General features: G+C 54.0%; 5 protein-coding genes across 6 annotated transcripts; 3 read left to right on the top strand and 2 right to left on the bottom strand.

The window, feature by feature from the left end:
* Positions 1-6,108: 6,108 nt before the first annotated feature.
* SF3A1 (splicing factor 3a subunit 1) lies at positions 6,109-24,872 on the bottom strand. The gene is made up of 16 exons (XM_075534801.1): positions 24,684-24,872; positions 22,956-23,077; positions 17,005-17,206; positions 15,860-16,117; positions 14,071-14,145; positions 13,025-13,175; positions 12,627-12,820; positions 11,785-11,902; positions 11,338-11,523; positions 10,565-10,686; positions 10,217-10,462; positions 9,582-9,789; positions 9,016-9,170; positions 7,466-7,567; positions 7,290-7,361; positions 6,109-6,639 (listed from the first exon to the last, which is right to left on the bottom strand). The coding sequence occupies exons 1-16, from the start codon at positions 24,744-24,746 to the stop codon at positions 6,538-6,540; spliced, it is 2,376 nt and encodes a 791-aa protein (XP_075390916.1). The 5' UTR covers positions 24,747-24,872; the 3' UTR covers positions 6,109-6,537.
* A 6-nt stretch (positions 24,873-24,878) lies between these two features.
* On the top strand, positions 24,879-36,271 carry CCDC157 (coiled-coil domain containing 157). The gene is made up of 11 exons (XM_075534802.1): positions 24,879-25,090; positions 30,495-30,753; positions 31,616-31,787; positions 32,311-32,956; positions 33,549-33,626; positions 33,848-34,038; positions 34,436-34,612; positions 34,937-35,105; positions 35,246-35,385; positions 35,784-35,872; positions 35,963-36,271. Exons 2-11 carry the CDS (start codon positions 30,506-30,508, stop codon positions 36,210-36,212), a joined length of 2,160 nt encoding a protein of 719 aa, XP_075390917.1. The 5' UTR covers positions 24,879-25,090; positions 30,495-30,505; the 3' UTR covers positions 36,213-36,271.
* A 1,130-nt stretch (positions 36,272-37,401) lies between these two features.
* Positions 37,402-44,035, bottom strand: RNF215 (ring finger protein 215). 2 transcript variants are annotated; one of them, XM_075534804.1, is made up of 9 exons: positions 43,658-44,035; positions 43,281-43,424; positions 42,783-42,854; positions 42,620-42,705; positions 42,054-42,210; positions 38,675-38,794; positions 38,455-38,589; positions 38,196-38,298; positions 37,939-38,107 (listed from the first exon to the last, which is right to left on the bottom strand). In XM_075534804.1, the coding sequence occupies exons 1-9, from the start codon at positions 43,949-43,951 to the stop codon at positions 38,085-38,087; spliced, it is 1,134 nt and encodes a 377-aa protein (XP_075390919.1). In that variant the 5' UTR covers positions 43,952-44,035; the 3' UTR covers positions 37,939-38,084. The 2 variants fall into 2 exon arrangements, with proteins under 2 accessions (XP_075390918.1, XP_075390919.1); XM_075534803.1 differs by lacking the exon at positions 38,196-38,298 and having other exon boundaries at positions 37,402-38,107.
* Positions 44,036-68,438: 24,403 nt separating this feature from the next.
* SEC14L2 (SEC14 like lipid binding 2) lies at positions 68,439-89,798 on the top strand. The gene is made up of 12 exons (XM_075533582.1): positions 68,439-68,590; positions 70,223-70,298; positions 74,815-74,858; positions 75,196-75,255; positions 75,518-75,706; positions 76,727-76,822; positions 76,949-77,009; positions 77,491-77,574; positions 80,907-81,013; positions 81,096-81,235; positions 81,369-81,538; positions 88,339-89,798. Exons 1-12 carry the CDS (start codon positions 68,537-68,539, stop codon positions 88,467-88,469), a joined length of 1,212 nt encoding a protein of 403 aa, XP_075389697.1. The 5' UTR covers positions 68,439-68,536; the 3' UTR covers positions 88,470-89,798.
* Positions 89,799-91,190: 1,392 nt separating this feature from the next.
* Positions 91,191-95,061, top strand: MTFP1 (mitochondrial fission process 1). Its single transcript, XM_075534038.1, has 4 exons — positions 91,191-91,707; positions 92,493-92,620; positions 93,244-93,476; positions 94,511-95,061. The coding sequence occupies exons 1-4, from the start codon at positions 91,635-91,637 to the stop codon at positions 94,581-94,583; spliced, it is 507 nt and encodes a 168-aa protein (XP_075390153.1). The 5' UTR covers positions 91,191-91,634; the 3' UTR covers positions 94,584-95,061.
* The last annotated feature ends 6,474 nt before the right edge of the window (positions 95,062-101,535 follow it).

Below are 101,535 nucleotides of genomic sequence, written 5' to 3'. Positions count from 1 at the left end.
TTGCCGTTGAATCAATTCTGACTCATAGTGACATAACACAGGGTTTCTGGGACTAAATTTGTATGGGAGCAAACAGCCTCATCTTTTTCTCCAGGGGCAGCTGGTGGGTTTGAACCACTGCCCAATGCCACCAGAGCTCCTTTATATGAGCTGAACATATCTACGTGGCCTTTAGCCTCAGTAGTGAACTTCTGACCCCTGGGGAGGTTACTTCTTGGAGACATACTGGCCTCTAATTTGAGTCTAGTTGTTTGTGGCTTACAAATTGTAAACACGTTGTCATCTGATGCTTCCCTTGCCTGTCCAGAAGACAGGCCCAGAAAGGGGGGAAAGACTAGAAGAACCAGGCCTGCCCTGGGGGGCCTGGAACAGACTGTTAGGGGCTCAAGGCAAGTTCCTGGCAGGGGCTTACATTCTGAGTGATCTCACTTGATGCTATGTGGCCAACATTCTTCTTTTTAAAAATCTATAGAGACATATTTCTTGAGTCTTAAGCAGGACTAAGACAAATCATCAGTCAGCACAAGGCCATACATGGTGTCCAAGGATTCAGAGAAACGCAGCGGCCCTGACATTCTTCAAGACTCACATTCCGCGGGTTTCTGGTTGGGAGTGGTAATGGGGGTGGGGTGGGTCTGGAACAAGGAGTGGGATGTGGGTGAGGCTATTTTGGTTTTAAACTCAGTCTGGGAGGATATTCCTCCTTCCCAGAATCTCCTGATGCGTTGGGATCTTAGCCCCAGCTCCCAGGAGGAATTTCTGGTCTTCTGTCTGGCTGGAGCACAGTGATGCAGGCACCCATGGGATGGGAGGGAGAAAGGGAAAGCCAGACACGCCTGGAGCAGGTGTGAATGAAGGATGACACAAAGCTTATAGCTAGTATCCTTAACTCTCCTCGGTGTGAGGTGCTCTTGAGTCGGTTCTGAATCATAGAGACTGTGACTAGGTAATTCTAGTCTTAGCGCCTTCTCTTGGGCAGGCTCCCACGCAGATCTGCAAGGGATGTTCATCCCAGTAGTGTGTTGGCTGGGAGTGAGGGGGAGGGGGCAAGTTAGAACTTCCGGCATGGCTGATGTTTCTCAAGTTCCAGCCTCACTGCCCCAACTTCTAATAACCTCAGGCCACCCAGGCTTCAAATCTGTTAGCCATGTGACCTTGAGCAAGTCACTTTTCCCCAGAGCCAAATGGAAATACTTCCTGGGAGTTGTTCCGGGTCTTCGGTGTGATGACACGTGCAAAGTGCCTGGCACACGGAGGCACCCAGTCTAAGGTAGGCAGGGCATCCGCATCGGCAGTTTGTGAAGCACTGCCAAGTGCCCTATTCTCATGTTCCTGCAACGGCAGCCAGGGAGTCACCAAATTCAACCATTGGCAATGGCTTGGGATACTTCATTTCATGGTTGTACCCCTCCCTCAGTAACTAGGCCTTCTTGTACAAAATTGCATCCTCTGTTTCCTCCGCTGGAAAAAATAATAAAAACAACAAATACAGGCGCCAGCACTGTAAGATGGTCAATGCATGCTTTTTCTTCAGACCCCAGAGCTCTAACTTACTTCCCATATGTTCGTTTAAGTTAAGGGTAGAGCCCGACATCACCCCGGGGCACTGGGGACACAATCTTGGCCTGAGATAGCTTACATTCCGGTGCCGGGAGCACAGGACCAAGTGTAGAACGTCGGTCAGGCAGTGTGAAGAGTAAAGCATAACATCTATACTATACCCTACAAAGAATGTTCTGGCAGTGGGGAGGTTCACCTGAGACCTGGTGGACATGAGGGGTCCCCTGCTACCCCTGCAGCCACCGTGGGGACCTGGGAGAAGGGTGCAAGGGGTGCAGGACAGCTAGTGCATAGTCCTTGGAGAAGCAGGTTCAGAGGACAATGTGGTTAGCACAGCATGAGGACAGGAAGGTGTGGAGGAGAAGACTGTCCAGAGAATCACATGATTCAGCAGAGTACAAAATAATCGGTAGTAGGCAATGCTGGGAAACACCCTGACGGACACGCCGCCCGTCGCCGTGGACGCTCTTGAAGAGGAGAGATGCTAGCTACGACAGGGCTGTAGCAATGTGTTGCTCTCCTGGAGTCTCATCTTGCTGGGAGTCAATGCAGAAAAGCTGGGCTTGAGCTGCTCACAGGGTCCTGGTGCATGTCTTCCTCCTGGATGCAGGAACGTGCGGCTTGCAAGTACTCACAGAGACCACAGCCTTCCCCTCGGTGAGAAGAGGGCCGAGGCACAGCAGACGGCCTGCCGATGGACAGACGGCAGCCTTAGAAGAGCAGAAAGTCACAGGTATGCATCCCAACACGGAGGGTTACCGATAAGAACACTGAGGTCCATGTCACAGACAGACTCACTGCCATCCTATCAATGCTGACTCACAGTGACCCTATGGTAGGAACTGCCCGCATGGGTTTCCAAGAAGTATGAGCCAGAATGTTTCATCTCCAGCGCTTGGTGCATTTTTTTCCTTCCTCATCCATCTTCCTTCCTGGGGCGACGGGTGCTGCGTCAAGTTAGAAACTGTCATGGCAGCAGCTCCAGGACTACCCCTCCTCGTCACAGGGCAAGACAACTCTGCGGGTGGCTACCGCTCAGTGTCAAGGCTGTGTTGCTCCCACGTGCCATTAGTTTAAACTAGGGCCATGTGCATCCCTAATTACACAACTCAGGGATGAAACCTTGATGATTGGCTTAACTGAAAGTAGCTCAAGAGCAGCACCTTCTTGTCCTGCTTCCTGGGTGGTGGGGGGCTCAGTGTACCTGGAAATGTTTAAATATTTTCTAAAATCGAACCATGCAGAATAGCTTACAGGCAAATTTCAAAATGAATTTGGTAGCCATAATTTTGAACTCCTAAAAACCATATTTAGATATGATCTTAAATATGAGCTGTATTGTATGTACTTCAGCCTTTTTTATTTTTGAATGACAGGGATAAATTCCCGAATACCTTGTAGGGATTGTGGTCATTACAGCTCACTCGAATACATATCCCAAACTGAAATAACCACGGGACATACTATTACGTCATTTTGAAAAGTGAAATATGTCATCCGATTGATCCCTGCTGGGCTGCTCCGTGTTCCATAAGCTAGTGGAACTGAATGTAAGGTACTTCAACATCTAGGACTCCTGGAGTCTTCTTCCTGTAACTTTGGGAGCATCAAGTCCAGCCTGGTTTCTCCAGAGCACCCTCCCCCTACCTCCATCCATATACACACGAGTATCTCTCCCCATTTCTGTCAGTCTGCTGGAGCAGTGGTCAGTGTGGTCACCAGGCATGAGTGACTGCCTCTGGCCTCCTAGAGCCCCTTGGGCCATGTGACCTTGGATAGGCCACATCAACTAGAAATGTAGCTGGGGCAGTTACATAATCTCCTGTCAACTTGAGCGAAGGGGTGGAGTCTAGCCTGTCAATTAGGTCAGCCTGATCCCTCCTTGTGGACTTGGCCTTATGCTGAGGATTCTGGGAATTCCTGTCTTCCTGCCTGGAGGTGGGACACATACTCTCTGCGAAACATTCCTGTTGAAACCACCCACAAGGAGCCACCCTGATGAGAGCTGGAGGAGCCACGCAGAGACCCACCCACACCAGGGCCAAGATACTTCCGCCACCGGATCCACCCGTCCTGTGTTCTTCCTGTATTCGGCATCATTTTATGTGCTGCGTGAGTCTTAAGAGGAATTTATGGACTACTATTTGGCATATGGGCTAATATCAGACTTCAGGATTTGATTTGGACTGAGCTAGGATTTCTCTTTTATATAAAGCTCTTTCTTATACACGAGTCTCCCTGGATTTGTTTCTCTAGCTTACTGGGACTAATGGAGTGGCCAATCTGTGAGCAGCTTTGTAACGGACAAGGAATTGCCCACACACTTAAAAAGCCCTAAGCAGGAAATGCAGAGTGCTTGCTGGACAGCATGCTGGGCCTGTGGCCACTAGTGGTCACAAGGCAGCCTGATCAATGGGCCTTCTGCAACAGAGCGAGCCCAGACAGATGTTCATTCAGGAGCTCTGGGAAACTGGGTCTGTTCCCTAGAGCGTGGCTCAATGGAGCCATTCTCTCACATTCTGCCCAGCAGCATTCTCGGCTTCTTCAACTCACAGAGACCCGTCCAGGCTCTGCCCCCGGCCTCCCGACCATGACCTCCCGCCCACCATCAAGTCCATCTGAGGGAGAAAGGAGAGCTTGGAATGGAGGACTCATCTAGGCTTTTTAACTCTTTTAAAGTGCCCCAGAGGGGGGACAGGGGTAGTAGTGTGTGGGTGGAAGGCGGACAGGGAGGTGGTGGGGAAGGGAGCCTTTTGGTTCGCAATAGGCTCAGCTGAGGTATCCAAACTTCAGAAAGCACTTCAGAACGCCACCTTTCAGCCTTGGGCCCTATGGAATGAGGTCGGCGAGACAATAGCAGGCAGGGTTAAAATGGGTACCCATTAGCCAAATTAAGGACAGGAGGCCTAGAATTTTTAACGGGGTCATTTGAGAGGGCTGCAGAGGGGCCACCTGCTGATCCCTTGGTGTGAGTGCTGAGTTCTGGCCACACTCTCAGGGAAGCTGGAGATCCGAAAGGAGTCAGCTAACCAGAGGGCGAACACAGGAGCGCTGCTTCCCATGCCTCAACAGGAGCCACTACAGACATGCTCCTCCCTCCCTCCCAACACCCACCTGTGATGCTGCAATGTCAAAAGTACCAGGCAGTGTTTGACCCTTACAAGGGGGCACGGATGGTGGCAAGTGCTTTGCCCATCTTTTTCCTCTGGGACTCACCATCTCTACCTGTTTACTCAGGAGGAATACTCAGGGGTAGTACGAGTCAGAACTGGTAAGATAAAGTGCTTAGCATGGTTTACAAACGTGGGGGGTTAATGAGTTAAATTTGGCACAACACACCTACTTATTAAAAATGCTGTAAAGAAACCTGGATGTGCTGCTCTGTGCACAGCAGGTAGGCCGCCTGCCCAAGGGCATAGAGCCGTCAGGGGATGGTCTAGTCATCTGCCCATGCCACGACTGCCCACTCAGCAAGGGCTGGTCCACAGTCCCATGTTGAGGCACGGAGGAAGGGCAAAAAAGAGGTACTTATACCAAGGGCTCAAGTAGAAAATGTTTTGGAAATGATGGCAACATGTACAAATATGTTTGATACAATTGATGTATATAGAATGTTATAAGAGCCCTCAATAAAATAATTTTTAAAAGAAAGGCAGAAAACATTCGATAGAGGCAAATTTAGCTTAAAAGCGCCTGTTTTTCCCTTGGCTGTAATTTTTTTAATATATCGTTTTATTATGGGCTCATACAACTCTTATCACAATCCATATATACATCAATTGTGTAAAGCACATTTGTACATTCATTGCCCTCATCATTCTCAAAACATTTGCTCTCCACCTAAGTCCCTGGCATCAGCTCATTTTTTCCCTTCCTCTCTGTTCCATGAACTCTTGATAATTTATAAATTATTATTTTGTCAGATCTTGCCCTGTTCGGTCTCCCTTCACTCACTTTTCTATTGTCCGTCCCCCAAGGAGGTGGTCACATGTAGATTCTTGTAATCAGTACCCCCTTTCCAACCCACCCTCCCAGTATCGCCACTCACACCACTGGTCCTTAAGAGATCATTTGCCCTGGGTTCCCTATTTCCAGTTCCTATCTGTACCAGTGTACATCCTCTGGTCTAGTCAGATTGGTAAGGGAGAATTGGGATCATGATAGTGGGGGAGGAAGCACTTAGGAACTAGGGGAAAGTTGTGTTTCATGGTTGCTACATCGCACCGACTGGCTGTCTCCTCCCCGAGACCCTTCTGTAAGGGGATGTCCAGTGGCCTACAAATGGGCTTTGGGTCTCCACTCCGCACTCCCCCCCCCCCATTCACTATATGATTTTTTTGTTCTGATGATGCCGGATACCTGATCCCTTCGACACCTTGTGACCGCACAGGCTGGTGTGTTTCTTCCATGTGGGCTTTGTTGCTTCTGGGCTAGATGGCTGCTTGTTTACCGCGCAAATACCTCTTAAAGCTGTGAGGGGACACTGGCCACCCCACCCCCAGTAGCTCAAGGTGTAGGAAGCCAACAGATAAGTCTACTACACTGAAGTCACAAGGGGCCAAGAGTTTTATTGATAGCTCATGGCAATATATAAAATTATCAGTGATGACAACCACCGTATTCCCTCAGCCCAGTGCCACCTGGCACTGCCAGCTATTAGGGAGGGAAGGGGAAGACAGCTTGGGGCTCTCATATCCTAATGGGCATCCTGAAGAAACAAATCCCTCCAATCAACACTTGACAGAGGGATTCTGGAGACCACTGAGAAGGAGAGGGTGAGCCAGGCCTGCTAACACACACTACCTACCAACAGGGTGACCTGAACATCCACACCGAGTAAGAGGGAATCAATGTACAGGCAGGGCCCAAGGGCCCCGGTAAGCCTTCTGGGCTTAGGGGTTTTAAGGAGTGAAGGGGGAGGTGAGGGCAGGAGAGGTCATGGCAGTGGCTGGGACTTGGCGGCAGGTTTCCGCTCGTCTACTTCTTCCTCCCACCTCTCTCCTTGAGGGCCAGGTGGATGATAGCGCCATTTGCCATGTTATAGTAGGCCAGGGAGTTGGAGTCCTTGATGAATATGCCCTGCAAGAGAGATGGCACTTTGAAGTGATAGGCACTCCAGTCTTCGAGTACACTGCAGCAGCCTCAGGAGTCCCAGCCCCACAGGAGGATCAGAGGACCCTGTTCTTCCCAGAATGCAATCACCACCCTCCCTCCCTCCACAAGTTCAGCACTGTGCCCCCATTTGGCTCAAAGCTCAACTCCCCAAGCAGCCTGCCCGGCTAAGCCCACGGAGTCCTGACCCTGAAATGATAGGTCCTTGGATAATCACCCTCCCAAGTCCACACAGCACCCCAGTGGGAGGTCAGGCACAGCCTGTGTTGGATCATCACTGAACCAGACCGCCCATGTGCACCCTGGCTGCTGCAGCCTGACACCCCCAAGTCTTAAGCCCACACCACACACCATCCCCAGTGGTTGTTGAGAGACCCATCCTCACCAATCAGTCATTGAGAAAGAAGGTTTTCTATACTCCATGTGAAACTGTAGTAAGACCCATCAATGCCTCACACCCGGCCAGGCTAACATGCCCCAGGCAACATCATCACGCTTAGGATGAACTTAGTTAGCAGAACCCAAATTTCCCTCTATCTGTCTCCCCGGGGAAGTTTCATCTTTGGGACACTGGTGTGCTGGCAACCCAAGATCCAGGAGCAGACACCCTGACTTACCTCATACTGCAGCTTCTGTTTCCCAGCAGGCATGCCAGTGGCTTCGTGGATCTTGACCTTGATGACTGAGACCTGTGGGGCCAAGAGGATAATGTTAACCCTTGCAGAACCAGCTGGAGGGAGCAACCCCCAGAGTGCCCATGCACCAGAAGCCCGTTGGCACCCCCAATCCATACCTGGTCTGTGAGTGGGAGGGTAAAGACCAGCACCTGCCCATTGAGTTTCCATTCCGTCTTATCCTGCATATTGGGCACCTGGACTTTGATGGACACCGGACCCTGAAACACAGGAGGTGGCTATTATACTTGGGGAGCCTAAGCCAAATAGAAACGATGGAATTATGCTCTACTTACTATTCCTGGGCCAAGATGCCCTGGTGGAACAGTGGGCTAAGCGCTGGATGCTAATGGTGAGGTCAGCGATGTGAATCCCCCACCCACTCTGAGGGATTCAGATGAGGCTTTCTGCTCCCAGAAAGTTACCACCTCAGAACTGCTCCCGAGGCGGGAACCATCTCAGGGGTCACGGGTCAGGTTTAGGTGGTGTCCCCAGTGAAAGCACCTGACAGCTGCAAGGAGCCTGTGGTTCAACTCATCAGCTGCAGGGTGGGGGAGAAAAACGTGGCCGTGTGCTACTAGAAAGATCCAAAGCCTTGGAAACCCTCTGCGGCAGTTCCACTCTGTCCTATAAGGTCGCTGTGAGCCAGAAGCAAGTTAAGGGCAGTAGGTCTGGTTCATTTAGACCATGCTGCTTATCCAGCTGAACTAGATGCTGGCCAGTGCCTGAAAACTGGGAGTCATTTGTGCACAAGAAACTCCCTGTCTGCATCCTGCCTGCTGAAGAGAGAAAATAATGTGAAAACGTTCTACAAATGCCTCCTATAAAAACAAAGTATACACTGTGGAGTCAAGAGGTGACCTGGGTTCCTCTGAGACTCAACAGCATCAGCGGCAAACAGGGCCGCCCGCCAGGAGCTTCCAACAGGAAAGTGCATGAAGGGTTAGCTCTGTCTTGGAAGCTACTAAGAGGACAAATATATAGAGATGCTTTGGCCAAGTTCACAGACATGGTAGAACTGGGACTATTTCTGCCTCCCCTTGGGTAACTGCCCTAGGGCCCAGTAGTGTCAAGGTTCCAGACCCCAGCAAGACCTCGGCACCATGGGCAGGCCTCCAAGAGTTGTGCCTTGGAGAATTAGTTCTACTCATGGAATTCTGTGTTAATACCCCCAGCCCACCCCCATCAAATTGATCATGGCTGACGGCAACCCTGTCTAGGGTTTATACATTTTTAGGGGAGCACAGCGCCTCATCTGCCTCCTGCTCCTGGAGCTGAGCTGCTGACCTTCCAGTTAGCATTTCCTAACAGGGCCACCAGGGCTCCGTGTCACCTCTTTGGTCACTAAAAAAAGGAGAGTTGTGCCCAGATTCTCTTCAGCTTTCCAGGGCCCCTTCCACATGGCAGTCCTGCCACGTGCAGAGCTGAGTCACCCTACTGGCCTCCGGCCTCCCTAGTCTTCACCCCAGAGGCACCTCTGACCCACGAGCTGCCACAAATGTCGGCTGGCTTCACATTGAGTCTTTGCTCCGAAAGTCCTCCGAGGCCTCGGGCCCCTACTGCTGACCCCACCGGCAGGGACACCACCACCACTAGGGAAGTGGAATAGGGGAGGGAGGAGCAGGGCAGGACGAGGCTCACCTCAGCAGCCCCAGGGCGGCGTACGCACCTTGTTTCTGCGCAGGAACTCCTCCTCGGGCATCAGGCTGTCTTCCGTCTTCAGCTTCTTGGAGGTTGGCTCATCTTCCATGGGGGGCGGAGGGTGGACAGGGGGCATTGGGGCTGGAGCTGGGACAGGCGCCACAGGTGGGGCTGGCACAAAGGCTGCAAGAACAGGAAGAAGTGGTGCCATGAGCTGGGGGAAGAGCGGAGAAGGCCGCCAGTAAGGAGAAAGGGATTGCACTTCTCCCAGTGGGAAGTATGAACTGACATTCCATGCCAGGCCTGCCAGGTTGACTGGCAGGGGGCCTGGAAGACTGCCCAAATTGGGCAGCAGGGAATGGGAGAAAGGGCTCTACAGATGACTGAATCAGGTGCCAGATGGCAACAAGCCTCCACAGCCTCTGTGCCTGTCCAGGGCCTGACCCCCTCAGGCTTTCTGTGACTGCAGCCACTGCTACTGCAAGCAGCCTATGGTCTGGGCCCCCAGCTGGAGCAGCGGCCACGCCCCTGCGGACAGCTCTTGGTCTGTAGGCCCTCGCCCAACGTCAGAAGGCAATGCCAAGAGACACTGACCTGTTGGTACAATCATGGGGGGTGGGCGGGGTGCCATAATGGGTGGAGCTGAGGGAGGCATGGGCACCACGTTGATCCTAGGTGCGTGGATGATGGGCGGCATGGGGGCGATCACTGAGCCCGGAGGCAATCGGACCACAGAGGCCATTGGGGGCCGGGGCATGACAGGCACTGCAGACACCACGGTGGTGCGGACAGGAGGCGGCATCTGTCGGGAGAGAGGGATCCACAGGTTACAGGATGCCAAGGCTGGACGCTTCGCACACATTGCTGGTAACCAGCCACCTGCAGCCTCCACAGACGGGAACTGGACTGCTTCGACATGGCCCTCCTGAGGCCTGGAGGGTCTACTTTACCCCCGGGGCACCTCTCCATCAGAGCAGAGGGAGCCTGACCTCAAATACCTGCTGGAGAGATGGACCACCAGCCAGACCTCCCTACCTCGAATCCATCTGCTCCCTCTCTTCTGCAACTGGAAGACCAGGCTAGAGGTGCCTACTATTCCTGCTGAAGGGTCTCTCTCAACCTGACTCAGTTAGGACCGCCACCCGCACCAAGGGAGCTGCCCTGCTCAGCCAACAGCCCCTAAGCCCAAGGACCCATCTTCAGAAGACACAGGGTTGCTTCTGACTTACTGCGGGAGGGCGGGGCACCGAGGTAATGGGTGGGGCTGAGCTGGGGATGTTGGTGGCCGAGGAGGGAGGTGGTGGCTGCTGGGGAATTTCATTGGGCTTGCTGGGGCCAATCTTTTCTTTGGTGTCATCTTCTGGCACCAGGCCCTTGGCCTTGTGGATGGCTTCAATCTGCTCCTGGAGGGTGATATTGGCCTGGGCAGCCTGCTGGGTTCGGGCCATGCTTCCTGAGTGGCCATCCCAGGTCACCTGCGAGAGAAAGCAAAGCCAGAGTTCGTCAGAGCTCCTGAAACTGAGTCAAGTGTGGGAGGCAGAGGGCAAGGCAGGCACGAAGAGCCCTCTCAGCGGCACCTTTTCCTCTGGCTTCTGGATCTCCTCCTCGCCGATCTTCTTCCCGATAGCTGTTTCCTCCACACCGAAGATATCAGTACGCCGCTCCGCCAACTGCTTCAAGCTGCTCTCGATATCAAGGCCTGGACACAGTCACAGGAGAGAGGCAGGAGGTAATAAAGGGAAACGGATCCAGGTGCCCTCTGCCAAGGCAGCAGCCGGCCTGCTGGAGGGAGCGCTGGTTCTAAGGGATGATGCTGGCTCTAGATCTGTCCCGAGACTAGGCAAAGCAGGCTTGTCCAACACTGATTTATAGAAGGGCGGTAGGCCACAGAGGGCAACTGAAGAGAACAAAGTTGCACGAGCAGCAAACAGCAAGGTCAGGTTTAAAACTCTGGTCTGCTGCCTCTGGAGACAAATCCCTCCCTATTGTGCTGTTCAGCACACAGTTGTAACCTGACCACCCCGGCAATTAGTCAAGGAGTTTCGGGCACTGCAGCCATCAGCCCCTCATTCGACCAAGCCCAGGAAAGAGCATCCCTCCCAGCTGGTCAGGTCTTTTTCCTGAGATGTCAACAGACATACCCTATCTGTGGCAGTGTCCTTCAGGAAGAAGGACGAGCTCCTCTGTGGTGTCCAGGGCCTACCACCTACAGAAGTTTCTGTTGACCTCAGTGGTTGCTTTCTATGCTTGCTTAAAGCAAGGTGACTGGTTTTTGAGATTCCCATGGGCTGTGAGCCGCGGCTGAGTCAGAGGAGGGGTGGGGAGGCCCCAGCCCTGAGCCCCACCTTACCTGGTGCATACACCTCATCATCACTCTGTTTCTCTCGGATGGAGCGATCACGCTGCTCTAGCCAGCGGGGATCCAGAAGACCAATGCGCATGTGCTCCTGCATTTTGCTGGCGGGGATTTTCTCGCCAGTGATTGGGGACACAAGGTACTCATCTGGAGCGGGGGCTGGAGGCAGTGGCTTGGAAGCTGAAAGGAACAATGGGCGACAGTGGGCTAAGAGGGTGGTGTTCTACCAGGCCTGTTAAGGAGACCTGTGCAGGGAGCCAGGGCACCAGATGACCAAGCCCCATTCGCTTTCCAATCCAGCTGCTGCAAGCCCTCCCCTCCCCTCCTCAGAAAAGCAGGTCCGAGGAGCCCTCAGGGCACACAGAACTTGCCATGCAGCTAGGGAGGGTGAGGGGAGGGGGTAGGAGGGTGGAGTGGTGGCAGCTAGAAAGCAAGCCCTACCTTTGGGGTCATAGTCCTTGCGGACAATAACTTGATCTGGGGTCGGCGGCAGAGGCGGCGGCATGGGTGTCTCTGGTGGCGGGGGCACTTTTTGCCCTTCTTCTTCATCGTCTGAACCCTGTAAGACAGTGATGGTGGCATCTCCCTGAGCTACGCCTTGGCAGCCCACAGGGTGGTGATGAGCCCGGGACCCTAGCAGCCAGGAGCTGAGGCCAGCTGGCAGCAGCAGGCCAAGCTATTTCCTCATGGTATGAATGGGAGCACTGGGGGTCCTGGTGCCAACACCCCTCCCAGGCATTTCCAGCAGCTGGCACCAGGCGGTCCCAAGAGGCCAAGGGCATGAAACAGGCCGCAGGAGGTGCAAGGGTGAGTGGGGGTGCACACAGAGCCAGGCTGGGACGGCAAGAAAACGTCAATTCCCACAGACACAGGGGACCTTTCTTCTCCAGCTGCACACAAAGCCTTTCCCAGAGGAGGGCAGCTTGGCCCAGGGAGCCTGCATGGAGGGCCCAGCTAGAAGGGTGTAGCGAAGCTGAGAGGAAGCATGGGCTACATTTGGAAAAGGTCTGGGAACGGGTGGATCATCAGGGCCTCAGCCAAGTGCTGGAGAGCACAGGGTAACACCAAGAACGTGCCCTGACTGAGGTGGGTGTGGAGGTGGAGGTGGCAGTGGGAGAGGGGTAGACTTTTGGGCTGGAGCGGGGAGCCCACAGGAAGCAGTGCAGCAGAGCCCTTGAGGTCCCATGCACCCCCCTCCAGGGCTGGAGGGAGCTGGAACTCAAACACTTTAATGGGTCTCTTTGGTCCAAGGGGTCAACCCACAGGCCCGCCCCATTGAGTACCTCATCCATGTCCTGCACTTGAGTGTCCTGGTCAAGCTGGGAAGGAGGCTCCTCCGTCTTCTCCTGTTTCTCGTCCTCCTCATCGGACTCAACCTCCATCTCAACCTCCTCACTCTCCCCAAACTTCTCATAGCGCTCCTGGATGAGGATTCGGGCCCCCAGCTCCTCAGGGGTGGTGGGAGGAGGGAAGTTCCCTGGCAGAGAGTGAACTAGCGTCAACCCCTGCACAGACGCACCTCACCTGGGACCCCTCCCTCTACCACAAGCTCTCTGTCATCACACCCTCAAGAGGTCTGGCACGCTGTGGGACTGGGCTGCATTTTTGTTTTTATCCCCGAGAAGCACAGGTAGAACATGTGGACAGAGTCCACCGAGACCCCGCAGCTGCCTGCGCCTACCTTGCTCGCTGGGCTGGAAGTCCACGGTTTCCACCACCACAAAATCATGCCAGTCAATCTGGGCATAGGCCACTCGCTCCTTCTCCTTCTCCTCCTCCTCCTTCTTCCTCTCCCTCTCCTGAAACTTGGCCCACTCCACTCGGTAGCACACCTACAGGGGGACAGGACAGCAAGAGACTGAGCCAGACCAGTATACCAGGAGGTCCCCTCCAACTGCCTTCACACAGGCTGGCGTAGGAGGAAAGAGGGCAGGGAGGGGCGGCTGAGCGTTCTACAGCAAACCTTAGCATTTGCACCTGACTTTAGCCTGGCCCAGCATGCGGATCAGATGACAATTCTAAAATGCTACAGAGACCCGGCCTGGGCCCCCAGGGCAGCCACTGACTATAACCACAGTGTGTTCTAGTTATGTTCAGAGAGAAGCAAAACCGTCCAGGAAGTCTGCGTAACAACCAAGTGCCCACAAGAAAAACAGAAAGAAGGCCACAGAAACACAGGCTTTCAAGCAAACAACAAAAGAGCCGGCACATACAACATGCTCTCCCAAAGCGCAGGGCCGGGGAATGGAATCTGCGGTCCTGAGGCTAGTTCAGGCACCAGCTCTCCAGCTAGACCAAAGGGAGCCCGTGAAGCAGAGAGCAAAGAGCATCTCCCAGTCTGGCAGGAGGAGGCTCCTGCAGGCTCGATAGCCATAAGGCATTTCTTCCCAGCTCTACGAAGCCGTGGTGGCAAAGTGGGTTATCCAGAGCCTGCTAGCCGCCACAGGGTCTGTAGTTTGAAACCACCAGGTGCTCTCAGAAGGCGAGGCTTTCTGCTCCCCTAAGAATTCAGTCAGTCTGAACCCCACAGGGGGCAGGGGCAGTTCTACTCTGCCCTAGGGGTCACCCAGAATCAGATTGCACTCGAAGGCAGGAAGCGAGCTGAGTGATGCACACACGGAGCACTACCATGCACGTCCCAGAGCCCATTCCCACACACGGAACAGAACGCAAGGGGCATGGCTTTCACTACCAGGGACCGGCTGTGGGAGCCCCTACTTGGCTTACCTGATCCAGGACTTCTCGGGGATTCTCAGCTTCCTTCTTAAGTTTTGTGAGTAAGCCTTTTGGTGGAATCAAGATCTGAAAGACGGGGGCGTTAGATAAGCTGTCAGTACAGTGTCACCTCCTGGCACAATATGATACAAAAAGTAAGATAAGATGCTGCTGCCTCCCTGGGCCTGTGGACAAGGCACAGCAGACAAGAAGAACAGGGAATCCTGGTCCCTGACCTGGCTCCCCTAGCTGGGGGATTTAGGGCAAGTTGCTCTGCTCTCTGTAACTTGGTATCCTAAGTGCTCGGAAGTAGACGCCACCAACTTAAGAGGTTTCACAAAGATTAGCAAAACCACTGGAAGTTTTCCTCAGTGCCAGTTGGGACGGGATGCTTCCCTGCCCACTGTGCTGGCCTTGGCCACAGGCTACCCACGCCTCCCTAGCTGCCCATCCTGCTCTTTTCCTCCATGATACTTAGCACCACCCGACAGTGCACCAACCCTGCTTGTTTCCTCCTTAAGGAAGAAGGGTTTCTCTGGCTGGGGCACTCGTGTGCTTACTGAGAGAACCCTGGCTTTGTCCGTAACTGCCAGTTACTCCACACGCCCCCAAAACGGCTCCTGCCAGTGGTGGCTTGAGGTGCAGCACCACACACGCTTGTGTCCGTCTACCTCCTCTGTGCTCCTTGTACTTTTACCCCCGTGTCCCTACTCCTAGAGCTCCCCTTGGCCTGCAGCCGGAAGGGTCAGTTCTGAGGAGGGGGAGAGCCGCACAGCTGGGAGTCCAGCAGCAGTCCATTGGAAGAACCGGCAGTGGCTCACTCACCATAGACAATGAAGAGCTAGTTATCCTGGGTTTGGGCCTTGGGCCTTCAAAGACACCATTTTAGCAACTCTGCTAGCACAGCACTTGGGCTGGACTGTTTTCTACACATGCTTAGTTGTACAATTCCTTACAGGTGTCTGCTTAGGGTGAGTTCCATCGAGGACGTCATCAGGAATGCTTTCGATGTCAAGAACAGGTGTGTGGAAATCGATCTCCACGAGGTCATGAGAAAAACTGCCTGGGCCAATCCGCACCATTGTGGATGCTGCAGTACACGGACCAGCTGGCATTTTAAGGACCACAACGACCTGTCCATAGACTGCCCATTATAGCAATGAGCAGGGTAATCTGATTTTAGAATACCAATTAAACATGCCAGAGTTCAAGCCCCAGCTTTGTGACTCTAGCTATGCGACTTGAGGTGGAACTGACCCAATGGCCACAGGAATGGAGGGGCTTCCATCTCTGTAGTGAGCTAACGAGTGGTTCCTACCGGCATGTGAGGAAGCTGTAGCCCGTAAGTACACACCAAGTGGTTACTGCACTCACCTCCACTGTGTGAAGTGTTTACCACACTATTTAAATGACACTTCTGACTTACTTTAATACCAGGTAGAAAACAGCAAAGGTTTGAGAGCCTAGCTACTTACTAGCTGAGAGACTAAGTAAGTGACGTCATCTCAGCCTCCGTGTCATTTTCTGGAAAATAGGAGGTGGGGTGTGTGAGACAGATACACACATACTTGAGTTAAGAAAGAGCCCCAGCTAACCAGCAGTCATTAATCAAGCACCTCATTTCTCCTCAGAAACAAGTTGGAAGAAAAGAGGAAGTAGATAGAAATCAAGACTTGGTTAACATGGCAATTCTAGCACCTGCTCTGAGGCACTACAGCGAAGTGGTGCCACCATAAGCAATGGAAGGGCGGGTGCCTCCTCCCCGGGACCCAGCCTCCCTGGGCGGCCCTTGTGCAGGCACCTTGGTGTACTGCTCCACTAGCTTGGTGAAGTAGTTGAAGAGGCTGTGCTGCGGGCGGAGAAAGTCAAACTGGTAGTTGCGCTGCTCCTTCTGCATCAGCTGTGTCAGGAACTGGCGTCCATTCCTGGCCACAAACTGAGCCGTCAGCTTCACCACGTCCAGGTCGAAGGCAGAGATGGAGGGGGGGTCTGCGATGAACTCAAATTCAGGAGGGGGCTCTTTGGGCACGATGGTCTCTTGAATCACCTGGGCTTGAACCTGAGAAGCAGAGGGAGGGTGAGGAAAGAGGCTCAGGGGTCCACAGGCCCCCGAAGGGCGGTGCCAGCGGCTCCACTTCCGCTAACTACATCCCCATCAGGGGCACTCGGTGTGAGAGAATGCGAACTTAGGAAAGCACTGACCTCTTAGCCACCCGAGACCTAAACTCCCCGGGTGCAGGCCCGCCTCCTGCCCTGAAACTGAGGGTCACAGCAGACAGGGGAAGAGCCCACAGCCGTATGGTTCGTGAAGGCTGCAGCAGCTCTTCCGAGTGTGCAGACAAGCCCACTCCTCAGAGGGCTCGCACATTCAGCCCGCCTCCAGGTGCCGATGCGGCAGCCAGAACAGGAAGTAGGAATCCTGTTGGCAGGCGAGGAAACAGAGCACTGGACGTCCTCCGAGCAATGGCAACACAAAGTCTCGGCGCCTGACTTCAGCCACCCACCTCTCCTTCTCACAGCAGAACGCCACGCTGCCTTCCCACCAGGGCCCATGGGGCAAAGTGATAAGGTCAGTTTTGTCCGTACAACGCGCTGGCCTTCCCACCTAGGGCTAGTCCTCAGCAAACCTCAGCTGAGTATTGGGGGAGCCAGTGGAAGGCCCTGGCTCTGTGGCCTGGGGAAAGCCCACTTGCCTAAGTCTTAGGTTCCCTCTGTTGAATGGTCACCTGCCTCCGCATCAGCCACTGTGAGGCCAGCCACCACTAGAACGTCACTTTCTGAGCCTCAGTTCCCACCTTTGTAAGATGGGTGACAAACCTTTTCTCCCAAGGAGATCTCCCAGGTCTGGGAAACAAGCGTTTGTCAGACATCCTCTCTGCATGCCCACCCCATGCCCTCGCCTTCCTCTGGGACCTAAAGCAGTGAGGGAAGGAGTGGGCTGCGAACCTTCTGAGGCAGCTGCTGCTGGGTAGCTTGCTGCTGCATGACCTTGGGGATGGCAGCCGAGGGCTCCTGCGCCTTCCCCTCCTTGAACTCGCTGACCTTGTGGCGGTAGTATGCATGGTAAGGGTCATTGGGATTCAGAAAGTTGAACTTGGGGTTGTTGATCTCATTTTGTCGAATCCTGGCTTCAAATTCAGGTCCATTTCTGGAAGAAAAAGAATTATGAAAGCTAGAGACTGACTGGATCCTTGAGCAGTCCCTGGAGCCCTCGTATTAACTAGTGCAACGAGCCAGCCCCCAACCAATCAGAGGGCCTCCTCGTTGTCTCCAGCACCTGGCACCTGCCTCATTCAGCCCGGACCAGGACGTCCTGACCACAGGGTTCCCAGGCCTGTCACTCCTATGAGCTCCTCTGCCATGTTTTCCATGACTAAAACCATCTGGACTATTACTTTTAAACTGAATTGGCAAATACTGCGCTACCACATATTTTTCTTTAAACAACTTCTTTACCTTATCAAAATGTATCAAATAAAAGCCAGTATCACATCACTAACCAAAGGCAGTCATGAGCTCAGACACTAAGAAGTAGAAACTGAGTTCCGTTCTCTTAGCAAACAGAGGTATCAGCACCCCCTAGAGAAACGTTCAAGACACAGTAGCAGCGACCAGACTGTGGTCAGTGGGGCAACAAGGCAGCGTGGGAAAGACACGAACGTTTGGATGATTTGAAGAGTAACACTCTGCCTAATTACTGCGGAGAAGATGTCCTTCTGGGAAGGAGCACAGGACACCCTGTTCTCCAAGGACCCAGCACGCTGCTGCCACCGCGCCCCGTGTAAAGCACCCTCACCAGACAAGGAGCAGCAAGTGCTTCCTAGCATGGGCCCCGGACGTGCCCCATGGGGCACAAACCCTCAGAGCCTCCAGAGAATGGACACAAATGTCCCTTAGACAAGGCGTGCTGTGTGGCAGGCGCTGTCAAGTTGGTTCCGACTCCCAGCAAGGAGTGGGGGACCCTGACGTTTAAAGTGCCCCAGAGGGGAGGTCAGAAAGATCATTGGTTGTTTCGACAAAAGACAGGGGCAGGTTCAAAATTTCAGGCTCACGACTGACTCAACATACGACCCAACCCAAGTTACTGGATCTCTGGTTCTCAATTTCCCCATCTGTGAAACATGGCTAAGCCCACCTGCACCCTCTATCTACCTTGAAAAACTAAGAAGGGTGAATTAGTTAAGGAGACGCCTGTGGCCCCTTTGAATTATACCCAAACCCACTGCTGTCAAGGCCATTCCGGTTGGTAGCAGCCCCCTAGGACAGGACAGCTTCGCTCCCACAGGAATCCGGAGGCTGGAGTCTTTACAGAAGCAGACTCGGGAGTGGCTGGTGGGCTCAAAAGCTTAACAGCCAAGAGCTTAACCACTGTGCGACCAGGCCTCCTTACAGTGGCTTGCAAAGACACGGAGTTTTTCCGGCTACGAAGGCCAGGAGTGGGATGACTGACATATTGAGAAAGGTCTGTCCAGTTCCCATCACTACTCTGGCTGGAGCCCTGCACTCACAGATGTCCCAAACAAACCACTGCACCCTTCCCCCCGAGTCCTGGTCTTCTCGAGGTGGCTAACACCCAGGCTGGTTCTTCTGCAGGTTCTGGTCACACTCTGTGGTGTGTGACTTCACACCACGAGGTCTCAAGCTGACGGTGCATCAGTTCAATTGGAACCTCATGCTTCGGGAAGAATTATTTTCCCCCTCCTTACATAACACAAACCACACAGAAGGAATGCAGTGAAATACAGCTAACCAGGCCATGTACTTTGGACACATTCTCAGGAGAGACCAGTCCCTGGAAAAGGACATAATCAAGTTAGGTCAGCAGGGATGGGGGGAGAGGGGTATCAGAGAAAAAGAGGGAGATCCTCAATGGGACAGCCGATACAGTGGGCTCACACATGACAGTAACTGTGAGGATGGAGCTGCACCGGACACCGTTTGGCTCTGTTGTGTGTGTGGTCGCTGTGAGTAAGAGCCAACTGGACAGCACTTCTCAACAGTCCCCCACACCTAGAGCCTCCCAGGACAGGCAGAGAGCTGCTCCTCGGAAAGGGGGCTCCGGGTGCAGCTACATCACGGCCTCACCACATCTGGCAACAATCGGAGGGATAAACCAGTCAGAAGGCAGGCGTGTAAAGTTGCTCAACGTCAATTTTAGGATTATAATACACTAACACGAGGATTAGATTTCAGCAGCAAAGACAGTAAGCTGACTCAACCCAGCCAGTGGGATGTTTTATGGGGAAGTTGCCTTTTCAGTTTCTTGACAGGAAAACTCAGGGAAGGCAAGGCAAGGCCTACCCTAAACAGAAAAGGATGAAAAAAGAAGCCCGTTCACAAAAGCATCCCGAGTGACAGTGATTTCTACGGTGAGCTCTGTGAACGCGTGGAGACCCGGGAGAAGGGCGGGCAAGGGTCCCAATATGCTTGCTTGCTTTACCCAAGTGAGACACTGCTCTGTCCCTTCATCTTGCCCTGCTTAAAAGGCCAAGTTTGTAGATTGCATCAGTGCCTGCAAAAGTGACGACCGGTAACTGTAACACTTCAAAGACCTCTTGTTTAAAAGAGGCCACTTTGAGGCTGAAGGCGTGCCTCAGTCAGGAATATGCCAAGTACTGTGGCCTGCCTGTCTTGAAAGAAGGGCAGCCAGAATGTTCCTTAGCAGCCGGGGTGGGTGTGGGGGGACACTCGACCCAACTGATTGCAATGATCGATGCATATAACCTCCTCCATGCAGGGGATGAACAACAGAAATGTGGGGAAAGGAAGACAGCAGACAGTGTAAGATATAAAAATAATAATGTATAATTTATCAAGGGTTTATGAGGGTGGGAGGGGAGGGAAAAAAGAGGTGCTGGTACCAAGGGCTCAAGTAGAAAGAAAATGTTTTGAAAATGATAATGGCAACTTATGTAAAGGTGATTGATACAACTGATGTATGGATTGTTCTAAGAGCTGTAAAAGTTACCAATAAAATGATTACAACTATATTAATTTAATAAATTAAAAAAAATCAGGATAGTGAGACGGTCTCACATACTTTGAACCTACTGTCAGGGAAGACTAGTCCCCAGAAAAGGACAACACGCTACGTAGAGGGTTAGAGGGAAAGAGGAAGTCCCTTAAGGAGATGGAGCACAACGGAGTGGCTTCAACAATGGGCTCAGACAGAACAATTGTGAGGATGATACAGGACTGAACAGTCTTTCGGTTTGGTTGTACATACGAGCTAACCTGACAGTACCAAAACAACACAGCTCAGAGGACGGGTACCAGGGCAGGGGTCTGTGTGTGTGCGCGTCAAAATGTTTAAGGAATTAAAGGACAATGGATTGTATTAATAGCTATTTAACTCCTTGACTTAATACGATCTTTAAAAAACTAATCAGGAATTAATACATATGTAACATCCTATAGTTCAATCACATCCAGCAGAATTGTACAATTGCTACCATGAGTTCCTAAATATTCTCTTTCTTCCTAGACTCGACATTGCCTCCTCCTTGACCCACCATCCCCACTATACCCCCCACCACCCAAAACCCTTATTCTACTTCCTATCCCCATAGGTTCATTTATCCCAAATAGGTTCATATACAGGTACAGGTTCATAAACCAAAAGATTGTTAACATGACTTCAGGAGGGTGACCTCCAATGACATGGTTCCTCTGAGATACACCCTAACATGAACAATACAAAGCAAACATACAGAAAATGTTGGAAACCAGATCAGGTCTGGCATACATCAAGGGGGCGAGGTGGTGGGGTCGTCAACGGACAAAGGTTTAACAGTTCAAGGCAGCTCTATGCCTTTGATCTTCTGTACTCCTCTCTCCAATGCACTGTTTAGTAACCTTGTTCCTCCCATCCCTCAATTGTGCATAGAGGGAGTTCACCGGAGACGTGTTTCCTATGTAGTTCCCACACAATCTTGGGCCCCACTGCCATCCACAGCCTTCTGCAAACCAGTTATGTAAGTAGTATAACTAAGGGGCCTTAAGATGATATTAATAACATGCTTAAGAGTATTTGTGGGTATTTAACCCAGATTAATTAAGAAGGCATGTAAACAGAATGCATTTTGGTATCTTGGTGATAACGAGGAAAGAGACCATGTGATTTTAAGTAGAAAATGTGCTCTAGCAAAGGCACACTCATTACAAGGCTGTGATTTAGGGTTTAAAGGGTTAAACAATTCATTTACATATTGAGAAAATATTTTGATATTAAATTGCTGAAAATACAACAACAACGAAAAATTTTCCTGTGAAGTTTATGAAGGCCCTTGTATTGATTTTTTTTTAAGGAAGCTTGAAGAGAAAAAAAAATGTTCCTTCCATGGCAGCCAAGCCTGGCACAATATCAGTGAAGGGTTATTTGGCAAAATGTGTAAGAACCCTTCGAAAAAGGCTCTTTGAGACAGGAATGTGTACCGAGAATTTTCTCCCAAGGAAATGATCTCAGATGGAAGGAATATGCTCAGGACCACCCCCCCCCCACCGCCCCATCCAACCAGCCTTGTGTACAGAATTGGAATGCTGAGAACCACCACACTGGAAAATAAAGGGAGACATTCAAAGTGAGAAAGCAACCCAGAAAACGGCTTACAGCACAGCAGGAAAAGAACATGACAGTGCTGTGGCATGAGCACAGGGCCACTGACTGCAAGGCCCGAGGATCAGAGCCACCAGCTGCCCGTCCCCCTAAAGATTCAGCCTCAGAAACCCTATGTAGGACTGCTGAGTTGGAATCGACTCAAGGACAGTGGGTTTCATTTTGGTTCCCTGCTAACAAGAGAACAATCTAAGACGACTCGAGCGAGGTGGAAAGAAGCGAAAGCCAAACAGCTGAACTACAGCGCCAGTGAGCCCGGTGGGTGCCAACACCTTTTCTAGTTTGTTTCTAAGAGTTGGCATCAAGCCTGGAAAGTGTGCCATAAGCACAACGCAGGCTGCTTCAGTCCGATGTGGCCCAATGTCCAGGCTGTCACCGGTCACTTTTAACCACCCCCGGGTTCACGGCAACTCTTGGAATGGAGTGAGACGAGCCGGGGCAGCAGAAGACGTCACCCAGACCAGGGTCTGTATATAGGAGTTTGGGAAAGGAAAGGGTCAACTGTTAAAAATGATGTTAATGTGATGGGGCTGCCATCTCGGGGCAGTGACTTTCTGGGTATGGTCTCTGACTGCGGGCAGCAGCTCAGCGCCAGCCTACGACCACAAACCCAGATGTTTATGTGAAACCTGATTTTTAAAAAGGAGCAACTGCTTTTATTTAAAAAAAAATCCACGAGGACAAACAAACATCCAAAGGATCCCTTACACTAGGAGCTCGCTGACCCTGGAATTTGCAAGTGGACATCAAGAAGAATCCATTTTTTGGAGGATGTGCACTGTGTCTTTAAGGATGAAAGAGAACAAAATCTGATTCCCACCCCACCCAACCAAGGTTGACACCTATACAAGGGAACATCAAAAAGCTTCTGGAAAACTGAATTGAAGATCACGACATTTTCTCCAATACCTTCTATGATATAACTGAACGATCTGCCAATAATCCTGAGGTGGCATTGTAGCCCATTGTGCAGACTGGACTTTTAGAACGTGGAACACAGTCCTCCCCCGCCCCCCAATACAAGAACCACCTAAGCCCTCTCTTTCCTTTCCTCCTTCCTCACAAAGCAGTTCCCTCCGCCCAGCTGTGGAAGTACAGGCTCCTGGTGACTTGGGGGCTGGGTTGGGCTCTCACTCTCTCTGCCCACTGTCTACCTGGCCACCAGGCTGCGGTTGGAAGTTTGGGCACAGGCCAAAGCCAACATCTCTCCATTAAAAAGCCAAGCGACACGGTCATGTGGCCTCAGGAGCTCTTGGTGCTAACACCCACCTCTGACTCTTACCTGGCCACGAAGCAGGCAGTCTTGTCAACGATGTTCCTGACCTCAGGAGGAGGGTAAATAATCCCCACCACTGGCCTGGAAGGGGTTGCATCTTCCTTCGAGGCTGCTTCTTCTTCCGTTGGCTGTGGAGAGAGGAAAAGGAAACAAGAGCTTCATATTCCTGGTTTGGGACTGGAACCCCCACCCCACTGGGGCATTATGGTGGGCACAGGCTTTGTCCTCAGAAAATTCTACAAACCTCCCTCAGATCCGGGTCCTCTGAATTTCACTGAGCTTGCACGGACTCTCCTGGGGCACCAAGTGGAGTCCAGGAAGGCTCCACTCCAGCTAGACTGTCTCAGTGGGACCAGGATTCTGCATCCCAGGTGCAGGGGGCTCTGACCCCATCCTGAGAAACCATGTTTGCATCCCTACACTTGGTGCAGAACTTGGCTGGGTATGCTAATGCCTGTTTGTGAATAAACAACTCCTTGCTGGTGGCTCCCTGTGCCACGAGTGGCCTTTCCCTCGGTGTCCCTCCGTGGTCTCACCCACCGTTCAATGCTCAAATGCTTTGTGAAAGTGTATGGAAACGTCAACATTAACTGTCCCACAGGATCCAACATGCTATATTCCTCACCAGTTTCTCCCCCTTAGGAAACAAAGTGTCAGGTCTCCCATCTTAAAAAAAAAAGTTTCTCCCTTGCCCTGATGGTGCTGTAGGTTAGGCTGCTAATCACAAGGTCTATGGTTCCAAGCCACCAGCTGCTCCGTGGGAGAAAGATGAAGCAATCTGCTCCATAAAGATTTACAGCCTTAAAAACCGAATTTTTAAAAAGAGTGAAGGCTTGTAACCTTAAAAAAACAAAAAGCCCTCCAGATTCTTTAGCCCTAAAAACAGGAGGAAAAGTGAAAACTGAAGTGGACTGGAGTCCTTAGTGATAGGTTCATTTCAAAGACATGGGGTAAAAATAAGTTTTTTAATCATTTTATTGGGAGCTCGTACAACTCTTATGACAATCCATCTGTTGTGTCAAGCACATTTGTACATATGTTGCCACCATCATCTTCAAAACATTTCTGTTCTACTTGAGACCCTGGTTTCAGCCGTTTTCCCCCTCCCTACGCCAGCAAAAAATTTTTTTTCATAGTCTTAGAAAGCCAAGTGGCGCAGTTCTACCCTGTCCTATAAGGACAGTAGTTGTTAGAATTGGGTTTAGTCACTTTAGTGCGATACTTGTAACCCCATCCCCGACTCCTGCCCGCCCCCCACATGGCGTGCTGGCTTAGACCCCTCTGGTGTGCTACAAAATCACCAACTTTCTCCCGGTGAAACCCGAGCCTCGGGTCTCCCTCCACCTCCAAATATCCCTAACGATCCTAAAGGTCAGCATATGGCGGCCTTCACAAAGTCCATGGGCAAAACGGCATTAAAAGGTCATGGAATTTTCCCTTGCATATTTAAAAAAACTCGTTGAAGCTCCCACATGTAACAAGGGCATACGAGGTACCCGATACTTTACTAAGCACTTTAAACCTACTAACTCTTACAGCTCACCACCACCCGCCCTGGGAGAGAACCCCGGTCCTAGCACTTTCTTGGCTAGAAGAGAGCGGCGCGGCGCGGGAAGCGCAAGGCCTCCTGGGACTTGTAGTTCCTTCCAGGCCTCCGAAAGGAAGGCGCCCAAGTGCGGAAGCCGCGCGCCGCCGGAGAGCCCAGGCCGCAGGCTCGCGCCACAGGCGTAGTACCTGTTTGGGCTCGGCGACCACGGGAGGCGGCGGGGGCACCGCCTGCACCGGTCCAGCCGGCATGACTGCGACGCTCAGGGCTGCCAGTCCGCCTCCGTGTAGCTGAGCAGCGCAGAGTGAAGACAGTTTCCCGCACACACGGGACGAGGCGCTCGCAAAATGGCGGGGCCGACGGCCGAGGGAACCAACTTCCGGGGGCCTGGCTGACGCACTTCCGGGACCGCCCCTCTAGAAGGCGTGGCTTATCCATCCCTTCCGCGGGAACCGGCCGCTCGCGACGCCGTTGCCATGGCAGCGGCGGAGCGCCCGGCTAGGGATTGCTAGGGATCCTGGGAACTGCGGGCGCGCTGGGGCCAGTTCCGTGAGCCGGCCAGAGCCAGGGGCTGGAGTCGCGAAGCTGGAGACAGGTGAGGTGTCCCACCCTCCAGCCCCCCGCCCCCAGCACCCACCCGGGGGCCCGGCTCCCCCTTTCCTCCACTGGCCAATCCCCTCACCTCAGACCCCGCCTCCTAAAGGCCCTCCAAGCCCCAGTTCGCTGTTGCTATGACCCCCTTCCAAATCGAATTCCGCCCGGAGACCTCCTCATCCCTGCGCCCTTGCCCGCCCGCTGCCCAGTTCAGCGTACGGGCTTTTGAGCAGTGCCTGGACTGCCGTTCTCTCACGTGAAAGTGAGGGTCATAGGCGTTCTCCATCACAGATAAAACTACAGCCGGCTCGTGCCATCGCTGTTGTTCTTCATGGGGAGTACGAATGACAGCCGGGGGTTTCCTGAGCAGTTGTAGGCGCCAGCCCCTGTGCCCAGCCCGTCATATGCATTATATATATCATTTATCCCTTCCAGCGACCGATGGACAGATGGGGCCAGGCAAGTTCAAACCCAGCCCCGTCGTTCTACAATGTTAGGGAGGTTCCTTATTCCCTTGTCCTCTCTGCCCCTTCGAGTGCCTCCAGGGATCCAGGCAATTAGCAGTCTCCTAGTTAAGAGACTTGAGAACTGGCATTGGCGTTTCCCAAGGGTTTACATGGCGGTGACTTTGAATCTGAACACTGTAGGTGTAATTTTTACCTGTGGCCTTGGGAACTGAGGCTCAGCGAGGGGAAGGGGCTTGAATGTTGACTGGAAACCAAACCATGCCATGACCACCAAGGCGATGCCCATTTATGGTGACCCTTCAGTGCTGAGTAGAACTGCCCTTGTGGGTTTCCGAGACTAAATTGTTAACAGCAACAGAACGCCTGATCTTTTCCCCTTGGAGGGACAGGTGGGTTCAAAGTGCTGCCCTTGAGGTTAGCAGCCCAATGGGTAATCCACTCTGCCAGCGGGGCCCCTTGGTTGAGTGGGAGGGGAGGCAGAAGCACACCTGAAGCCTGAGGGAGCTGGAGAGTCAAGTTGGTCCCAAACTAATGGCAGTGCTGGCTCGGTTGAGAGTCACAGATGCAAAGGGCAGTGCTGGGCTGTACTTCCAGGGTGAGACACCTTTTAAAAAGCCCGTGTCAAGTTTTGCTTCATGTGCTCCACACCTAAGTGGCTCTCAAACCATGCATTCTTAGCATGATCCCAAGTTTCAGAAGAAACCATGGCAGACAGGGTAGGCTGTTTTCAACATTATGTTTTCCTCGTGGGTAGTCTTGTTCCTTGCCTTGCTGCTCGCTTGCTGCCACGTCTCAGAGCCAGACTCTCATGGGCTTGGTACCTAAGACGGCCCCAGATGGCAGCCGTCATGATGGGAAGATGGACAGATGACGGGTTTCTGGTGTGGTAGACCAGCAGGCTCCAGGAGCTGCAGGTGTTTGGCCAGCTGAATACATCCTGTCCTTACTGGGGCTGTGACTGTCGTCATTCACTGCCTTCGCCCCCACGGCAGGAAGGAAATAGCATGCTGCCGCCTGTTTATTTATTTATTGCGATTGGTTTCTTCCTCAGTCTTTAGGGCTGTAAAATTTTATGGGCAGCAAAATCTAAGACGTGAGCAGGATGTGACCCGTGGTAGAGTACTATGTGGATGTGCCTGCCGTGGGGTAGACACGCGTGACTCTCCCATCCATATTGGTAGAGCCTCCTGGGGCTCGCAGACACCCTCCAGCATCGGTGGTATAGATGGTAGGTCCTTGAGGCTAGGGCTCTGTATGTCCTCTGTCCCTAGTTCCGGACACTGCACTAAATGAGCAGAGTGTCTGATCCTCCACACTGTGTCGTCCAGGATGGCAGCCACCAGCCTGTGTCGCTGTGAAGCACTTGAACTGGTGGCTGACCTGAGTTGAGATGGGCAGCGAGTATGTAACGCTCAGTGTGACTTTGAAGCTTAAGGCACCAAGGTCCTTAATAACTATACTGATTCCATGTTGAAATGATACTGTTTGGGGTCCATTGGGTTAAATAAAGCCTAATATGACAATAACTTGACCTGTTTCTCTGTATTCCTTAAAATGCACGTAGGAGAGATGTAGGTAGGAGAGATTCAGAGTTCCTTTGTGGCTCTTACCTAACCTTTCCTCTGAAGTGCTGCTCTCAGTACCCGGTGCAGGTGTTGGACTTGGAATCTCAGTTCCCTAAGTGACCTTGGGTTTGCCCCCCTGACCTTCCCAAACCTCGGTTTCCTCATCTACTTAAAAGGGTTGCTAACCCCACCCTGTGGAACTTGCTGCGATGTCTGGGGATGTTGGTGCATAGTGCATCCTCTGGTCAGAGCTAGCTCACGGGAAGCATGCCCTTTGTGCTCAGGCTCACGGCTGCCTCTCCCCCCACACCCCCCAATTCCTTTTCCTCATCCCATTCCTCAAGCCTGGAATGCCAGCCCCCCTCTGGGTAGCCCATTCCTGCTCCCAGGAAGTCTGAATGTCCTATGACTCACTGTCGCCTTCATTCACCCCCAGGGACAGAACAGCTGCTCAGGGCGATTAGGCCTTGCCCTGGAGGGAGGAAGCCGCAGGTCAGCCGGAGTTGGACAGACTCAGACACTGCAGCTCCCGCTCCACAGCAGGCACCTGCGCAGAGGTGAGGGCAGGGCCCAGTCCTCTGGGAGGCCAGAGAGGCCAGCCCGGCCCTCCCGGAGCCATGTCTGGGTGCTACCCAGGCTGCCAGAGCCCACTGCAGTAAACTCAAAAGATGTGGTCCACTACTCCACGGGGAGAGAGGCCGACAACCACACTGCCATCAGGCCGTTTCCGGCCCTGTAGAGGGTTTCTGGGGCTTTGCAAAGCTTTGTGGGAGCAGGCACCTCATCTCTCACCCTCACCCACGTAGTTGAGCCCAACCCCATACAGGTGTCTCCTGAGAAAGCAGGGTGCTCTGAGAATGGCTAATGGCCTCCCGGGAGGCTCTCCTGAGGAGGTAAACTAGATGCTCTGGAAGTGTCTTCCCCATTCGAAATGCAGAAGGTGGGGAGCATTCTGGGAGGTGAGACAATGAGGTGGAGGCAAACCACACAAGGCTGGGAGGCCCCACCCCAAGAAGTGTCCGGTCTGTAGAGCTGTGGAAAGCCACTGACAGCCCTCAACAGGGTTGACAGACTGCATTATAATCATAAGCCAGCCATGGCCCGAGTGGATGGGCAGGGCTGGCAGAGGGGCTAGCAGGTGGGCTGGGGAAGTGTGTGTGTCAGGTCGGGTCTGGACCAGTGCCCATTGAAGCAGCAAGCTCCCTGTGGGGTCTGGATGGGGAATTGGCTGAGTCTGGTGCTTGGGTGTGGGCATGAGGGAAAAAGCACTTGGGTGGGGGGGGGCTGCTTTCTGAGAGGGTGTTTGGGGAAGGGAGGTCCCCTAAAAGTTGCTGGGTGCCAGATGGGCCCTAGCCGAAATACTCCCTGCATTATCCAGGTGGACTTGGGGCACCAAGAGGGGCTTTCTGATGCTGAAAACTCCAGAAAGGACAAGTAGCCCCTGCTGCCAGGGTGGGGAGGGCCTGGGGTTGGACATTATTCAACACCCACCAGTGCTGCCTGGGAAACTGACCCCCAGCCCGGCTGGAGGACATATTCGCCACAGCATGAGACCTACGATGGGGACAAGGCAGGGCCAGCTCCTACTCTGTCAGCGTCAGGGGCCATGGCAGTGCATTCAAGTGTCTCCAGGTGGGCAAGGGAATCCAGATGCGTAGGCGCCCATCATGGCCCAAGACCAGGGAAATCTGTGCTGCTGTTTTCACACTGTAGTAACAATCATAGCATTGCTTGGGTGCTTTCCCCAGGGGCCTTGCTGATGACGCCGCAGCGCCCACACCACAGCCTGCCTCGCTGGGACATGCCCTCCATTTACAACCAGAGCCATGCAATGACTTGTTCAAGGCCACCTGTGGGAAGTTGCAGGCTCCCTGTCACCAGAAAGATTTAGTAAGGCTCAATATGAGTTTAGTTAGTTAGTTAATTGTGCCAACCTGGCTGATAAACACATGTGGGGTTAATTGAAGGGCGGAGGTAAAAATGGCTCCGTGAGCCTCGCCTTTCGAGTTCTTGGGTCTCTTGCTATGTGATGGGTGGACCAGGGTGCAGCTGCCTTAGCAGTTCCCTGCTTCAGCTTGCAAGGCTGACTTCCTGCAAGACATCCCCAAGGAGAAGCCACATGGACCTACCCCGATGCAGCCCTGGGTGCTGGAGCAGACATGTGGAGACCCTGCCAGCGCTGAGATACTTATACACCCACTGACTCAGCTTTCCTCCTGCAGTTGGCATCATTGAGTCTGTTTTGTGAGGCGGAGGAAGACTTTGTGGATTGGTGTTGGACATATGGGTTAATGGGCTAATGTTGGACTTGTGGGCTTAGGCAGCACTCGGGATGTTTTCTTGATGCGCACTTAACCTTTATATAAAACTCTCTCTTATACATGAGTTTCTGTGGATTTGTTTCTCTAAAGTACTTAGACTAACACAATGAGTGTTTAGAGTTTCTCCCCCTCCTATGCTTTAGGACTTGTCTCCCCCCCCCCCCCCCAAAAAAAAAAAAGTCCATGTGTTTTAAGTTTTCCTTTGCGGATTTTTTAACTCTTTAATCCATTTACTCCCTCAGTCCTTCACTTGCCAATGAGCCTCGGCAGTGGGCCAGGCTGGGCTGTCCCAAGCAAGCCCACCATGCGACAGATGGGCTGAGCACCTGCTGGCCTGGAGTGGGGAGGCCATGCCTTCAGAGAATGTGGAATGGGGGAAGTTCCGAGGGATGATCCAAGCTGGCCTGGAGGGTACTCAGGGAAGGCTTCCTGGAGGAGGTGGCCCAGGATCCCTGAAGGCTGAGCAGAGTGAGCCAGGTGCCAGGGATTGGAGGCAATGCATATTTCCGACAGAAGGGGCTGATGAGCAAGCGTTCAGAAACGAGCTACTCAGAGCTGCTGGTGGGTGGGGTGGTGCATTTAACACAAAGAGGGGGTGAAGGAGAGATGATGGGTGGAGTTTGTGGACTCCTTAGAGTCAGCAGGAACCGGAGTGGGTGGTTGGCCAGCAAGACATTGGCAGGCAGAGTTGCTGAGATGAGCATGTAGGCCTGTGGGCCAGATGTCAGCTACTGCAGCTGTCCAGGTGGGCGGTGACAGTGGCCTGATGTGGCCAACACATCCTGTCATGCTGGATCTGTAAGTCTTCTGTCAGCAGCTGTATTGGGTGGTGTGCCCTGGTAGAGAAGGCCCTTCTGGCTCACCACTGTATCTGCCCAGGCCTTAGCATGGGGCCTGCCCCATGTAGCTCTAGGGGTGCTTGAGAGTGATGGAATTGGTGGAGTGTGTGACGGGGCAGAACCTCGGGCTGGCCAGCACACGAGCGCTCTAGGAAAGTTTCTCGGGTGGTGGCCGCCTGGCCCCACTGACCCAGCTTTTCCCGGCCTGCCCAGGAGCCCTGAGGATGGCGCATCTGCTGGGCAGCCAGGCCTGCATGGACAGCCTGCGCAGGGACCTCACCGACCTGCAGGGCGCCATTGTGGATGTCTTCTCCCGAGCTGGGCCTGTGCGCTTCCCCTCCTGGAAGTTCCCGGACCGTGTGGCCTGCGACCTAGACATGGTGGCCCTGCTGGAGCACTATGACCATGTGCCCGGTGACCCCGAGTTCACACAGCTGTCCCATGCCGTGCTGCTGGAGCTGGTCATCGACAGGTGAGAGCCCCAACTGGCATGCGCCCAAAAGACCCCTCCAGAAAAGGTGATGCTGTTGTAACAATCCCACCGACTGATGGGAGCTCAGGGCTCACAGTCATCTCCCAGGCTCCCTGGGCCCCCAAACTCTGCCACTCCTCTGTGTGGGTCTGTCTGTCTGAGCAGATCGATCCCCTGTCTTTTAGCCTGGTGCTTTTCCACCCCACAGAGCCCAAGCCTTACCTGCCTCCTGGCTCTCATTTGGACCTCCAGGTTCAGGTTGAGACCTGCCTCTGTCCATCTCCAGTGTCACAGGGTAGCTCGTCCTGTGGCAGAAGCTTCTGAGTTGGGTGCTGTCCTACCCTGCAGCCGTCATCTGTAAAGGGTAGCCCTGTACCCAGCACTCTAGGAACAACTGATACCAGGTTTGGTATCAGTTCCCTAGAGATCCCTGGTCTAGTGGGAATCAGCCAAATGGAAGTGCCGCCACCAGGAGGCCCAGAAGAGGCCCCCGAGTGGGGCCTGGTGCATTAGGGAGGTCTTCCTGGAAGAAGTAACCCCTGGGATAGCCTCTCCAAAAACCAAATGAAATTCACTGCCATGGAGTATGGCCACCCTATCGGACAGGGTGGAAGCACCCCTGTGAGTTTCAGAGACTATAACTCTGTACGGGAATAGAAAACCCTGACTTTTTCCCATGGAGCTGCTGGTGGTTTCAAACTGCCAACCTTCCAAGTCGCAGCCCAGCACATCACCACTAGGCTACCAGGGCGCCTTAGCCTCTCTGAGTCCCTGAGTGCAAAAGTTGGAAACGAAGAACCAAGGGCATGTGGTCCTGGGGGTGCTGGCCTCAGCTGGCCTTTGCTAGCATCTCTGCCCACAGGCTTCTGCTGCTGCTTCAGAGCTGTGCTAGCTACCTGGAGAACCTTGGCTCAGAGCAGACACTGCCCCCGGCCCAGGCCTCCGGCCCCTGCATGTCTGTGGGGCTCACAGTTCGGCGCTTCTGGAACAGCCTGCTGAGGGTGGGCATGCTCTACCAACAGGTGGCTCCCCAGGTAGGTTGGTCCCATTCCCACCCCACTATGTCCCTATGCGCTGACCCTAACTCCAAGCCTCCTAGCCCCAACTTCCTAGAGTACCCCGGGGCCCCCAGGTCTACACTGGCTCCCCACCACCCAGCAGGCACAGAGGTTGAGGATGCATGCCTGGGGCATGTGCCTGGGCTGCCTGGCTCGGCTGTATATGCAGTGGGGCCCTCTGGGGACATCCCTCTCTCTGAAGAGTGCTGTAGATGGTGGTGCTCACGTGAGCTCACAGCTACCAGTAGAGGATCCCCTCATCCTCACTGAGCCGCCCAGCAAAGGAGGAAACTAAATCTGCGATCCACTGTGTTGAGACAGAGAGAGCCATTACCCAGCAGCTGTCCCTGTCGCCTCCCCAGTACCAGCCATAGAACTGTATGGGACCTAGGGGCAGCCAAGGTCACACTGCCATCAGATCTCAGAGGACAACCCCAGGACCCTGGTAACCTCTCCGTCTGCCTGCCTCACCTGCTGCCCTTTCTTTTCTCGGTCACAGAAAAGGACCAACCAGGGGGAGACCCCTACATCCAAACCCATGGCCAAGGGCGAGCCAGCCAGGAGCCCCGAACTTAAGACTGCCAAGCTTATCAAGCCGCCTTCCCCGACACCAGGCTTGTCCCAGCCCTGCCAAACGTCTGAGGCTGCCCCTGCCAGAGCCCCACCAGAGCGTGTGGCCAGAACTGCCGAGAGCACCCGGAGTGTTCCCTGCCAGACGGTTGAGACAGCCCTGGTGCCCTGTGACGCGTGCACCAGCGTCCAGGGCAGCCTTCGGGAGGTGGGCACGATGGTCATCAGCCTGTGTCAGAGCCAGAACCTGCCTTCGTCCTTAGGCCAGTTCCAGCAGCTAGTGCAGGACAGCATGGGGCTCCGGCCGCTGCCGGCCGCCACGGTGGGCCGCTGGGTGGCAGAGCAGAACAAAGACCTGCTGCGCCTCAGTAAGCACGTGGGGGCCCTCACTCAGCTGGTCGGGCCGCTCAGGGCCCAGCTGGAGGAGGCCGAGGGGCAGAAGGACGGACTAAGACAGCAGCTGGGGGAGTTGGAGCAGGCCCTGCAGCAGGAACAGGGGGCGAGGCGGCGGCAGGCCGAGGAGGCCAAACAGCACTTGGCTGAGCGGGAGAGCGACAGACAGCAGCTGCTTGCAGGTCTGTGCCCCAGAGGCCGGACCCTCTAGTGGCCCCTAAGCTCTACCACAAGCCTGGTGGGTGGGGGCTCTCCCAAAGCTGGCCCTGAGTGGAGGAGAACAAGGCACCCAGGCTGGGGAGTGGGGATGAGAGGCATCAGAGGGTATGTTCCTGAAGCCAGGCAGCTGAGCCCCACTGGGAAGCACACACCTCAGAGATCCCACCAGAGGGATGCGAGCACTGGCCATTTACCCCTGTCATGCCCGTCAGAGTGGTGCCCTGGAGGAGAATGCCCGGGTGTTTCCAGCCAAGCGGAACAGCTGCAGGTTGGCAAAAGCCATCAGGCAAAGAGATAGCAACTGGCCTGGGAGACCAGCCAGTATCCACAAATGCAAGGCCAGGGAGATTCGGACAGGTCATGCACGGCCTTCTCAGCCTCCCTGTCTCTGTCCACGAGGACACCGAGACCCAGAGAGGAGTAGAGAGCCCAGACGGGTGGACAAGGGCCGAGCTCTCCAGGCACTACCCCAGAGCCCTGTCGTAGAGCCTGTGGGGCGTCAAGGCAGCTGGGCCCCAAGGAGCTGCTGAAAGGCCTCTCTCTTGGCTGCCGTAGAAACAAGTGACCTCAAGACAAAGGTGGCCATGCTGGAGGGGGAGCTGGAGGAAAAGCAGGCATCCACGCAGGCCATTGGTGAGGAGGCCCACTTCTCTCCCCTGGAGATATGGGACAAATACAAAAAGGGGGCCCACGTGGTGGGGCAAAGGGGAGCACAGCTGACCACACTGCTGGATGAGGGACCAAACTGGGGTGCCAGCCCTTGCCCATGGCGAGCCTCCTAAGCAGGGTTCACAGACCCTGGAGCAAAGGCAAGAGAGCCTGTCCGACTTCCCTTGTACCTTCCACCCCTACAGAGGCCACGGCCCAGCAGCTGCAGGGCGAGGCTGAGCGTCGGGTGGCAGCAGAGAAGCAGGTGCAGCAGCTGGAGGGACAGGTGAAGCTTCTGGCAGGGCGGCTGGACGAGGCCAGCCAGCAGATCCGCTGGGCCAGCACAGAGCTGGACAAGGAGAAGGCCCGCGTTGACAGCATGGTCCGCCACCAGGAGGTGAGGCTGGGCCCCTGCCACGTGGGCTGCAGGAGAGAGGCTCCGGAGAGGGGGGAGGGCACCTACTCCCAATATCCCTTTATGGAGGTCCGGCACTGTGCTGAATGTGGTGGGACAGCGACCAGGGCCAGGTGAGACCATGATGAGCAGATGTGTCACCAACAGCTTTCTGCCAGATGGTGGGAGGGCTAGGGCCCAGGGAGAGGTGGCCCCTTGTGCTTGTCAGGATCCAGAAAGGCTTCTTGGAGGCAGTGGTCTTGGAGCTAAGTGACCCCCAGCTGGAAGTACAGAGACGACAGAGGCAGGGCCCAAAAGCACACACTCAGGGCAAAGGGAGCGGGCTTAGCAGCTGGAGCACCTGTCGCCACACAGCCTCCCCTGCCCCACCCCTGCTTAGTCCCTGCAGGCCAAACAGAGAGCCCTACTGCAACAGCTGGACAGCCTGGACCAGGAGCGTGAGGAGCTGCAGGGCAGCCTGGCCGAGGCCGAGGCCCAGCGGGGCCAGGTGGAGGAACAGCTACAGAGCCTGCAGAGTGAGGGAGCGCAGGGGCAGTGCCAGCTCCTCGCCCAGCAGGTAGGTGGGAGCAGGGTGGGGACGCATGGATGGGGGTGGTGGTGGGTGCATGGGTGTGTGTGTGTGTGTGTGTGTGGCGGTCCCCAAGGAGCCAGGCAGTGTGTATATTTGTCCATCCCCCAGGGAGCCATGCTGTGTGTTTGGAGCTGTTGTTTTCTCCCGGGAGCCAGGCTGTGTTGTCTGTCTGCCTATCCTCCAGAGAGCCAGGTTCTGTGTTTGGAGCTGTCCCTTCTAGGGAACCAGGCTGTGTGTGTGTTTATTTGGGCCGCCCGCCCTCCCCCCCTCCCCGGGGACCCAGGCCTGAGCCTCCCCTTCCTGCCCCAGGAGCTGCTGCAGAGCCTCCAGCGGGAGAAGCAGGGCCTGGAGCAGGCAACGATGGACCTGCGACTGACCATCTCAGAGCTGGAGCGGGAGCTGCTGGAGCTGAAGGAGCGGGAGCGGCTGCTGGTGGCCTTCCCAGACCTGCACCAGCCCCTCGAGGCACAGATCCAAAGTAGGGGCCAGGACGGTGTGGCGGGTCAGATGGGAGGTCCAAGGACTTGGCCCCCTGCCCCATCTTCCCTCTGAGGGCCTTCTCCATCTGGTGGGAGAACCCCAGTGGGGTGAGGTCCCAGACAGAGTGTCCCCCTACAGGCTCGGGCAACGTCACAGAAGACATGGAGAGGCAGGTGCAGGCCAACAGCATCCGCATCCGGGTCCTGCAGGAGGAGAACGGGCGGCTCCAGGCCATGCTGTCCAAAATCCAGGAGGTGGCCCAGCAGGGGGGCCTCCAGGTGGGCAGCCCTGCCCCCAGGGAACTGGAGAGGTGCAGTGTAGTAAGGTCACACACTGCATGCTGGGAACCAGGGGGGTCGCCAAATCACCGACGGGCTCTCCTCGGCATCGGGCTGGTCCTCCACTTCCAGGAGGCGTGAGGAGGGCGTGGGTCCAGGTTCTCGACTCCACGTCCGTCTCATAGCCCTTTGGACGTTTATCCTAAGCGCAGTCAGGAGCCTCGGGAATGTGGACCTTCCAACACTGGCCACCTTGGCTGAGGATGGGCTGACAAGTTTTCCAAACTGGGCCCCTCAGTGGGAGGGACCATGGGCCCAGGTTCCCACTGCCTACCCCACACCTCCAGCTATGACTCTGCCTCTGAAAAGTGGGGACCCACCCTGGGCTTTCTTTACAGCTGATACCCCAGGACCAGCTATGGTCCCCTCTTACCAAAGGTACCCTAGCAACAGGCCACCCAGCCGAAGCCCGCCGAGCCTCCCCAGGGTGAGTGGGGCTTGGCCGCAGGGGGCAGGCAGGGTGGGCAGGTCCTGGCTTGCTGCTCACTGGGGCTCTGGTGGTCTGCTCCTCCTGCAGGTCCCTGGGCAGGCGCCCCCCACCCGGCAGCAGAACAAACAGTGCAGGTAAGACCCTACCAGGCCAGAGGCGAGCATCCCCGTCTCAGCAGCCCGGCAGCCAGCCCAGCAAGCCCCCACTGGAGGATGTGCCCCACTCGGCCATCTGCTCCCAGAACCCCATCCGAGCCTTGGCCAGGCTGAGGAGGAGACTGTCGCCGTGCCGGAGCCCGGCCAGCTCCACCCACCAGCCCCAGGAACGGCGCATGTAGCCTGCTACGGGACACACGTGGCTGGCCACCCACTTGTCTAATAAAGCCCAGGCCATCTGCTTAGCATTCTTTGCCTCATCGCACTGGCTGACTGGGGAAAGGGTCCTACCTTTCCCCTCCTGGGTGGGGGCCGCTGAGGTCTGGGGAGGGGGCAATGCATATCCCATCCCGGAAGTCACCCTGTCACAGTAGCATCTCACTTCCAGGAGGCAAACAGTGGGAGGACGGTTTCTCTAATTCAGGCTAGCCGCCCCCAGGAGGCCCGAGGTCAGGACAAGGCCTCGTCCAGCCCATGAGACTGAACCCACAGCAGCGCTGGCGCTCTCCAGCCTGCCCTTGGGGCCCACCCAGCCCCACCAGGCCTGCAGCACTCCCCTGTTCTGCCTCCAGTTGCCCCACCTAAGGGAGAACAGGCTGAGGCCTTGCTGGGGGCTCCTCAGGGAATGTGCTCCTGGGTGAGCCGTTCCCTGCTTACAGAAAAGGAGTCAGAGGGCCGTGTGCACCGCGGAGCTGCGCTGCCCACGCCTGCCCGCCCTGCTTCAGTGGAGCCGGGTTCCTGCGGGAGCGTGGGCCCCAGTCCACCCTCCCAGGGTGAGGCTCCACGTGGAGGCACGGTGCTGTGCCTGAGTCCAGGTGCAGGGCCTTTCGGTTCCTGTCTCAGGCCTCCACCTACTTGCCAAACCGAAAAACCAAGCTCCCTGCTTCAAATGAGTCGGGAGTCACGGTGACCTTGTAGGACAGAGAACGCCCCCCTTGCCCATGCTCAGCCTGGCACTGTGTGGCGGGTTCTCTGCTCAGGGACTGTTGAGGCACAATCTGCCACCAGGCTGCGTTCCCTCCCGCCTGAGGGCCCCTGGGAAGAATCCTTGGGGCGGATTTCACATCCTTGTGGCTGTAGGCCTGTTGGCTGGCTGTCAGCTGGAGCCTCCCAGCGCAAGGACCATCCACATTCCTGGCCACATGCCCCGTACCCCCTGGCTCCGCCTTCCAGTCAGGCAAGGTGCCTCACATACTGATTCTCCTTCTCGCTTGAAAATCTGACTTCCTCTGCTTCCATCAGCCAGAGGAGACTGCTGTGCGCTTGAAGCAGGTGCACGTGGATGCTTATGGGTCGGAGCCACCAGCACCTGAACCAAGGGGTCGGCAGTGCAGAATTCTAGCTTCCATAGGCAGAGAGCCCAAGGGGACGACTTTGTAATCTTTAAGAAATCCACAAAAGTTTCCTATCTTCTGTTAAAATATATCCGTATTTAATTTCATATTAAACCTTCCCCAACCCAAACCTTCCCTAAAAACCCGATGTCCGTGGAAGATGCACCGTGGTGTCAGGCTCCCTCCCGTTGGCATGTGTGGCCCTCACTCGCTGAGAAGTCAGACCGGAAGTCTCTAAGGCCTCTGGTCCCAGCCAGGCCTTGGGGCAGGGTGGGAGCGGGGCAGTCATGTGCACAGTGGGGCCCACTGCTGGGGGCCGGAGGGGGTTCCCACAATATAGCTGTAACTGAGGTGAGTCTCAAAAGGTGGTCAGGCCAGGGTGCCTCTAGAGCTAGAATGTCTCTCCCCCAGCCCACCCCTCAATAAATAAAAACACCTCAGCTGCCAGGGAGGCCTTGACACATTAGAGAGCCACCCACCCTGAGTCCCTCAGCCTCACCCAGGCCTCTGTCCGGATGCTGAGCAGCACCTGCGGAAATCCCCAGGACCACAGAGAAGGGACCCCAGCAGCCTGGTCCTGCACCAGCTGGTTCCAGCCCTGTATCCTGCCCTGCGTGGACACATGGGGGCACGCTGCCCCTCCCCTGGGAGGGCGCTGTCTCGCCGCCCTGCTGTCCAGTTCCAGGAGCCCAGGCCAAGGGCCAGCATGCAGGAAGGTAGTTAATCGTCGGAGTACCGGTTCCCTGCAGGGGTGAGGGCAGAATGAGGGTGGGAAGGCGGCGTCAGGAGGGGCTTGGGGGGCGCCAACCAAGGGTGCCCACCCCTGCTCACCCAGCACGTTGAATTTGCACAGCGGGCAGGTCTGCTGGAGCAGCAGCCAGGGGTCCACACAGTCGCGGTGGAACTCGTGTTTGCAGGGCAGCACCCGGAGCCACTGCGGGCAGGGGCAGAACCCAGTCTAGGTGCCCGTCCTATCCCTGCACCTGAGCTGGAACCCTGGGCCAGTAGCCTGGCTCGGCCCGGGCCCCAGTCCACAGCCTGGGTGCCTGGGGTGGTTGGGGTCTCTGTGGAATGAGCTGGAGGCACTAACCTGCTTGTGACAGAAGTAGTCCAGACACACGGCGCAGGTCTCAGGGCCAGGCTCCAGGGGCCCCTGGGCCGCCCTGTCCAAGCGGCAGCGCCGGGTCTTGAGGGACGCCAGTCTCTGCAGCACACGCCGGTCCATCTGTGGGGGAAGGGCAAGCAAATTCACTGGCATGAGGGCTGGGGGTGGAGTGGGGCTCCCCGGCGAGACCCCCCCAGGCTCCCACCTGGCTTCCAGGCTCATGCTGGCTCTGCCGAGATGCCTGCCGCTGGGCCTGGACCACAAGGCCGGTGCACAGGAGCATGGCCACCAGCAGGATGGCGTTCCACAGCTGCTGCAGGGGCTTCTGGGGAGGGTACCGGGGCTCAGGGCCTGTGTGGTACCCACACTCTTCCACGCACAGAGCACCAGGACCAGGCAGTGGGGTGCAGAGGACCTCCCTGTCCCTGTGTGTTCCCAGCTCCCCCTCATCTGCCACCCCTGAGCCTCCCACGGAGCTTGTAGGACTCTGAAGCCTGCCTCCAGCTACATGCTCATCACCCCACACACTTCTTCATGCTCCTGAGCCACGAACCGAACCCCAGCTTTCTGCCCTCAGGGAAACGCCTCTCTGGCATCCCCAGGCTCTGCTGGCCAGGACCACACACCTCTGTCCTAGATCTCTCCTGCCTCTCCAGCCCCACTCCATGGCCCTCAAAACTCTCTGGTACCCCTGCCTCATCTTGCCTGCTGATGAGGGACCCCAACCTCAACAATGCTGGCTGAGCAATCCTCCGCACACCTTGCCCCACCCTGTAGCCTGGCCCTACCCTCAGGAGAACCCCAGTTCAGCTGGACCTGCAGGCCCTTGCTGGACACATGGTCCACCTCCTCAGTTCCCTGGCTGCCCTCTCCCTCACCTGCACCCTGCCACATGCCACCCTCCTTGATTTCTGCACTCAGGCACCCCCTTGCCCTAGGAAGTATACCTTCTTGGTTCCCCCACATCTAACTTGACTGTCTACTGGCCAGTGGTCCGGGGACACCTGTACATGGGACCCGGTCTGCAGAGCTTCCCACAGCCGCAGCCTCAGAGGGAACTTTAAGACTTGTGGGTCCCAGGCCCCTGGGTGGGCCTCAGAGATTTGGGGGAAGGGTGAGATGCATAGCGACCTTGATTTCCGTATAGACCACAAAGTGGGTGGCTGGGGGTGGGGTAGGGTGCAGGGACTGGTGGAGGGAGCAGTAGCCAGGTCCAGGGCTACTGCTTGAGGGTCTGCAGCCCTAAAAATTCGCCTGCCTTTCAAAGCCCCCGGCAGTCGTGGTGCTCAAGTTCAGGAGACATGTCAAGAGAGGAGGGGCTGGGGAATGATTTACTGTCCAAAGAGCCCCCCGCCACACACACACACACGCACACACTCTCTCTCTCTGCTGCTAGCTAACAAGTCATTGTTCACATTTTGGGCTAATGCCAAGGTAGCTTGTGAGGCTGGCTGCCCCCTCAGCCCTGTACTTCTTTCTGCGGGGGTGGGGGTGGAACTCTGTCCTGGTTTCCCCTGGGGGGGATCTGGAGCCTTTGTTATGGTCACCACCTGCCCCAACACAACCTTGAACTGCCCTGACAGACTGACAGCGGCTCTGCTCTCCTGACCATCCCCGTGAGCCCACCCTCCAGGGCCAGGTTCAGGCAGGCCTGCTCCAGACCTCCATTCCCTGGGGTAGTCAGAAGGTGCTGGTGGGCAGCCCAAGGGTGGGGCCTGCCCAGACCGCCTCTGAGAGCCTCCCCAGCTCAGTGAATCTTCAGGTCCCCTGGGTGAGGAGGGAGGTGGGGCTAGGGGAAGTGGTTTCTTCAGACCTACCTGAACTGTGGGTGCTGTAACTCCTCTGGGTTCCCAGGGTCCAGAGCCGAGCATCAGACCCACCCATGGGATGTCCACCCCAACCATCCTGTGGGCACTTGGCCCACCGGCCAAGGGGGCGCACACTCCAGCTCCCCCACTCCCTCCCCACCCTACTCCCCGCTTTCACGCTGCACCTCCTCCAGGTGCCTCACCAAGTGCCTGCCTGCCCAGAAATCTGGAGGGCTGCCCTCACCTACAGGGCACATTTCTCGGGCAAGCCCTTCGCTGCCCCCACAAAGCTGTCCAGGCTACCGCCAAAGTCATGCTCAAGGCCCTCTTCCCTGCTTGTCCCTGAGCACCTGGATGGAGCTTCCTCACAGGCTTTTTGTGTCTTCCACTCTCTGCACCCAGCCTGTTTGGGTCCCAGAGCTCCAAAATGATGCGCCGACGGCCGATTTCTTCAAGCACTTACCGCAAGAAAGGTGGGCAAAGCAGTGGCTGCTGCCTGTTTGCTCCAGCTCACCTGGAGCCAAGGGTGTCGTCATACACCCGCAGCCTGTTTTTGTCCACAGAACTTGAGCACCTGCACGCTCAGTCCAAGATCACACCACCAAAGTTTGGAGCCGGGTTTTAAAGAGACACAGCCGGCTAAGATCTCAGCTACTGACCCAAAGGTTGGTGATGTGGACCGTCCAAGAGGTGCCTCAGAAGAAAGAGCGGGTGATTTCACAGCTCGGAAAGTCCTCTGAACACGGTTCCACTCTACCACACCCGGGGTCACTGGGAGTTAGGGGCAACTCGGCGGCAGCTGCTTGGAGCCTGCCGGGGGTTGTCTGCGGAGCCGAACCAAATCCAAACTCACTGCCATCGAGTCAATCCTGACTCATAATGACCTTATTGGACCAGATAAAACTGCCCCTGCGGGTTTCTGAGACTGTAACTGCTTCTGAGACTAGGGAGCCTCATTTTTCTTCCACAGGGCAGCTGGTGGTTTAGAACAGCTGACCTTGTGGTTAGCAGCCCAATGCAGGACCATTACACCACAAGGTGTGCATGGATCACCAGTGGCCCCTTTGACAGCAAGAAGCAGAAAATCCAGAGACAAGACCCAGCCCCACCATTGGGACAGTCACCCCAAATCTTACTACAGTGGGCTGTCCTAAGAACCCCCTGACACACCTGGCCAAACCCACTACCTCCCAGACAACACTGACTTACAGTAACCCTGCAGGACAGGATAGGGCTGCCCATGAGTTCCCGAGACTCTGTTAACGGGAGTAGAAAGCCCATCTTTGTCCTCCAGAGCTGGGGGTGGTTTTAAATGGCTAACCTCATGGATCGGAGTCCGGCACGTATGTAACCACCTGGCAGCGTGTGATTTTTAAGCAGCGACAAGCAGAATGGGTCCTGAATGAAGGCTCCTTGAGAGGACTTACACAGGAAGAGGAAAGGGGTGTCCAGTGGCAGGGTCTTGGGAGGGGGTGGGGCAGCAAGTGACCCAGGGTGGCAGGAGCATAGGGTAGAAAGCAGCAGGGGAGAGAAGCCCACCAAAATAGGATGAGAGCTCCCAGTCGGTCGGGAGACGCCTAGAGCTTCACCCTGCAGGCAACCGAGAGTCAAGAAGGCTTCTGCGCAGGGTCCATAGGACAGCAGCAGCCAACGAGGCAGGCGCCCTGGCCAGCTGTCACGATAACCTGCCAAGGTCGGAGTGGCCACCACCTCTGCCAGGGCGTGAGGGGCCACCGGTGCCTTATCTCCTCGCCCCTGCATTGTGACGACCCTCACCTGCTCCTGGGCACGGCTGTCTCCCAGGCACACCAAGTCCTGCCAGCCACCGTAGCCATCCTTGGAGAGACCACAGGTGGTCCACAGGGTCAGCTTCCACTCAATGTTAGCTGACAGGGCCTCTCCGCTGGTGATCTCAGCAGTGGCCTGGGTTCTCCTGGGAGGAAGAGCCACCAGGGGTCAGCAGTCCGACCCTCAGGAGTCTTCCTGGGGATATCCCAGCATACCACCCCCAGCCATCTATGTTGGCCCCGGGGTGTGTCTGTCTGTCTGTCTGTCTGTCTCTCTCTCAGCTGTCCACTCTTCTATATCTTCCATAAGGTTGGCCAGGGACACCACTGGAAGCCCAGAGATTAGCCTCTCAATCAAGTGTCAGATGTCTCTCCTGAACCAATCCCCTCTGCCCACAGCGTGGGCCTTGCAGTCAGTCCTCTGGCCTAATTCTCAGACCAAGTGAGTATATAGCCTTCAGGCGAACAGGAAGTGTCCTGGTGCTGACACCCCAGAGCCCAGGTGGGGAGCCTCAAACCCAGACCCCACCTGAGGGAGCCCACACCCCAACTCACTGCAGCAAGGCTTCCAAGAGCTTGGTGACATTGGAAGAGTAATGAAGGACGATCACTGGCCTGAGCAGAAGCTGGGATATATCCAGCTGTCAGGGGACAGGGAGGTCAGCAGGCCCTGATCCCAGTCCCCAGCCTGCCCTCCCGCCGCGTATTTGGAGCTCACCTCTCGGACCACGTTGTGGTTCAGGATGAGAAGCAGCAGGGCAGAGGCTCCCAGGAAGAGGGCCCGTCGCATCTGCAGGGCAGAGGAGCAGAGGCTGGCACCCACCCCACCACCCCTCTTCTCTCTCCCCACCTGTGGCCAGTTCACTCCTGCAGCTAGAATAACTCCCAGAAGCCAAGAACAAAAACTCCCTTTCCTCCGGCCCCGCCCCCAGGCTCTGTGAAGCACAAACAATGCGGTGTCTTTTCAGGACCCTCCTCTTCCCCAGCAGGAATTCTCCGATTCTGTAGGAGCCTGGTCCAGCCGCCCAATCTCGACCTCAGTCCTCCCACCTCCCTGCTCCAATACTGTAAGGTCACAACCCTCCCAACTAGGGTCCCTACCCCTACCCAGAGCTTCTCTGGAAACTTCGGGGTGTGGGTGGGGGTGGAGGGGGCCCATCTGGAAGATAAGGTCCAGCAGAAGCCCTGGCAGCTCTTCCGCAGCCCCCACCAGCACCTGCTGGACCAGGGCCTTGGGATAGCCCTGGGGGCCGCTGCCCTGGTTTTCCTGGTGGAACTGGGCCGCCTGCTCCTTGCCCACGTAGGCCACTGCAATCCAGCCTTCCCCCGGCATCTCGTGCTCGGCATCCACCATGTCCACCTGTAGGTGAGGGGCCTTGGGCAGAAAAGACGGGGAGGAGGAGGAGGAGGTGGTGCCTGGGCTGGGCGCACGGGGCATCTAGGTCAGGGGTGGGCCTGTGGATCTGAGGTGGGGCAGCCTGGATGCGGGGTTACGGCGGGGCAGGGCTAGGGGACCACTCGAGGAGGGCCAACTGGACGCAGGAGGCCCCGGTCCCCATCGGAGGAGGGAGGAGGAGGCGCCGCGGCGCTCACCAGCAGCAGGCGACCGCGCAGCTGGGGCGCCGGGTCCGCGTCGGGGTCGATCCTGACGCCCTCCAGGCGCAGCGCGTCGGGCCGTGCCAGCCTCACGTCCACCCGCACGGCGCGGGCCCCGCCCCTCCCCGCCCCGGCCGCGGGCTCGCCGCCGTCCGCCGCGGCCCCGGGTCCCGCCAGGCCCAGCCAGAGCGGCAGCAGCGGCAGCAGCAGCAGCAGCGGCGACGGCAGTGGCAGTGGCGGCGGCGGCGGAGGCGGCGGCGATCTCAGAGCAGGAGGCACTGCGGGGCCCATGGCGGACCGGGCGAGCGGGCGGGCGAGGCGGGGCCGGGGGGCCGGGGCACTGGAGGGACGGAGAGCGAGGCCGCGGCCGGACGGGGCGGGGCGCTGGAGGGGCGGAGCCGCGGCCGGACGGGGCGGGGCGCTGATGGAAGGGGGCGGAGCTCGGTGGCCTCCTCGCCCTGCCCGGACCGCGCGCGCCCCCTGGCGACCATGAGGAAGCCCAGCCGGGAGGAGGAAAGGGGTGGAGCCTTTGCCGGGAGGTCCGAGAGGGGCGGAGCCTTGCCGAGAGGTCCGAGAGGGGCGAAGCCTTTGCTGGGAGGGCCGAGAGGGGTGGGGCCTTTGCCGGGAGGTCCGAGAGGGGCGGAGCCTTGCCGAGAGGTCCGAGAGGGGCGAAGCCTTTGCTGGGAGGGCCGAGAGGGGTGGGGCCTTTGCCGGGAGGTCCGAGAGGGGCGGGGCCTTTGCCGGGAGGTCCGAGAGGGGCGGAGCCTTTGCCGGAGGGCCGAGGGGGGCGGGGCCTTTGCCGGGAGGGCCGAGAGGGGCGCGGGGCCTTTGCCGGGAGGGCCGAGAGGGGCGGGGCCTTTGCCGGGAGGTCCGAGAGGGGCGGAGCCTTTGCCGGAGGGCCGAGGGGGGCGGGGCCTTTGCCGGGAGGTCCGAGAGGGGCGGAGCCTTTGCCGGGAGGGCCGAGAGGGGCGGTGCTCGCAGCCTGAAGGCAGTCCGAGCACCCCGGGAAGGTAGGAACGCACCACCGAGCCTGGCGGAGGCACGACCTGGGTCTGAGGAGGGTAGGAACCGGGTCTAGAGGGACGACGGGGCCTTGTTCTGCTGCGGGCCGGTGGACCCGCGGTGTGGCCGGAGCCCCGTGTCCCCTCTTCCCTGGGGCTCCATTTCCCGGCCTGACCAGGATTTGGTTCCCCGGGATCCCTAAGGGACCTTCCAAACTCTAGGAGGCAGCGGGCCAGGGATGGCGTGGCAGGCATACAGGGAGACTGATTGAGGCGCGATCCTGAGCGGGACTGCAGGTTGGACGAAGCAGGACCGACGCAGCACCCCGGTGGAGCAGAGAGACGGGCCCTCAAACAGGTAGCTCCCCTCGGCCCTGAAATGGCCACGATATTAGACCATCACTGCCAAAACAAATTTACTATTTACCGGACTGCCAAAGGCCCCTGCACTACTCCAAATCGCATCCTTTTTTTCCCCCAGGAAGGCCTGGGAGCTGGCCGGGACACCTGAGCTTGAAAACGTTGCATGGGGAAACGGGCAGAGGCCTGATGGGCCAAGACTTCTTTTCACCAATATTTTTATTATGGACATTTTAAAACCAACAGAAACATGGGAAGAACTTTACACGGAACCCCCTAGAGTCACAATTCAAATTGCCAAAAAAATACCCCTGAAGAAGAGTAAGATGGAAAAAATCAGACAGCCTATTATTGGCACAAAGATAAGGCATGGAGACGAGCCAGGAAACTGTCCACACAGAGTGCACACCAAAGCAAACTCTGCCATCCTGTCTGTTCTGATTCACAGCCAGAGGACCAGGCAGAGCAGCTCTTGTGGGTTTCCCAGGCTGTAACTCTTTGTGGGCATAGAAAGCCCTGTTTTTCTCCCACAGAGTTGGTGGTGGTGTAGAACTGCTGAGTTTGCAGTTAGCAAACATGTAACCAGTAACCGGGTCTCCTCCCTGACTAGTGTATACCTGTTGTATGTTAGCAATTGGATGAGGAGGGTGATATCATGAACTACTTGATAAGTCATGTTAGGGAAACTGGTTAGCCATCAGAAAGATTGATGACAGCAGGCCCCTGTGGCATATCTTTGGTGGCTGTTAGTTTCCAAAAGCTTGTGCCCCAGGTGATGCTGATATGCATCCTTGCCGAGAAACCAGTACATAACGTGGCATAATGAAAGGCTAATGACAACCCAGAGATAGATACAACGTGGTAACGTCATGTGTAAAACACCGTCCAAGAGAAAAAGTGAACCAACCAGATGTATGCACCATCACAGGTGAGTCTCAAAAACCATGTCTCCAAATAATATATTCTGTCTAAGCTCAAGGAAGCCCTGGTGGTGGGTAGTGGGTGATGCATTGGGCTAATGCAAGGTCAGCAGTTCAAAACCACTATCCAATCATTAGGAGAAAGATGAGGCTTTCAACTCCTGCAAAGAGTTACAGTCTTGGAAACCCAAAGGGACCATTCTACTCTGTCCTGTAGGGTTGCTATGAGTCCGAATTGACTTTTCTGGCAATGAGTTTGGCTTTGGGTTTTAGTTCAAAAATATGCAGCCCTGAGTATCTTCTTCAGGGACACATGCATGTGTAACCAAACTTGAAAGGGAGGCGAGGGAATGAGGAAGACAGCTCAGTTCAGCCAGATGGGAGGGGCATCCTGGGGCTCCAGTAGCATTAGAAATAGTCTGTTTCTTTTATTTTTTAAGCCACATGAACACGCATTATATTGACATGTCATCCTTTGGCAAGTATGGACTCATTAATTATTCTTCAGCAGAGGCCCTTTGGTGCCCAGGGATGCTCTGAGTGTCCCGGCTCATCTGTCAGTCCCACTGACATGCCCTGTCATCAACTAGAGCCTTAACTTTAGTCTACCTGCCCCTATCCCACTATGTCCGCTCTACTGGCCCCTTCCATCCTAATATAAACCAACCAGGCACAGAGCCTTGCTTCTGGGTGCCCCTCGCCTTGAATCCAGGTGCCCTCCCCTGCAAATACCCACCTCCTGGCCTTCCCTCAGCGGGGGTCTGGAGCTCTTCTCTAGACTTGGCAGGGAGCCAGAGTTACCCTGTGGTCTGTCTGGGGAGGATTACCTGATAAGCAAGGTAAGCCCAGGATTACTCCTGTTTACCAATCTCTAGGGAGCAGTTTTCAAAGACGTTGCAAAACACCCGTGAAACTGTTCACTACAGATTAGTAAGTAAGCAAGATCCTTGCTTGTTGGATCATCTACCACTGGGTCTGTCCTTCCACTGGGTGACCCTGGAGAAGGTCCTCAGCCCCGTCCAGCCCCAGCCTTTGTGTGAATGGGGGTCAGTGGATGTGGGCTGGGCTGGAGGAGCTGGGGAGAGAGGAGCTTTGTCTGGAGACCGTGGGAACCCAGGTAGGGAAGCTGGAAAAGGATGAGATGTACTGCAGGGATGAGAGAGGCTACCAAGCTCTTCTCAGAGTATCTGAAGAGGAGGGGCCCCAGGACCCCAGAGCGATGGAATTACTAGAGAGGAACCCCAGGAATGGCCCTTCAACTCTGCGGCCCTCCCCTTGCCAGCCTAGCCCAGTGTGTTAGACAGGGTTCTCTAGAAAAACAAACCAGAATGCTAATAATTTTATATATACTTATACAGATAGATAGATAGATAGATGTAAACATAAGAAATAAACAGTTAATTAAATTACAAAGCAGTACAAATGGCTCAGTGAAACTCACGCCCGTAAGACAGTTGTGAGCCACTGGCAGTCTTTCAAGTCTTGAGGGCCACCGTGTAGTCTTCTGTAGAGCAATTCAGGCTATCCGGGCACAGGCAGCAAACAGCAAGGCAGGTCACCAACAGTCAGTCAGATGACTGTTACAGCTCAAGAGATGTAAATTCCAATGGTGTGGCAAAGCAGGTCTTGAAGGAACCTCAAATTACAGTGACACAATCCACAGGTTAGGTGTCCCACAGGTAGTGTAGCTTGCAAATTGAGGCAAAGAACAAGCAAGGCAGCCGCACACTGGTCCAATGATCAAAGAACAAGAGACAAGAAAGGCAAGGCTCATTGAGCCATTTATCTCTCCATCCTTCAACTAATCCCACATGTGTTTATTGGCCAGGTTGGCACAGTAAACTAACTACCACACACACACACACTTGCTTCACTGCTGGTGGGAACAAGCATTTTCCCTTTCTCACTATAAGAGGGCAAGTCACAAAGTCTGAATAATGCCACAAAATCAGAGGTGGACTTGGGGGCCAGGGCGTGGCACCCCAGCAGACTCAACTGGGAAACATTCATAAAGGTCAACAGACAGACCTGAAACTGTTTGAGGGCTTTTCAGTTTTTACTGTTGGTTTTCCCTTTATCTCTTTCTTTTGGTTTTGTTGTATTAGCTGTTGTTGACTTATTTTTTGTCTTCTTTTTTTTGTTATGTTTTGTTCTACTTTGTTTTTTAATGTATTATTGTCTATGTATGCCTGTCTGGACAAAATGGGGGATGAACAATCCACAGGACAGAATTATGGGACCAGTGGTTCTGGGTGGTTCATGGGAGAGGCAGAGATAGGGGAAAAGGAGGGGGGTGCCAACAAACCCAGGAAAAAGGGAAGAACAGGTGATCTAAAACTGATGGCGAGGAGGGTATAGGATGTTGGGGGTGGGGTGGGGGGCTCTATCAAGGGCAATGTAGCCAAGAGAAATTACCAAAACCCGAACAAAGGATGAATATGATAGTGGGATGGGAGGAAAGTAAAAGGAAATAGAGAAAAGAACTGGGAGACATGGGGCATGAATATATGTAAATACATTTATATACAATGACAGGGAAATAAATCTGTGTGCATATATTTATAAAGTATTATGATAGTGGATGACCATTGGCCCTCTACTCAAGTTCTACCTCAATGCAAGAACAATTTGTTCTACTAACACGGCAGTCAGTGAGGTTCACCTCCCCGACATGATGGCTGAAGACAACTGGGTACATGAGAAAATGTGGTGAAGAAAGTTGATGATGCCTGAGTATCAAAAGATATAGCATCTGGGGTCTTAAAGTCTTGAAGGTAAACAAGCGGCCATCTAGCTGAGAAGCAATAAAGCCCACATGGAAGAAGCACACCAGCCTTGTGTGATCATGAGATGTCAATGGGATCAGGTACCAGGCATCAAAGACACAAAAGAAAGCAAACAAACAAAAAGCATATCAACAGGAATGAGGGGGAGGGCAGAGGGGAGACCCAAAGCCAATCAGTAATCAATTGGAGACCCCTGTCTGAATGGCCACAAGGAAGAGAAGAGCCAATCAGTGCAGTGTATAGCACCGATGAAACACACAGCCTTCCTCTAGTTCTCTAATGCTTCCCCCACTACCATGACCCCAATTCTATCTTACAAATCTGGCTAGTCCAGAACATGTACACTGGTACAGATAAGAGCTCGAAACACAGGGACCAATAAGAGGAGCAATAAGAGGAGCAGCGATACTAGGAGCGTAAGGGGTTGGGGAGAAAGGGAAAACTGATCACAATGATCGACATATGGCCTTCATATCAGGGGGACGGACAGCTGAAAAGTGGGTGAAATGAGACAGCAGTTGGTGTAACATATAAAAATTTTTTTAAAGGAGTAATTTATAAATTATCAAGGGGGCATGGGGGGCAGAGGGTGTGAAAGGGAGGGGAGAAATGAGCTGATGCCAGGGGCTCGAGTAGAAAGAAATGTTTTGAAAAAGATGAAGAAAATATATGTACAGATAGATGTATGTATGTGTGGATTGTGATGAGAGCTGTGATAGCCCCCAATAAAATAAAATTTAAAAAAAGATAGCCAGTATTAAAAATATATATCATAGAAGCCTTATGAAAGGAAAGACTCCGATGGGGAAGCTGTTGTGTTTCCATCTCTCTAACCCTCCCCTGGGGCAGAGACTTTGTCTCGGGCACTTTGGACATGCTATCAGGAGGGACCAAGTCCCTGGAGAAGGACACCATGCTTGGTAAAGAAGACTCAAACCCACTGCCATCAAGGCTGACTGATGGTGACCTAGGGTGGGCTAGAACTGCCTCTGTGAATTTCAGAGACTGTAACTGTTAACGGGAGTAGAAAGTCCCTTCTTGCTCCCTTGGAGAGACAGGTGGCTTCGAACCGTGGACCTTGGAGACCGCAGCCCGACGTGTAATCACGACATCCCCTGGGCCAATGAAAAGGAAAGAGGGGGCTCTTGACAAAGATGGACTGACTCAGTGGCTGCCATGGTGGGCTCAAGCATAAGGACCATGGTAAGGATGTCGCAGGACTGAGCAGTGTTTCGTGCTGTTGTGCACGGGGTCACTGTGAGTCAGCACCTAACAACAACAACAACAACATCCTGCTTCATTTTGCACCACGCTCAAACAGCTGTTTGGGCATCCTGGAAGGGCTCAAACCGGGTTCCTTTAACTTTAATGTTGAGTTTGGGGAGCACAGAGAAGTCTGAATGGGCAAGATCGGGGCTGTGAGGCGAGTCAGGTAAGGTTATCCAATTAAGGTTTTGTAGGGCAGCCCTGCTATCTCAATGGATGAGCAGCCACGTTGTTCTCACTCACTGCCACAGGCAGTGCTGACGCATAGCTGTGGGCTTTCGAGACGGTAACTCGTTACGGGAGTAGAAGGCCCAGTCTTCCTCCCCCAGAGCTGCTGGTGATTTCAAACTGCTGACCATCCCAATCACAGCGCAATGGGTAACCTTAGGGGGTGGGGCGGGGAGCGCGGTGTGTGTGTGTGTGTGTGTGTGTGTGTGTGTGTGTGTGTGTGTGTGTGTGTGTGTGTGTGTGTGTGAGAGAGAGAGAGAGAGAGAGAGAGAGAAAGAGAGAGATTGCTTAGCGTGACTTTCCTGGTCTTTCTCTCACCAATGCACTCTTCACTTTTCTGAAAACGCCTTTATAATAAGATCTTGTGTGGTCATCCGGTACCCCTCAAGAAAATCTATCAGGATGATCCTCTTAGGGATCTTAAAAAAAACAAGCAGCCACCATCACCTTCTGAGCTAACTTTTCTCTTTTTTTTTTTCATGGTAGCATACTCACCTCAGCCCCGCTTGGCGGTCCTCGTGGAGGGAGTCCGGCCACAAGAGCAGGAGAGAGCCTCAACTTTAATGCTAACCAAGGGTTATATCTCCTTAGGGGGACATGATTACAGGTAACCACATGTCACAGGAAGGGGCAGTACAATAGGCATACATATCATAGGAAGGGGATGTATGATAGGCACAAACGTGACAGGAAGGGGATGAGCTAGGGGTGTGCCCACAGCAACAGGAAGGTCTAGGAGTACACATGTGACAAGATGGGCAGACCCTAGATTCAAGATGGCAGCCTAACCTTGGTCATCCTTGAGCAGGTTTGACCTCTCTGGGGTCTCCTACAAGGAAACAGACAACTACTATTCTTACCAGAGATGGCTGAAATGAGCTAACTTTTCTCTGCCTTGAGAATTTAATTGGTCTATAGCAGATTCCCTTGGAAGCCACTGTCTGGTTGGAGCATTTGTGTAGTAGGCACCCTGAAAGACCCAGACAGGCGTGTTGTGGAGACACACACTGGTCCAGGAGACAGGTTGAAACACATTTTGTTTGGAATAAACCCTTCCCTAGGTGAACTGGGTCCTCATAGCAATGCTTTCCCACTGAGCCTCAGTTTGCGTCTGAACAAACCAGATCATTTCTCTTGGCCTGTGTCCCAGGTGCCCAGTGACACTGATTTATTTGGGGGGTTGGGGGCAGTTCTTTCATGGGACATGAAGGAGCCCCGGTTGCACAGTGGTTATGTGCTTGAGTGCTAACCGCAAGGTCAGCAGTTCAAAACCGTGGGAGGAGAAAGATGGGCCTACAACCACAGTTACAGTCTCAGAAAGTCAGAGGACAGTTCTACCCTGTTCTCTAGGGTCACTATGAATCGGCATCGACTCACTGACAATAAGGTGGGATATTTTGTTTGTTTCATGAGCAAGCCAAAACAAAACAAAACACATGCTGTGATTCCAAATGGCATGTTCTTTCCGGGCTGTGGACTCAACTGTGTGCTATGTGTTGGAGACCCGTACTCCCTCCCATCTCCCCTCAGCCTCTAAAGCTGTAGCGGTCAGAAGAATAAATGAAGCGATTCATGAAAGCATGAGATGCAAAACACTCTATCCTAACTGGGTATGAGTTTTAAAGGGATGAAATATTTTAGAATTGATACCAAGAATAGGGAATGTGGTAGTGGTGGTGGTGGGAGGTGCCATCGAGTCAGTTCTGACTCATAGCAACCCTGTGCACGGTAGAACAAACCATTGCCTGGTCCTGCACCGCCCTCAAGTTTTTATATATGAAAGGGTACCCACCAAAACAAAAACCCGGCATTGTGCTGGGCAGAGAGGACCTTTTGTAGTACACAGTTTTCCGGCTACGCAAGCATCGAGCAACTTGCTCTGAGTTAGCGCACCCAGTGGCATCGCCTGGGAAGTTTCTCTCTGGTCACAGTGAATTTTTTTATAAAAGCCATTTTGTTGGAACCTCGTTTTATGTGAGAGCTGATTTAAGAGAAGAATGTGCAGCTTTGAAATTTCGTTTCCTGCTCAGGAAAAATGCCTCAGAGGCTGTTGTGTTGTTGAACACAGCTTACAACAAGAACAATATGGAAAAAATGCATGTATGAGTGTTTTTCTTGTTTCAAAAAAGGTGAAATGGCAACTGATGACAAACCTCATTCGGGATGTCCATCAACTTCTGGAATGGGCAAACATGTTGACTATTCATTTGGAGTTCACTCTACCAGGTCAGATTGTTAATCAAGCTATTTAGAGGCTCTGAAAGGATTGCATAACACTGCGACAAAGAAACCCTGATTTGTGGCAGACGGGGTCGTTTTTGCCACCATGACAGTGCACCTGCCCACACAGCTATCTTGTGTACCAGTTTCTGGCAAAACTGCATGTCTGTCTTGCCCCATGCACCTTATTCACCTGACCTCACTTTATGCAACTTCTTTTTGTTTCTGCAAATGAAGAGGGACACAAAAGGACAGTGATTTGATGCTGTTGAAGAGGTGACGGATGGTCCCACATGGCTGAGGGAACTTCCTTCCACCTGCTGTAGTGCTAACACTCTCCAGTGATCTACGCTGCTGCGGGAATCTCTGCCTAACCAATGCAGCTAGGTCTACCCAACCTAGCCAACTAGTGCAATTCTGCCTACAATTCATGATGCTATACACCAAAGCGGACACACCCACCTGTCCTCTGCGGCACTCCAGTTGCAGCAGGCACCCTTGAATGCCATGTGAGGTGCCCCAAACCACCATAGGCCACACCACCATGGCTTTCTGTGAGGTCATCCAGTGCAGCACCATCCTCATGGGTCCACAGGCACCCAAACAGAATTCCCTGAGAGGACCATCCAACTTGCCCTCAAAATAATAGAATACTGGTTGGCTAGGGAAAGAGTGAACCCACAGGAGGATAAGTGGTAGCCTGACCTCACAGTGCAATTAGCTGCATGCAGGCAGTTCAAAGAAGCATTCCTATGAGTCTCCCAAAGAGAGAGTCCAGTACTCTATGACTCTCTGGAGAATGGCGCTGGACTCCTCTAAAACAACACAATGCAAGCAGCCCCAACAACCTCAATGAAAAATCAGGAGAACCAAAAGGAAATTTCGGAAGAAGTCCTGAATCGAATGACATGCATAGAAGAAGCAGACCTTGATCTGCCACAGAAAAAAATCTTCAGAATGCTTCTTGGAGTCATACAGGATTTGAGGGAAACAATACAGAAAAAAGGATGAAGTGACAGAGGAGATAAAGACCATTCACCAAAGGGAAATTCAAGACCTAAATGATGAGATAACAAAAGTCAGTAGCAAATTCACTGACTTCTCCAACAGACTTGAGGACACAGAATCATGCCAGTGACCTAAAGCAACGGTTCTCAACCTGTGGGTTGCAACCCTTTGGGGTCAAAAGACCTTTTCACAGGGGTTGTCCAATTCGTAACAGTAGCAAAATTACAGTTATGAAGTACCATATATAACTGAGTATTAGCTGACCCAGATATCAGTGGAGGCACCTAATTTTACTACAAAAACTATTAAAAATGTGCTGACACCTTCCCGGCATGATCGCTGAAGACAAATGGGTGCATAAGCAAATGTGGTGAAGAAAACTGAGGGTGCCCAGCTACCAAAAGATATATTGTCTAGGGTCTTACAGGCTTGCAGGTAAACAAGCAGATCCTGCTCAGAAGCAACAAAGCCCACATGGAAGAAGAACACCAGTCTGTGTGACCATGAGGTGATCAGGCATAAAAGAAAAAAAAAAAATCCTATCAGTAGTGCCCACCCTCCCGGTATGTTCACTGAAGACAAATGTGTACATAAGCAAATGTGGTGAAGAAAGCTGACTATCAAAAGATACAGTGTCTGGGGTCTTAAAGACTTGAAGATAAACATGCGGCCATCTAGCTCAGGAGCAACAAAGCTCACATGGAAGAAGCACGCCAGCCTATGTGACCACAAGGTGTTGAAAGGATCAGGTATCAGGCATCAAAGAACAAAAAAATCATATTGTAAATGAGGGTGAGTACAGAGTGGAGACCCAAAGCCCATCTGTAGGTAATTGTACACATCCTTACAGAAGGGTCATGCGGAGGAGATGAGCCAGTCAGGGTTCAATGTAGCAATGAAGAAACATACAACTTTCCTCTAGTTCCTAAATGCTTCCTCCCTCCCCCACATTATCATGATCTCAATTCTACCTTACAAATCTGGCTAGACCAGAGGATGTACACTGGTACAGATAGGAAATGGAAACACAGGGAATTCAGGACGGATGATCCCTTCAGGACCAGTGCTGAGAGTGGCAATACTAGGAGGGTGGAGGAAAGTGGGGTAGAAAGGAGTAACCAATTACAGGGATCTACATATAACCTCCTCCCTGGGGGATGGACAACAGACAAATTGGTGAAGGGAGACGTTGGACAGTGTAAGATATGACAAAATAATAATAATTTATAAATTATCAAGGGTTCACGGCGTGGGGAGCAGAGAGGGAGGGGGAAAATGAGGAGCTGATATCAAGAGCTCAAGTAGAAAGTAAATGTTTTCAGAATGATGATGGCAACAAATGTGATTGACACAATAGATGGATGTATGGATTATGATAAGAGTTGTACAGCCCCCAATAAAATGATTTAAAAACAAAACAAAAAATGTGATGAAAAAACTCAGCTTATACACAAGTATATATGGTAGCAACGAAAATAAATTTATGGTTGAGTGGTCACCACAACATGAAGAACTGTATTAAAGGGTCGTGGCATTAGGAAGGTTGAGAAGCACTGACCTAGAGGATAACCAGGCAGACTTCAACAAACGGGAAAGACAGTCAAATAAGATAATCCGAGAAGCTGAAGAAATCCTGATATCCATGTCTGATGCTATAAAGAGGAACAATTAGAATAATTGGACTACCTGAACAAAACGAAGAAGTCAACAGCAAAAATAGTAGGGGAATTATTAAAGGAAAACTTCCCCAGGTTTTAATGAATGAAAACCAGGCAACCATTCAGGAGGTCAAAAAAAGACCAGCTAGACTGAATCTCAAGAAGAAGTCACCAAGGTATTTAATAGTTACACTATCCAACTTTGAGGAAAAGGAGAAAATTATGAGAGCAGACAAACAAGCTAGAGAAACACAAGCCATAACCTATAAAGGCTCCCAAAGAAGAATATGCTCAGACCTTTCAGTGGACACTGTGAAGAAGAGGAGAGAGTGGGGTAATATATTCCAAAGATTGAAGGAAAACAACACAAACCCAAGAATACCCAGCAAAATTATCCATCAAGATAGATGGAGAAGTAAGAGTCTTCCCAAACAAGGAAACACTCAAATAACACATGAAAAGAAATCCAGCCCTAAAAAAGATTGTTGCTGACCCAGTATGGGCAGAAGAACAACACTCACCAAGCACAAGTATGAGAATACCACATAGAACAACCCCACCCAGAGGGCAACAAAGAGAAAGCAGCCCCCCCAAATAGCATTGGCTTAAGGGGAGAAAGAAGTCAAGAATGTACCTCCACCCACCCCCCATCCCCATACACACACGCACAGCACAATGATAAGAAAGGGAGGTAGGAAGACACAACACAAAAGGTACAAGACAATCCTACTAATAGCATAAGAAAAGAAATAATACAAACCAGCTAAAAGTTTGTTCTTTGAAAGGATTAACAGAATTGACAGACCATTGGCAAACCTAACCAAAGAAAGAAAGGATGAAGCGGGGACATTACAACAAACCTTAATGAAATCAAAAGAACAATTACACAGTACTATGGTACGAAGGCCTGTACTCCATTGAATTCAACAACATGGACAAATACTTGGAAAAACAATCCCTCCCTACATATCCCAGATGGGTGTCAAGAATCTCAACAGAACCATAGAAATAGATGAAATATATAAGATTATCAAGGGATTAACAACAACAAAAATCCCCTGGGCCAGATGGCTTCACAGGAGAATTCTACCAAACATTCAGAGAAGAACTGACACCAATCCTACACAAACTTTTCCAGAACATAGAAAAAGATGGCAAACTCCCAAACACTTTATGAAGCTAATATAGCTCTGATACTAGCAAGGATCTAAGCAAGGATCCGACAAGAATTGAGAACTACAGACCAATATTCCTAATGAACATTGATGCAAAAATGCTTATGACAATGCTGGCCAATAGAATACAAAAGTATGTAAAACAAATAATTCACCATGACCAAGTGGGATTCATTTCAGGGATGGTTCAACATAAGAAAGACTATTGGTATTATTTACCACATTGACATGAAAATTACAAGAATCACATGATAATATCGATAAATGCAGAAAAAGCATTCGACATCATCCAACACCAATTCCTGTTTAACACACTTAAGAAGATAGGAATGAAAGGGAAATTCCTCAATATAATACAAGCTACATATGAAAAACCAACAGCCAACGTGGTAGTCAATGGAGAAAAGATGAAAATAATCTCACTGAAAAAGAGGACCAGATAAAGATAAAGATGCCCCTTGTTCCCACTCTTATTTAACATCATACCGGAGGTCTTAGTTAACAACATACAGCAAAAAAAAAAAAGAAAAAGAAAAAAGACCTCAAACGTATTCTCCTGGGGAAGGAAGAGGTGAAACTATCATTAGTCACAAATTATATAATTCTAGATATGGAAAATCTCAAAAGCTCCAAAAGGGGAGTACTGGATGCAATAGAGGAGTTTGGCAGAGTGCCAGGATACAATATCAACAAACAGAAGTCTATCAGACTGTAATACATATCCGACAAGACCATGGAAGAAGGGATTAAAAAAGGTAGGATCTTTCACAATAGCCAAGCACAAATTGGAATATCTAAGGATATACCTGATTTTAAAAACAAAAGATTTGTATGAGGAAAATTACAGAACACTATTACAAGAAACCAAGAGTGACCTCAACAAATGGAAGAATATCCCATACTCATAGATTGGAAGACTCAATATAGTAAAAATGTCAGTTCTGCCAAGCCACTATATAAGTTTAATGCTATCCTGATGCAAATACCATCGTCTTGCTTCAACTAATTGGAAAAACTGATTACCAGCTTCACATGGAGAGTAAAGAAGTCCAGAATTAGCAGAGAACTCCTCAAGAAGAAGGACACAGTGGGAGAGCTTGCTTTACCTGACTTTAGCACCAATTATTCAGCCACAGTGGTCAAAACCACATGGTATTGGTATAATGACAGATACTCAGACCAATGGAAAAACTGAAAACCCAGAAATAAAATCATCAGCTTACAGACAACTGATCTTTCATTAGGGCCCAAGAACTATCCAATGGGAAGCAGGTGCCCTCTTCAACAAGTAGTACTAGAAAAAATGGATAGCTACCTGCAGAAAAATGAAGCAAGATCCTTATCTTACTTCATGCACAAGAATAAACTGAAGGTGGATCTTAGACCTTGAGGTAAAACCCCAAACTATTAGGGCCAACAATGAGGGAATTGGGACAAACCTAAGAACTTTGGCACAGGGAATACATAGGCTATTGGAAATACGGTAGAACACAAATACAGATGAGGCACAAACTGACAAGTGGGATATACTCAAGGTAAAACACCTGTGTACATTGAAAGAATTCACCAAGAAAGTAATACGAGAGCTCACAGACTGAGAAAACATCTTTAGCAATGACACATCAGACAAAGGCATTATTACTAAAATCTACAGTACTCTACTAGCTTCCAAAATGAAAAAAAATTGATTGCTCACTGAGGATGTGGACAAAGGACCTGAACAGAAGTTTTACAAGGGCAGAAATCTGAATGGCCAATAAACATATGAGAAAATGTTCCTGATCATTAGCTATATGAGAAATGCAAATTAAAACAATGATGAGATACCACCTAACACCCTCAAAGATAGCCCAATTAAAAAAATCAGAAAGCAACAAGAGTTGGAGGGGTTGTGGGGATATAGGAATGCTTGTCCACTGCTGGAGGACCTGTAGGTATGTACAGCCATTATGAAAATCAATTTGGCGATATTTAAAACAGATGGAGACTGAGCTACCATGTGACCCATCAGTCCCTCTACTGGGCATATACCTAGAAGAGGCAAGAACCAAACCACGACCAGACATCTGTTCTCCAGTGTTCATTGCGGCACAGTTCACAATTGCAAGGAGTTGGAAACAACCCAAGTTTCCATCAATGGATGGATGGATTAAAAAACTGTGGTACATGCATACAATGGAGAAAAAGCAGCAATGAACACATGAAGCACATCGCTACATAGCAAGAACTGGAGGAAATTATGCTAAGGGAAGTAAGCCAAGCACATAAGGGCAAATATAACACGAGTCCACTGAAGTAAGCTTAAAAAAATGCATAGGAGCATAAGGGAAAAGCTACTATATACATACATTCCTGGGGTGAGGTCCAGGTACTATGGCAGGGACCAGACCCAATCCAGGAATATACATGGCATCCAACTAAAAAGGAGGGGAAAAGAAAGAAAGAAGAAAAGAGACCTGAGTAGTGGGGAATAGGGCACTAACCCACTCAAGGGGAAGGTGTTTATATCTCCACAGGAGAGGGAGAGAGTGACTAGACTTCAACCCTGTGCACAAAGATGTGAATGCAATATATTGGCACAAAGCAGGGAACCAATAGAGAGGTCTGTGGGGCCAGCTCCAATCCTAACTACGTGGACACCCCCTACCCCCTCCCAGAAGAATGCACTACAGAGGACAGCACTGAAGCTACAGCTCAGGGACAGGGTGCATCTGATCAGAACACACAAGAGCAAACAAAGAGGGAAGGAGAGAGAGAGTGGAACACATCCTGGTCCATCAAGTCTTGAGGACCATATTCCTGCTCAGAGCAGCCAATGCACAGAGAGGACCATAGGGCAAGCCCCCACCATGAGACAAGATGTCCCTCACTGACCCTTATTTCTTTGTTGTTGTTTGGTTGGTTGGTTTTTGGTTTCATTGTTTTGTTTTGCTCTGCCTTGCTTTTGTGCTTATTATTGTCTCTGCATGTAGATCTAGATAAGATAGGTGGGATAAACAATCCAGAGAAGGAAACAATGGGACCGATGGTTCTGGGAGGCACATGGGAGAGGGGAGGTGGGGGAAGGAGTGGTTTTAGCAACTCCAGGGGCAAGGGAACAAGTGATCTAAAGTCGATGGCGAGGAGGGTGTAGGATGCCTGGTAGGGCTTGATCAAGGGCAGTGTAAGTGAGAGGAATTACTGAAATCCAAATGAAGGCCGAACATGATAGGGCTAAGAGGAAAGTAAAAGGGAACAGAGGAGGCAAGGGGCATTTAAGAGGTCGAAATACAGGCCTGTACACATGTAAATATATTTATATATAAGAATAGGGAAATATCTCTAAGTTCATATACTTATATGTTAAGTATCAAGGCAGCAGATGGAGGTACTCCCTCAATGCAAGAACAATTTGTTATGATGACCTGGCATTCCATGATGCTCACTTTCCCAACACGATCACTGAAGACAAAATGGGTGCATAGCAAAGGTGGTGAAGAAAACTGATGGTGCTTGACTATCAAAAGCTATTGTGTCTGGGGTCTTAAAGGCTTGAAGATAAACAAGGGGTCATATGGCTGAGAAGCAACACAGCCCGCATGGAAAAGCACATCAGCCTGTGTGATCATGAGGTATCGATGGGATCAGATATCAGGCACCAAACACCCAGAATAAAAATCATATTGATGTGAATGAGGGGAAGTGCAGAGTGGAAACCCAACACTCATCTGTAGACAATTAGACATCCCCTTACAGAAGGGTCACAAGGAAGAGACCAGCCAGTCAGGGTGCAGTATAGCACTGATGAAACATACAACTTTTCTCTAGTACTTTTTTTCCCCCCTCTAGTTCTTTAATGCTATCATGATCCCACTGCTACCTTAGAAATCCGGCTAGACCAGAGCATGTACATGGGTACAGATAAGAGCTCCCAACCCAGGGAATCCAGGACAGATAAACCCCTCAGGACCAATAATTACAGTAGCTATACCAGGAGGGGAAAGGGAAGGTGTGGGGGAGAAAGGGGAAACCGATCATAATGATCTACATATAACACCTTCCTTGGGGGATGGACAAGAGAACAGTGAATGAAAGGAGACATCTATCAGAAGACATGAAAATAATAACAATTAATAAATTATTGAGGGTTCATGAGGGAGGGAGGAAAACAAATGTGGAGCTGATACCAAGGGCTCATGTAGAAAGAAAATGTTTTAAAAATGATGATGGCAACAAATGTAGAAATGTGCTTGACACAATGGATGGATAGATTTTGATAAGAGCTGTATAAGCCCCCCAATAAAATGATTTTTTTAAATTCTGAAAATAAAACTTAAAAAAAGAGGTGAAAGAAAAAAAAATGAGGGAGGTGCTGTCAGCCATCCAAACAGATGAATTTGAAAAATGTTTCCAAGAATGGAATTGCAGATCTGACAGAGGTATTAAGTGTGACAGAGAGTACTTAGAAGGTGATAAGGTTGGTTTGTAAAAAATCAAATAAAAATTAAATACCTAGCTTTGGGGTGTGTGGAAATCTGTTTTTGTTGGGGGTACCCCCTCATATGAGCGCACGGTTGAAGCCACTGTGCCAATCAGACTCGTCAAGGGTCTTCCTATTTTACTCTGCCCTTCTACCAAGCATGATGTCCTTTTCCCAGGACTGGCCTCTCCTGATGATGTCCACTGATCACAGGGACACAAGTCCACTGCTGTTCTTCCCTGCTTTGAAGTGTCCTTCTTAGTCAGACACAGGGCTGGGCAGACACAGTCCTCAGGAAAGGAGAAGGCATTCTGGTGAGCAAAGAAACAAATCTCTAGAATATGGGAGGGCAAACCTTTCCGTGAGGGCAAACCTTCTCCCTGTGTAAGAGGGTCAATGTGACCAACCTGCCACCAGGTGGCAGCCTCGTCCCCAGGGATTGGGGCCATGGTGGAGGTTCCCTTGCTGTGTTTATAGCCTTTAGGGAATGAAAAAATGACTTCATCAGACCTCTTTCAACTGCAGCAGGAGGAAAGAGACCATCAACATGAGCCCAAGTCTGATTCCCACAAGGTGAAGGTCAGTCTTCCCTCTCACATCACTCTCTGTTCTGCTGGGTTTGAGAATTCAGTGCATGGTCACCCACAGCTCACAGCTCATGTCTACAGCTGTGGGGCTTACTAGGGAGGTAACAGGTTACCGTTTGGGATCGAGATCACCTGGAAGTGATAGGAACGATTCAGGATGGAGTTCTTCCACCAGGACAGCATCTTTTGGACTATGCCCACAAGCGGACCTCTCTCTTGGCCCTTACCTTTTATCTTGGCTCTTGCTCTCGGCTCTGGGCCCATGGCTCTGAGCCCTTGCTCTGGTCAACCTGGCCTCTGCCCTGTTCAGGCAAGTATTACAAAACTCTTTAAAAAAAAACAAAACTCTTTAGCTCCACTGACGAACACCTGGAGGTCCCCACTTCACCAGAAGCTTCCTGCCTGCAGGCATCCTGCTCTCGTGCGCCCTGGACCCCCAGTTGACAAACAGCCTGCGGGTCTCTTGCCAATGTCATCTTGGGCTGTCTTCAGTTTTACAGCTTTTCCTCGGTCTCCTGGGTCTAGGTGTCCTCTGTCATGGACCTTGGGTCCAAAGAATGAGCTCCATTCCTGGTCCTTCTTCTCCATGGTAGTGAGGTCCCCGTCCAGCCTCTGGAATTGGCTCCCTTTAAGCCTATCAGGAGGGCACAACTGACCAAGAGTTCCAAGCACCTTGTTTGCATCATGTAATTGAAAAACTACAAGGGCTCCTTATATCTTATTTTCATTAGCAAAACTGTCCAGTTCCCTTGGCAAGCCACAAGCCCCTCATTTGTATAGTCCCCTCCGATCATTTGCATAGTCCCCTCCCCTCATTTGCATAGTCCCCTCCCATCATACAAGACCATGGCTAGAAGGGCCACAGGGAAAACAATTCTCTGCCCTTCGGGAACTCACCCCCTGTGAGGGGTCTGGCCCAGTGACACCAAGAAAGAGCTAGTCTAGGGAGGGGGCTATTTTAGACCTTGAGGTCGCTGAGATCCCTTCCCCTTCAGGTATGAGTCCCAGATTCTATGACACATCATTGTCTTCGAGAATCTTAAGACTGGCCTTTGGTGGCCTGGTTCTGTCTCCCAGGACCATTGGAGGTCATGTCTAGGGCCCCGTAAAGGTGATAAGGTGGCAGTGGAGGGTCTGAGGGGTGGCAATTACATAAGTTCAGGGGCAAGACAGCCGGGCCAAGGGGTGGTGTGTAGTTTGAGACCTGAATGATGAGAATTTCCCAGATGGAACAGGAAGTGCAAGTGAAAACAGCTGGGCCTACGCTCCATGCCAAACACTCGCCAAGGCCCCTCCCATGTGCTGTATCCTTCAAGCGTCTCATGGCATTATCAGGTGGTCCTATTATGATTGCCACTTTACAGATGGGAAATGGCAGCATAGACGCCCAGTAACTGGTAGATGATAGAGCCAGTGAAAAGCCCAACAGTCTGGCTGGGCTCCCCTTGAAGCAATAGATACTCAAACCCAAACTCACTGCCACTGAGTCCATGCTGACTCCCAGCAACCCGCTGTGGGTGCCCAAGACTAACTGTTTACCAGAGTAGAGAGCCCAGTCTTTCTCTCTCGGAGTGGCTGGCTATTTCGAACTGCCTAATAGTTGATCGCAGGCCAATGCGTAACCACTAGGCCACCCAGGCACCAGGGCTCCTGCCCACTCCATAGAGCTGCTTTCTAAACCCAGTGACCCAGCCTAGGGGTTCTGAAACGGTAAGTGTGAACTGGGAGAGAGCACCTCATCTTTCTGCTGAGCAGCAGTTGGGGTGGCAGCCTGGGTGGAGGTTTGAACTGTTGACCTTGCCGTTAGCAGCCCCCTGCCCAACCCACAGCTCCACCGGGGTTCTACCAAAGGTCCTGGCGTGGGATCCAACCTGGCGGTCAACTCCGGCCTCCATCTGGTCGCAGAGGGATGCGTTAGTACTGGCAACCCGCCTTCTTCCCAAGAAGGTCTTGGCGCTGTGCCTGTGGGGGAATCCTGAGGTTTCCTGCCCCTGGCCTCCCCATCCCCCCTAACTGGGCCACCTCATTCTAAGGGGATTGGACTGTGGACACCTGGAGACTGGTGAGAAAGGGCTTTGGGATTAGACAGTGATACGGGGGTGGCGAGGAACCCTTAATCAGTGCAGGTGTGGGAGTGGGAGTGGGTGGAGAGGGGATTTGTGTCTTCCCAAAGCTGGGGTGGACTGCGGAAGTGAGAAGGAAGTGGGGCTCTGAGGGAGGAGCCGGGGGTCTCAGTTTCTGGCTTTTCTTCAGAAACAGCACCGTATGTACTAATCATCCCTCACCATCGCGCCCACGTGGCTCTTCCAGCCATTATGTCCCCTGGATTCTCACAGCGGCCCTGGATAATGCTGCTCCTGGGTTACAGGCCCGGGGAGAGGGCAGGTGGCTTTGCCACAGGAGCTGGGCTCTGGGCTCGGCTCAGGCCTCCTTCCTTGTTCCCATGTCCTCCCAGCAGGGAGGGGCGGGCTGGCTGCAGCAGAGGTCATTGCGAAGGTGGGACACCAGCCTCCTAGACTGAAGCTGCTGAAGACCCTGCAGATGGGTGGTCATCCTGTCGTCTGGGCAGCTCCACTCTCATGCCTGAGGGGTCTGTACTCATCTCCAACCCTCCCACCCCCACCCGGGCACTCCATTCTCACCCTCCATAGCCACCTGGTGATATGTGTGACCGTCAACCTTCAGGCTTCAAAGGCCCTGCCCATCCCCCGAGCTGAATTCCTCGGACCCCAAAGGTCTTTCCTGACATCCTCTCACCCTCCTCTAACTTTCTGCTCTCAATGTCCTCTCCAGGGAGATCTGGGCTGGCTTTCTGGGAACGTGTCCCCACCCCCACCCACAAGGTCCTGTAAGATGCAGGGAGGCGGGTGTTCACAGGGAGCACTGTGCTCCTGGCCAAGTGCTTCTCGGGTCGGTAAATGAGTGGACACTGGAGGAACAAGAGCCCATGTGAACCAATGGGCCCCCACACTTCCTGCCCATTCCAGTCTGGCCGCCACACAGGTGGCTACTGCAGCCGGGCAGCCAGTGCTCTGAGGGGCCTGCCTGAATAGCGGGCCCGTCAGGTGCTGTCCTATTCCCCCTTCCTGCCACTGACCATTCCCGTCCCCGATCCGCCATCGGGGCTCTGGGGAACCTTGGACACACCACCTCCTGACTGGACAGGGCCTCCGCCTGCACTGCTTTGGTGGTGCTGGCGGTTGGCTTTGTCCACTGAGGGCCCCCCCCTGCTCAGCACAGGCCTTTCCAGAGTGTCCCTTTCCAACCAGACTGGAGTGTTCCACAAATATTTGTTGGAGGAGTTTAAAAGACCATTCTCCCCAACTCTCAAATAGCTGGCACCGATCTTGGCATCGCCCCTCAAGGACAGAGCACCCCGGGCTTCTGACCTGGAGGGCAACACGCTTCTTGTAGAGGTGGCCCCGGAGGGGAGCCCTCTCAGAGGTCTGTGCTCACCGCTGACAGGAGCGCTGGTGTAGTAACCCAGGAGCAGGGCCGCCCAGAACAATCTGAGCCCAGGCCCTCACCCACATCCTCTCAGATCTCTGTGCCCTCTGCTCTCCACCCCCCCGACCCCAGCAAGGTACACTCAGAGCCACACCAGGCACAGTGCCGGGGATGGCAGAGAAGGGCTGCGTGTGGGCAGGGGGCACGCTGGGAACGTTCTCATGTTCACGTTTTGGTTTTTGGTGGGAGTGGGTGGCCCTGAGAATCAGGTGTTTTCCCTTTTTCTTTCCAGTTTCCCAAGTGATTGTCATGCACAGACAAAGTGGAGAATTTTTGCTTTAATTTGATCAGGGTCTTGAATGCTGGGGAGGCTCGAGAAAACTGGAGAGGGCAGCCACTAGGGCCGGGGCACGGGGACAGGGGCAGGCCAGTGAGTTATGGAATAAGGCCCTTTGAGCCACAGAGCCTTTGTGATTCCCAGCAAAGAAGGAGCCTTTTCCTGATGGATCTGGGGTTGGGGGGAGACACAGATATGATTCAACTGTGAGTAATTATTAACAGGGTTGGTAGCAGTTGCCATCCTGTGAGTATAAAATCAGAAGCAGGGGTGAGGGACACTCAGCAAGTGAGAAGAGTCAGGAGTGGAGCATGTCCTTAGGATGCTGGAGGCCCCTGCACATTGACCCCCATCGGTCCAGGGCACCACAGCGACATCCGAGGGCGGGCAGAAGAGAAGCAGCGGCAGAACCAGGAGCCCGAGCAGGAGAGCAGGGGACTCCCAGCCCACAGAGCAGATAAAGTTGAGTGCTTTGGGGTAGGGGACTGTCTTCTGGAGTGAGGTGCCAGTGGGCACTGAACTTGGGAGAGCTGGGTTTGCTGACTCACAGAGCTGGAGCTGAGTGCCTTCCGGTGGAGACTTACAAAGGAGTGGCATGCCCTTCGGGCATTTATTGGCTGTTTTATCGAAGAACTTTGTAACGGTGCTCAAGCAGGGCTGAGGCCAGGCCAAGAGGCTGAGGGTCAAAGAGAGGCCTGCCTGCAGGAAGGGCAGAGAAGAGATTACTTCTCTGAGCATTTCTCACATGAATCAGTTCCCCATAAACTCTATAATCATGAGCATCTGTCTTTGAGTTATGTGTGGCCATTGTGCTGAATTATCGAATCCAACCAAGAAGCAGAGCATGCCTCTGGAAGGCTGATTGGAGAGTGGAGGTACACCTGACCTTAACCTCAGAAATCAGTGGGTGATGCTGACGGGGTTTGATTTTCCTTGCCCTTCGCATAGCTGGAGGAGCCTTGGTTGGTGCAGTGGTTACTCATTGGGCTGCAATCGGCTAGGTTCGCAGTTCAAAACCCCCATTAGCTCTATGGGAGAAAGACTGGCCTTTCTAATCTCGTAAACAGTTACCGTCTCAGAAACCCTCAGGGGGTTGCTGTGAGTCAGCATGGACTGGATGACATTGACTTTGGCTTGTTTTGGGGGGTAGCTGGAGGTCAGATACCACCCCCATTTGTTCCTACTACAAGCAGACAGGAGGACAGAGGCATGGCTGAAGGACAGGTCCTTGGTTCTCGGGATGAACAGGGAGCTGGGTGGAGGGGTGGAGGGCCGTGAAGCCCTCCACAATGGATGGATTGTGTTAAGAATTGTACGAGTCCCCAATAAAGTCTTCACCAGGGGAACAGCATATAATTGCAAGGAATAAGAAAGGGGTGGGGTGGGGTGGGGAGGAGTCTCTCTCTCTCTCCCTCTTCCCCACTCTCCCCCTCTCCCTCTCCCTCTGCCCCTTTCTCCCTCTCTCACCAGCTTACTTGCCAGATAAGGAATGTAGGATTGACCTGATCAGATTAGCCACACCAGGAGCCCAGCTACAACCACTCAGGGGTTCCGACTGGGACTGCTGTGGTCTGTCTCTGCCTCCTCCCACCTCTGGATGAGAAGAGAGTCTGGAGATATCTGCTTCCCACGGCCCTGGAGACTCGGGTGGTGCCTGCCATGACCTGCACGGCCCAGGTGGTGGTGGGTCCAGCAGTGAGTAAGGATAACGGGCGAGGCTCTTCACTGACAGCTTTGGGCAGGCCATGCCCTCTTTGGGCCCCGTGTTAAGAAGTGGAGCTGCGTGATGTCTTAATGGTCTTTGCTCTCTTCTCCCTCCCAGAGTTCCCCCACACCTGCCCCTGTGTCTCCACAGGAACAATCTTGCATTCATTACATTCATCCATTCAGCACACACACACACACACACACACACACACACACACACACACACACACACACACACACATTGTGTGCTAGTGTCTAGGTCCAGGATGCTCTGCTGGGGGCGGGGGAGAAGGGGGCTTGTGGCCAACGACTTTATCGTCTAGAAGGGCTGATGCTACTAAGAAGGGTACCTGCCAGGTTCTCAGTGTCCCCCTGCCTACTCTGGCTCCTCCACCGCCCTGGCTGCAGCCACACATCCCAGCCACCAAGCCTATGTGCAGGCCTTTCCACTGGCACAGGATGGGAGGACTGATCTTCCCTTTCACACCCTCTTCACCTGTAGTCTAAGGCCCAGCTCCGGCACCACTCCTTCCAGGAAGCCGCCTCTGACTCGTCTCTCCTTGGGGACACCCTAGCGTGTGGTCCTTGGCTTTGGGAGGACAGGTTGGTATCTGCCTCATTTCTGGATTCCTGGAACAAGGGTCCATTGGCTGCCACCAAGGCAGGAGTGCAGTGGGGAGGGGGTGTGTGGTGTGGGGACCCAGGCAGAAGGGGAAGGTGTGAACCTTGAAAGGGGGCAATAGGCGGATGCACATCCCAACCCGTGTGTCCATCCCCCAGGTCAGACCCTGCTCTTGTGCGAGGCCTGGGAGGGTCCGGGAGCAGGTGAGCTGCTTTGTAGAACCCTTGGTGCCAAGGCAACCCAGGCAGGCTGTGGGCAGCTCCGGAGGTGAGGGTGCCCGGCTCAGCACTGAGTGAGTGTGTACAATGGTGTGTGCTCTGCTGGTGCCCCCGTGAAGGAGCCTGGCTTGTCACCTGGTTTAACTGACAGATTGTAGCAGACTGAAGCCTTCCCTGAGCAAGTGGGGGGATTCAGATTCAAACCTGGGTCTTCTCTTCCATGGGGTCCAGGTGTGCACCCAGTAACCCGAAAGGACCGGGGGTGGGAGGGTGGAGACTGTGTCCTCTGTGTCCTCAGCCTGGCACCCTGCTCACCACCCTGCCTGCCCCTGGCTGTCCGCACTGAGGGCCCCAGTGGCCACAACAGTGATGATAAACCCAGGAAATCAATGGCAGGGACAAAAGAAGGGAGTGCAAGAGTCACAGGGAGCAAAAGTCAAGGCCACAGTTGGCCAGAGGTTGGAAGTGGGGTTCGGCCCTTTGGGGCCTAATCTTAGGAAGAGCTCATTAGCATCTAGTCCAATCTCTTCATGGGAGAAACTGAGGCCCACAGAAGCACACAGACCGTTGCTGGGGGGTGGGAGGGACGCGTGTAGAATTCGGACCTAGAACCCAGATTGCCCGCTCTCCGCACCACGCCGCGCTGGCCTCCGCCTGCCTGCCCCCACTTCACCCACCGTGCATTCGGCTCGCGAGGAGGCGGGCGCGCCCGCCCCGCCCCGCCCTCGCCCCGCCCCCGGGTCCTTTAAGGGGCGTGGCTTGGCCGCGGGCCCGGAGGCCGGGGCAAAAGGCTGGGACTGGACTCGGGGCGGCGGAGAACGCGTCCCTGCTCCATCAGCTGTCGCAACCGCCGCGCCCGAGCCGAGCGGGAGCCACGATGAGCGGCAGAGTCGGCGACCTGAGCCCCAAGCAGGAGGAGGCCCTGGCCAAGGTGGGTGCTCCGGTGGGTGCGGAGCCGGCGGGCACCTGCCGGCCTCGCCCCTTCCTCCCCGGTTTCTCCCGCCCGCCCGGGGCAGGGAAGTTTCACCACCTCCTCCCCGGCCCTGGGAGAGAACACTTGGCGGTGCCACCTGGGAAGAAGCGGTTGCTCGGGAGCCTCTGTGGGCACAAAGGCAACATTCATCCTGGCGCTGGCAGCTGGGTCCGGGGGGCAGGGGCACGGCTCCTGGTTTCCTCCCATATCCGGGAGGTTTTCCTCCAGTGGGAGCCTCGGCGACTGCGGGAAGGGCCCGACAGCTCCTAGCCCCTGCACCAGCCCCTAGTCGCCTTGTGACCTTGAGCCTTCAGCGGGTCTGTGTGACCCCATGAGATGCTAGGTGGGACCAGCTGATGCGGAGGGTGCGCTTCCACCTCTGAAGTTTGGAGCGCCGTGACTCACGGGGCTGGGGTGAGGCAGCTCTCTCTCAGAGCTAGCCCTGGCTTTGGGGGTGATGCTCCTTAAGAAGGCACCAAGGAATCCGGGTCCACTGTGTGTGGACACTCTGAGGGCTGGCCCTCCCAGCAGAGGCTCCCAAGCCATGTCGTTTTCCTCACTGGGAAGGAGGGGTGTGTGGCAGCTGACCCCTGGCCTGGCAGAAGGACCCAGGGGCCTACCTCCTGTGTCTCAGTCTGGACCTGTCCCCAGGGGGGCTGGAGAGGAGGCTTGAGTTTAGGGCTGACCTTCGGAGGAGTCGGGCAGCAAAGGGATTAGGGGGTGATTAGACTGCACACAAGGCCAGGCAGGATCCTTGTGAGGGGTGGCCTCATGCCGGGACCACATGAACAGTTTTCCTGGGGTGCTGGGAACTGTTGGGGTGACCTGATCCCTGGCTGACCTAGGCACTAGGCAGTCCTCATCGATCCGTGGGGTCAGTGACCAAGGGAAATGAGTGGCTCTGAGCTGGCGGGGGTGGGAGGAGTGGTGGAGGATGGAGGCACGTGGGGCCTGCTGGCCTCAGAGTAGTGAGTGATGTGGAAATGAGTGGGCCATCCCTGGGGACAAGGTCCTGTCCCTTGTTTGGTCACTCCACCTATGTGGCTGTTCCTTTCACCGGGATCATCCTCCCTGCTGCCCCTGCAGCCAGTTCCTCCTCTTCCTGACTCCAAGCCAAATCCAAGCCTCTCTTCCATCCCCTTCCAAAGTGGACACGGATGGAAAGACTGTGCCCTGGGCGCAGACAGACTTGGCGTTGCGACCCAGTTCTGCCAACTGGGGCCTGTTTGACCTTGGCAAGTTACTCAGCCTCTCTGAGCACATCTGTAAAATGGGAACAGTAGTACTCTAGGGACTGAGTGAGGAGTGACCAAGGCGCTGCACCAGGATCGGTGCTGGCCACACGGTGAATGCCTGAGCAAAAGGTAACCTTTTCTGCGGCATGTTCTAGAGTGCCTGCTGCCACCCTCAGCCCAGGGTGCAGAAGTGCCCTAAGGCCAGGACAGAGTCTCACTCTCTACCCTTCTTCTCCCCTACCACTGGGCACCGGCCGGGTGTCCCCCGCAGCCCCAGTGCTCTGCCAGTGTTTGCCATGTCGAAGAGGGTGGTCAGGGTAGGGCCTGCCATTCACCCAGCTGCCTCTCCTCACAGTTTCGGGAGAATGTCCAGGACGTGCTGCCCACCTTGCCGAATCCTGATGACTACTTCCTCCTGCGTTGGCTCCGAGGTGAGGGAAGAGGGACAGTGGGGCGGGGCGGGGCCGGGCCTTGTTCTGGTAACAGAATGGCACCAGCTGGAAACCCTGTCCTCGGTCATCTGAGACTCGGGAGTGCTCAACCTTTGGACCTGTGGCAGTGACATGACCTCAGTGCCCTGAGGTTCAGAGGGGTGAAGTGTCTCACCGCGAGTACAAAGACTAGACCCCAGGTGCTCCCCGCCTGCCACTCCTTGACAAGCCCCATTCTTCCAATATAGACTTGAAGAGCAGGGAAGCGAGAAAGGCCCGTGTGGGAAGTTGGAGGCACAGCTGAATCCTAAGTCCTCTGTGCCACCAGTGCCAATTTGGGCAGCTTGAAGGAGGGCAGTGTGCACCAGGAGCCAGGGAGCCAGGGAGCTCAGCCTGACCCAGATGGACAAGACATCCCTCCTGCCCCGGCCAGGCACCACAAGCCTAGTTCCAGCTTTGCTCTGGCCTCGCTGGGGCTGCCTGTGCCAGGGCGGAGCTCTGGGAGGACAGGACCAGACAGGGTGGCCATATTGCAAGACGTGTGGCATGACACAGCTCTGCATGTGAAATGAAGCTTACGCCTTTCTCTGAGCATTAGGGTAACTGTCCCCCAGCTTCCTGCGACCTTCCTGGTCCTCTCTTGCCATTCAAGTCCTGTGCCATTCTCTTGGCTTCTTGTGACATATAGTTTAAGGAAAGTCAATGACCATAGAAATAAGAGAGTTCCAGAGAGGATCGTATGGTGCAGAATCATGTCCCAAACATTCAGTATTTACATTTATAAACACACACATCCATACCCAAAGAGCCTTGGGACAGGTCCAGGGACTGGAGGGCGGGGTGAGGGGCAAGGAGAGAAGTCACTTTTTCTCTTCTCCCCCATTCTCTCCTTGGGCCCCCACCCTCATAAGGAGCTGCAGCCCAAACTACAAGCACTGTGAGCAGGTGCAGCCCGGAGAGCTGGGTGGGGCCTAACGTCCTCCTGGAAAAGACCACTTGTTCTCCCCCCCCAAAAAAAAAAATTTCTAACCCCCCACCCCCCAGCCTGCCCACAGAGGGCATCAGTCCAGGGCTGCAGGAAAATGCCCAGCCTTTGCTAAAGGGCAGTAGCTAGAAGGGGTGGGTGGAGAGAATGGGAAGACTGTAGCCTTCTTAAAGGGCCAGCTGCAAGATCAACTCAACTAGAGTCCCTAGGAGTTTGGGGGGTGGGGTCCCAGATAGCTGTGAGCAGCCAGGGAGCGCTCTTCTATCTAGGATAGCGTTTCTCAACCTGCGGGTTGAGACCCCTTTGGGGGTTGAACAACCCTTTCACAGGGGTCGCCTGAGTCATAACAAAATGACAGTGATGAAGTAGCAACAAAAATAGTTTTATGGTTGGGGGGTCACCGCCACATGAGGAACTGTATGATAGGGTCACGGCATGAAGAAGGTTGAGAACCACTGCTCTAGGATGAGGCCAGCCTGGAGCCCTGCGTGCTGGCCCCCCTATGATGGATGACCTCTCACTTTACCTGATGCTGGTAGTTTAGCCGAGGAGCCCTGGTGGCAGAGTGGGTTACATGTGGGGCTGTTCACCGCAAAGCCAGCAGTTTGAAACCGCCAGCAGCTCGGAACCTCCCAGGGACGTTTGTGCCTGTCCTACAGAGTCAGAATCGTCTGTGCGAGGCAGTCTAGGCAGGACACCTGGACACAGCCCACCCTGTCACCAGAATATTGAAAGTGCTTTCATTCTCCTTGGCCAGGGGCCTGGGGGTGGGGGGGGGGTGGGGAGCAGGAGGCTTACCTGAAGCCGCACAGCAAACAGGAGCAGAATGAGGGCAGACACGGAGGGATTCCAGGCTCCCAGGCAGGCACCTGGCCCCCTGAAGCCAAGCTCTGCCTCGGAGAAGGGAGGCCGTCTCATTTGGGCCACACATTTCCTGGGCAGCAACTAAGGCCTGGGCTCGGCCTGCTCAGACCTCACTGTGAATTTCAATTAGGGTTTTCAGCATCTCTCTCTCTCTCTTTTTAAAGAAACCTTTTCTGTTTCCTGCTTTGATTCTAAAGGACATGCTTACAAGCTGCAGGGCAGCAGAGTGCTGTGAGGCCAGGTGCCCATCCCCTCGCCCCCTCCTTTCTCCATGAGAGATGCCAGGCACGGAGCAGTCACAGAAGTGCCCCACCCACTACTTCCCTGGACTGGGGCTGGGCTCTGGTCACCCCAGGAAGGAGGATTCCGATGGCAAGGACTCACCATCAAACCAGCCCTTTGTCCTAAACCTCTTTTTCCTTCCGCCATCATTTCCTGGAGACCTTCCTAGAGAAGAGCAATCCTCATTTCCTAGGACCACAAGTGGTCAACCAGGATGTCTGCAGGCTCCTCTTCTGAGCCCCCCAGCCACCTTGGGGCTGCCTGACTCAGCAGTCTGGGAAGGCACTTGGCGGGGTACTTAATTCTGGAGCAGCTCAGGAGATCCTGGATGTTGGACCCAGGCAGATAAGGATTCACTGAAGAGTCCTCCCCAGATAAAGGGCTCACAGTTCACCACCAATCCTGCTCCCTGGGAAGCTAATGGCCCTCCTCCCCATGGGGTGGCTTTGTGCCTATGCAAGAACTCACATCTCCAGAGCACCCGCTCATGGTCCAGCCCAGCGGCTCTCTTCACATGAGATGTTCCCGGCATTGTCAGAGGGTGTTTTTTTTTAGCATCTTCGATCATCCACACAGAGGTGGCCAGTATCTTGACCAAGGTCAGAGACAAGGTGGAAGAGCTATGAGGCAAACTGCAGTGATGGGGTACTAAAACCTGGCCTACACTGCCATGACGGCTGGTTGAGGGGTGGGTGACATCAGAAGTTCCTAAGAGTGAAGACATTTCGGGCCTGCTCAGTATCTAGGGCTGGTGACATGTGCAGCATCGGATCAGGTCTCCTGGGACGCGAGATGGGACTTCACAAGGGTACAGTTAGGGAATGTTCCTGGAAACGCCCAGAGAGCACTGATTAAGGGACCTGGGACTGTCCAGAGGGCAGCTTAGCTGGCCCAGGTTCCCAGGTGTCAGCAGATCGACATGCCGATCAGTTCTACCGAGGACTCTCGGCCGGGAGGGGCGGCTCATAGGTCACAGGGCAATGCTGGTCAGAATCTGGATCTCAGGAGGTCTTACAAGGTGAGAGGAAGCGGACTTAACAAGATGAAATTTGAGAGGGGTGGATTTAAGGTCCAGAAAAGCACCTCTCCATGTATGGGTTCCTGGAGGCTTAGCAGCAGCACAGGTGAAAAGGATTTGGGGGTTTCAGTTAACTGTAAGCTCTACCTGAGTTAAGGGTGTGACGAGCTGCCAGGAAAGCCAGGCAGAAAACACCTGATGCCGGGCTAGCTCTAAACATCCACCAAGACATGGTTTTGGTGGACTTGGACGCAAGTTGTGGGGACTGGTGAGGGGTGGGCAGCCCGGCACCATGTGCCAGGATTGGAAAGGTGGTCAGATGACCCTCTTGGTGTGTCTCCTAACTCAACATCCCAGTGATAACGCAGGGAAGATGGGCAGCTAGGATTGTTTGGGAGCAGGCAGCCTGGGGGTTGGGGTGGGAGGCAGCCAGGAGGGCTTCTTTTTCAAGTCCATAAAATAGAAGGTTGGCCCGGGTGACCTTTCATTCCCCAACCCTCTGGGGACCCTGGGAGGAGGGGTCTTTGTGTTCCCAAAGTAAGTGAGGCAAGAGAACAATCCAAACGCCTTGCTGCGTTGTGGTTGTGGACGGAGAGCTATTGAGAGTGAGCCTTTAGGGCCGAAGAGAACCCCCCCTGTGGTCTTCATGGGAGCAGAAAGCCGCCTCCCTCTCCCTGAATGACCCACGAGGGCTGCAGAAGCAGATTCCTACACTCTATCTTGGATTATGTTTTTAATTGATGGGTGGTAGAGTGCTGAGTAGTTGTTGTTTGTTTGTTTGTTTTTCTGAAAAGGGGGTAATAGGCCAGATGAATTTGCTAACCTAGCTTTTGGAGTATGCACGGGTTCTCTGAGAGCAGGACAAAGGAGATGGAACGTCATCACAAAGACGATGACAGCAACCCCTCTGTCGCCCTCAGCTGTTTTTCCAGCTCCCCTCAGATGCTGGGGCAGCGAGGCTCATCTTTGAGCTGTGAGTCAAACTCAGGACTGGATGGAGATAAACTTTGCCCATGGAAGGGGAAAGCCCATTGATAAGGGACCAGGATGCGCTTTTCCCTGAAGGAGATAAGCCCTTTCACCTGATTGCGTCCACTGCGCTCAAACTCTTCTGATCTTGAAGTCACAGTGTTGCCTTTCATTGCTCCCAAATGTGACCTGCTGATCCCATAAGCCCAAGAGCCATGGTTCTGTAGATGCCCTTGTTGAAGGGCAAACCCACATTAGCTTCTGCCTGTAGGGGGACTTGAGAATCGGGTGGGAAGATGACTGAGGGGAGCTGGCCCAGCACAGGACAAGGGCTATCTCAATCTTTAGACCCCTAGATAGTCGGCTGGCCTAACCCCAACCGTGTTTCCCTCTTATAGCAAGAAGCTTTGACCTGCAGAAGTCGGAGGCCATGCTCCGGAAGGTGAGGGTCACCTGACTCTGCATCCCCCCATTGCCTCAGTCCCTCCCCTTGCTTGGACTTCTTTTGTTCACCCCAATTTCAGTCTGCAGTTTGTGCAACAGACCCGAGTATTAGCCAACCCCCATGGCCTTGGCCTTTGGTACCGAGTGAAAGCATCTCCCGGAAGCAGCGTGCGGAGCTATGGGCCAGTGAAGGGTTCTAGCATCTTTTTCTGTCCCACGTCCTCTACCCCCGCTGTCTAAGGACCCACCCCGCCTGTGGTGTCACCCGTTGCTCACTACCTGTGAAGGGTCCCCCTCCCACCTCACTTTTTAACTCCCCGACTGCGTGTTTGCAGCATGTGGAGTTCCGGAAGCAAAAGGACATTGACAACATCATCAAGTGGCAGCCCCCAGAGGTGAGCACACACTCATTGTCCTGCCCCAGGCTCATTTGAGGCTAACTAGGCCCCAGGGTGTCACTGGGTCTGTTCACCTGGGTCCTTCGGGGAGGGGGGCGGCGTGGGATCGTGCATGAGCCCTGCTGGGTGCCAGTCTGGGTCTTCATTGCTCCTCTGGGGAGAAGCTGAAGAGCCCAGAGTTCAGCCTTGTGGCACAGGGATGGGTGGGACAGATGCTCTGGGACAGCAGCCCAAGCACCTTCTCTGTGTCACTGCCCAGGTGATCCAACAGTATCTGGCTGGGGGCATGTGCGGCTACGACCTGGATGGCTGCCCTGTCTGGTACGATATCATTGGGCCTCTGGATGCCAAGGGGCTGTTGTTCTCAGCCACCAAACAGGACCTGCTCAGGACAAAGATGCGGGACTGTGAGCTGCTTCTGCAGGAGTGTGTCCGACAGACAGCCAAGGTGAGTGGATGCCCGTTGTTAGAAAGTTGAGTTAGCATCGGTGGAGGCATTCAAGCAGGAACGGGACACCGCACGGGGATTCGAGCACCGCTTTAGAATGGGATAAAGCTGAGCTGTCTGCTCCCGAAAAGATGTACAGCCACGGACATCCTATAGAGCATGGCCGTGAGTTGAAATCAACATGATGGCAGTAGATGGGTGGGTTGGCCGTGAGGCCCAGACATTAGACCTTCATAGACCAGCGACGCTTCAATTTTTAGGCACTGAACTAGTTACTGTTGCTAATTTTTTATTTTGCCAAGTGAGGCCTTTAACCAGAGCACTATCTATGACAGCCACAGGCCACACCCCAAACCATAGGAATGTCAGACTCTCAGAATGAGGACAGTCCTTGAAATGGAAAACACTTGGCTTTATGGTTAGCTCGGTGCATTAGCTTTATTCCCAGCGCTTGTCTGGGGGCTGGTCCAGACCAGCCCTTCTGCACTTGGGTTGGACAGAACTGATCAGTGCCTGCGAGTTAAGCAGCTCACAAGACCCCAGGACTGAGCGCCTGCCTCACGGTGCTGTCCCCAGAAGGCTTGGCACTTCAGAAGCAGATGTCCCCCCGCTCAGACCGCAGAAGAGACCTCAGATGTCATCTAGAACCACCCAGAGCTGACTGAGAACAGGGAGGTTCAGGAAGAGCAACTCGCCAAGCCACAATGCCAGCTTAGGTCGATCATCTCAGGCTGGAAAATCCTAGATCTGGCCCCGCTTAGACCTAGTCCCTCCAGCTCGCGGTGCCGTCGGCATTTGCCCTGGCGTCTTAGGAGCGATGGCGGTACAGTGGTTGAGTGGCTGGCCCTTCCAGCCCACCAGCTGCTCCGCAGGGAACAGATGTGATGGGTGAAGACTGACAGTCTTGAGACCCTGTGTGGCGGCTCTCCCCTGTCCTGTGGAGTCACGGGGGACTCACTGGGGGCGGTGGGGTTTCTGCTGTGGAACGGCCAGACAAGACTGCTCCGCCACCCCCTGCAGGTGGGGAAGAAGGTAGAGACCATCACGATGATTTATGACTGTGAGGGGCTTGGCCTCAAGCATCTCTGGAAGCCAGCTGTGGAAGCCTACGGAGAGGTAAGGTGGCTGGCAGGTGTCCACCAATGGTGAGGGGAGGGCAAGTTGGTGAAGCGGTAGGGACAAGTTCTGCCCTAGAGGAGGCAGGGGTCTGAGGCTGCAGCCATCCATGTTTTGTTTTCCCAGTTTCTCTGCATGTTTGAGGAAAATTATCCTGAAACACTGAAGCGTCTTTTCGTTGTGAAAGGTAAGAGGGCCAAAATGCAGTGGGCCAGATTAAGAAGGGGGAAGCTCAGGGCGCCAGAGGGCATGCTGAGGTGGCTGACCCCGGGCACCTTCCGTCCACTTCCCAACTCACAAAGCTTTGCTAGGTTTCCTGGCTTCTCTGAAGGAGTTTCTGGGTGGCGCAGACAGTTAAGCGTTTGGCTACAGGCAGTTCTACTGTGCACACACTGAGTCGCACGATGGGTTGGCAAATAATAGTCCCCTTTGGGCGCACAGCAGGGAGGTTGGGAAGCCCATCCAGCTGCCCAGGGCCCCCCTGAGGAGGAAGCTGGAACTCAAAGAGGGCTCCCCTCCCCCGATGGTAAGAGTCATGCTGGGCCTCAGAGTCCGGCTGTCCATCCAGGCTCTCCACAGCCCAGGGGGACATGTGGACCGACACTGGAGCCACACCGTAGAGAGGGGGCCATGTTGCTCCTAGTTTTATCTCCTGTTCTCTGTTCCAGCCCCCAAGCTGTTTCCGGTGGCCTATAACCTCATCAAGCCTTTCCTGAGCGAGGACACGCGTAGGAAGATCATGGTCCTGGGAGGTGAGCGCCCTTGAACCCGGGCTGGCTGTAGAGGTGTGGCCATAGCAATCAGGGTGAAGGCCTCTTCTGCTGCTCTGGGACCCGGGACCCGGCACCCGGGATGTCTGGGACAGAGCCAGGGCCTTCCTGTTGTGTTTGCTTGCTCAGGGACTCTCAGCCGCACCAGACCAGCAGGGCGGCAAACTGCAGCTCACCAGCCATACCCGGCTCTTCGGGTACGTCCATGTGGCTCTGAGGCAAAAGTGAACATGCTTAAAGGCTCTTCTTCAGATAAGGGTGATTTCATTGGTTTCCGAAAACATAGTTTTTGGCTCTCGACTAATTTTGAAATTGTGGTGAGGGGGACAGGGCTGGCTCTTCAGGCTCAAAAGCAGTGGCAGACCACCGGGCTAAAAGAAAGCATGGTAGAGTCAAAGATGCACGGAACCCTAGTCTTTGACCTCAGTGAGCTCACATAACAAGGGTCAGAAGGCCTGCCTAGAGGAAGCTCCGATACCAACCAGAAGGGGGCAGGGAGAGACAAGAGAAGCTACCACGGGAGTCCGAGGGCCAGAGCCTGCTTTCCCATGGGGGCAACGAGGATTGGGTCCACTGAACAAGCACCTCTGATGAACCAGGGTCTGCTAAGTGCCAAGGCGGGAAAGATGCGTAAGAGAGTCTCTTGAAGCCTCCAGAGGAAGGGACACAGTCAGATGGGACAGTGTGACCCGGGAAATATGAACGAAGGGACCGCAAAATGCATGGGAGCACCGAGGAGCAGGGCACGCGTAGGGAGGATGTGGTACTTGAGCTGTCAACTGCAGAATGAAGCATCCCACCAGATGAAGCGAGGTAGTACCAACAGTGGTGAGCAAGCATGGCCTAGGCAGGGTTTGGGGGATGTGAGGCAGACTATGTTGAGATGAGCTGGACAAAGACCAAGATCTAGGCCACCAAGAATCCAGGGCACCTGCCCAGAAGCTGAGACATGAGTACGCTTGCCACTGGGGACCGGAGATGTGCTCTGCGCACAGGATTTTTAAATCGAGGGATTGTACTCGCAGGATTGTGAAGAACAGATCCACAGGGCCACGTTGCCTGTTTGCATACGATGGGCATTGCTCACTGAACCAGGACAGTGAGAGTGGGTCAGAGAGTTGAGGGTGGACTGAGGACATCCGGATGAAAGCCAGCAGAACCCCACTGATTGGATGTGGGGAGTAGGGGAGACCGAGGAAGCTAAAGGACTCCTGGTGTCTGACAGGACTGAGTGAATGGTGATCCTTTCGTCCAACACGGATTCCATTCACCCAGAAGCAAAGGCTTCCCAAGTTGTACTTGAGGAGTCCGTGAGATGGGCAGAGGTTGGGAAGACTGGATCCTGATGCTCTGGAGAGAACTCCAGTCTGGAGATCTGACCATCATCAAGTCTAGGCCCTAGGTCAGACCTTGAAGAGGAGGTGAGGCATCTTGCTCACGGAAGAACAGAGCCTAAGGACGGACCCCCGAGGATGACCTGAGCTCATGAGCAGGCCGAGAATTAGGCACCCACCAGGGAGGCTGAGAAGAAGGGCAGAGAAGCAGGCCAACAGCCTGGGTGTGCAGGAAATGGCAAACGGACATCAGGACATGGGGGGAGGGGGTGTAGAGAGGAGTGTGATTGAAAACTCAGTAAGGAGGATGCTCAGGAGTCACGTCAGCAAGGAGTCCAGTGTGCGTGGAGCATGAATGAAGTGTGCTGGGAGGAAGGGCTGGAGAAGGAGACGGGCTCACGGAAGGCTTCACACCATCCGGACTTGAAGTTGGATGTAGTCGCTATTACATCTGACGGTTTCTGAACCCAAACTCACAGCCGGAGAGTTGGTTCTGACTCTTGGTGGCCTGCCAGGACAGGGTCGATCTGCCTCCGCGTGTTTCCAAGACTGCGGCTTTTTCTGGGAGTGGGGAGCCCCGTTTTTCTCTCCTGGTTTCTGAACAGGAAGGCTGAAAAGCTTTCTCTCTTAGCCTGAATACGGGCAGGAAGCCACTGGTGTGGAGGTGGAAAGTCTTAGACTTTGGGGTTCAAGGCCGAGCTCTGACAGCAAGTTCTGCTTCTTGGTGCCTCCATGACTCTTCCTGTAGGATGGGTAGACGCTTGACCGCCCCTCACCTCTCCAGCTGAGTTGGAGGAAGAAAGTCAAAACAAGAGCAAAAGGCTTATGATTTGTGGTTTTTGTGCTGCAACCACCCGTGGGCATGAGCCGGCCTGGTTTCCTGGCAGCAGAACTGTGTAGAAGGTTCCGTCTGTTCTGCCACCCACACCCTTCCCACCGACCCTGGCTTGGCCCGAGAAGGTGCAGAATCTTCAACAGAGGAGGGAGGAAATTCACTTGGAGGTGGCCCCTGGAGCTTCACGGCACAGCTCCCCACACCCCAGACCACAAGACACCGTGTTCCCAGGAGTGCGTTGCCTGGTCACGACCATCTGAAGGCATGACGACCCCACATTGACACTCTTGGTTCCCAGCCAGCATGAGGGACAGGGAACACTGGGCTGTGCCTTGAGGCCTGGAGCCGGCTGCTCATTACAGACTCTCAATAGTCCCCGTATCAAAAGACTGCACTCGGCTGGGGTTTGCTTCATCACTTGGATTGGCGGGAAAGCGGTTCTCAGCCCTGGCTACCCTGGAGTCACTTTCCTGGCTAGGAAGGAGCTTGCTTGGAAAAATAACAAGTGAAATCTCTGGCCACTGACTGCCCAGACCAACAGAAGCGGAAGTGAAGGAGGCTGGGGGGAAAGCCAGGGGCAGCCACATGAGAGGGTATGCCACAGCGATGGCTACAGGGATAGCCACAGGGATGGCCAAGAGAGCCCAGTGTAGCCTCACATGGAAAGCAAGACACAGGACCTGTCAGCCCGCTGCCAGGCCGTCTGGGCGGAATGCCCGTCTGTCTCCTGCCTGTACCTCAAGTGCGCATGTATCACCACCTTCCTGGGCGTGACACTCCACTCCCATACCCATGGGCCACTCCACTGTTTACAAAGCCTCTCAAGAACCTGGTTTCCTTCATTCCTATACCCCTGCAGGGCAGGAGGGACCGGGCTCTCTTCTTAGCTAGGTTCAGAAGGAAAGGAGTTCCAGACCAAAGAAATTCACACCCGTGGGTCACACCGCTGGTCAGAGGCAGGGAGGACAGTGATGTGGGAGCAAGGGTTCCCCCTACAGTACTATGCTATGTGTGCAACCCATCCCTCCTGCAGAGAGAGAGAGAGAGAGAGAGAGAGAGAGAGAGAGAGAGAGAGAGAGAGAGAGAGAGATTGTAGTCTTGCCTGGTGGCGACATATCTTTCTCCCTCTTTCCCTCTCCGGCCAGCAAACTGGAAAGAGGTTATACTGAAACACATCAGTCCGGACCAGCTGCCGGTGGAGTATGGGGGCACCATGACTGACCCCGACGGGAACCCCAAGTGCAAATCCAAGGTATGGGCCTGCCAGGGGCTGGAGGTGAACAGGAAGCGAGGCTCAGCCCCACGTTCCAGCTCGCTCCTCGCTCTGCTTCTAGATCAACTACGGGGGTGACATCCCCAAGAAGTACTACGTGAGAGACCAGGTGAAGCAGCAATACGAGCACAGTGTGCAGATCGCCCGCGGCTCCTCCCACCAAGTGGAGTATGAGATCCTCTTCCCCGGCTGTGTCCTCAGGTAGGCCGCGCCTTCCAGGACACCCGAGCCTCGCATCTGTGGGCGCCCAGGGCGGACCGGGGTGGGAGAAGGCCTGCTGCCAGGGCGCACGCAGAAGGACTGTGTCTCAGTGACTGCTGGACAAACCCTGCAGGTGGCAGTTTGCGTCGGATGGGGCCGACATCGGCTTCGGGATCTTCCTGAAGACCAAGATGGGGGAGCGGCAGCGGGCGGGCGAGATGACAGAGGTGCTGGCCAACCAGCGCTGCAACGCTCACATGGTGCCGGAGGACGGGAGCCTCACCTGCAGTGACCCGGGCATCTGTGAGTATCTGTCTTGGCAGTACCTTGGGCTCCCTGCCCTTACCCTGCCTCAGAGGCCCCTCCTTCTCCAAGGTTTGAGGATCTCGGGCTGGGAGAGCCCCAAGTCCTGCTCTCCTGGAACACACGCGGGGAGAGGACATGGACTTTGATGTGCGACTGGTTCTCGGCAGGGCAGGGCTCTGATCCGGGGCTCCCAGGTCTGGGCCCATCCCAGGCACCCACAACGCCTGCCCTCTGCCCCAGGTCAGACAGGGTCTGTGACTATGACTAGACATGTCTTGAGGATGTAACTTTCCCAGAAGCCAAAGAGGCAAGACTGGTTGGGTGGTGTTGGTGAGCCAAGTGGCCCAAAGCTCAGCTTGAGTGTGTCTCAGCCCCGCAGAGGCCACAAAATAAACATATAGGACATGAACGAACAGGAAGTTTATACCAGAGAAGGAAGAATGGCAAAACAAAACAAAACAAACCCCCAAAACCCCCAAACAACCCAAACTCAATGCCATCAAGTTGATTTTGGTTCATAGCGACAGAGGACAGAAAGAGTTGAACTTCTGCAGGTTTCTGAGGATATATATATATATATATATATATATATATATATATATATATATATATATATATATATATTTATTTTAATGGGAGGAGAAAGCCTCATCTTTCTCTCAGAGCGGCTGGTGGGTTTGAGCAGTTTACCTTTTAGCTAGCAGCCCAATGAATAACCCACTACCTATGTGAAAAGATGTGCAGTCTAATGACTCTGAAATGTCTTTTGTAATTCCCTTTGGCTCAGCCGTCTACAGGAACATTTGTACAAGCGCCCCCCCCACACATGGGGACGAGGTGTTTCTAGCAGCTTGGGAAACTGTAGAAACCTAAAACCCCAACCAAACTTGCTGCCATTGATTCACAGAGATTCTCCACCCCCTCGACCCCCCCGCGGGTTTCCGAGACTCTGTGTTCAGGAGTAGAAAGCCCAATCTTTCTCCCGAGCAACTGCTGGTGGTTTCGAACTGCTGACCTTGCGGTCACAGCCCAATGTGTAACCACTACACCACCCAGACTCCTATGGTAAAAACCAAAGGACCACAATAAAGGTCTTGTCAAATATATGATGGTCCACACAGTGGACCACCTCAGGCCTGTCAATGCGAGTCATTGGCATGTAAGATGTGCAAGAACCAGTAAACAAGGCATGACTCATAGACTGTATGGCTGTATTCACTTTGGTAACAAACAAACGACAACAATCAGCAAGCATAGAGTCATGGGAAAGAATTCTGGGAGAGCTCTGCTAACTCCACCAGTGGTTAACTCTGGGGTAGGAGAAAGCTTATTGGGAGGGACGTCTTCATCTTTTCACTCTATTTCCATAAATAGAAAACATTTCACAACCGCCATTGACAAGCAGAGACCACTCACAAACACCCGCTCATCCCTGCCCATGTGGTTGTTCCGTTTGCCCTCTGTCAGGGTCCAGGAAGTGGTTCAAGTGGCTGGGGCCGGCCAGCCACTCTGCTGGGCAAGGACGTGGCCATCTCCTCTTGTAAAGATGAAACCCCAAACCAAACGCACCCCATCTGACTCACAGAGACCCCACAGGCCACGGCAGAACCGCCCTCCACTGGGGTTCCAAGATTGGGAATCTTTGTGGGAGCAGCTGGCAGGTTCGAACGGCTGAGCTTGTGATGCGCACCCAACAAGTAGTCCCCCAGAGCACCTGCAGGCGTAGATGGCAGTCCTGGAGATCCTGGGGGGGCAGCTCTACTCTGCTCTCTAATGTCACTGTTACAAGGGGGCATCAAAAAGTTCTCGCAAGAGTGGAATGAAAAGATAGTGCCATTCTTTTATGGGACCAACTTTTGGAAGCTCCCTTGGGTTTCAGAAGGACTCGATGGCAGTGAGTTTGGGTTGGATCAGAGCCAAGGGGCCATGTGCCGAAAATCACTGCGCCCGTGGGCTTATCAGACTGGCTTTTAGGCAAGTGCCCCCCCCTGCCCCCCAGCTTCAGGCTCCTGATCACTAACCTGCAGATGGAGTGCAATGAGGACATGTGATCAGGTGTGTAGCACCTAGCACGAGACAGACGTAGCATGTAGGAAGTACTCAATATACTGTAATCACCATTATCAGCATGGCAAAGTGGGGAGGGGGAGGGGCGGGAAACAGGAGTGGGGTGGGGACCTGTCCCTCCCTGAGACAGTGCTGGGCGGTGGAGAAGCCAGGGCCCCATTTCCATGGCGGCAGCACCAAGAGATGTGAACTAGCCCCATAGATGGCTCGGCTCAGTCTGTCTACACCTCACCCACCTCAGCTCCTGCCCCCTCGCCTACATCCCTGGCAACTTCAGTCTCTCCTGCCCCCTCCTGCCAGCTGCTCGCTGCTAGAGCGTGACTCCCCAGGGAGGGAGAATGCTCCTGTTAGTGAGTGGCTGGCTCTGCTGGGAGATGTGCGCCTGGGGGGCATACTGTGTGCTTCCAACAGAAAAGGCTCGCACCAGCCCCGACCCTGCCACCCCCGGAGCACAGTGCACTTGCTAATAGAAGCCTGGATTTTGTCTTTCATGGGAGGGGAGCTGGAGTCTAGACAGAGAAGGGGTGTCACAAAGGAGACACTGGAGAATGCTAGAAGCCAGACCTGGAGATGGTCAGGTTCATCTCGATTTGTGGAGGAGAGATTTTGTCCTTCATCACAGCGCCTCCTCCCTATCAGCGGGCACTGCCCCTCACTCTCACTGAACCAGGTGGCTTTCGTTCGCAAATCCCCAGTTCCGTTCAGCTCCTCTTGGCTACACTCTCAGCAGGAACCTTGGTCTGCCTGCAGGGCCCTAATCAGCTTGCTTCTTGGCCCCTGGAGGAGGCCCAGCAGCCACTCACCCTTCCCAGGTGGAAAGACGATGAGTCTGGCTTAGTTAACCCAAGCCCAGGGCGAACTCCGCGTTAACACCGGTCTCGCCTGGCAGAGGGCAGCGCCGTGGAGAACGTCTGCCCCATAGAGTAGAACATAAACAGCCCAGTGGGGAAATTACATTCCCAATTGTCAGAGCACATTAGCACCCAGCCCCAGGCCTCTGGTCCTGAACTAAAAGCAAACCCCAACCCACTGCCATCCAGGCGATTCAGACTCACTGACCCTCTGGAACTGGGCAGCACTGCCCCTATGGGTTTCCCAGGCTGTAAATCTTCATGGGAGCAGAAAGCCTCCTCTTCTTCCTGAGGAGCAGCTCGTGGGTTAGAACTGCTGACCTTAGGGGCTCCACACATAACCTTCTACGCCACCAGAGCTCCTTGGGAGGGAAAAAAAACGAAGTATCAATTGTTTTCTCTCAATTTATTGAGGACTACTAAGTGTGGACCACCCTTGGAATGGAAAGAGGCTCTTTGAAAAGGCATCTTTAACTATTAGAGTTTGCTTTCATCCTCCTGAAAGTGGACGAGAGCAGAGGCTCTGAGTCTGAGGTCTGTGGGACCCAGACACACCCTCCCCCCTCTACTTCCCTTTTCAGCAGTGGCTCCACAGACCACACACTCCTCTTTCATAACAAGTCCTTTCTGATGTCACCTTAACTATTCGAAACGAGATCCACAATCATGTGACCAACCAACCTAATATGCAAATAATCAATATACTATCTTATCTGTAATATTTTTTTAAAAAAACAACCCATACACTTAGAAGGGAATGGTTTTCTTTTATCTCCAATGCACTTCTTCAGATTGGGTCCATGGTGGGCCCCAGGGATCTGCCGTTGTTTGACCCGCTATTCAAGCAGGTCACTCACTGGCATCGAGTCGATGCTGACTCATAAGAACTGCCCTTTGTCCGTGTCGGAGACTGTGACTGTTTGTGGGGGCAGAAGTCATGTCTTTCTCCCTCCAAGTGGCTGGGAGTGTCGAACTGATCTTTGGGACAGCAGCCCAATGCATAACCATCAGGTCTCAGTTACCCCCCCAAAACACTAAGAAGCCTGCGAAGGAAGGATCTGTAGGGCCTCTGAAGTCCGGGAGGACGTGACCAGTGTCCACGTGCAATTGGGGCAAACTTGAGCCGGAGTGATAGTGCTGCCTTCAGCCTGTGCCTGGGCGGAAGTATGCGCCTTCTTTTGAAGGGTGACATATCCAAGACAGAGCCAACTCCAGCTTGGTGCTTGGCCCAAGAAGCTCAGAGACCTCGTCTCCAGCGAGGCCAACTCTTTGCTTGCTGAGTCTCTGATATCTGGGGCAGACGAAGCCTCCCTCTCTAGAGGACCCTGCCTTGGACCCATTGGTCCTGCAGAGATGACTAATAGGGACCCACTTCGCACCACGAAGAAAGGGCGGGTGGAATGTCTGCCCATTCTCTAAAATTCTGTTTTATTCAGGGACCAGGAAGAGGGAGGGCTACCTCTCAGGATTAACCAGTTTGGTTTGTTTTGCTGGGAAAGGGAAATGACGGAGATGGAGGAAGGGTGGAGCTTGTGCTTGGTTGTCACACTCCATTCTCTTGAAGAGGCGTTTGAACTTCAAGCCAAGGTTTGGCTTTCCCTCCGGGGAAGACGCCACTGCTAACAGGTGCTGCCTGTGACCCCATCGAAGCTCTCCCCGGCCTTTAAACGTGCTTGTCCCGAGTCTAGACGGCTTACCCATGCACGGGAATTGCCTGTCACATAGTGCATGTTTGGAGACATTTCTAAATTGTCCAATGTATCAGGAACGAAGGAGAACTTTCCCTTTAAGACAAACACCTGATTGTATCAGGGGAGTACTTGGGGTGGAGTTAGGCAGGGCAGCCAGTTTGGGCTCGATGCATAGATAAGTGTGTTACAGCTGTTCTGCTTCCTGCTTCAGCTGTCACCAGTTGGCCTGTACTGAGCATCCTTGGCCACTTCTCTCTCTGGGGGATGAAGTGCTGGTCCAAACAGCCTCGCACCTTTTACCTTTTATCAGAGACTGCCCGGGACTGGGTTTTTCAGGGCTTATATCAAACTTCCTGCCACGGAGTCAATTCTGACTCACAGCAACACAGTCGGACAGGGTAGAACTAACTGCCCCTGTGAGTTTCTGAGACTGTTGCTCTTTTTTAAATTTAATCATTTTATTGGGAGCTCTTACTGATAGCATAACATTCCATAGCTCAATCACATCAAGCAGTATTAGATAACTGCGACCACAGCCAGTTTCTAAACATTTTCTTTCTTCTTGAACTCCTTGGTGTCAGCTCCCCTTTATCCCCTCCTCCCCCCCAGGAACCCTTAATTTTTTGCCCTATCTTACACCATCCAATATATCGATTTACGTACAATTCTGTTGTTTGCTCACCTGGAGTGGGGTGATCCAGTCATCAGTGCAATGAGCTGCTTTCCCCGCCCCCCCTCCCCCATTCCTGTATCTGCAGGGACCGTTTACTCCTGTTGCTGCTTTTGAAGGGTTATCTAGCTTGGCTTTCATGTATCAAATGATCTTAATTATACAAATGAACATACGAAAGTCTAACGTGATTAATGAGGTAAAAAACAAAAACCATAATAGTAAGGGGAGGAAATATTAAAGAACTAGAGGATAGTTGTGTTTGATTAGTGCTAATATTACACCCTGGATTTATCATCCCTTCTGTGTGGTCCTTCTGAAAGGGACTGTCCAATTATCTCAAAGGTAGGTTTGGGGTCTCCACTATGTCCACGCCCCTCCACATTGACTTGGTTTGTGAGATTATAACTCTTCACGGGAGTAGACAGCCTTGTCTTTCTCCCGAGGAGCGGATGGTGGTTTTGAATGGCTGACCTTGCAGTTAGCAGCCCAATGCTTAACCACTACACTACCAAGGTTTGAGGACAGAAAAGGTACCTGGTGGTACAGTAGGGAAAGCACTCTGCTGCTAATTGAAATGATTGACCCTTTGCCAAGGGAGAAAGGTGAGGCCGTCTAAAGTGCAAAGACTTACAGCCTCAACAATTCTGCCCTGCCTGGTAGGGCTGTCAGGACTTGTTGGTGTTGGCTTTGAGTGGGAGGCTGCAGGACAAAGGAAGTAATGGGGGCCGGAGGGAGAGCAGAATATGAAATTCTAGGCCATCATACTTCCTTACTGTGTGACACAGGGCTACATAGCCTCCTTTTAAAAGTGTATGTAACCCATCATTCATGGGGTGATTGTGAGTTGTTGTTAGATGCGAGGGAGCCTCTTCCTGCTCATAGCGGCCTCCTGCACAACAGATCCAAACATTGCCGGTGCTGCACCATCCACACAATTTGACGTTGGAGTTCATCGTTGCAGCCGCGGTTGTCAATCCACCTCAAGGGTCTTCCTGTTTTACTGCCCCTCTACATCACTACGCACGATGTCTTCCTTGAAGGCCTGGACATAACATGTCCAAAATACAGGAGATGAAGTCTTCCCATCCTTGCTCTGCACTTCTTCCAAGACTGGTTGGTTGGTTGTGGATTGGAGTAAGCTAACAGATTCCCCGAGCTGAGGCACATAAACAGCTATTGTAACTATTTTGGTTCCTGCTGCTGTTGCTAATTCTGCTCCCTCTTTTCAAGGCCTAGTTCCAGTGCCCCTCGGAAGCTTTTCATAGGATTTCAGTGTACAGGATCTGGAAAATGGCTATAGAAATCATTGTCTCTCTCGCAAGTGTCAGTATGGCACTTGACAGGTTTTGGTTTTCGTCTTCTTTTTCCTACATGGGCCCAGCTAGGGCCACAGCTTAGGCTTCCTTTATGCACAGTAGTATCGCACTGCCCTGCTCAGTCAACATGAACAACAATCACTGCCCCCAAGCCCTTCCTGAGAACCCTCTGATGGTCTGCTCTTCTACCTCCCCTCAGATGTCCTGCGCTTTGACAACACCTACAGCTTCATTCATGCCAAGAAGGTCAGTTTCACGGTGGAGGTCCTGCTTCCAGACAAGGCCTCAGAAGAGAAGATGCAACAGCTGGGGGCAATCACCCCAATGTAACACCTCCATCTCACCGCAGGCTTGACCCCCTCCCACTGTATCTCCCAGTCGATTTCCACCCCTGGCAGCAGTCATTTTTTCCTAGCACCCTGCAGCTCAAAGACAGTGGGCTGGAGGAAAGGCTTTAGGCTGGACTGGGGAGCTTTCATGTTAGAGTCAGGGAGAGGGACAGTGTCTGCAGTAGCTCTCCTTGCTGCCCAAATGGTTCAGCAATCCCAGGGGTTGGGCACCATGACGACAGGACCTAATGATCTCCTAAGTTGTGCCAACTTCACCCACCCCATGACAGCTACCGCAGGGGGTGGGGGACCTTGGGGTGACAGCAGGGAAACAAATATAGGGGAGAAACTGCAACCTAACATTTCAGGGGAGCCAGCTACAGGGAGGAGCTTGCTCCTACATGAACGTGTAATCCTACATCTTAATGAGTAGCTTGTTAGCCAGTTGCTAGAATTATGGTTGGGCTCAGAGCCTTCCCAGCACCGAGGCCAGGATAGCTCTGGTTTTTCTCAGGTTGGGGGAGGTGGCCCGGGTCCACATTGATCTTCCCACTCAGGCGGATGAACAAGCCACCTTCTTCACCCCAAGGATACCGGTCACCCCGACTATCTCCTTCATTGCTAGTGATTGCTGCTCACTCAGGACTTCCCAGGGCAGTGAGCCACTACAACTCCATGCAAACAGGGGTCAGGGGAAATTAACAGGGTACAGGAGTCCCAGCCTAGGGAGAAGCCAGGGAGGCTGGGGTGCCAGTGTACCCCTGAACCTTCCATTCTCCTCTCCTCTAGAAGCCCTTCTTCTGAGCACCCTAGACAGAAATGACACACGGGAACAAGACGATAGCACACACACAGGGCACTCACTTCCCAGTTCTGGGGCTCCCCTGCGTGGCTTGCCCTATTGCATGGGATAGGCAGGCTTGAGTGCAGGGGACCCCTTGATGTACCACGTAGGGAGGCTGGTCCAGCAAGAGGCCAATGGATGGGCCTGCATCTCACAGGGTTGGGAGTGGGGGGGCAGGCAGCTTCGCAGGCACCCCAGCCCCTCGATCTGCTGGGCTCCAAGCAGGGATGGACCGTGGGGGCACTCGGCGCCCCCTCCCTGTGGGCAACCAGGGCACTTCGTGTCCGGCATACGGACGCCAGGTCCGGGTGCGGGGTGGGGTGGCGCCTAGTGCCGGAGCGCGCCTGCCTCTCCTAAACCCAGGCCCCGGCCAGCGTGGGGGCAAAGCTGAGGGCACGTTGGTCAGGGCTGCTGCAGAACAGAGGGGTTGAGGCCTCAGGAGGGCATCCCGACCTCGGTTTACAATGTTATGTTAGCAACATTAACCAATGAATAAAGCAACCTTCAGTGCACAAAGAATGGACTTCAATGCCGGCACCTCCCTCTTCCCTCCCGCAGCAGTTGACGCGGGAGCCCAGCAACAGCTTCCTGCCAACACAAGGAACACACGTGCAAACCCTCTCCGCCGCTCTCCTAAAGCGCGCGCTTTCCCCCGCCCCCCAACAGCCGGCGTGACTCTTGATTGGTCCGGCTGGCGGGCCTGGCTCTAACGGCCCACTTGCCTGATTGGTCCAGCCGGTGGGCTGGCTCTAACGGCCAGCTTGCCTCCTGGTTGGCCCGGCCGGTGGGCTGGCCCTAACGGCCAACGTGCCTTCTGATTGGTCAGATCGGTGGGCTGTCTTCCGCCATCTTTTCTAAGGGCACTGAAGGTGCTCCCGGTCTTCATGGTGAGGGCAGAGGCCACACCCTCTTCTAGAATAGTCAGTGCGAGCGGGCTGCTGGTGCGCGCCGACTAGTAAGGGTCCCGGCGAAAGCGCGCCGCGCCGGTGGGAGGTGGTGGAGTGGTGGTCACGTGGTATTAGGGACCGTCTCCTAATTCCGCGCCGGCACTGCTAGTGTCTTCACGGGCTGGGGACAACTTGGAGCCGCAGGACCTAAAGCTTCGCCGTGGGGAATCGATCATTTTCACTTTCCCCACCTTTATTTGAGCACATTAAATGCTAACGCTCAGTGGGCGCCTAAGCTTTTAACAAACGCGTACTGCGTACCTCGCAACGGCGCTCTTTGCTGCCTGGGGGTCTGGCAAACACTCGGGGAAATGATGTGCGCAAAGGGCTCCAATAGCGAGCAAGAGCGAGAAAGCGCCCAGGAAGTTACCGGCCACCATGTTTCACCCGCGGCACAGTGGGGATTCGAACCCGCGAGTTGCCTGTTTCTAATGACGCGCGTTTTGCCTCTGGGACATTTTCGCGTTTGTAGCCACACCCATTGCGCAGGTGGGTAAACTGAATTCCAACACGGAAGGGGCGCCCCTCCTCTTGCAAACGCCCCCCAAGGAGGTCCCGGAGTGCAGTCGTGTCCCCTATGCATCCCTCCCTCTCTCCATCCCTCCGTTCATCCATCCATCCATCCATCCATAGTACTGTCCCTATTCATTCATTCATTCATTCATTCATTCATTCATTCATTCATTCATAGCACTGTCCCCAAGCGGCTCGGTTTAGGGCCGGACCAGCCCAGCCCCAGTTGGACCCGAGGGCGTGGTGGATGCCGGAATGGGCTCCAGAGTCCGGGCACCCACCTGGCCAGAGAGGCCCGTTCCCGGCGCGCTTAGTGGACAGCCGGGAACCGCGGGGACAGCGTTCACCTCCAGGCTCCGCCCTTGGCGGTGGCGTGATCCCGCCAAGTGCACCGCCTTCCTTCCACGGAGGCAATGCAGTTTAGCGAGCGGCCAGGGGGCGGGGGGTCACGCATTACACTCAGTGAGTACCATTCATAATGAACCCCCGCAGTCATCCCAAGGAGCGGAAGCGACCGCGACCCCACTGCACAGATGAACAAAGCGAGGCTCCGTGAAGCGGGCACGTTTGCCCCCGGTCAAGCCGGGAGGAGGGCGACGACGTCCTTCTCCAATTCCCCAAACCACAGTGCGTCCTGGGAGGGCCTGAGGGATCGCACCGCCCCCTGAGCGCCGAGCAAACCGAAAACCCCGTTCCGAAGCGTGGAACGCTGCGGAGGGTCTCCGGCGAGCGGGGGAATTTGCAGACGCTCCCTGCGCGCGGGCACCGCACGACCTGCCCTTCACTCCGGGACTTCCAGTTGGGACCGACGGGCGCACCGGAGTAGCCCGGGTGGCCTGCCCCGCGGCGGGAACTGGGTGCCATGCCGGAGCCGCCGCCGCCGCCGCGGGCCGCTGAGCGTGACCTCTACCGGGACACCTGGGTGCGGTACCTGGGTGAGCGCGGGACCCCGGAGTCCAGGGGGGCTGTAGACACTGGCCCGTAGGCTGGAGTGCGCGGGAGGCTCGTCGTCCTCGTTCGGCCCGGGGGCCGGCGCCTGGGCTCGGGCAGCGACTTGCCCGAGGTCACCCGTGGGCTCAGCCTTGCGCTCGGGCTCCCTGCAGGTCAGTCCTCCCCCGCCGGAGGCTCGAACCGGGGACCCTCGAGGAAAGGGGTGAGCGCGCTGACCCCTGGCGCGGGACCCAGAGTCCCACCTGGGCGCCGCACACCTCGTAAACGCCGGCTGAAGGTGGGCAGTTCCAGCGCACGTGGAGACGGACTTCCCGGAGGTCACAGCCCGCGCAGCAGTTCGGCTCTGCTCGCCTGGGTGGCCAGCGTGCAGCCGATAACAGCGCCGCTGCCTGGCTGTATCTGAGCCTCAGTTTCCTCCTCGGCAGAATGGGGCTAAGAGGACTCGGGGCATGTAAGGGCAGCGTGAGTGCCCCACCTGTGCCCTTGGGCAGGCGCCCTGCCGCCCTTTCTCCTTCAGTACAGATAACTTCTAAAACCCAGGCCAGGGAGGCGAGGGCATCTAGCCAGTGAGCGATGATAATGGCGAATCGATGCTTGGGCCGCCCCTCCCCACCCCGCCAAGGGGCATGTTACAAGTCCAGAGATCAAGACGGCGCCTAAGGTCACCCTCCTGCTCAGCAGGCCAGATGGGATCCAGCGCCCGTCCAGCGCCCCCGTGTGGAGCACCCCACGGGCCTGGGAATGAAGGGCTTCTCTCCCCACCTACCAGGCTATGCCAACGAAGTGGGGGAGGCTTTCCGCTCTCTGGTGCCTGCAGCTGTGGTGTGGCTGAGCTACGGGGTGTCCAGCTCTTATGTGCTGGCTGATGCTGTGGACAAGGGCAAGAAGGCGGGAGAGGTGAGTGTTGGCCTCCTGCCCCACCTGGGGGATGGTCTACTGCCCATCTGTTTCATCCCAAGCTGTACGGGTGGTAAGGTCCACCGGCACTTGTGGGATTGTTTGTGCCCCCTAACCTTGCCTCTGGTGTGGTCTGTACCCCAGTCTTGCACATGGCAAGAGACAACCCCACCGCCACACTGCATGTGGTCTGGTCCATCACCCCAGTCTTGTTTGTGGTAAGAATCTCTACCCCACCCTGAATGTAGTCTGGTTCGTGCCCCAATTCTGGTTGTGCTGAGTTCCCCCCACCCCCGCCAGCTCTACATGTGGTCTAGTCCATATCCCAATCCTGCTTGTGCTAACAGTCCCCCACCCCCAGCTGTATATGTGGTCTAGTCCATACCCCAATTCTGCTTGTACTAACGGCCCTCTCACCAGCCCTGCATATGGTCCTCAGGCCTGGCTCCACCAGAGTTTATTCTCAGCCTTGTGTCTAGTGCGGGCCTCCCCCTTCCCTGCACAGAGTACAGTCCAGAGCCCCACACGAGTGCACTTGCTTTCCCTTCCCCGGCCCAGCCACATGCTTCTTGCTCCAGAGTTCTCGGCCTCCAACCTAGCTGTGTTCAATGCCATGTCTGCAGGTGCCAAGCCCTGAAGCAGGCCGCAGCACCAGGGTGACCGTGGCTGTGGTGGACACCTTTGTGTGGCAGGCTCTGGCTTCTGTGGCCATCCCCGGCTTCACTGTCAACCGCGTGTGTGCAGCCTCCCTCTATGTCCTGCGTGCCACAACCCGCTGGCCTCTGGCCGTCCGCAAGTGGACCACCACCGCACTGGGGCTGCTGATTATCCCGGTCATCGTCCACCCCATCGACAGGTGAAAGCTGCTGCTAGCATGGGATCATTCACTGGATGAGGGTGGAGAATAGGCCCGCAGAGGAGTGGGGCCTACCTGCCTTGCACAGAACGATAGCAAGAGAGGCAAGGTGGGCCCTCAAGGGGTGGGGGTGGGGGCAGAGGTTACAAAGGAGAGCCGTACCCTTGGCAGCGTCTATGGCGATAAAGGAAGGAGGTGCCTTGAGGGTAGGGGACACAGGACAAGAAAAGTTCCAGAAGCACCGTGGGTGTTACAAAGGTTGGCAGGAGCAGGTGGTGGGCATGCGTTTTGGGGGTATTGGTGACAGAAGCCCAGCTCCAGTGAGGTTAGGTAAAATAGGAATGAATTGTTTTGTGAAACTGAAAAATCAAGTTCAGCTTGCTTTCAGGCCTGGCTGAATCGAGACCCTCAAGTGATGTCATTGGGGTCTGGCTATCCCCACCCTGTGGCCCTTCTCCCTACTCCACCCAGCCCACCCCATGTTGGTTTCAATCACTTTCCTCCTCCCAGTTTTCATCCCACCAGATTAACAAGCCACATGGGAAGCTTCCAAACAGAGACAGACAGGAGAAAAAAAATCCCAAGGAAACCTGCTATTGGTCTATCCTGGACCAAGTGTCTGCCTCTGAGCCAGTTCCTCTTTTCTGATTGGCCAGGGTTGGGTCACATGCCTCCTCTCAGAACCAGAGATGATGGGAGCAACCCAACACACCAGCTGTAGGATGATGGTGTTGTCTGTCTTCCTCTTGGCTTCCCCTGAGCTACTGGGCACAGGAACCATTCTCCAGGGTAACATGACTGGCCCTGAGGGCCTGAGCAAGTCCTCTGTGTGCCTCAGTTCCTCTCACTAAGGAAAGAGGAGGAAGTTTTGAGATTGGTTACTGCAGGGGGTGGGGTGAAGAGGACAGGTCTTTGCACCTGGATGGCGTTTGGATCAGGCATCCAGGACTCCTTTGCCCTAGCCCTAGCCCCCTGCCTCTGGTCCTCAGTTTGCACCCCTGGCTCCCTGCTCACCATCCCCAATCTCTGCTCAGGTCTGTGGATTTCCTCCTGGACTCCAGCCTGCGTAAGCTGTACCCTTCAATGGAGAAGCCCAGCTCCTCTTGACGCCCACCACTGCCTGGTCTCTTCCTGGCAATGCCCTCCTGTGGCCCAGGGATGCAGGGATGGCTTGGGGTGCTAGGTCATGCCACCCTAGGGAGCTGAAGCTGGATGGAAGCTCAGAGACGGGCCTGGAGCGCTGTGGCTGCAGCTGGACCCCGCCTGCTTCTCTAGAGTCCCTGATCCTAAGGGGAGTGGACCTCACGTGGGCAGGACCTTGTCTTCCACATGAAAATCACACTCTTCCAATGAATGGAGGGAGACTGGAGGCCTAGAGAAGCAAGGAGTTGCCCACGCTCACTCCGTTGGGCTCCAGGCCTCGAAGCCTCTCAGCTGAGGACCCCCATGGCACATGGAGAAGTGGGGCGGGTGCAGTGGCGGGCAGCCCTGAGGAATGAGCCTCCAACCTCCCTGTCCCTGGTGCAGTGGCTACGGGGACCTGGGTCAGGCCCTCCAAGAGCCCAATAAATGCTCAAGCGATTGAGTTTTAGTCTTTTTTTCTGTTGGGGATGAGCAGGGGGTGGTGGGGGCAGGAGGAGCAGGGCTGGGGCCCCAGGTGGAGGCTGACTTCTGTGAGCATGTGTCCCTCATGGCTGGACGCTGGGCTTGGCTGGGGCCTCCCAGGCCACCAGCACTGATCTGCAGGGGCCCAGGGTTCTGGGGCTGGCACTCCAGTGCCCTCTGGGCTGGGCACTGCTCTCTTTCTGCAAACCCCTTACAAGCAATGAGGCGCTGGGAGGGGAGACACTACCTGGGGAAACCAGCCAAACTCACTGCCATCAAGTTCCTTTCGGCTCACAGGGACCCTGCTGAACAGGACAGGGCTATCCCTGTGGGTTTCAAGACGGTGACCCTATGGGAGTGGAAAGCCTCCTCCTCCTCCTTGGGGTAAAGACCCTCATCTGAGCACCCCCTGAGGCCCCTATGAGGGGGCTGTGCCCTTCCATTTACCTGTCTTCCTGTGGCTTCCCCTGAGCTGCTGGGCTGGGTATGTGTGTGAAGGGGACCCCCTGCCATTTTGTCAGAAAGGTGACAGGTGAGAGGGAGGTAAGGGGCTCAGCTGGGCTGAGAGAGGGGGCCGGTGTGGAGTACAGGCAGAAGCAACTCAGGGACCTGTCACTCCCCACATGTCAGCCCTCACCAGGACCCTGCCTCTGCCCCTGCCCCTCGCTGTCCAGGTGCAGCCAGCTGACCTACCCCTAGCCAGGTGGGACCACCTACACCTGAGCAAGACTTTATAGGGGTCAGTGGGGCTGTTGGTGAGTCAGGATGGGGGCACTGAGGTGGTGGCTCCTGCTCTGGGGGTGTCTGCAGTGGCAGGGGATGACTAATGCCCTTCCCTGGGAATGGGGGTCCCTGAGGGAGGGGGTGGGGTGGACTTTTCCTAGCTACCTTTCTACTCCACGCTGGCTGGTTCCCTTCCCAAGCGCCCCTGCTGCTCTCTTTGGCTCTTAAATTCTTGGAATCTTCCTCAGCCCTAGCACTTCCACCCCAGGTTCCAGACCCCTGCTGGCTGAAGCCCCCTCTCTCCCACCCTTGATGCACACCTGTTTCCACCCTAACATGGGCAGACTGGGCGGCGGGCCCCCTGCTCCAGCCTTGTTCTCTCCCCATCACCTGCCCTTCTGGACCCAGAGTCACCCACTGGGCTGGACATCCTTTCTCTTGGCCAGCTCTGAGCGTCTTCCCGGATGGTTGCCCCTTCACTGAGCCCTCTATGAGCCCCCTCTGGCCCTTGGCTTCCCTGGAGAAGGCTCCTGCCCTGGAATGAGCTGCCGGTGGCCACAGGCCCTGGCTCTTCATCTCAGGTGCTAGGGGCTGGCACAGAGCCGGTGCTCACATGCAGGGCTGGCAGGCAGAGAAGGTCTGAAAGCCCGACACTGCCCCAGCTCCATTGTGGATTGAATAGCCAGGCGGCATCATGGGGGAGGGTCCTGAGCAGACTCCACCCCCTCACCAAAACTTTCTCTTGCTGTCAGCCTGGGGCACCTGTGGGAGTGTAGCAGACAGGGCTTCCTGGCCATGAGGAGGGACTCTGGACACCTGTGCCTTGGCTCCTGCTGCCCTCCCTGGTCCCCATGACCCCCACTAGGTGGTCTTTGCTCCGTTCAAAGCTTGCAGCTTCACCTGGCTGCTGAGGCTCATGGGGACCAGGCTGTCAGAAACCCAGGTGCCAGGGGAGACTGAGGGGAGGGGCAGCATGTGGGCTGGCGAAAGGAGTAGACTCAGATCTTACTGACCTGCTGTGTGACCTTGGGCACGTCGCAGCCCCTCTTAGGCCCTGTTTTTTTTTTTTCTTTCTGGTACAACGTGGGTGAAGGTTGAAGAACAGTTTCGTTTTCCATGCAAATGATCACCCATAGCTCGCTGCCATCAAGTCGATTCCAACTCTAAACCGACCCTGGATAAGTTAGAAGGGACGCGATGGCAGCGAGTCTTTTTATCCCGCACACGCCCACGCATCTTCACTTCCTTGGTCTGCAAGAAGCAGAGCCCTGATGGGATGGAGTTGGGTGGCCCAGGACATGGTGGTGACATTTGTCCTCTGCATGTTTACCGTAGGCCCTTGCTTGCATTTGTCCCTGGCCCTTGACCGCCCGGACTCAGAGCAATCCTATCGGACAGAGGAGAACTGCTCCCTTCAAGTTTCTGAGACTTTAAATCATTGCAGGAGCAGACAGCATAGTATCCTCGTTCTCCTTCAGAACCACGGGTGGGTTCAAACCACTGACCTTGTGGTTGGTAGTTCTATGGTAACCCTTAGAGTCCCATTCAAAAACAAACAAACAACCCCAAACTCCGCCTCTGAGTTGATTCCGATACACAGTGACTCTATAGGGCAGAGTAACATGGCCCGGTGTGTTTCCCAGGCTGTCCGTTTCGACAGGAGCAGAAAGCCCCGTCTTCCGAAGAGCAGTTGGTGGTTTCGAACTGCTGACCTCGTGGTTAGCAGTCCCACATGTCACCCAGAACACCACAAAGGCTCCCCCTGGGGAGGCAGAATTCTCATTCCGCTGTCCAGATGAGGGACAGGCTCACAAAGGAAAAGGCCCCCTGGGCGACCAGGTGCAAGACGTTTGAGAGGGAAGGGGCCTTGAGCACGTGCCAGAAAGAAAACAGGCCCACAGGAGTGAGCAACTTTAAAGCCGTGCAGCCAGGTGGGGCCGAGCTGGGGAGGTCCTCGGCCTGGCTACGTAACGTCCCAACATCCCTTCAGATCTCGGGGCAGACAGTGGAATTCTGTGCCGACCTGGTCTCCATGCCCCCAGCTGGTGGCTTGGGCATCCCTCCGTTCCTGCCTTCCACCATGGAGTCAGCTGTACAACCAAGCAGCAAACTGTGCCTGCCACCCCTGAGCTTGTCTTGGGCCCAGAACCCCAGGAAGCCCTGCAGGATGGCGGAAGGGAGGCTGAGGAGCTACCCCTCCTGTTGTCATGGGGCCCCTGGTCCGAGCCTGGTGCAGGCTGGCTTCATGGCCATTGAGCTGCTTCTATAGAGAGGGAGGAACTGCCCCTGTAGGTTTCCAAGACTGTGAAAGCCTGCCGTCCTCCTTGTTTGGAACCGTTGACCAGTGTGCAGCCTCCCAGGGTCCCCTCGGGCTGGCCTGGGAGGCTGTATTTGAACTTCTGGATTTTCCCTTCTGCCCCTTCTCTGGTGGGGCTGCCCTGGAAACTTGTGAGGGGCCTTCAGTGTTTGCTTTCTGGGCTCCCTGACAGGCCAAATTGTTAACCCCTCTTGTTCCCCTGCCAGTCCAGAAGCCACCACCGCATCCCCTGCCTCCTTAGCCACAGGATCCCTGGCTTGGCTTGGCCGTCTGGACTTCAGCGTGAGGCTTTGGCCTGGGTCATCCCTTCCCGCAGTGGGGGGCATCGGTTGGGTTGAGACCTTGCTATGGGGTTCCTGATTCTCCGGTTCCCTGGTGAGACGAGGGCAGGGAAGGAGATGGGGGAGACAGCCTGGGTGTCATGTGGCTTGCTCCCAGCTTTGCCTGTTTTTCCCTTGCTGGGTGGCCTGGGGCAAGCCTCTCAATGTTACTGGGCCTCATGTCCTCCTCTTTGGGTTTTCCTGCTAGCCCAGGCAGCAGCCAGCCCCAGTTGTTTTCCTGGGCTCTGAGCGCCACAGAGAATTTGCGGTGGCTGGTGGTTCCGATCTACCCGTACAGCTGTGTGTGGATGCGTGTGTGGCAGCCCCAACCAGGACCTGGCAGTGCCCCCTGTGAATTACAGCTTCATCGAGCACCATGGGTACTGGACTTGGGAAAGAGGGCAGGGGAGGGTGTGGACGATTCAGTGGGCAGAGTTTCTAGGAAGGCCGGTAGAAGCAGAGAATCTGCCCAGAGCTAGAATCGATAGATACCCAGACGGTGACCTCTGAGAATTCTTGGTTCCATCTGATGCTACCAATGGCTTGTTCCTTCCACAAGGACACCAACGGGTGAGTCATGGACACTGGAGGTGTACGGCAGGCCTTGTCCTCGACCACATCTTTGTTGTGGGGAGGTGTCATTGAGTTGGATCTGACTCATTGAGCCTCCGGTGTCCCTGCACAACCGAGGGACACTGCCTAGGCCTGCACCATCCACACCATTGTTCTGTGGGAGCCCCTCGTGGCAGCCGCTGTCAATCCGCCACTATCATGATCCCAATTCTACCTCACAAATCTGGCTAGACCAGAGGATGTACACTGGTACAGATAGGAACTGGAAACACAGGGAATCCAGGATGGATGATCCCTTCAGGACCAGTGGTGATACTAGGAGGGTGGCGTGGAAAGGGGGAACCGATTACAAGGTTCTACACATAACTTTCCTCAGGGACAGACAACAGAAAAGTGGGTAAAGGGAGACGTCAGACAATGTATGATATGACAAAATAATAATTTATAAATTATCAAGGGTTCATGAGGGAGGAGGAAGCGGGGAGGGAGGGGGAAATGAGCTGATACCAGGGGCTTAAGTGGAGAGCAAATGTTTTGAGAATGATGAGGGCAATGAATGTACCAATGTGCTGTACACGATTTATGTATGTATGGATTGTGGTAAGAGTTGTATGAGCCCCTAATAAAACGATTTCAAAAAACAAGCATGATGTCTTTCTCCAGGGACACAGTCTCTCCTGAGAGCCTGTCCAAAGTCTGTGAGATGAAGTGTCTCCATCCTCACTCCTAAGGAGCGTATTCCGGCTGCACTTTTTCCAAGATAGTTTTGTCTGTTCTCTGGCAGTCTGTGGTCTGTTCCATTGTCAAATGTATCGACTGTCCAGCAGTCAGTCCTATGCCTTAACTTTCACGCGCACATGAGATTATGGGAAACCACGCGGCTGGCTCAGGCACGCACCTTAGTCCTCACAGTGACTGCCTTGCTCTGCAGTATTTGAAAGAGGTCTTGTGCAGATGTGTCCCGTGCAGTATGTCCTTCGATTCCCTGACTGCTGCTCCCATGAGCATCGACTACAGATCTAAGCAAAATGAAATCCGTGACAATCTTTTCTGTTGATCATGATGTTGTCTCTTGGCCCAGTTGTGAGGATTTTGAGCTGTGTCCATCCTGAAGAAGGCTGCCGTCCTTGACCTTCATCAGCAACTTTTTCAAGTCTTCCTTGATTTCAGCAAGCAAGGTTGTGCCATGGGCACATCACAGGTGGCTAATAAGCCTTCCTCCAATCCTGATGCCCAGTTCATGTTGTCTAGCATCTCTGCTTATTTGCTCAGCACACAGACTGAATTGAATAAGTACAGTGAGAGGATACTACCCTGATGTACACCTTCACTGACTTTCAATCATGCAATCTTCCCTTGTTCTGGTTGGATGACTGCTTCTCGGCCCAGGTCCAGGTTCCACACGAGCACAATGAAATGTTCTAGAACCCCCCTGCCCCCCAGTTTTTTTGTTTTTAATTTATTTAAACATTTTATTAGGGGCTCATACAACTCTTATCACAATCCACACATATACATACATCAATTGTATAAAGCACATCCTCACATTCTTTGCCCTAATCATTTTCAAAGCATTTGCTCTCCACTTAAGCCCTCTGCATCAGGTCCTCTTTTTTTCCCCCTCCCTCCCTGCTCCCCCTCCCTCATGAGCCCTCGATAATTTATAGATTGTTATTTTGTCATATCTTGCCCTATCCGGAGTCTCCCTTCCCCCAACTTCTCTGCCGTCCATCTCCCAGGGAGGAGGTCACATGCGGATACTTGTAATCAGTTCCCCCTTTCCGACCCACTCGCCCTCCGCTCTCCCAGCATCTCCCCTCGCACCCCTGGTCGCCCCCAGTTTAGTTTTCAATGCTATCCATAGATTTTTGTTTTCTGATCCACATAGTCGGATGCCTTTGCATAGTCAATAGGACACAGCATCTTTCTGCTTTTACGTGCATTCAGCCAAGATCTGGCTGACTGGCATTGTACCCCTCCCTGTGCCACATCTTCTTAGTCCACTCTGAATTTTTGGTAGCTCCTGCTAACCATTTTTGAATGATGTTCGGCAAAAATTTACCTGTATCTAATATTAATGAGCCTGCTAATTAATATTCATGATCCCGCTATACATTTCATCGGGTCGCCTTTCTTTGGAGAGGGCAAAACTATGGATCTCTTCCAGTCAGTTGGCCAGGTAGCCGTCTTCCGAATAGCCTGGCATAGGTGAGCGCGTGCTTCCCGGGCTGCAGCAGCGGTTGAAACACTTGAGTCCCCATTCCAGCAGTTCTGGATCCTCGCTGCTTGCTGCTGCCTTCCGTGCCTCTTCTCCGGTCTTGATCCATAATCTGCGTCACACTCAGCCCCCGACCGCATTGGGTTCGCTGATGCTGAGTGCCTCCATCCGCATCCTCATCCTTTCCCGCCTTTGTAGTCAATTTGATTCCCGACCATCCCATCCGAGGAGGTCTGTGTGTACAGTTGCCGTCTGTCTTGTTGAAAGCAGGTATTTGCAGCGGAGTTGTGGGTCCTGCGGAAT

This window comes from Tenrec ecaudatus, chromosome 16 (assembly GCF_050624435.1).
Source record: "Tenrec ecaudatus isolate mTenEca1 chromosome 16, mTenEca1.hap1, whole genome shotgun sequence".
In the NCBI taxonomy this organism is placed as follows: domain Eukaryota; kingdom Metazoa; phylum Chordata; class Mammalia; order Afrosoricida; family Tenrecidae; genus Tenrec; species Tenrec ecaudatus.
The sequence above is the reverse complement of the archived record's forward strand: the minus strand, read 5'-3'. Positions and strand labels throughout refer to the sequence as shown.

What these genes read in the sequence shown, in the direction of transcription:
- SF3A1 (XM_075534801.1), bottom strand. Translation starts at nt 24,746, where the DNA reads ATGCCGGCTGGACCGGTGCAGGCGGTGCCCCCGCCGCCTCCCGTGGTC. An exon ending in ACTGCCTGCTTCGTGGCCAG is followed by an intron (nt 17,207 to 22,955) that starts GTAAGAGTCAGA and finishes TTTTTCTTCCAG; the next exon opens with AAATGGACCTGAATTTGAAG. An exon ending in AAGTGCAGGACATGGATGAG is followed by an intron (nt 11,903 to 12,626) that starts GTACTCAATGGG and finishes ACTGTCTTACAG; the next exon opens with GGTTCAGACGATGAAGAAGA.
- CCDC157 (XM_075534802.1), top strand. Translation starts at nt 30,506, where the DNA reads ATGGCGCATCTGCTGGGCAGCCAGGCCTGCATGGACAGCCTGCGCAGG. An exon ending in GCATGGTCCGCCACCAGGAG is followed by an intron (nt 34,039 to 34,435) that starts GTGAGGCTGGGC and finishes ACCCCTGCTTAG; the next exon opens with TCCCTGCAGGCCAAACAGAG. An exon ending in CCCAGCAGGGGGGCCTCCAG is followed by an intron (nt 35,386 to 35,783) that starts GTGGGCAGCCCT and finishes CTTTCTTTACAG; the next exon opens with CTGATACCCCAGGACCAGCT.
- RNF215 (XM_075534803.1), bottom strand. Translation starts at nt 43,951, where the DNA reads ATGGGCCCCGCAGTGCCTCCTGCTCTGAGATCGCCGCCGCCTCCGCCG. An exon ending in TGCGCGGTCGCCTGCTGCTG is followed by an intron (nt 43,425 to 43,657) that starts GTGAGCGCCGCG and finishes CCTCACCTACAG; the next exon opens with GTGGACATGGTGGATGCCGA. An exon ending in CCAAGGCCCTGGTCCAGCAG is followed by an intron (nt 42,855 to 43,280) that starts GTGCTGGTGGGG and finishes TCTGCCCTGCAG; the next exon opens with ATGCGACGGGCCCTCTTCCT.
- SEC14L2 (XM_075533582.1), top strand. Translation starts at nt 68,537, where the DNA reads ATGAGCGGCAGAGTCGGCGACCTGAGCCCCAAGCAGGAGGAGGCCCTG. An exon ending in CTGTGGAAGCCTACGGAGAG is followed by an intron (nt 76,823 to 76,948) that starts GTAAGGTGGCTG and finishes TTGTTTTCCCAG; the next exon opens with TTTCTCTGCATGTTTGAGGA. An exon ending in GAAGATCATGGTCCTGGGAG is followed by an intron (nt 77,575 to 80,906) that starts GTGAGCGCCCTT and finishes CTCTCCGGCCAG; the next exon opens with CAAACTGGAAAGAGGTTATA.
- MTFP1 (XM_075534038.1), top strand. Translation starts at nt 91,635, where the DNA reads ATGCCGGAGCCGCCGCCGCCGCCGCGGGCCGCTGAGCGTGACCTCTAC. An exon ending in CACCTGGGTGCGGTACCTGG is followed by an intron (nt 91,708 to 92,492) that starts GTGAGCGCGGGA and finishes CCCACCTACCAG; the next exon opens with GCTATGCCAACGAAGTGGGG. An exon ending in AGGGCAAGAAGGCGGGAGAG is followed by an intron (nt 92,621 to 93,243) that starts GTGAGTGTTGGC and finishes CCATGTCTGCAG; the next exon opens with GTGCCAAGCCCTGAAGCAGG.